The sequence below is a fragment of the Bos indicus x Bos taurus genome, chromosome 23 (assembly GCF_003369695.1).
Source record: "Bos indicus x Bos taurus breed Angus x Brahman F1 hybrid chromosome 23, Bos_hybrid_MaternalHap_v2.0, whole genome shotgun sequence".
Taxonomy (NCBI): Eukaryota; Metazoa; Chordata; class Mammalia; order Artiodactyla; family Bovidae; genus Bos; species Bos indicus x Bos taurus.
The window spans coordinates 21,635,808-21,756,611 of record NC_040098.1 but is presented as its reverse complement, the minus strand read 5'-3'; the positions used below and the strand labels follow the sequence as shown (position 1 = coordinate 21,756,611).

General features: G+C 37.4%; 1 protein-coding gene across 1 annotated transcript; it reads right to left on the bottom strand.

The window, feature by feature from the left end:
* Nucleotides 1–16,607: 16,607 nt before the first annotated feature.
* CD2AP (CD2 associated protein) lies at nucleotides 16,608–102,851 on the bottom strand. The gene is made up of 18 exons (XM_027525399.1): nucleotides 102,384–102,851; nucleotides 71,960–72,120; nucleotides 58,064–58,217; nucleotides 51,857–51,957; nucleotides 50,499–50,616; nucleotides 47,359–47,549; nucleotides 44,621–44,699; nucleotides 44,131–44,225; nucleotides 43,630–43,734; nucleotides 42,215–42,251; nucleotides 41,062–41,124; nucleotides 35,395–35,566; nucleotides 34,862–35,004; nucleotides 28,025–28,137; nucleotides 27,250–27,351; nucleotides 26,016–26,185; nucleotides 24,223–24,286; nucleotides 16,608–19,589 (listed from the first exon to the last, which is right to left on the bottom strand). The coding sequence occupies exons 1-18, from the start codon at nucleotides 102,385–102,387 to the stop codon at nucleotides 19,548–19,550; spliced, it is 1,914 nt and encodes a 637-aa protein (XP_027381200.1). The 5' UTR covers nucleotides 102,388–102,851; the 3' UTR covers nucleotides 16,608–19,547.
* Between the last annotated feature and the right edge of the window lie 17,953 nt (nucleotides 102,852–120,804).

Below are 120,804 nucleotides of genomic sequence, written 5' to 3'. Positions count from 1 at the left end.
TCTAGCTCTCCCAAGTCCATGTTTCAAAAACCACACTCACATTTATCTAAGGTGTGGCATTTTCAAAACTTGTATTAAAGGGTTCTTGTAACACAGAAAGAGGCACTCATTTTCAATCCCAGAGATCCCTCATCCTCATTTTGCTTCCTGGGTCTTCTTTTGCTCCGGATCTTCTAAGGAAAGAAATCTGAGAATCCCCTTTGGGGCCAAAACCCACTCAAGTTCCACCAGCGGATGGAAAAACTCAGTATTTTCATTGTATATGTACCATACACCCAGGCGTCCCCTATATTAGTGGATATATGTAAATTATGTAAATTTCACAGCTGACCTCTCAGAGCTCACCGTCTTATTGGGAAAAAGAAGAAACATAGATGTGAGACTTCCCTGGTCATCCAGTGGCTAAGAATCCACTTGCCAATGCAGGTTCAATCCATAGTTGGGGAACTAGATCCCACATACCTTGGAGCAACTAAGGCTGTGTGCCACAGCTACTGAGCCCGAGTGCCCTAGAGCTGTGCTCCACAGCAAGAGAAGCCACTGCAATGAGAAGCCTGTGCCCCGAAACTAGGGAGTAGCACCTGCTCGCCACAACTAGAGAAAGCAACTAGAGAAAGCAACTAAGCACAGCAACTAAGACCCAGCACCTTAATCAGTCAATCAGTAAGAGAAACATAAACATGGAAAATGAGTAAGACCAAAGCAAGGATGGGTTGATGAAGGCTGGTCCAGGGTCACGTGATGCAGCCTGCAGGCCTGGAAGGGCACCTCCAGGTTATAGTGATGGCAAAGTCGTGGCAACAGGAGAAACTGAGGCTCATAGTTCATATGCTGGCTTAACTTTTCTTGAGCATCTACTAGAGACACAGAATATGAAAGACAGAGGTGTTCTTGGGGATCATCCAAGCCCAACCTCACACTGCCCACAGGAGAAAATGAGTTCATTTATTTTTACCAGGGACTCTCAACTTTGGAAAAGGCGAGTCTTGGCCTAAATTAAGTACAGCAGAGCTCATCAGCATGGCTTGAATCTCATCACCAGTTTCTCTCTGACTCATTCATGGCACACTGGTTGAAGCTTTTCATCATGTTGTTCCAAATCTCCAAAACCCACTGTCTCTTTCTTGAGGAAGTCTCCACAGCTTGAAGTGAAACTGAGTGCCCTCCTTTTGCATATAATTACCTTATCCTGACTTTTGTAATGTTGGAATTGGAATCTTCCCATCTGAAGTCATCTTCACCAGGGTTGCGACCTAACCTGTCTTGTTCGTTTCACACTGCTTACAAACTGGGTCGCATTCCTTTTCCTTTCCATTGGCCTCTCCTGCCACCTGAAAGGCCTCCACCCATCTCCACCCAGAGTGATGGCCTCCACCCATCTCCACTCATTCTTGTCCTCAAGTGTCTACTCTGCTTTTGGAGCACCCACCAGGAACTAACGTGGCCCAGGTCCCCCTCTGCACCACCGAGATATGTGGTACACAAGATTGGCACCACTTCATCATTTAGGTTTTGGCTCAAATGTCATTTCAGAGAGGCATCCTCTGATTTGGTAGCCATTTATTTACCTAGCCAAGGTCATTCTGTCTTCTTGCCAAAAATCTAGACTTGATGACTCATCATTATTTTGAACCAACGATGACAATGCAAGTCCTCTTACTGATCACTGAATTAGATGTAGATGGATGGCCATTTGTATTCAATGAGGTTTAGTGGGAAGTCTGCTGGGGGATAAGGGAACTTCTAGGAAGGATTTCTCCTGATAAAATGAGGGAGCTACACCAGGGGGAAAAATTTATCTTGCCCCTCTTCATCTCCCCTGTTCTCCCTTCTGCTTTTGGCAGCTGTAAGAGGATGTAACATCTGCAGCTATAGAAGTCATCTTGCAACTGCAAGGAAAATGTCAGTGTATTGAAGATGGGGAAACAGATTGAAAAATTCTTGGTCCTTAATGATACCACTAACTTACTGAACCCACCCTGGGATCAATAACTTCTGGACTTTTTTTGATAAATAATTAGTGCTCCTAGGATTGATATGATCATAAGATTTTCTATTATATGTAGTCAGAGTAGCTTGACTGATACTCTAGTGCCCTCTCCAAAGTAGCACCCGTCATTATCTATGATATTCCATGTATTTTCTTCATACATATCACCACTGCAAATTATCATACTTATTGAAATATTATTGGTTGGTTTTCTTTCCTCACTAGAAAGTAAACACCATGGAGACAGGAACCTGTCCAATTTTATCACTGCTGTATTTTCAGCACATAGAACAGTAGCTGGTGTCTTGTAGGAGCTCGATAAATGTGTGTTATTCAAGTGATTGGATGAATAAATACCTCTGGTGACAACTCTTTGATACTTAACTATCTCTTATGGCAGATTGTGAGTTCCATTAGATGAGAGACCTAGATTTAATTATTTTTATCCCCCACCCCCAAACTAACAGACTGCTTGGCATACAGTAGGTAATTAATAAATATTTGATGGATGGAGACATATGCTCTCTGGGCCCTTCCTTCAATAGCCATGCCTCCACTTAGGACACAGCTCCTGAGAATCTCATATTGGACACCTTGGTGAAGGAATTCTGAACGGTCATCTCAGGACAGTTTCGCTTACAAGAGAATTTTATGAGAATCTTAACCTGGCATAAAATCCTTGAGATTGGACTCACAGACCAAACTTCTGATGAAGTACTTCCAGTAATCAAGAGCTGATCCCATCAGAAGGCAGTGCTTACAATCCCATCGCAATTATGGGATATCGAAATTATCCCTGAGTGGACTCATATAGGTCTCTTTGTGACTGACAACGATTGCCTTGTCTTTGAAACCCTGAACACCTGCATGCAAGCAGCTGAACCTGGCAGGAATGAAATTACATATTTCACTGACTCTAAGATGCTATTGATTGAAAGATGTGGTGACTTTATGGATAGCTCAGAAATAACACAGGTAACTAAACTCTGAATCAGTGCCAGGAAACCATGGAACAGTACCAGAGGGTACTTCAATTTCAGAAGTGCATCTTAGAATTGGTAAAATACAAAATGTATTTGTCACTTTAGAGTAACATATGCAGAATTCCACAGCCCCTCCAGAGGTTGATCAATTTTTCTATGATTCCTCCTGAAACTTAATGATATATATTTGTTCTCTTCAAACCACAGAAGTAACTTACCCCTAGTCCTCACATTACCAACCTCATCTCACATTTTAAAGAGAAAATAAAACCAGGAGATGAGACTCCATCCGCCTCTCACCTGCAAACCCACAAGCCCACCGTCTCGCACCCCCAGCTGCTCTTCCTTGCTTCCTGTCCTGTTAGAGGAAGCCCCTGTCTTCCTGTCAACACTTGTCTCTTCCCAGGAGCTCTGTCCTGTCTCTTCAGCTCTTCTCCAGGGTGACATTCTGTTAGATTTCCTATTTCCTGCCTCATCAAGCTCTCCCTCTGTGATGGATCATCCCATTAACCTTCACATATAACAAGTCTCTTCTTTCCTAAAAAAACAAAAACTAGTTCCCATTCTCCTACTTACTCCGCCCCACCACTTCCTCCTCGGCCAAGCTTCTCCTGCGAACTTTCCACACTGGCTGTGTCTCCTTCCACGCACTCAGTTCTCTTTCAGTCCTGTTTGCTCCTTCAGGCCACTGCAGCCAGCTGTACACAAGCCACCAGTGCGTGCTCTCCACCTTCGTGAACCTGCGTGTTAATTCTCTGCTCTCTTCTCACTTGCTCTCTTGCTGCTGCTGCTGCTGCTAAGTCGCTTCAGTCGTGTCCAACTCTGTGCGACCCCATAGACGGTAGCCCACGAGGCTCCCCTGTCCCTGGGATTCTCCAGGCAAGAACACTGGAGTGGGTTGCCATTTCCTCCTCCAATGCATGAAAGTGAAAAGTCAAAGTGAAGTCGCTCAGTCGTGTCCGACTCTTAGCGACCCCATGGACTGCAGCCTACCAGGCTCCTCCGTCCATGGGATTTTCCAGGCAAGAGTACTGGAGTGGGGTGCCATTGCCTTCTCCTGCTTGCTCTCTTGGTAGCTCTCAACTCAGGGGATCACTTCTCCCTTGATAGAAACACCATTATTTTTTCTCCTCTTTCTTTTTTATTTTTTAAATTTTGAAAGTATGTTAACGCATTTACAAGAGACTTGGAAAACACAGAACAGATTTACATATAGTTCTACTATATTTTACACCTTTTTAAGCAAATAAATGAAGATTTTTAGTTGGAGTTTCAATATCAAACTCTCAAAAACCAATAGAATGAATATCAGAAAAGTAGAAGGAAATAGTCGACCTGAACAGTATCATGAACCAATTCAACATAATTAAGATTTACACAACTTTCACACAACAGTAGGGTACAAATTATATTCACGTTCCCATAGATTGTAAACTAGGAAACACTGGAAAATAAGGGATGTAAAACAAGGCACAAAAATTTCATGATCTAAAGGTATTGAAATCATGCAGGGTGTGTTCTCTTATCACTGTAGAATTGTTTAGAAATCAAAATCAAAAAATATTTGAAAATAAGCCACATATTTTTAAGTGCAATGAAACACCATTATTTTTGTTTTGTAGCTAATCTTTATTTTATTTTATTTGAGTATAGTTGGCATAATATTGTGTTAGATTCTGGTGCACAGCCAAGTGATTCAGTTATTCATTTCTTTGACCATTGTCTCCAAATAAGTCCCTCATCCTTCCACCTACCAACCCTTTAATCCTAAATTGTTGCACCTTTCTTCTTTCTCATGGTTCATGTGTTCCAGTGTATAATTATCTGCATGCATGCATGCTGTGTGCTCGTCGTATTAGGTTCTTCGTGACCCCATAGACTGTAGCCTGCCAGGCTCCTCTGTCCATGGAATTTTCCAGGCATGAATACCGGTCTGGGTAGCCATTTCCTACTCCAGGGGATCTTCCCAACTCAAGGATTGAACTCACATCTCTTGCATCTTCTGGATTGGCAGGCAGATTCTTTACCTGCATCACCTAGGAAGTCGCATAATTATCTACATATTTATTTAATTGGAAGTTGTCTGTCTTTCCCTCCTCCTCAGGAAAACCAGAGCTGGGCACACACAGTAAGTGTTTGGTTTTGAATACATTTGATAGCCACAGTTACTTCAACCATCCTTGAAAGTAGAGGGCTTCACATTCATATCAATCCCTGGTCAGCTTCCTCTCCCTTCTGGGGGTGGAGGGAGAGGGAAGAAGGAAGGGGGATAAGAGTTGCCACAGGACTGATACTTGAATGAAGTAAAGCTTCTGAAATGTTTGATTTTTCAAAATGAAAAAAATTCAAGCATTACTAGATCCAAGATTCTTGGAAAGATAGAAATCTTGACAATTAACCCAATATACAAAATGTAAAGGTAAATTGGTATGGAAAAGTGGCCTCATTTCTGATATGTTACAATAAAACTTTTGTTTCATAGCTTAGAGCAACATTTCACTTTTGACAACTGCTCAAAACACCACTAGAAAAATCCATTGATCAAGCAACTCTAAGTTCATTACACCTTTTATACAGAGTAAGAGCACACCACCGTGATGGCCTTCATAAGGTTCACAAGAAAGAAATCAGGGGAGAATATGTAAAGGGTTGTTAGGTGATTGAAAACATTGGGGAACTGGTGGGACTGGGCAGAGTTTGTGTCCAATGGCTTGGCTAGGTGTTTAAGACCAAGATCTTCAGTAAGTCTCAAAGAGCAAGAGGTTACTGTTGATAATAAGTTCTTTTACATAGTCCAGAGCTTTTTTTCTTAGTCACTTCAGTCGTGTCCGACTCTGTGTGACCCCATAGACAGCAGCCCACCAGGCTCCCCCGTCCCTGGGATTCTCCAGGCAAGAACACTGGAGTGGGTTGCCATTTCCTTCTCCAATGCATGAAAGAAAAAGTGAAAGTGAAGTTGCTCAGTTGTGTCCGACTTTTAGCGACCCCATGGACTGCAGCCCACCAGGCTCCTCCGTCCATGCGATTTTCCAGGCAAGAGTACTGGAGTGGGGTGCCATTGCCTTCTCCAAGTCCAGAGCTTATCTTCCAAGAATTAACATTTCCTGGAGACCAAGGTCTCAATCTATTTTTGCATATTTTCTGAGTTATTTCACACTGGGACAGGAAAGAATGCTCAGTTCCAGTATTGTTTAACACAGGAAAATACACTGAATTCTCAGCCATCATAAAATCTTAATTGTAAATTTCTAAAACCTAACCTCCCAGTTTTCACTGACAAGCCCTCTTCTTTGCCCACCCCTCATCTTTCCTCAACTCCATTATTTAAGTAGTCAATATTCTCATTTCCGATCTTAATCACTAAATAGGCCTTTAGGCTCAAATTTGATCGGCAGGCGACCTTGTTATCTTGCTCTTCCAGTGTTATTCTCTATCCCAGAATTAGCCAGCTGGATAACTCTAAGAGTCTCATTGCTGGAACAGACTGTGATGTTGAATGTCTCCCGGGGGCAAAGTGTTTCCTTTTCACTGTATTCATCTATTTACCTCAAGCCACTTCCCTGCTTTCTATTTTGAAGGACTGGTCCTTTCAGCTGTGTTCCTGTCTTTGACAAAAATAATAAACAATCTATAATAGGAATAGAAAAGAATTTTATTTGAGCCAAACTGAAGACTATAGTCCAGGAGACACAGATTCAAGAGGCACTTGAATTGTGTTCCAAAAAAGGTAGCGATGGGAATAGGAGGTATGCATAGGCAAAAAACCCTCAAAGTTATATAAACAGTTTGTCAAGAATTAGGATTGGAGCCAGCTTGTTAAGTAAGGGTTGTTGATGTCCAGAATGGTTGCACAGTTACAAGAGAAGACCTTGAGACCATGAGGCTTCCCTGGTAACTCTGTTGGTAAAGAATCCGCCTGCAATGCAGGAGAGCCGGTTTGATTCCTGGGTTAGGAAAATCCACTGGAGAAGGGAGAGGCTACCCACTCCAGTATTCTTGGGCTTCCCTGGTGGTTCAGCTGGTAAAGAATCCACCTGCAAAGCGGGAGACCTAGGTTCGATCCCTGGGTTGGGAAGATACCCCAGAGAAGGGAACGGCTACCCACTCCGGTATTCTGGCCTGGAGAATTCCATGGACTGTATAGTCCATGGGGTTGTAAAGAGTCAGACACAACTGAGCAAGTTTCACTTTCACTTCACCTTGAGACCACAAGTTTGCAACTGCCAGCTGCCAGCGGACATTGTTTTGAGAACAGCTGGTGGTGTCCTTGAGTCTGATACAGTTCAGAAAATTTAAGTTCTTGGTGACGCAGGAATGTGTCTGAAATCACATGCACAATGGCCATGAGGCTCCATTTTGCCTGAACCAGTTAGTCCATTTTGAGTTTTCAATGTGTTCTCTTCTTGACTAGTTAAAGTTGATGTACGATGCGTATCTGACAGGCTGTGTGACAGGCTGTTCTACTTAACATAAAATTCAAGTCAAATCATGGCTGAGCCAGAGTGACTTCCCCATACCTCCATATGTGAATATTTCTTTCATCTTGTGTGGCTTAATATTTACTGGTCACTCCAATTCCATTTCCCTTCCAGATGCAGACCCCAGCACTCTTACTCAATGTGATGCTGTTGTTCTGCTGGGGTTCTGTGGGTTTCCGTCTCAGGTGAAAACCCCTAGACACACCTACTTCCTTGCTTTACAGGAGTCGGTGACCTTGCAGGTGGACACCATTGACTGTGGAAGTCTTCTCCAAGATTAGACAACAGTAACCCTCTAAAGAGGAGAAACCACCATCTGTTCATGTACATAGCACCAAGGACAGGAAGGGATAACACCAAACACACGTTAGAACAGCTCTTAAAATTCAAGTTCTTAATTTTTTGTTAAAAAAATAGATCCAAAGATGTGATGACATCTATTCAACTTCCTTGAGATGGAGAATGCAAGCCCAGATTAGACTCCAAATTTCAACTCCTATCTCTACATTCAAGAATGGGGGTGGGGGTGGGGTAGGGAGGAATTGGGGAGGAACTATTCAGTAGTGAATAAAAACACTGAAATGCAACTTTTCCTTTGCCCTTTGCTTTGCCTGTAGATGCTTGCTTGCAAAACTTTAACAAGAAAAAGAAGACAGTTCTTACTAAATTTTGTGCCATCGAAGCCCTCAGAAGGCTGTTTTTCTCATTCTTTGGGACCTTTGTTTCCATTAAGAATCATAATCACTAGTTCTTACTTGCTCAAAATAAGCCCTGAGCCTTTCCCAGCTGATACCAGCCCACGTGGAAGGCTTTGCTTCTCCCCAGAGTGCACTGTGGGGCTTCCCTGGAGGTTCAGTGGTAAATAATCTGCTTGCCAATTCAGGAGACGCAGGTTCGATCCCTGGGTGGGTAAGATCCCCTCAGTTCAGTTCAGTCGCTCAGTCGTGTCCAACTCTTTGCGACCCTACGAATTGCAGCATTCCAGGCCTCCCTGTCCATCACCAACTCCCGGAGTCTACTCAAACTCATCGAGTTGGTGATGCCATCCAGCCATCTCATCCTCTGTTGTCCCCTTCTCTTCCTGCCCCCAATCCCTCCCAGCATCATAGTCTTTTCCAATGAGTCAACTCTTCGCATGAGGTGGCCAAAGTACTGGAGTTTCAGCTTCAGCATCATTCCCTCCAAAGAAATCCCAGGGCTGATCTCCTTCAGAATGGACTGGTTGGATCTCCTTGCAGTCCAAGGGACTCTCAAGAGTCTTCTCCAACACCACAGTTCAAAAGCAGCAATTTTTCGGCACTCAGCTTTCTTCACAGTCCAACTTTCACATCCATACATGACTACTGGAAAAACCATAGCCTTGACTAGATGGACCTATGTTGGTAAAGTAATATCTCTGCTTTTGAATATGCTATCTAGGTTGGTCATAACTTTCCTTTCAAGGAGTAAGTGTCTTTTAATTTCATGGCTGCAATCACCATCTGCAGTGATTTTGGAGCCCAAAAAATAAAGTCTGACACTGTTTCCACTGTTTCCCCATCTATTTCCCATGAAGTGATGGGACCAGATGCCATGATCTTCGTTTTCTGAATGTTGAGCTTTAAGCCAACTTTTTCACTCTCCTCTTTAACTTTCATCAAGAGGCTTTTTAGTTCTTCTTCACTTTCTGCCATACGGGTGGTGTCATCTGCATATCTGAGGTTATTGATATTTCTCCCGGCAATCTTGATTCCAGCTTGTGCTTCTTCCAGCCAAGCGTTTCTCATGATGTACTCTGCATATAAGTTAAATAAGCAGGGTGACAATATACAGCCTTGACATACTCCTTTTCCTATTTGGAACCAGTCTGTTGTTCCATGTCCAGTTCTAACTGTTGCTTCCTGACCTGCATACAAATTTCTCAAGAGGCAGGTCAGGTGGTCTGGTATTCCCATCTCTTTCAGAATTTTCCACACTTTATTGTGAGCCACACAGTCAAAGGCTTTGGCATAGTCAATAAAGAAGAAATAGATGTTTTTCTGGAACTCTCTTGCTTTTTTGATGATCCACCGGATGTTGACAATTTGATCTCTGGTTCCTCTGCCTTTTCTAAAACCAGCTTGAACATCTGGATGTTCACGGCTCACATACTGCTGAAGCCTGGCTTAGAGCATTTTGAGCATTCCTTTACTAGTGTGTGAGATGAGTGCAATTGTGTGGTAGTTTGAGCATTCTTTGGCATTGCCTTTCTTTGGGATTGGAATGAAAACTGACCTTTGCCAGTCCTGTGGCCACTGCTGAGTTTTCCAAATGTGCTGGCATATTGAGTGCAGCACTTTCACAGCATCATCTTTCAGGCTTTGAAACAGCTCAACTGGAATTCCATCACCTCCACTAGCTTGGTTCGTAGTGGTGCTTTCTAAGGCCCACTTGACTTCACATTCCAGGATGTCTGGCTCTAGATGAGTGATCACACCATTGTGATTATCGTGGCTGTGAAGATCTTTTTTGTACAGTTCTTCTGTGTATTCTTGCCACCTCTTCTGAATATCTTCTGCTTCTGTTAGGTCCATACCATTTCTGTCCTTTATCGAGCCCATCTTTGCATGAAGAAATGGAAACTCACTCCAGTATTCTTGCCTGGAAATATCCCATGGACAGAGGAGCCTGGCAGGCTACAGTCTAGGATCACAAAGGGTTGGACACTAGTGAGCATGCACACACACACCCACAGTGCACTGCAGGGAGCCCGCCCTTGTGTGGCTGGTTGGTGGGAAGAGCTGTGTGATCTCCAGTTCCCTCCTCCTACAACGAGTGTTCCACAGCTTCAAGTCCCTCGGATGATCATATTCTTTCTGGGGTAGCATGGTTCTCTGCTTTTGTGATCCTGTAGGCATGTCACCAATCACAAGATGGACATTTTAACCCCCTTGTGGAGAGAAAAGTCATTTTCTGCTTAGAATTCGAGCAGAGTCTGGATTTGTCTTTTCAGGCACGGTTACGGCACCAAGGACTGCCCACTGACCACCTGCTCTAGAGTCAGACCCCAACTGTATGTGAATTGTACAAAACCTTTGCAGAGAAGACAGGTGGCAAAATGAGAGATATTTATGAAGCCCATCACACAAGCTCACTACTGTGTGAGCTTGTTATTTACATAAGTGACCATGGAAGGATTTGATCTGGTTGATATAGGTACACGTTGCAGGGGAGAAAATGGAGCAATTCCCAGAGAACCGAGGGCAGGAAATGGCAAATCAGCTTCGATGAAGGGCCGAGGACACTGCAACCACCTGGGGTCAAAGGAATGACCAACAGACCATAATGGTTTTGTTGCTGCTATTGCGATGCGACTATTCTGAGAGCAGTATATGGAAGTATGAAGGGCCCTTTTCCTCGCTCTTCTCTGAGTAAATGATCACAGGGAAAGCCTTTTTTTTTATTGAGAATTTTTGATTAGTTTCAGGTGTACGACATAGTGATTCAATATTTTTATAGATTATACTCCACTTAAAGTTATAAAATATAGGCTTTTTGTCCTATGCTGTACCATATATCCTCACAGCTTATTTTTTTTTAATTTAAGCTAATTTTTTTAATTTATTTAATTGAAGGATAACTGCTTTACAATATTGTGTTGGTTTCTGCCATGTGTCAACATGAACCAGCCATATTTATATGCATATCCCCTCCTTTTTATGTTTTTAAATATTTATTAATTACTGCATCGGGTCTTACTTGTGGCATGTGGGATTTTTTTGTTGCAGCACCCAGACTCAGTTGCTCTGTGGCATGTGGGATCTTAACTGAACCCACATCCCCTGCATTGCAAGGCAGATTCTTAACCACTGAACCACCAGGGAAGTCCCAAGGGAAAGGCTTTAAATTGTAGCAATTATTTTTTTTTCCTAGATCTCTTTTGAATCATGGAAGTGACAAGGTTTGAGCGACCTGCCAAGTTCACATGGCTACTACTTTTTAGAGCCAGTTTTCAAAGCCAGATCGATAGGATTCCAAAACCTCAACTCTTTGCAGTCGTCTCTCATGTGGAACTTGAGGCAGGCTAGGAGACTGTAGTGGCTGTGTCCTAGTTCTGGGGGAATTCAGTTGGTTGGAGAAGTCTGTAATATTTACAGCTTTCAGCTGTGTTTGTGGTTTTAAGCAAGGCGCCCTTGAGAAGCTGGGCTTTCTTTGACTGCCATCTAGTGGTCATTTAATCTCTGTAGGGAAGCTAAGCACTGCAGTTTTTGTTTTTCATGTCTTTGCTGAAAAGCCAATAAAATAATTTAAGTTTACAAAAATGTAGATCTAGAAACAAAGAATGTTTCCCCAAATCTTAACTTACGTGAGACCATGTTACACGGAGAAATCTAAGCAGAATATGAGACCACTAAATATGGACTTTGTAAATAATTTTCTCTTACGGATAGGAAAATTTGATACTCAGAGAAATATAAAAGGTTACAAAGAATGTTCTTTACACAGTACGTAGAGCGAGCATATAATCAAGAGCACAGGCTTCAAAATTAGCTTGCCTAGTTTTAGCTCTATCCTTCTATGCCTTGGCCAAATTGCATAACCTCTCTGAGCCTGTTTCCTCAGATGTAAAAGTGTGACAGAAAACAACAACCTCATATGTGAAAGTGCAACAGAAGAGGTGGCAAGAATACACAGAAGAGCTATATAAAAAAGATCTTAATGACCCGGATAACCATGATGGTGTGATCACTCACCTACAGCCAGACATCCTGGAGTGCAAAGTCAACTGCGCCTTAGGAAGCATCACAATGAACAAGGCTAGTGGAGGTGATGGAATTCCAGCTGAGCTATTTAAAATCCTAGAAGATGATGCTGTTAAAAGTGCCACACTCAATATGCCAGCAAATTTGGAAAACAGCAGTGGCCACAGGACTGGAAAAGGTCACTTTTCATCCCGACCCCAAAGGGCAATGCCAAAGAATGCTCAAACTACCGCACAATTGCACTCATCTCACACGCTAGCAAGTAATCATCAAAACCCCTCAAGCCGGGCTTCAACAGTATGTGAACTGAGAACTTCCAGATATACAAGCTGGATTTAGAAAAAGTAGAGGAACTAGAGATTAAACTGCCGACGTCCCCTGGATCATAGAAAAAGCAAGAGAATTCCAGAAAAAACATTTTCTGCTTCATTGACCATGCTAAAGCCTTTGACGATGTGGATCACAACAAACTGGGTAAATTCTTAAAGAAATGGGAATACCAGACCACCTTACCTGCCTCCTGAGAAACCTGTATGCAGGTCAAGCAACAGTTAGAACCGGACATGGAACAACAGAATGGTTCCAAATTGGGAAAGGAGTATGTCAAGGCTGTATATTGGCACCCTGTTTATTTAACTTATATGCAGAGTACATCATGTGAAATGCCGGGCTGGATGAAGAAGCATAAGCTGGAACCAAGATTGCCAGAAGTATCAGTAACCTCAGATATGCAGATGACACCACCCTAATGGCAGAAAGCAAAGGGGAACTAAAGAGCCTCTTGATGAAAGTGAAAGAGGAGAGTGAAAAAGTTGGCTTAAAACTCAGCATTCAAAAAACTAAGATCATGGCATATGATCCCATCACTTCATAGCAAATAAAGGGGAAGAAGTGGAAGCAGTGACAGACTTTATTTTTTGGACTCCAAAATCGGTGCAGATGGTGACTGCAGCCATGAAATTAAAACACGCTGGCTCCTTGGAAGAAAAGCTTTGACAAACCTAGACAGCATATTAAAAAGCAGAGACATTATTTTGCTGACAAAGGTTCATATAATTGAAGCTACGGTTTTTCCATATCACATCCAGCTATGTATGGATGTGAGAGTTGGACCATGAAGAAGGCTGAGTGCTGAATTGATGCTTTTGAACTGTGGTGTTGGAGAAGACTCTTGAGAGTCCCTTGTACTGCAAGATCAAACCAGTCAATCCTAAAGGAAATCAACCCTGAATATTCATTGGAAGGACTGATGCTGAAGCTGAAGCTCCAATACTTTGGCCACCTGATACAAAGAGCTGACTCACTGAAAAAGACCCTGATGCTGGAAAAGAGTGAAGTCAGGAGAAGGGGATGACAGAGAATGAAATGGTTGGATGCAATCACTGGACTCAATGGACATGAGTATGAGCAAACTCCAGGGGATACCTGGTGTGTTGCAGTCCATGCGGTTGCAGTCAGAAACCTCTCTAGCTCTAATCTTTGAACTCTGTTGCCTGTGCTTAATCATGTTGGCTTTGCACCTTTTCTAAGAGAATACTGCCTGTAGTCTGAATATACAGGATAGCCTATTCTCAAGGCTCTGACCTTTACACTTTTCCATTAAAAGTTGTAGAACAGAGAATAACATTTGTCTCGGAGGTTTATAGGCTGATTGCTCACCTTTGAATCGGCCTGTTATTAGCCAATTAGCAGAGAACAGCAGCAGGAGATAACTGTACTTTTATACGTTTTCTAAAACACTCCATCAGCAAACCTGCTGTCTTTCCTGGGAGCCCCTAGGTTTTCTGCCTTCAGTTAGTAGGGCCTACAGTGGTTGGCTGCTTTTTCAGTTTCAAGCCACTGCCATCTGGCCAGAGAGGATTCGCATCTAAGACCATCTGATGGTCATTTTGTTCCAAATCTCAAAGCACTTGGGAGGTATTTTTACTATAAAATTGTCGTGGTTGTTTATTTGGGAAGGATGTTTTTACCTTAAGTCTCTTTCAATCTATGAAGTCGATTTTTCATTCATTTATTGTTTTTGGTCAATTTCAAGGGAGAGGATAAGAGTGCAACATGTTTTTATTCTATCATGTCAGACTATATTTGCATCCTGTTAACATTTAGTAATATTTCTAAAAATACACACGAAATATTAACAAGTGATTTCCCTTATTAAAGAACTAAGTTACTCAATGCACTTAAAATATAGCTTTACTTTTCCTAGCATTATTTACACAATTTTCTAGGAATTGACATATAGCTATTAAAAACCACTTATAAAATGATATAAAAAAATACCACCCAATAGCTGCAAAATGAAAAACCACACCTGTGATAAAAACTGACTCTATACGAAAAATATTGATACTTATTTCTAAATTTATTTTCCTTTTATGTAAGCATATTCACAATAAAGTTGTTAAGTGGTAAAAATAAAGGCAATAATTGTTAGGGTTCAGAAAAAAAATTTCACACTCCACCACCACCTAGTCTCTTAAACCTTGATTGGCAAATAAAGTCAAATAGACCCATTTGAGTTAAGCTGCTGCCAGCTTTTACTTCCTAAAATAGGGCTAAATTTGAAAACTTTTCCTTCAACCATCTGCACAGTTGTTAGACAATGTCTAATGTCCTTTCAAACATTGTAACTATAATCCAAAATTTTACCATCATTTCCACCTGCAGGGCTTAATTTATCCCGTGTTTATAAAGCCCAACAAAAAGCAAAAACTATCAAACTAAAAATTTTAAAATGACTTGCTACACTTATTTTCCATATTGCTTCATAGTAGTGTCTTAATCCTTTTCTGATTCAGATCTTTCGGATTTCCACAAAGTCTGGAGTCATAGATGTGCTCAGCAAGAGTAAATGGGCCTTCATGTCTTCTGGACAGTAGTGCCCCCTTATCTGTGGTTTTGCTCTGTAAAGTTTCAGTTACCTGCAGTCAATTGCAGTCCAAAAACCATGAAAATTTCCAGAAAGAATTCATAACCTTTAAAGTGCATGTTGTTTGGAATAGCATGACAAATCCTGCAACATCCTGGTCTGGACATTAGTCACTTAGGAGACACAGGGATGCAGTGCTTACATTAACTAACTCTTTGCTTTAATAATGTCCCCAGAGCCTAAGAGTAGTGATGCCGGCAATTTAGAAATGACAAACAGTGCTTCCTTTAAGTGAAACAATGACAGCTCTTGAGAAGGAAAAAAAAAAATCATCTGCTGATGCTGCCAAGATCTATGGCAAAAAAGAATCTTCTATCCATAAAACTGTGAAGAAAGCAAATTCCTGCTAGTTTTGCTGTCCCACTTCAAGCTGCAAAAGTTAGGCCCAGCCACGATGTGTGATAAGTTCCTAGTTAAGATGAAAAAGGCATTGTATTTGTAAAGTATCATGAGAGAGAAACCATATTCATATGACTTTCATTAGACTATATTGTTATAATCGTTCCATTATTAGTTGTTAATCTCTTAACTGTGCCTCATTTATAAACTAAACTTCATCACAGGTGCGTATGTATAGGAGAAAACACAGTATAATGTAAGGTTCAACACTGTTTGTGGCTCTAGGCTGCCTCTGGGGGGGGTCTTAGAATGTACCTGCTACGTACGGATAAGGACACATGACTGTATTTTCTCTTATTTACCAGGACATCCAGTTCTAAGTTCAGAAACCCAAAAAGTTTATGTTCAAGTTTATACTTAAGCCACCAAGCAATGGGTGGGTAGTTGGGGCTTGGGAAAACTCAAGTCAGTTTTTAAAATCCTCCTGTATTCTATTCTCATATCTTTATATATACTCTACTTTGCTCTTTCAAATCAGCTTTTTCCAGATGACAGAAAAATGTAACTGTGGAGAGCTTCCGTGCTGAGACTAGCTCTTTGTTTCAAATGTTTAAAATCTCAATCTCTGAGTCAATAAGAGACTTCAATTTGGGCAAAGCACTCTCAGCTCCATTTTGAACAGAAGACAAATGAAAGGCGTATTTCCTCCGAGGAAAGGGATGCTGCATTCAAAAACAAGGGGAGAGGATGTCCGTGCCTTTTCATCTGCCTAACCCATATCATCTCCATCACTGCCAGATGTTTTTGAGAAGAGTAAAATTAACCTCTCCCATTTTAAAAAATCTACCCCATGGCAAACACTCCATGAGGTACTTCATATAAATCATTTCAAATTCTCCCAGCACTATGAGGTAGGAATTATCTCACAGTTCCAACTGAAATAAAAGACTCACAAAGGTTCAGGAAACATCATACAAGCCTAGAACTTTTGATGCCTTTATATCTTCCTGCTTGCACTGCTGTATTTGGATCACAAAGAGCTGGACATGACTGAGCGACTAAAACTGTTTTAATTGGAAAACTCAAAGTAATATAAAATAATCTTCGTCATACTTTGCAATAAGCATAAGCTGAAGTTAATGAAAAAATAATAAAGACCAACACAACTGGCAATACTATTCTTTATTTTCTTTTTGAAGGAGAAGCATGCTTTTTTACAGCACCTGTAAACAAGTCAGTGAAGTATACTGTTCTGAGTTTCCCCATAAATATATATTATTATTTTTTTTTTTTGGAATGTTAGAATACCACAACACCAACTGCATTACATAATAGTTACTGAAGGCAAGTTAGGCTATAACAAGGGTAAAATTTTATGGCTAAAAATATTCATAGCAGCAACTTTTAAAAAGATGATTTTATTAAATCAAGTCATTGCACTTGGTCATTTTATTGCTACAGCAATACAAGGCCATTAAATTTTAACACTTCTCATTGCTGATTTGAACTGATTGTCTCATTCTATTCATACATTTCAAGTTTAAATGCAAGCGTAAAATGTTTACCAACATCGAGAGAGCACTTGGGTTGTTGCTGTTTTCTGTGATCACGGTAAGAAGCATAAAAAGAGAATCCTCTGTTACACCAGGCCCATTCTCTCTTCCTATCTTCAGACTTAGATTTTGTAGAGAGGTAACAGCTTTATAGAATGACCGAAGCCTAGTGGTCGCATACATACACACAGTACATCTAACATTAAAATATAACTCCCCAAATTAGTAATATGACGTGTTTCAGAGAATAGCAAACCTGAACAACACATTCACTAACAATTTGGCAATGACAGATGCCAAGCAGTTCACCTCCACTCTGTCATTTATACTCACTCATTATTAAAAAAAAGAGAAAAAGATTTATCCCCAAGTAAAAGCTATTATTATTACACAGCATCTTGTGATATGAACTTTACAGGAATTAATAGAATTCCTATATCAAGAGCAAATACTGGTGAATTGCTAGATTAATCGTTTTTCCCTTTGAATTTGTTGGGTTTTCTTTACTATTTGGTCAAGGACAGGAAAACAGATATGCTACTTTATTATTTTTTAATTCTAACTGAGGCAAACACTTTATTAAATGCCTTTCTGCACTCATGACCATCTTGATCTTATGAACTGGTGAGAAAATGATCAACAAAAACTTTAAGAACAGCCTCAAATCCTCTGGAAACTTCCCCTACCCTATTATTAGAGTGGGGAAGAGTCCTTTCATAAGACTTTACAGTCATCAAGCTGAAGGATGATTTCCAGAATACACTGTTTTTATTTCTACCTAAGGACTTTCATATTAAAAGAAAATTAGATGCAATTTATTTAAGTAAAAAGAAATCATTCATTTGACAAGTCATTTAAAAACATTAGATGAGGAATAAACAATTTTGTTCAGTAGTGACCTCATCAGAAGAGCCCAAGGACTTTAAAAAGTTAAAATGTATTCACTCAACACACAATCAGATTTCCCCCAAAGCACTAAAGTCGTGGATCTAACATCAAGTAATTATGTATTGGAGTGTCTATTATTTTCTATTTCACTCTTCTTTTATTAGAGACAACATGACAAAATTTCATTAACACAAGATTTCAGTACTTTAAGACTAAAACTTAAAGGAAAAATATCGGTTTGGGGGTTTAAACAATACATAACAGAAGCATGATAGATGGTACTTAAAATCTGTAAGTCATTTGCTATAATAAAGCTTAAAGTCTAATCTTTTTGCAAAAAAAAAAAAAATCAAATTTTTACTTTTAATATAAACTCACATATGTTGAGACATTATTATCTGTAGATAACATTTTAAAATGCACAAGTGTTCATAAGTGACTCTGAAGAATCTGCTCTTCATCCATTTTGTGAAAATGCATTTTGAAAATGGACAAGTATATTTGGTTTTAAATAAGCCTTATGATCTACTAGACACTCTTTTTAAAGTTGGTACCTAAACCGATAGCCCAAAACATCTGCACCAGCTAGTTTAGTCCAGCAGGTGAATCACGCAAGGGAAAACCTGAGTATACACACAATGACGGCGCGTCCAAGTAGGAAACTGCACACTGAAGTTCTGAAACTTCCGGAGTTTCGTTTTCTACACTTCCGTTCTTAAAAATCAGAGGCAGGGGCACAAAGAATTAAATCACAAGATCATGAAATGAGTTAATATTTGAGCCCGTAAAATAAGCAGAGAAGTACAGCAATAAGGCTGGTGTCTGCATATTATATGTGCTGTTGTTTGTAGGCACAACAAGTTAAGGGTTAAATTGACATTTTTAGTTCCTTAGACCTCATATGAGCTTAAAAGATAGCTCACATTTTCCCCAATATATTTAACAATCTGATACATTTTAACTAAATTCCTTTTATGAATCCTATACTGCAAGCAATATAAAATATTCCCAAAGTTGAAGAAGTTATTTTGATTATTTCATTAGTTATTACTATATGCATGGGTGAGTAATCTGGTTCATAGCTAGGAAACTATTTCATTACCCAGAGTACAAACAGCACTGCAAACAAACAGGCACAACAGTGTAATCCTGGGTTAAGAAGCTAAACATAAAAATATATATATATACAAAGTTTATATCCCTTATGTTTTATGGGAAAGGTAGTGGCTACAGTTACTATAAAGCTAAATTGTCCCTCTCAAATGATATATTTTACAGATTGTTTGAAAAGATATCACCATATTTATAGTATAGATCTCTTTAAAAATAATACTACAATTTTGATAAAAAAAAAAAACTATTGTGAACTTTCCTTTTTATACAGATTCAGTAGTATTTTAAAGCAAACTCAACAAAAAAGTTTGCAATCCCAGCACATAAGAAATAAGGCCTCTTTTTTTTTTCGTATTGGCAAAACAAAATATATAAAAAAAATTTACCCTCCCACCTACAACTTTTATATAGATATAGTATACTATATTCATATAGTATATGAGTTCATATACTCATACTCTTTATCACAACATCAGCGTTTATTATTTCAGTTGAAGTCCATAGTGTTGCTTCTGCATCCCTGGAACACTGAGAACACTGGGTGCCCGTCACCTCAGGAAGACAGGAATGCTTTCTTCAGCTTCTCTATTTCCACCTAAAATACAAGACATAAATTGAGCAACAGATAAAAATCTTTACTTTAGTAAGGTGTGTGTTCATCATAAGTCAAGAAGATCTGATCATAATTTCAAGCCTCCAGATTTTGGTTTCCAATCTAAAATCTAATTTCCAATGGTGTGATAAATACTTAAAAGGTTCAACAGAAGAAAATGCCACAATGCAAGTTCCTTAGTGGTAGGTAACAACAACAAAAAGAGCAGCTACAGCTGCTTTCGTAGAGAACAATGTTAAATAATGTAATTGAAGATCGGTAAGAAAATCTTTAGCCCTGCAAAGAACAAGAGCATCCTTGAAACCAAATTAAGAAATATACTCATACCTATAATTACACAAAGCGGGCAGTTCAGAATATTTTTTCCCAAAAAGTAGGACCAATTTAGTTCTACATTTTTTACTTACTGCTTAGATAATATTGGTAAATCACTTAACCTCACTTGGTCTCAACTTCCTCAAGTGTAAACTAGTATGTTCTAGATTAAGTTGCCTTTGAAGCCCAAGAATATATATAAAACTCAGTCAGTGGGTTATAAATATGTCCACCATTAGGTAGAAGACATTCTTCACTTAACAGAAATTCATGATTTAAGACACTGAAGAAGAAAGTTAGAAAAATTCACAAAATTTTCACAGTAACTCTAGAGTTGTTTTTAATTTTGACATAATACAAATAACTAAGTTGAGGCTAAGAGATTCAATACCACACTTGTGACTCCATGCAGAACTTGTACTGGTAAAGTCTAAGGCTTTAAAAGCCACAGTTTTTGTACTCTCTTCCCAATTATATCCCTTTCATGGATCACAGCCTTGTCATGGAGAAGGGACTTGTATAACTCAATGAAGCTATGAGCCATGCCATGCAGGGACACCCAGGACAGACAGGTCACAGTGGAGACATTTTGATCATCTTTGACCATTCACTGCATGTAGAAACATTTAGAGTTTACCTTCTCCTTACAGCATCATCCTTCTCTCCCATCATCCCTTTCCCCAATAAGGCATAAAAATAATGCACGTTATGGCTAACTTCTGACAAACAGTTCATTACTAAACGATGAGCATTTTGCAACTGTCGGAAAGTATAATTTCAATAAGCTCACCATCTCCTAATGGATCCTAACCATTCAAGAACAGTTTGCTTATTCCAGGATATTTCCTGGTATTATTCTTTGACTAAGACCATCATGCACTGGAGAAGGAAATGGCAACCCACTCCAGTGTTCTTGCCTGGAGAATCCCAGGGATGGGGGAGCCTGGTGGGCCGCCATCTATGGGGTCGCACAGAGTCGGACATGACTGAAATGACTTAGCAGCAGCAGGAGCAAGACGATTATTAGCCAAACATGTTAGCAGCATTGGATTGAGACAAAATACCCTCAATCTTCAGCTAGAGTTTCTCTTTTACTATGTTTATGTCCATTGTTCATCACTAGCTTTTCGTATAACTCCACAGTATAATTTAATACTATCTGATGTTAATGTTAGGGCTTCCCTGGTAGCTCAGTGGTAAAGAATCTGCCTGCCTATCTATGCAGGAGATGTGGGTTCAATCCTTGGGTCTGGAAGATCCCCTGGAGAAGGAAATGGCAACCCAGTCCAGTATTCTTGCCTGGGAAATCCCACCGAGAGAGGAGCCTGGCAGGCTACAGTCCATGGGGTCACAAAAAAATCGGACATAACTTAGCAACTGGACAACAACAACAAATGTTCATGCTACAGTAATTCAAAGTGTTATTTTTAATTTGGAGGAAAATATAGTTTCTCCTTTAAAACTATGATCCTAAAACTCTACTGCTTTATTAAGTACACTTTTGCAAATACAAGGGTCAAATTTTTCCCAATTAAAAAAATAACACAGGTCACTAAGAAGCTAAATAACAGCCGATTTTGCTGGGAAACAAAAATTAGATGAAATTCTTCAAAATAAGAGACAAATAATTCATTTGACTTTTCATAATTTTTATGACAAACTAAATCATATATACAAATTCAGCATTATTAGTTCCTCTTGCTAACATTAATACCTTATTTCCATGTATGAATATTGTTATGTATAAAAATATAAGGAACAACATTCAAGAAACATTAAAAAAATTTTTTTCAATGTCTACCATGCTTTACACTGGAATTTAACATACATTTAGAAGATGTTATGTATCTCCTACCATTTATTAGTGTGACAGAAATTTGTCAGCAATCTAATATGTATATAGCACTGTACTAAGAGCTATGGGCAAAGATGAAACAGAAAAAGATCCCACCTTCAACAGTACAGAAGTGGGCAAAATAAGTATATAACATAAATAGCGATGGCAGAAAATTATTACGTATTCATCTCCTATAAGACTAAACAACATGAATTTGAAATAAGAAAAACTGCCTTTAATCAGAAGTCTGGTGGCCAACTCAATGAATGTCATTGTTTGAGCAGGGCCTTGAGAATCTACAGAACTTGGGGATGAGAAGACGAGACAAAAGGGACACCCATGAAAATACAGAAGGAGCAAAAATTCAGACCAGGGACTTTCCTGGTAGTCCAGTGGTTAAGACTCTGCATTTCCACTGCAGAGAAGTAAGGGTTCAATCCCTGGTCAGGGAACTAAGATCCCACACACTGCACAGCACGGCCAACGATGACAATAATAATAATCCAGGCAAATCAACTGTAAGGGACAATTGGGGATAAGAAGCAAGTGAGCACAGAAAGATAAACTAGGATTAGGACATAAAAGACTTCATATACCAAGTCAATAAGCTTGAACTTCATTCAGCAAGTAAAAAGAAGTTCTCAAAAACACTGAGTGAGGAAAGACAAGAATGAGAGAAACAAACTAAACAGAAGATAAGAGCATGAGAAATGGACAGAAATAGTGGGAATAAGGAAGATGTTTCGGAGTAAAGCCAGACCTGAAAAGTGAGTGGAATTAGAAAAGATGGAAGTCCCACATCTGCATGACTAGAAGGGCAACAAACTTTCAACACAAACAGAAAATCTGAATCTGAATAGAAGGTATTAAGGGTAACAGGGGACATGCTAGGTGGAACATTCAGGAAGACTACTAGCTGGAAACACAAGAGAGAAGCTGGGAAAAGAAGAACTAGACTTCAGTGGAAGATGCACCACACTAATCGCCATACTCCTGGGCACAGGTGAGCACTGTGGATACAGAGAGGAGGGCTGAGGATGGCACTGCAGGAGCACCTCACTTAGGTGAGGAGGGACGAGAAGTCAGAAGAATGCAGGGTCACAGAACCCAGAACACACTTTGAAAAGTAGAAACGTGAAGCGCTGGAGAAACTGAAGAGACACAGGAGTTGCCTTCAGAAACCCAAGATGCAAAGGACTGAATTAAAAGCGAAGAATTACTGACTACAAATATATGCTTTTCTTGTGCTTTTGCTGGTTTTGCAACAAATGAAAAGAGAAAACTACAGATCAAGAGGGTAGCAAGACCTCAGGGGGGCTTTTTATTTTTTTAATAAAGAGGAAAATTGAGTATTTTCAGGCAAAGAAAGGAGAGTACCAATAAAGGGTACATGTCAGATAAAAAGAGTAAAAACGGAGTTTTGATAATCTGCCAAATACCTTCACATATAGTATCTCAACAAGTAAAGCTAAACTAGGTAAGTGACTTCCTCATTAAAGCTATGTAATTTAATACCTAAGAGCAAAGGTTCTGAAGTCTGGCTGCTTCTGTTAAAAAATGTTAGCTCCACTGCTGACTTAATCATTCTAAACCCTAGTTTCCTCACTCTTAAAATAGGAACAATGATGCCTACAAGTTGTTATGTGTCCAATGAGACAATGTTCAGGAAGTGCTGAGTCTGACATATGCGCAGTTCTGAACTGAAAGTCACAAGGCTACGTCAGAAGAGGAGCTCAAGTTTGTTTGTTTGTGTTTTTAAGAAGTTCCATGTTTGCTGTTCCACAGTGAGAACAAAAAGACACAGGGTAAATAAGAAGGTAAGGTAAAATAGGGAGGAGTATATCAGACTTAAATACAAAATGGGAAGAGCCTCTTAAGAAGAGGAAACACTGAGATATGCAGGAAAAAACTCAAACACAAAAAAATACAAATGAAGACAGAAGTCAGTGAGGATGGAAAAAAAGGAAGATAAATAAGTGAAACTGTCAGTCATCAGCAGATTGAAGATGATGACATTAGCTATAAAGTAAAATTAATTCAGTGAGAAATAGAAGTCAGCAAATCTAAAACCATTTCATTGCCATTACCACTACCCCTGCCCCCAAGCAAAAAATGGAAAAAAAGTTTAACTGTGAAGAAAACTACAGGTCAAGAGAGAAACAGAGTGCAAAAGATCTCGAACTAGACACTTTTAAGAGACAAGAACGATGTCTGCTTTATTTAAGAGTGCATCCCGTGTGCCTCATGCCTACAAGAGTGAACGCTCAAAAACATTTGCTGAATGAATGAATGGAATGTGGCAGGGAGTCAGCAAGAGATTAATTAAATGGTGACCCATGGTAGGGAGTGTCCAACCAAAGCAGGATAGCATAATTTGTGGTGGAACCAATTGCCCAGTTGGGTTGGAAAAAACATGTCTAGTTTATGCTGACTACAATCTCAATGCTGGAAGAAGTGAATTACCTCTAGATTACTTCTCATTTCCTTCTCTTCTTCCAAATCTTTTCGTAGTTTATCCAGTTCTTTCCTAAAAACAAAGTTATTTATTGCTGTTAAGTCTTTCAATTAATAAATGTATTTGAGTAAGGTGAACAAATCTGTTGGCTGATATCCCAGAACATTAGGAAAAATTTTACAAAGGAAACAACCACGTTGATTAGAAAAACTTCAAATTCTCTAGCTGAAACAATTCAAAATGACAGTTAAAAGCAAAGCAAAAGCAGGGCAAATCTGAAAGAATGAAATTTTTAAGTGAATACAGGTAATTTTCCATATTCAGTTATCATCCATTTCAAGGCAGGACACACAGCTCAAATAAGGTGATAAAATGAATGTGACAGTATGTCACAGGGCAAAACAAATTATAGTTTTTAATAGAATAAACTTGAACTTTACATATATCTTTCTCTCTCTTTTTTAAACTTAAATATTACATTAAACTCCAAAATCCAAACCAATAACAAAAAACTTCAGCCAGCAATTCTTCTCCTATAACTCATGTTTTCATTTTTCTAGGCTTCTTTCTATCTTTTTATATCGTCATTTTGCCTTCTATTTGATTTTCCAGGAGGAATTCAAGACTTTTAAAATAGTCTTTGGAAAGACTTCTAAAAGATCTGATATATATGCTTTAAAATATAGGTCATTAATATTTTTATTCATTCAACAGCTTATTTAAGAGCATCTACGGGTAATCTGTATATGTATTTCTTAGTTCTTAACAGCACACTTGGCATCAAAAATGTAAGATGTCCCAACCCATTTATTTTATAAATGCCCAACTCAACCCTAGCAAAAAGTGATTCAAATCCTCTGAGAAGAAAAACAAATATACATGCAGACATATCCCAGATCCAAAATAAGGTGAATCTTATTTGCCAGTACTTTTAAGACTAATTAACCCCTATGTTTGACATTTCTAGCCTCAAATTACATTTTTCAGGCCTATCTATGCTATAACAGGCATTACCAGCTCACTTCTTTTCTGGCTGTAGTCAGGCACTCCACGGTACGCATGCACCACACCTTGCTTCTCATTCATCAACTGATGGACATTTAGGTTGTCTGCACTTTTTGGCTGTTATGAAGAACACTACCTATGATTTTTGTACAAGTTTTTGTTTGAACATTTGTCTTCAATTCTCTTGGACAGCATTATACCTTGGAGAGGAATTGCTGGATCCTATGGGAACACGACAGTTAACTTTCTGAGTAACTGTCAGGCTGTTTTCCAGATTGGCTGTACCATTTTACATGCCCACTCTCTCAATGCATGAGGATTCCAATTTCTCACTTCCTTGCAAACACTTGTGATCGCTCAGTTTTTATTATAGCCATCTGAGTGGGCATGAAATAGTATCTCACTATTTTGATTTTGATTTGCGTGTGCTAATGACCAATGGTGCTGAACATCTTTTCATGTGGCTATTGGCCATTTTTCTATAATCAAACTGCTGGAACCTAGTCTATAATTGAGCTACTACTTTCTGTTTTCACTGATTTGCCTTTTTCATAATCAGGCTAGGTTTCCTTATTCAAGCTTTCCAATTCCTAATTGGAATAATCAGAATTAATAACTGAGTTTCTAATTATTCTGTTTTCTAATTCAAGCTTTTTGCCAAGAGGAGACACTATTAAAAAATTTCTTTGAAAACAAACTTGCTCATACTAGAAACGTCTTTACTTGATGTATGTAATTTGGAAGAACTCTTTACACATGTGTTAAGTAGTACTCAAAGAACACAAGGGCTACTTACCCATGGTCCTTTTTCAGTGCTTCCACAACACACAGCAATTCAACAATCTGAGCTTTAAGTTCATCCAAGGAATTTTCTGCTTCTACCTTAGCTTTGATTTCTAATGGAGTTAGAAAAGAAGCTGTATTTGGTTTAGAAGTACTTGAAGGTGTTGGAAGGTGCACAGGTGGCTGAAAACATAATAAACAAAATTTTTATTTTATTTGTATTTATATTTAATAAGTTCAAAGGATTTTTTTTTTACCACAAGGAGATAAATAACTGAAGTAATACTTTCAAGATAAATGATAAACTTGAAAATCAAAAAAAGCAGCTTGATGTTCACAACTGGAAAAAAACCACTAAAAGACCAAAGAATAAACCTGTAATTACTAAGGGTTTTTCTTAGAAATGTCAAAGGTTTCATTTAAGAAAAAAATCCATTATATTTATCTTATGGCTGCCTATTGGACCATCTAGAAGCAAGAATATAAAAGCATTATTAAGGTACTACTTTGATCCTTCATATTAAATAGTTACTGTTTAGAATATCCAAAGAGCTCCAATGAAAAGCAACTATAAAGAATGCAGTAAGTCCAAAGAGGCATTAAAATGAATCCATGGCCTGATACCCTTTTCCTATTTTACTTGGGCACAGCAGGTATTGATAAAATTTCAACAGACTGCTGTCAGCTGAGAGAATCAGATTAAGTGTATCTGATAATCTGAATGGCAGTCAGATGCCCTGCAATGAATCTGAGGAGCAGGAATAATCTTCTCAAACATAAGATGTGTGTCAGTTGTTGTAATACTATCTTAAATTAAATGGCAAGGGTCTAGAAAAGGCCCTCAACACCATGCAACAGATGGAAGAATCGAAGTCATTCCTGTGTGCATTCAGTGCTTATTATGGTGTCAAGCTCACTATGATGAAAGGAGTAAAGAACTGTTGGCTTCTGCAAAACAGCCCGTGTTTTAATGGGAAATGAAACAAATGTATAGATCTATGCCTTAAAAATTATGAAACAGGTAGCATTTGTGCTACTCATTTAAAATAATGTAACCCTCCTAAAAAGAGATCTACAGAGAATAATGCAACTTCAATTTAACAGTAATCATTTTATTTAGTTTTAGTAGGCATTATTTCTTGGCTTAAGAAATAATCCTTCCTGACAGACACTTTTAAACCTCGTAATTCTGATGTTCACAAAGAACGCTACAAATCATACAAATCTTAGACCATGATGCACCTCACCTTTGGAGAGTAGCATGAATCCTTCTTGTGTTCAAATGGCTTTAGGTTGGCACTGTCATCTTCTTTTGGTAACTTCAAGGTTTTTTCTGGGCTTTGAGTTGGCTAAATGATTTTATTTTTTAAATCAAGAAACAGAAAACACCAAAGAAAGAAAAGGTAGTAAGCATCTGGATAATAAACTAAGCAACTTTTATCACTGTTTTCAGCAGCTACTGTTCCAGATATCCCGTTGTTGTTAACAGCATATTACATAATTTCATGCAGTAAGCATGGAAAAACAGCTTGTCTATTAGCAACAAAAATTTTCTCTACTTACATTAACTTAAAAGCATAATAGTGCTTAAGAGGTAATATATTAATACTTCAAGTACTACCAGTATCCCAGGCGATGCACAGAAAGCATAAAAAGAAGTTATAAGGGGGTGGGGAATGCTCTCACTTTTTCCTGAAGTGAACAGGTACCACTCAATTCTAATTATTGTTGTTGGACAAGGAGATTACACAGGTCCCCTGTCTCCTTTCGACACTGTGCTCTATGGTTATGGTCTTGGGACAACTCCATTTCTGATTCTGTAATCTTCCATTCCACATTCTGCGGAAATGAACAGGTCTCTTTCCCCATGTCTCTTAAATACAACCCTTGGCCACTTATGTATAGCTGTCTTTCTGATTTTTTAAACTTCAGTGGAACTCTAAATCCGCCCCCCTTTCTTATCTTTGGAAGGACTCTGGCTTTGCTAAATGGTCTTGCTTCACAGCAGCAAATGTAACTCACAGAATGTGCACCATTGAAGCGGCCAGGCAGTCTTCTTCCAGGCATCTTCGGTCTATTTGCAGTGAGATGTAGTAAGTTTTCTGAGGAAGCGATGTCATCAAAATTTACAAGATCTGGAGAATAAAAATAAACATATCTATTAAGAGATAACTGCACATTTTAAAAGGTAAAAAAGAATGTCTCTGTATTTTCAACAAACTATAAAATTAGAAAGAGTACCACTAAGACTCACAAGTTGACCTGTGCTTTTCATATGCATTTGGAAAACAACACTCACCCTCAAACACTAACATTCTCTTTACCTGATACATTTTATATATCAACAATATAATGTTCATATCTTCAATAGAGACTTAGACCTCAACAAAGTTCTTATTGAAAAATATAAATCCGTATCATAAGCTGTGTGTGTGTTAGTTGCTCAGTCGTGTCTGACTCTTTGCGACCCTGTGGACTGCAGCCTGGCAGGCTCCTCAGTCCACGGAATTTTCCAGGCAAGAATACTGGAGAGGGTTGCCATTTCATACTCCAGGGGATCTTCCTGACCCAGGGGCTGAATCCAGGTCTCCTGCATTGCCAGCAGGTTCTTTACCGTCTGAACCACCAGGGAAACCAGTAGTATGAAAAAGCCAATCTTCCTAAGTTCTTACTTACAAAAAAAAAAAATCTGCTTCAACTCAGAATTAATTACAACATATCACAAAATTAACTCATGGAATGTGTATTAAAGTTCAAGTAATATCCTAATATTAAAATGTTAAAAACTCAATTTTTTATCTGGAACCCTGCTGCTTTCCAACCACATTTCTTAAGGTAAAGATGAAGTGTAATTTAATGTCTTTATACATGTATGTGCATAGTATACTGTAGCTGGGCCTGGACCTATTCATATACTTCACTGTACTTCTGTTCAGACAGCATCCATGTGTACGAATCAGATGACAGTCATAAATCTAAGGCAGGTTCAGACAGCAAGGGAAAATGCTACATACATCATCCATGTGCTTTCCCATCACCAAAGGCTGGTTGACCTTTCATTCAGTATCTTGAGTTTAAGAACAAATCTAGGTTAATTTGCATCTCTGAAACAATGGTATATAATACCTTCCCTTTTGCTAGATGGTCCAGAAAACCTTCCTGAAGGAGCTGATCTTTAATTTTGAAGCCCAGATATCTATAAGTGGTATAAGAACCCTATAATTCCAGACACTTCCACTATTATTAAAATCTCCCTCTGGCCCAGATTCCAAACAAAGAACATTAATCACAGCAAATATGCCATCACTCATTTCGGCAGCAAGGCATCTTTCGCCTTGTCTTCCAAGTATGGAATCATTCTTCACGCTGCCATTGCCTAGAAGTTTAAAATGCTTCCTGTCAAATATTTACATGCACAGATTCAAAGAACTGCTATTTCTTAAAAGAAGTCCAAAGACAGTTATCATTATTGCCTTTAAAACTTAATCAATTTTCATATTCTAAATAATTTAGAGAATTTTTTTTAAAGGGCTGGAAGACACAAAGGTAAAACAGGCAGAGGTTACTACTACTTGGCAATATGCATTCTGTAATAACTGTATTTGTTGACCTCTGTTGATTCTTTTCCATACTCATGTTCTGGGGTTGCTTTATTCTATCTTGGATCTAGTCACTAGGCTAATATATCACAACAGGCAATCTAATATGCTTGGTTTGATTTCTGTCTTGAATTGTTTGGTAAGTGTACACAAATAATTATAATATACACCAAAGCATAATAAGAAACACAGCGGCTTTAATGGAAAATGCATTATATAATGTGAGAGATCTTGAGTTTAAATATATATCTAAATATCTCATTTGTTAATTACTGCATAAATGAAGAAAACAGTCTTTAAAAGGTGTTAAAAATATGCTATAGTTTGAAAGGTTAGAAACTGCTTTTTACACTGATACATACATACTGACAACCTACAAAAAAAATCTTGAAAAGCACAATCCAGTAATTTTTGCCTATGGAGATTATTTTCAAATGCATATTTAAGCAACATGCAAAAAGAAAAAGAAATAAAAACACAAGAAGAGATGAAGCTAAATGAAATTTAAAAGGTAAATGAAAGGAAGATTTACAAAATTATATATCATGCTCATGTAAAATGCCTTCTATATGTCCAGTTTTGGCCCACAACACCAAGACAAGTAATTTCACTATTCTAATACTCTCTCAGGTCCTCCATTTAAGTCACTGGGTTAGTAAAATGAAATAGTGCACGTTTCTGACTCATGATATGTTTGAATGTTTTTAATTTTACCTAAGAGTGGTATCAGTGAATCTCTATTTCACACATGGCATGAAAGGCACAAGAGGCACTTAACTCTTGCCGTCACACAGCCACTCTGCTTGCCGTGTACACTGCTACACACTGCCGAATACGTGGGATTTTTAAAAATCAAAATGAAATATAAAATTTGGGGGAGAAAATAAACTGACTTTCATGGTTGTTAATTAAAAAAAAAACTTTTATCAAAAGAATATTTTAAACTAACTAATCAAGAAAAAATTTCCAATATGAATTTCATTTTATTTTAAAATGGAAAACCAAAAGGGTTAGAATAGACAGACAAACATGTACACTTTAGTAAAATCACAAAGAAAACTCAATGTGCACCACCTATTTATACTGAATATATTATTTTGATTTCTTTTATAAATTGTCATCTTACCAAAATGGAGAAAGGTAGGATAATTTCCTGACACGTAAGAAGGGAAACATGGCAAACAGGCTAGGAAACAAAATCTGGAAAGAAAAGTCAAGGATAGGAATGTCTAGAAAAGACTAAACCAAAAGAATTATTTTACAAAGCAGGAAAAAGGAACAGTCGTAAATGAATAGAACCATTTCATGTTTAGCAGATATTGCAGTTTATCTAAACTTACATTAAGATGTGTATTAGATTTTAGATTTATTCTTTTGTGTTTCATAAGGAAAAACTATGATTAGCATTAATTTCAACATACATTAAACTAGAAAGAAGCCTTTTTAAAAATTACTCACTTAACACCACGACAATTTCTAAAAGGATGCTTTAGTACTTACTGAAACTAGAGGTCAGAGTAATAAATCAACATATTAACAACTCATTGATATATTTGCAACTGAAATTAAACCACCTTATAGTCAAGTTTTAGTCCTCAGCAGATGATAGTAGTTACAATACGACAGGCAATTTTAATTCTGGTATAATAGGAAAAAAAAAGTGCCAAATATTATTTTTAAGTATCTCACCATAAAAATACAACTCAATATCACTTAAAATCTCCCACAGAAACAAATGAAAATTCAACTGTGCCTTATGTGAAACTCTCTATAATGATATTATCAAGCAAATTATTATTAGAAAATAAAAAAGTTTAATTACTGCCCTTATTTCCCAGGTAAATTCTATATTTTGGGGTACAGTGTTTTCTTTTGGTTTGAATCCTAGCTTAGATGCAAGTTCACTTTTTAAAGCGTCTACCACTCAACAGGCAGACATCATATTTGAAAAATCTCACCATAAGTTGAATAAATATTGAGAAATTAATTTAAACAAAACAGATCAATTATTAAATAGAACTGAAGAGAAAGAAAACCATTCTACTTAACAATGATGACTTTCAGATCAAATAATGTATATATTTCTACTATTTCTTTTAATGTAAGAAGAATTATCACAGAAAGATAATCAAACAGGATAAAATACTACACTCTATAAGAATACTTCATCAATTGTCCTTTCTCAATGAAATAGCTGTTTCCACTAATTTCTAGCTGGAGGTTTAAAACTACTTACAAACCAATTTTACTTTCTGGAAAACTTACTATTTTAGAAATATTTAGACTATGTGAACTTTATACTTAACCTGTAGTAGCAGTAAGGTTATCCTAAACCTATTTTTGATGAAGTGTTGGAAAAAGAGAAAAGAAAAGAAAAAAAAGAAAGCATGCTTTGACAGCTCTGCAATGTACAATGCTATCTTGTATCATACGAGAATATTTATGAAGAAACGTTTTAACAAACTGAAACAAATTAAGTATTCTAGGAATTTTTCTTATATGAACAAAAGTCAGACTCAATATTTATATACATATGTTTATATATGGCTTTATATATAAGGAAATCAAATCAGAGAGTAGGGAAAGGAATTTATATCCTTAACAGACAAGAGTAGGTACATCAGAGATTTAAGGGATCATTCAATTGTTAGATAAGTGAGAAAACTGAAGAAACACGTCAATTACCTACCAACTAATAATTTAAAACCCACATTTTTTAACAGCAAATTCTACTATATCATTTCACCTCAAATTATTATTTTACAAAATAAATTCTAAGGAGACTTTCATGTATGTTTTAAACTTTCTGGAACTTATGTTAAAGGGCTAGTTTCATGTTATTTAAAAAATTTTAAACCTCACACTGACCCATGTATGTAAATTAAATCATACCTCAATGCAAGGCCAAATTTGAGGCTGTATCTGGTAACAAGCACAGTTCTGTTTATTTTTTTAAGGTGCCAACATCTCGAAGAAGAGGTAAAACAAGTACCAGGTACATTTTATACTACAAGTACTAAGAACATAATATTCTAATTAAAAAAAAAAAAAGGAAATAAAAAGCCTCTGATGTGAGGCTTGAAACACAAGCTACTTGCTGTCAGCAGCAATGTCTTTTATCTTAGCATCCTACTTGTGCCCAAAACACTACTGTGAATACACACCTGCTCAGTAAGTATTTGCTACTTAATATGAACTCAATTTCCAAAATCTATATTTTCTGAACTTCACAGTGAGTAACTGCAATACATCAAAGGCAGTGTGACAGTGGAAGATACAAAGACTGCAGCTTGGAAGTTAACTGTTAGTTTTTTGACCATGTATAGTCTTAGCACCTCTAAATTATTCATTTCAACAAAAAAGCTAACTAGAAATCAGAACATTTCAAACCCTGTTCCACAAAGCCTCTAATTTTTAATGAAGAATAAATAATGGTTATGGATATAAGACAAGAAATGGGACCAAGAAACAAAGGAAAAAAACAGAACTTTTCAATCACCAGTAGTCACACATGTCAAGGAAATAAAGCTTGCTAGTAATCATATATAGATGAGGTTTGGGGGGAAAAGTGAAAAATTTGTTTTAATCTACAAAAATTTTTGATAATTTCCAAGACTATGAGGAAACTAAATAGAGCAAATGTTAAAGAATGATACAAGTAACAAAAAATACAGGCAGGGGAAAAAACCCCCAAAAAACTCTAAATATTACACTTACAGCTACCAAAGAGACTTTTTAATCAAAATCCAGAACTTCTGTGATAAAAGACTGCAGAAAACTGTGGAAATTCAAAAGATAATACCAATGGATTTTTGATATCCAGAGTCTGTGTTTAATTTTTTCTTTACTATTGAAAACATATTTCTAGCTACATTTAAAATCAAACAGAAAATAGTAAGAACTAATAGAATTATATTTTTTACTACTAACCTCAATTTTTTTTAAATTAAAGGATTTTTTTTAAAAAACAGAAAGATGATTTTTGTTTTTATTTAACTACCAGTAAATAAGAACAATTTTTTACCAAAAATATACTGAATATATTTGAGTGAATGTCTCTAAAATACAATCAACCTCTCAATTTCCAGAAATTATTGATAAATATGACTTCATCCAGATCAGGCAGGATCTAAATATATGATGAAACACCTATAAAACATTCCAATTAAAAAACTATAGGCGGCTATGCTAAAGTCAGAGCTTTTGTACTCCCAAACTAAAAAGAAGGAAGAAAAATACAATCACCTTAAAAATAAGAAAGGAAGCACATTTTACAATAGTGATAAAAAAAATTTTAGTGTAACTGGCCTTCAAGTTTAACTGTAAAGAAATGTTAACTTGAAGCTAAAAAATACATTAAGACATTAAAAAAAAAAATTTTTTTTAGGAAATACCAGAGAACTTAAAGGGGATTTAAAGAGTTCTCTTCTGGTTTATGTGATCTTGAACATTTGCTGTAACTGTAACTTACTTTGTTTAGATGCAAAATAGGGAAAAATGGTCTCTGCCTCTTAAAGTCAGTGTTAACATAAGAATATGTATGAGAAAATGTGTTTAAAATGTTAAAAAACTAAAGAACAAATGCAAACTGCTAGAAAACAACCATTACCACAAAGTAAGGACTGTGTGATGCTTTTCCTAACAGTGAGACCTTTATCTAGACTTTATCTAGACTTCTCTGATGCAAAAAGAAAAAGGAAAATGACCTCTCAGTATTTCATTTTATAACCAAGAAGTATAAAACACCAGGAGACAAAGAAGATTAATGGGCTAAAAAATTAGTGATAAAACTGAAGGAATAATATTTAGCTAAAGATGTAAACCTTGCTATGTATATATACAGAGAGAGAGTCATGAAAAGTCTTATTTTTCAGAACTGGAAACAACAGTATTTGGAGATTTCAGTAGGAACAGAAAAATATTCTTCTTAAATATAATCTAGCATGGCACTGAAACTCCAGTTCATTCATATCTGCCCAAGTTAGGTGGTATGGTCGTTCCACTAGAGGGACAGAACGATAAATGGCTGATCTTTTAATATCCATCTCAGTTCTCTGACCAGTGACAAAGCTTATGTGAACCAGAAATATTTTGTCCATTTATATTCTTTCAGTTTCATTTTCTTTTTGGCTTGAGAGATTTTAAACAAGTTTTAATTAATTTCCATTATATCCACACACAAATCTTATTTTCAGTAGTTTCTGAAAACTGTATTTGCACTTTTATTTTTTATACACCATCTTTCCACATGTTAACTTACCTGTTTCTTTAGAGCTTCTAACTGTAAATGAATCTAGGTCTACTGATTTTGGTCTAAGTGGTAACTGTTCAGAATCTAGCTTTGGTTTTGATACTGGCTCAGCTTCAAATTTTGATGAGCTGGTAGAAACATCTCCATTAATCCTGAAATGAGAAAAATCAAACACATGCAAAAATCATTTGTATCTGAAGCATGACCATCTTTTTAACATTGTGATTTAATGACACTAAAGATGTTACAGTATAACACTGATTTTTCTTATTCGTCTATAAAATTATTTCCATAAACATAAACCTCTACCCTAAGACCTATCCTAATAAAATAAGAAATGTAAATAAAACAGTTTAACATAAGTGTATCTGCCTAGAGTGAACGTAAGATTAATAACATTTAACACAGATTACAGTCTATATGAAAAAGATGAAAAGCAAGGACTTTAAAAATAACTTTTACGATTAAAAAAAACAGTAGAGCCAAAATTATGTCAAAACCAAGTAAATCAATAAACTAATTTAAAGTTAGATAAAACCTACTTGGCTACAGGAGGAGGTGGAGGAACCGGTTTTTCAGGGCGCTTTGGGTACACTGCTCCAGACCTCAATATATTATTGGCTTTGGTGGGTGGAACAGGCTTCTTGGGTGGGACTAGTGGAGCAGCTGGTTTAGAAGGTTTCTGTTCCAGCACTGATTTTTCATCTGATTTTTCTATTATTTAAAAATATTTAGAAAGTTACTAACAATCAGAACTATTTTTAAAGCTAATGTCAGACTAGAAAGGTGTGAAACAAAAAGAGACACTTCGTGTATGTGTACAATTTCATCTGTTTTAAAGTTATAATTTAACTTTAAATTATTTATGAAGTATTAGTCGCTCAGTCGTGTAGGACTCTTTGCGACCCCATGGACTGCCGTCCTCCAGGCTCCTCTGTCCATGGAATTCTGCAGGCAAGAACATGCAAGTGGGGAGCCATTCCCATCCCTTCTCCAGGGGATCTTCCCAATTCAAGGATCAAACCTGGGTAGCCTGCATTGCAGGCAGATTCTTTACTGTCTGAGCCACTTTAAACTTAACTATCATTTTAAAAAAACTCTACCCTGGTAGGAAGGGGGAGCACTGATAATCTTCTGATTAACAAATAATGCCTGCTTCTTACTGTCTTCCCACCATCCTTTGCTCTTAGGGTTGGTATTCTACTCCAATATAATCATGTATAATTTACTCTAAGCAGAAAACAACATTATCTAGACTTAAATCCAGTCCACTTTCTAAAACTGAAGTATAGGGAACTAAAAATGAGTACAAACTCTAGTGCCATTTAATTAATTTATTTAAAAATAATCATGATGACAAAAAATTTCTTTTGAAAAACTGAGGCTACATTGATTAGTTGCAGGTAAGAAAATGACAGGCTTATATTTATAATTTTTATCATTATATTAAGAATTTTATTAGTACCATTTCACTGAATAATTTTATGAGATAGTTAATAAAATATACTGGGGGAAAAAAAAATTAAGAACAGTACCATGTCATGTTAATAAAAATTTTGTCACCAAAAAGGCATAGTTATATACATAATGACATACTTGTAAGTTCTTGTTCCATATTTTATCAGTGGTCACTTGGAAATGCTTTAGAGAAAAACACAGTAACACAGTACTCTGCAAAAAATAGGAAGTATATCCTTAATTGATTCTACTTTCCTAACATTTTAGAAAAGTTTAGGGGGAAAAAAAAAAAAACCCCGTATTTATCCAGTTTGAAGTGACTCAAACTGGAATGTGATGTATTTTCAGAAGTCTAAGTACAAAGTTCAAGGAGCTATCATCACAGAACACATCTGAGTAACCACTGCTCCAGCCAAGAACTAAGCCTTAACATTAATTCCTTCTCTTCATGCCTCTTTCCAATCACCACCTCAACGCACCAATCCAAAGGTGTCTTCTAACACGACAGATCACTTCTGAATATTTTAAGTTTACACCAATGAGATCATAATATGCTGCTGTGTGAAACTCTATTGTATTCATTTGTGCTATGCTATATATTCTTGCCTGAAGAATCCCATGGACAGAGGAGCCTGGCAGGATACAGTTCAAGGGGTCGCAGAGTCAGACACAACTGAATGACTAATGCACACACATGCTATACTGTATCCTGGCACATGCATTACTTCAATTTATTTATCCATTCAACTACTGATAGACATTTTGTACTCTTTCCAACTGAGGGTCAATGTAAATGATGCTACGATAAACTTTGAGTCTTTTGGTGTACATATGGAACACACATTTCCTGTGAGTATATAATTAGAAATAAAAGTGCTGGGCAACAGGGTCAACTTTAGTTCTCAAGGGTAGACACAACGACTTACATTCCCACCTACAATGTATTAGGGTTTTGATAATCTGGATCCTCACCAACATTTAGTATTGGTGCTGCTGTTGCTAAGTCTATTGTAAAAAAATTCACTCATGTTGGTGAGAATCTTACTTTGGTTTAAATAAAATTACATTTCCTTGCTGAGTAATGAATTTGAGTAACTTTTTCCTACTCAGGTAAGAATGAAGCAGGCTACTGAAAGGTATGTCCAGGAAAGTCTTCCCCCAAAGCAGGAGAAAAGCATGTGCTCCTAAGTGTTGGGATCATTACTATCCTGAGGGACAACACGTATGATGAGCACAGCACCTCTGAGAAAACAGTGAGAATGATGCTGCAAAGCAGGTCTGAGACAACCCGTGCGGAGTCTTGGACAGGGAGGATTTAAGCTCCATTCTTATGATATGGGAAAGTGCCCCATGAAATATTGGGGAGTCACCTAAGAGTCAAAGGTAAGATGGTGATCTGTTTCATGTTTTCTAGTAGCTCCACTTTTATCCTTATCAATAAGGCAGGGTTTTTCAAAGGACATGCTCTGTGAAATGGGGATCAAGAGAGAGATAAAAGTAAGAAACACACACTGGAAGAATACATTGTATCTCCTGTCAGAAGGCTAAGGTTCCTCCAAGTGGACCTAGCCTAGCTATGGTTTGAAAAAGCTCTGTTGACTCTGGAACAAGAAAGAGAGATAAACTTATGTTTATTTTTTTAAAGAAATAATGTAATCCATGTCTATAATAATAGTCAGACCCTCTGAACTGATATTGGCTCTCCCTGAATGCTAGTTAATAGGCAAAGCACTGACATTCTTCTTATTTCTTGCACCAGATTAAAGTCATACCAGGTTGAGGAGAACATTTTCAAAATATTAAGAATTGCTTTCCTTGTTGTAATTGTCTTATTTCACTTATTTAAAAATTTCTTACATTTGTACACCTAAACTTTGAAATCAACACTTCATAGTAAGCTTGAAAATTTTTTCAAAGAAGAGTTTTGGTGGTTTTGGTAACATTTAGGGATAAGGGGGGAAAAGGTCTTTTTTATTCATTTACATAATTACCACTTCTGGCATTCTTCATTACTCTGTGTACATCCAAATGACAACACAGGATCATTTTCCTTCTGCCAAAAAGAACCTCTTTAAACCGTCCCTGTGTGGTACATACAGGTCTACTGGCAAAGTATTCTCTCAGATTTTATCTCCAAGTTTTAATTTTGCCTCCACTGCCTGAAAAGTAATTTTGCTAGGTAGAGAATTCAAGGTTGTCAGTTATTTTCTTTCAGGCCTTAGGTTTTTCTCTTTATCACTGCTTTTCACAGAACTTATTATGATGTGTCTTGAGGTGATATCCTTTCTGTTTTTTCTGCTTGGAGTTCACTGAGCAGCTTGGATTTGTGGGCTTCAAGTTTCTTTCAAATCTAAAGATTTTTCAACCATTATTTCTTCACATTTTTTTTTCCTGTCCCTTCTCTCTCTCATTTCCTCAGGGACTCCATTCACACATAAGTAAATCCATTTTCTTTCTGCTGCCTGAAAACTGCTTCTAGATAATAAGCTGGGGGTAACTTTAGGGTTTGCCTCATTGGTTTCAGTGATAACTTCTCTCAGTGATAACAGCCCTATGTTACCTGTTGTCCAATGTCTGAAACCACCGTTAAATGTATTTTACGCAGCTTCCTAGTCGTCTAACTCAAGAGGGCAAATTCAGTCCCTGTCACTTCCTCATGAAAAGGATTTTGAAAAAATAAAAGTAATAAAAATGTGTTACCTCCCATTTTGTTTATAAGATCAACTGATTGATTTCAGGAAATATAGAAAGTCACTAACTTATTTTAACAAAACCCTTACCTACTTGATAAAGGGGACTACAAAAGAAATAAAATAATGAAAATAATTTAGTAACAAACTTCTTACATGTGTATGTATGTGTGTGTGTGTGTGTGTGTGTGTGTGTATATATGATTCTATATAACTTTGTATGGTGAGTTTTTCATGTAGGACAGATATTATAACCAAGTACCAAAATAAACTGATCCAAGATGTGGACCTAACAATAGGTATATCACAAGACTAATCAAGAAATATCTTTGCATCTAAATTTAAAAATCTCAAATGTAAAAAAAGGAGGAGGAGAGTTGAGGATATAAAAACTTTCCATGGTAAGCCCAGACCGTGAGAAAGAGATAAAGCTATGAAGGTGTATGACATTCAGAGTCAAGAGTGTGGTTGCTACATTTAGTGAATAAAGTAGAAGATAATACCAAAAATGTCATCTGGGATCATTTCCTAACAACACTAAATACAGACCAGGATGTGGAGCAACAGGAACTCTCATTCATTGTTGGTGGGAATGCAAAATGGTGCAGACGCCACGAAAGACAATTTAACAATTTCTTACAAAACTAAACATGCTCTTACCATATGAACAAGCAATTACACCCCATGGTATTTACCCAGGTGAACTGAAAACTTATGGACACACAAAAAGATGGCACAAGTTTTAAAGCAGCATTGTTCATAACTGCCAAAACCTGAAACCAACTTCAGTAGGTGAATGGATAAACTGTGGTACATCCAGACACTGGAATATTAATCAACACTGAAAAGAATTGAGCTATTAAGCCATGAAAGGACATCGATAAACCCTAAATGAATATTACAAAGTGAAGACAATGTGAAAAAGCTATGTAGTGTATGAGTCCAACTATATGACATTTTGAAAACCACAAAACTAGGGAGAAAATTAACAGATGGGCAGCCTCAGGGGTTGGAGGAAGGGAGGGACGAAAAGCACAGAACACAGGAATTTTCGAGAGGTAAGAGACTATTCTGTCTGACAGCACAGTTATACATTTGTCCAAACTCATAAGCTGTCCAATGCCAGAGGTGACCCCCCAGTGTAAACCATGGACTTTGGCCGATGCTGTGAGTGGAGGTGCACTGCCTGTAACAAGTGAACCACTGTGGGGTGCACTGATGGAGGGGAAGGCCGTGCATGCCTAGGGCAGGGAGGATGCGGGAACTCTGTGCTTTCTGCTCAACTCTGCTGTGGTTCTGAAACTTCTAAATAAATTAAAAAAAAAAAAAAAAAAACTTTAAAAAATTAATCTGGTAACAATGTGAAATAGAAGCCAGACTAGGGACTGAAATAAGAGAAATCATTAAGAGAATACATTAACACTTTAAGCAAGAGACAAGAACAGGAAGGAGAATCAACACTGGCAGTAGATACAAAGTATTCTGCAACAGTGACAAGTCTTTGCAAGTGTCTATAACCTACTCTGCTAGATACACCACTGCAGATCTTGTGTACAAGAAGCAGGTATTAACAGTAACAAAACATGTGACGTTTTCAAACAAAATACATATTTTGGAATACCTTTCCAAGTTTACATGATAAATATACACAGTGAAAATCAAACAATACATAATAAATCACTTCCATGTTTTAGCTAAGACCTCACTCTTATACCTAAGAAAAAAATTTTTAATATATTTCAACTGGGACACTATGAAAATAATAAGTATAACTGTTTAATATTTGGTTTTCTCACACATTATTAGAAATAACTGATTAAATGCTATATCCTTACTGAAGTGATGGTATAACTTTCTCATGAATGTAAATTGGTATCAGTTTGAGTAAAATCTTAATTTCCTATTGATCTGCACAAACTCCTTCCAGAAAACTCCAAGAATTTCATAATACATAATGAACACTTGTTAAAAATCAGTGTCAGTGACTCAATGTGGAGACACATTTTTCTCTACACTGATAAATAATAATTATTTTTCTGATACTGGAAGAAATTACCTCACCTTTTTCCTCATGCTTTGTGGGGAAATACTTCTTCTCGGTACCTACCAGCTCAGGCTTTGAAACTAAAAGGGGGAATAAAGTTAATACTTTAAAAAAAAGATAAGTTTTAGAGCACAAAGATAATTATACTACTAAAAGCAAAAGTTAAAAAAATAATGTAAGATGAAAACACGGTTTACCAGAATGAGCAGTACACTGCAATCACTCTGTATCTGACCCTGAACCTGCCACTGTCCCCTTGAGTAAGGGACAGCACTATGGCTGAGCTCCTACTCTATCAAGGGAAGGTGTTCACATCCTCTGCAACACCACTGCTCAGGAGAACTTCCTGTACTGATGGAAATACTCTGTTTTTGTATGGTCCAATACTGACCACTGACTGAGACCTGAAATGCTGCTACTGCAACTATGGAATTAACTTTTACATTTTATTTAATTTTAATTAATTTTAAAAGCCCAGTATGACTAGTGGTTAAAAACTCTCCAATGCCAGCTTCTATCGAAAATTACCTTTAAGGTATCCTTGCTCTGAGATAAGGTTAGCAAACACAAAGCTGAAATTATGGAGGAGGGAAGGACTTGTGTTACTCAAAAAAAAAGCAAATCTTTCAAGGAAAAAAAACTGGACTGCACATCTTAAAAATCAGAAATTATGGGTTAGAATTTAAAAAAGTAGAGTCAGATTATAAAACATTAACTCTGGAAAACACTTCTAGGTACTCATCATTTATGCAACTGTTTAAAAAGGAAAAACAAAACTCTTCCAGATTGCTTAAGCATTATCACACTCTTTGAAGAATATATAAATAAATCAGTACTTGTTTGTGACACTGAAAAATGGATTGCATCTGAAAACTTATCAGCTAGGTAAATATTTAAGATTTAAGCTTAGTCAATTTTCTTAACTCAAAATGTCATAAAATATCCAAATTATTTTCAAAATCCCAATTTTATATGGTTTATACTTTTAAAAAATACTGACATATTAATACACATGAACACTCAATTTTCATAGATTTTAAAAAATTATATATAGTGTCATAGCATTTAATTTTTGCTACCAAAAATAAATGATTTACAGAAGACCCAATTTCATCATTTTAGAACTTAAAACTATAAAAAACAAAACTGAATAATCTGTTTCTTACTTACTTGGACCCTTAGCAGGTGGTGGTGGTTTCTTTGGTTTCTATTAAAATAATAATTGTGAAAACAGTAAAACACTTACATATTAAATATTTATAGTTAAATTCTGATCATAAATAATCTAAGTTACATAAATACCTCTCCTTACCCCATCCCTGCTAGAAATTATAAAATGGTAAGATTCAAGCAACTCCACAAAAGATTACAGACAAAAAATTTATCCTATTAGAACAAATGCCTCTTTGATCAAAATTCAAATATTTCAAAAATTATCACGGACTTAGATGAATTTAAAAAAGCTTAATGATGAGCAGAAACATTCTTCTTTATCTCTCCTATTTTAAGATTCCTATGCACCATTTTACCTCTCTTTACCTGGCAGGGAAAGAAAGATACTTTATTTTAAAAGAAGAGGAATACCTAATAAATACAGAGAGCTTTCACTTTTGATTATTCAGGACTCAAAAAGAACAAAAAGGCAAAGGTCTATTTTTTAATTTATTAAAATTCTCTTGGGTTTAGAAGCATTCATTCATTTTTGCCTTAAAAAACTTGAAACACATTTCTAAGTTTGTGAATTTGGTTTTTGCAAATTAAAAATAACTGATAATCAATACTCCATGAACATCTAATAAAAGCCAAAAAAAGAAAATGAGCTCATTAACAAGAGTATAAAGTGTGTAAAAATAAAGCACACCTGAAGCCTGTTGAATTAATAATGAATGAAATTTAGCAAAGGAAGAATCTCAGACAGTGTAAGGTTTCATACATTATCCTTTTGTAATTTACTTTAAATAAAAGACTGCAAAGGTTAGAGATTTCTGCACTGGCTTAAATTAAATATGGCTTACTGCCTTGCTGGGGTTTGCCAGCTCTCTGTGTAAATCTTTTCCTCTTGTTTAAAAATTCATTAATCCCTCCATAGGCGAAAAAGAGGGATCAAACTGTATAAAACTAAAAGATCATTGACTCAGTCTCACATTATTCATTGTGAGAAGTGAGATCAATACATTAAATCCTGTAAGGAGGCTAAATAAAGCCTTCTCACTGTCCCAGAAATGCAGTGACAGAGTAACAGTAACCAACAGTACCTTAAAATAAAAATTTTCCACAAAATTAAATATAATGACTTACAGTCAAGTGCTAACTTGTCTGAATAGTACAGCCAGTCTTTTTTCTTTTAATCATAATAAAGTAATAAAGTCTAAGTTAATTTTTAGTCAAAGGAAAAGAAAAACAGGAACAAAACACAGAAGTGATACACTGTTTTGTTTCACCATAATTCAAATAATTTTTACCTGATTATATAAATCTGAAATTCCTGGAAAACTACTCAGTAACTATGTAAAAACTTGTTTTTTTAAGAAACACTGGTAAAAGGTTTTTTAACTTATCATCATCACTAAAAAAGAAAAGCTTACAGGAAAGTCCTTATCCAGTTCATTTATCTGAACAGCAAAATTGTCTGGAAATACTCCTTCTTTACCATTCAGTTCACCCTTCCACCAGCCAGTTTCTCCAGTCTCCTAAACCGCAAAATGAAGAATAAAAATAATGGTTATGTCTAAATAAGAAAAAAAGTTAGCAACAAAATAAGAAAACACTGAATTCCATTATTTTTATAAAGAAAAAATAAAGACCTAAAGCAGACTTTGAGATCCTACTAAAAAAATATATTTCCCCACAATATGAGGGTAAAAATAATTTCCAATACATCAGTTATAACAATAGACAATAAACATTTGCTTAAAAAAAACCTTTCTGCTCACTTACTATATGCCAGGTTCTCAGGTCACAACAATAAATATGACAAAGTCCCAGGTCTTTCACAGTTTACCTTCTAGTGTGAATGCAAGACTACTGAAAAAATATTTCTATGAATACATTAAGTTACTCACTGAAAAACTTGCGAAGTGTCTTACCTTACTTATCAACTGTATTATCTCCCCCTCTTTAAAAGTCAGTTCATCTTCATTAGTACCTTCATAGGCAAATAGCGTTCTACAGTATTCCTTAGCTAAAATGAAAAACGTAAATAAAGTTTACATATAAATTACTTCTTTCAACAAATACTTATTAAGCCTCCATTTTGTCTTAAGAAATGAATACTAGAAGCTTTTAGAGATGGTTTCAATAATTTTAGCCAATTTACTTCATGCTGAATTAAATAACAAGTTTCATTAATCATTCATTCAAACAGTTACTATGTGCCTACCTGTTCCACGCACAGTTCTAACTGTACTGGATATATCAATGAATAAAACCTCCAAAAATCTCTGACCTCATGATGTTCACATCTAGGAGGATTTAATACTCTGATGAAGTAGTACAATGTAACAAGTGTCTTCAACAAATCTAATAATATATTTGAGCATGCTTCACTCAACATGAACATTTCATTAAAAAACTTACCTTTAAGTTTACCTTCAGTGTCTGTTTTTGTTATCTCCACACTCTGAGTTTTGGATCCTAGTGACGGTGTGATTAAAGGCTAGAATAGAAAGGACAGTATCGTCTACTTTAAGTTATAACAAAGCTAATAAGGTTAAACAAAATTTCCATTAACAATTATCTAGCTTTCCCTAACAGTACTTATAGCCAGATTAGTAATATAACTGAAAACTCTTCCATGAAAATGATAAATATCTGAAAAGCTATTTAAATGATAGTCTAGAACTTCTAGTTTTAAAATGCTGTCTTAAGGATAACAAACATACTCTGATACCCAAAATGCTATGATTTTAGAACCTCCAAAACAAATAAAAACAGCATTTGAAAATGTACCATGTACCAATCTCTAAGCTAATAAGCACTTTACACGCCTTGCAATTTAATCCTCAGAACAATCAGAATAAAGTAGGCACTATCAGTCACCCTTTTTATAAGTTAGAAAGCAGTTAAATAACTTGACTACAATAAAAATAATTTAGCAGTGCAGCCCAGATTTGAACCTTCAAAATTCAACTCCAGAAGGAGGGCTCTTAAACGACAGAACTGAACTTCCTAACCATCAGAAAAGAAAAGAAAGTCTTTATACTTACTTCAATGCTGCTATCAGAATGAAAACATTTAGGTAATGTTACAACCCTTGTAACTATATAGTCTAGTGGACAATTTTCCATTGTAATCAACTACAGTAAGCCTTTCATCATGTCTTAGTGTTTCCTTAAGTTCTCTCCTCAGAAGTAACACTACATTTGACCTTAGATTTCATTAGTTAAAAATCTGAGCATACTGCTAACTGGTAATATCATTGTACATTCTATTTATCTTTTAAAATACTCAACTTTAATTTCTCCTAACTTTTCTCCATTATATCTTCCAATCTGGTGTTGCCTACAAACACACATGCGCTCCCTACTTTATCAATTCCTAGGTCAGTGATCAAATCAAGTCTTGGAAGGCCATCTTACATGGTAATCCTGAGAATACCCTCACTTACAACAACTCTTTACTGAACATTATCAATGGCAAAGGAGGGGCTTCCTTGGTGGTTCACTGTTGAAGAATTCGCCTGCCAATGCAGGGGATACGGGTTCAATCCCTGGTCCGGGAAGATCCCACATGCCATGGAGCAACTAAGCCCGTGCACCACAACGACTGAGCCCACGTGTTCTAACTTCTGAAGCCTGCGCTCCTCAAGCCTGTGCTCTGCAACAAGAGAAGCCACTACAACGAGAAGCCTGTGCACCACAACTAGAGAGCAGCCCCTGTTCACCCCCAGTAGCAAAAAGCCCACACATCAATGAAGACCTAGCATAGCCAGAAATTTTTAAAAAATGGCAAAGAAAAGATTACCAGTGTAATCAATAATCAATCAATAATCATCCTAGCATAGCCAGAAATTTAAAAAAAAAAAGGCAAAGAAGATTACCAGTGTAATCAATAATCAATCAATAATCATCCTAGCATAGCCAGAAATTTAAAAAAAAAATGGCAAAGAAAAGATTACCAGTGTAATCAACAATCAGATAAAGTTATTCAACATAACCATAAGCTTTAGAGTTAAAAAGGGACCCCAGATCATCTAGCCTAATATCCCTCATAATACAGACAGTGCTTCTAGACATTCCTAGCTGTTACAGGACTATATAGCACCATCCCAAAAAGAATTCTAATCTGTACCTTTAAAACCAAGAATGAATTAGGCCCATAATCCTAATGTCAGACAGTCACACAGCTAGGAGAGGGCAGAGGAGAAAGTGTAAGCTCTCTTTCCCGAACCTAACTTATTATTATATAGGAAAATATGTAACAGGCTGGGAAAGGAAGGAAAAAAAAAAGTTGAAACTAACCATTTTAGGAGAAAACTTCAGAATATATTTCACCAACCAAAACAGTCTTAATAGTGAAATGTAACTAAAAAAGACAAGTAAACACTAAAACATTTTCAAATATTATGAGTTAAAGAAGACACAACAAAGGAGAACCAGAAGGGAAACAATACTTTAAAAGTCAAGGGACAAGCCTCCTGAAGTTAAGTACTCAAACTAATCTTCAAGGTGTTAACACCAGAAACAAGACCTGAAGTAAACATCCTAAAGACTGTAGCTATTTCCCCCCCAAAGTAAAAATTTAATGATTTATTTTAAAATCTCTTATTAGATGGTACATTCTCTTTATTTCACAATGCCAGTGAAATGCTAGTAAAAAATAAAGTTCTCCATACATCTAGGGCTAATGATTAGTAGATTTCACCACTATTAACAATCCAAAAAAAAAAAAAACAATCCAGAGAAAAATTAAGCAAGGCCTAACTTAACTTAATATCTCACTGTGAATTCATTTTAAAATGGCCCATTTAAGGGCTACTTCAAACTGAAAGGCAAAACATAATTTTAGCTTTAAAAGGAAAACAAAAATGTATTTGCTTTTATATTTTTACATTATAATAACTAAAAACTTAAAAATTTCCACTAAGAAAAATTTGTGTTAAATTTACCCCCCATCCAATTTTATAAGAATCAAATGTAAACATTAAAGGAAGTCACTTAAGCTTAAAAAGTTTCTCACAGTTTCTCATTCATAACCTATCACCAGCAATCTCAAAAAAAAAAAGGAAGCAGAATTGCAAACTAATTGTGACATTTTTAAAACTGCTTAATGAGAGAATGAAGGGGGTTAATCTAAGGAAAGCACATCACTACTACCTTCTCTGGTTTTTTCTCCTCTGTTTCACTACTGGATGTTCTTGTTCTCAGTTTCACAGAGCCTTCTTTAAAAATATCTCCAAATCCAATTCCTCGGATTTTCTTTGGCTGGGTAACTGATCCAGGTGCAGTTTCAGTCCCGTTCCCCAGAGAGAAGGGTAAAGGTGAGGTAGGCCCAGTCAGAGCAGTTTCTGAAAGGATAACTGGTTGTTAAAGAATGACACCTAAAATCACAAAAGCCTTGACATTCCACTTCCACAGGATTTATATCCTATACCTCCTAATAAAAAAATGGTAGAATAAAAATAAAATTGCTGAGTAGTAAAACTATCCTAAGCACTTTATACTGATTTTTTTTTCCTATATTTAAGAACAATTTTAGGTATTTCTAATTCATAAAAGGCCAATCAGAAATGCAGGAAATCACAGTATATCAGTTTCTTAAGAAGAGTACGTCAAAATTTACAGCTCCTTTACAAAGATGACACAAGACACAAACGGTAAACGTGCACGATATGCTCAGTGAGCATTCAATGTACTGAACGAACAAATACATCAATGCTGACTTAGTTAAATAATAATGTTTATATTTAGAATTTCCCTTTACTCACTTCCATTTTTAAATTTCAGATTTGGGAATACACTGGATCCATGGGAAATGCCATCAAACCCATATACCACTGCTCATATTTCTCACAGGGGTGAAAGTACATGAAAAGACAGTTTTACAGGCAAGGCAAAAGGACACTCTAAACAACAAAGGCTAAGAATATTCGACAAAATGAAAGGGCAGTCACTTTATTATAAAAACTGAAATATAACACTTCCCTAGAAAAGCAAAGCTTTTCCTGAAATTGACTACTAAAAAGATATTAATCTTGAGGTTTTTATATAGAAACCACTAAGTAATAGAATAGATTATAAATTTACCATGTTCCTATTAAAAAATATAAAAAGGGGCTTTCTTATACCTTTTATTCCACAGTTCTTCAATGAAAACAGAGGGCATGAAAATAAATTATTCATAAAAGCTCAGGTAATACTGTCTACCTACTGTCTAGAGTCAGAATTATCTTCTTAGCAGTAATAGCCAGAGTTTAACTGGTCAAACCACAACACATCCCATACACTTCATTCTATCTATTAAAAGAAGGAGTGTAAGCAGCAGCTATGTAAAATAAATGCAGTGGATATGGCATTCCAATACTACAAACAAAACAAAAAAACATATTTTATAATGTACAGTTGGTAATTCCTGTAACAGTTACCTGAAATAGATGCTATTTTACTGACTGAAGAAGACTGTCAAAACATCAGTTAACACAGAAGATGTTATATTTCATTCTCTAAGACCCAATGTGTAAGATACCAAATGCTTAAATTAAAACTCAAAGGACATCATGTCTTCAGTAAAGTTCTAAAGATCCTATAAAGTGCTCACTTCTTGGTACTTACATCAATATGCAAAATCTTTCTGCCTGAAAATTCGAGTTTTAAAAAAAGGGAAATTACAGTGTACTTCAACCACTGACTTCCCACCCCATAATCACAAAGCTCCACATTTAGAATGCACTGTTATTGTAAAGGGGTTAAGCAAGCAAGGAAGTACATTTTTAACAGATATGATTCTGCAAGGTTACTAAAATTCAAATAAGGCTGAATAGTGCAAGGAAATGCCCAAAGTATTATAATTATGAAGTAATGAACTACATCCAAATTTAAATTCGATTTTCTTTTGCTACTGATCCCTTATGGACTTTGAATTTCATACAATATTTTAAGGGCTCAGTTTATATGGCATCATAAAGACTATTTCACTACACACTTTAATTCACACTAAATTCTTTTTTTTTTTTTTCACACTAAATTCTAACATTAAAAATAAACATCAATAGATACAATATCTATGACACTTAATACCAATATGTGCCTGAAGTAATTCAGGGGACAGGGTGCTAAGTAGTAACTGTCCCTCCAACATTCCTATGTTGAAATCCTAGCTCCCCACGTGAAGAGGTGGGCCTTCAGAGAGGTGATTAGGTCATGAGGGCAGAGCCCTCACGAATTCGATTAGTGCCTTACAAAGAGGCTCCAGACAGCTCCCCTGCCTCTTCCAACTTGTGAGGACAAAGTGAGAAGTCAGCAACTATGCACCAGAAAGGAGCCTCCATCTTGGACTTCCCAGTTTCCAGAACTGTGAAAAATAAATCTCTGTTGTTTTGAATGCTACCTAGATTGTGGTATTTTGTTACAGCAGCTCTAATGGACTAAAACAATAGTCTTCGTATCTTGACTCTACACTGTCTTTGAAATAAAAAAGCAATATCAACAACCTTAAGGTTGTATGTCTATACCTCATTTTTATGAATCTATGTAACCATTATAAAACTGCCAAATAACACGAATGTACAAGTGTGAATTCCTGAACATTTTCACTACATACTTTTCTATAAAGAAAAATATCTACTTATCCCTATGCCACCACTTATGAATTTAATATCTCTTAAAAAAAAAAAAATCTCTCCTAAATCCCTCAGCAGTTCACAGATGCAATTCCAAGTTTGGGGATAAAGCTTTTTTGATTATACTTTTGAATGGTCTCTAAATGACAAGGTCACAAAATAATTAAATTACATTCTGGCTGCACATGGAAAACAAACTCTATTAAGTGATACAGAAGATCAGAGGAAGAGTCTTTTAAACTCCTAATATTTCAGAAGTAGTCAGGCCGTTTGCAAACTCTGATCACAACTGTATATAAGTAGACCTTCAGTGGGAAGAAATCAGGTAACGTAAGCAGTATCGTTTCATAATAAGGGTAGTATAAGTTTACTTTGGGTTGAAGCAGACATCAGAAGGAAAAATAGTAAATTACCTAGAAGGGAATAGCTATCCACTTTTGCCTGGAGAACCCCATGGACAGAGGAGCCTGGCAGGTACAGTCCATGGGGTTGCAAAGAATCAGACACAACTGAGCGACTAACATTTTCACTTTAAGTCCTTGTCATAAATTGCTTTTTTTAAAAGTAGATAAACTAAAGCTCATAGTTCAAAAAGACGAGAGACTAAAAATATACAAAATGAACACTAGTCATATACAAAATTTGTTTAAATCTATTCAAATTTTTAAAATAGTCTACCTGAATCTTCCTGGGCTTCATGAGTGTCATCATCTGTTACCTCTAATTCTTTCACAAAATTGGAGGGAAACAGTCCCAACTTGTTGTTCAGGGTTCCACTCCACCAGCCTTCTTCTACCTGAAAGAGTTCACAACTCAAAAATAATAATAGTTTCTCTTAAGTTTTCACTTCCCCCACAGAAAAATTGAGCTACAGAAATGAACAGGCACAAAGTTAGTGGTGCAAAATAATCCCTTTAAATCTATAAGAAAAAACAAAGGGGAAAAAAATTTTTAAGTAGATTAAATCTATGTGGATTCAATTACTCATACACGGATTAATCAATAGCACTCTGCAACCCTTCCACAATGAAATCTTATTAATAAATCACAGAACAGAAACATGCCATCCAATCTGAATTCTGGACACACATAACTAACAAACCTAACAAAACAGTGTTCTCTGCCACAAAATTTGGAATGCTGTGTCCTGCAGCAACAGGAGGTAAGCCAGTCCCTTATCTTGTGTGAGTCCATCTCATTCGTAAAATGGGGATAAAAATTCCTATCTCCTTAGGTTGTTCAGAAACTTAAATGAAATAATAAGTTTGAAACACTCAGAATGGTGCGTCAGGCATAATATGAGCTTGATGAGCACTGTTATTATTGCCACCTGGTAGCAATAAACCAGAACTGCCTTTTATAAACACATTGGAATTTAACAAAAACTAGCGATAAATTACACGTTATCAAACAAAATCAGCTGCGGTGGCAATACTTGATATCAAAATATACACTCTGAAAATGGCATCTTTAGCTGCTAAATAACACTTTGATATTCCTTTAATGATAAAAGTAGATATATGAAAAACTATTTTTGAAATATTTTAAAATCTTATTCTAAGATATTAAAATGAGGCAAAGTGTTTTGGGGTTAATATTTGAATGTGATAATTCAAACAAAACAAAGCTTTTACATTCTGCTTGCAAACATCTCTGCTGTGCAAAAGGTAAAAATCCTTCTGTTTTTATGGCTTGTGTCTAAAGTGAATTCAGAATCAAAGAAAGGTTTATATGCTCAGCTACTTAGATTACATCAATTTTAGCTTAAAAAAAAAGAGCTTATTTTATTTTTAAAGTCAAAGATACAAATTCGGTACACAAATATTAGGCATAGCAAGGATGAATAAAGCTTTATTTCTACAATTAAACAACCTTCCTTTAGGTCATTAAAGATCCACTTTAAAATCTGTATCTTAAAAAAAAAAAACTGGCAAAATAAATTTTAAAAATTAGTATTCTTACAAAGCATTTTTCTAATACCCAGAGCATTAATTCTAATTGCTTGCTGCTTTATCTCTAACATGTGTTTTCCTTACCTCTTCACTAATATCAATAATATCTCCCACTTTAAGCTCCAGTTCATCCTCATTTTGTGGAATGTATTCAAAGAGAACTTTACACTGACGCTTCTTGGTCTCTAAAGGAAGTCACATAAAAAAATTAAGAAAGACCTTTAAAACAAACAGTAGCAGCTTTATTTACACACTGTGTTTACTGTCACAGGATTTGTGTGTATGAATGAAAACCGAACATGGACACATTCTCAACAGCACCGTTATCTGTGCCATCTGGCTTTCCACCTGGCTCCCCATCCTAGAAGTGCTTCCTTCTCCTAAAATGAATTCAAGCCAACTGCAAATAAGGTAGCTCTCAGAAATGAAATCAGATCCAACTGATTATACAAAAGTAAAATTTCCACTGCCAATTTGGGAACTAGAAACACAGACTTTAGACACTATTGGCATAACAAATTTATCACAGACACGTCCTTCGAACCAGTGATTTTCAGACTGCTTCTTGATCAAAATCTAGGAATATTTTAAGGCACTAAGTCAAGAGTATCTGTGTTTAAAAAAAAAAGATACAATGCACAAATCTAAAATGTATTTTATCTTATTTAATAATTTTTCTGACAAAAACACAAGTGAAGACAAAAATAATTTCACTGTAGCGTTTTAAACAAGCTTCATTTATTCAGAAAAGTAATGATTATATAATGTAGGACTTCAAAAGATGTAACTTGATTCTTTTTAATGAATATCAGTATCTTTTTAAATAATTTAAAGTTAATAAAGAGTATTAATTAGCTCCTCTGCCCCTAAGCATATGTCAATTAACTTCAAACAACCTAGTGATATTTTAATCAAAAGCTTTGTTTTTGTCTTGTCTTTCACACTAGCATAATTCTCCAGTTTTTTTTCCAAGATAGTATGCAAAATTATTTGCAAAGGAACTTCTCATTTTTAAAAGGAAAATCCACATTGGATAAAAATATCTAAATAGCCCCTACCATTGCCACAAAATGTGAGTCATTTATTTAAAAAAGAAAATTTTTTTTGTATGATTCTGTATTTTTATACAGCTTACTCTTCAGTTAGAATGACTGCCTATAATGAACTTTTCTATTAGTTGGCAACACAAGTTAAGCAATTTGGAGATTCTTCACATTTCAAATGGCACATACAATGTCTACCCATACATACTGGTCAATAAATATTTACTGAATTTCTAAAATGTATCAGAACCTTTGCTAAGCACAAAAGAAAAGAAATTAAAGAGTAAAACTGTCAATAAAAGGATGTGTAGCATTCAGTCGATTTTTTTAACTAGTATTTTCTTAACGTAAGTAACCTCCATACAGCTTTTTAGAACTACAGAGAAATTAATGATAAAGTATTTCTTTAAATCAGTATTTTATAAGTAAAGCTATTAATAAGCAAGCAAATAAAGAAGTGTAACAACAAAGGCAGTGACAAATTTTTATGTACCAATATTACTCCAAGTCCTTCATAAATACTTCCCACACAAAAGAGCATAAAAACTTGCTAAGACATATTTTATCAAGGAGAAACAGGAACTCCTTCCCACTGTATCAGGCTGCTTTCTTCACAGATTAGAGTGCTTTACCATAACTCATGTACCCTAGTCACGTTGGATCCTTATTCTCTGAAAATACCATGGACCTGCTTATCTTTATGGGTCTTTCAAAGGCTGCAATTCTAACTGCAATGCCATACTCTCCAATTTTTATGTGAATGATATGTCCTACATAAAGAAGAGCTTAATGACACTTTATTTGATGACTTGGGTACAGAATTGCCCTTTCATTTGAATCTGAACTGCACATTATGTATGTTTCTAGTCATCAAGCAAAGAGCCAACTCATTGGAAAAGATCCTGATGCTGGGAAAGATTGAAAGCAAAAGGAGAAAAGGGCAGAAGAGGGTGGTTAGATGGCATCACCAACTCAATGGACATGAATCTAAACAAACTCTGGGAAAGAGTGAAAGATGGGGCAGCCTGGCGCGCTGCAGTTCATGGGGTGGCAAAGAGTCAGACGTGACTTAGTGACTGCACAACAACAAGTACGGTTCTTAATAGTATAAAATACTGCAATGACAAGTACAGACATTTACAGAGCATTTCTTATAATATTTACTTAACATGTTAATACTCTGAAAACCCTATAAGGTAATTATTACTATCATCCTTGTGTTAGAGTAACTTGGCATTTTCCTCTGTTAAATTGTGAGTTTTGAATCATTATCCATATCTAGTTTTTATTTGGCAGATTTGACTGTCCACATTAACACTGCTCTTATGGTCTTCATACCCACAGGTATTACAGTATTCATCACATGAATGTCAAATAATTTCAGAAAAACCTTTTCGAAATATTTTTTATTTTCAAATGTAAGTCATCACAAATGGGAAGTATTTCATGGTTCTTAAAAAAAAGATCTAAATATTTAGATCAAACAGAGTTCTTAAGTACTTCTTATATTATTTCTCATTTAAGAACACTTTTAATTTTTTCCATCAAATGCTAAAATGAAGAGCATATCATACTCAGAAGTTAGAAGCCTGAATGCCAAAATTTCAGCGATAGCAACAAAAAGATTTTTTTTTATTTTATTTTTAAACTTTACATAATTGTATTAGTTTTGCCAAATATCAAAATGAATCCGCCACAGGTATACATGTGTTCCCCATCCTGAACCCTCCTCCCTCCTCCCTCCCCATACCATCCCTCTGGGTCGTCCCAGTGCACTAGCCCCTAGCATCCAGTATCGTGCATCGAACCTGGACTGGCAACTCGTTTCTTACATGATATTTTACATGTTCTGATCCACTTTTAGTTCCATTTAGTTCTGGAAAGTAAATCGTCAAACTTTATTACAGCATTTTCTAATGTAAAAAAAATTTTTTATCAATTTCTTTCTCCAGTAAGCAAAGGCAGTCATCAAAAGTAAAGAAACATCAAGACTGAGCCATTTGCTACATGGCTGAATTTTTTTAATTTTTTTCTTATCCTCAGCAATAAAAAAATCATATTAAGCCAGTAAGTGAAAATTTTAAGCTACTCAAGATTCTACCTATACTGCTGAGATACACACTTAAGATCATCAAAATCTTAGAAAACATTATCATCATCACTAGCATGAAGAAAAAAACTCATGTACTTAGGGATGAAATATCATGTCTAACAACATATTTTCAACAGATATATAAAGCCAATATAACAAAGCAAGCTTAGGTGAAGAATATACCACGTTTAGCACACAATTATTACTTCAACTTCTCTGTAAGACTAAATTTTTCAGAATAAAATAAAAAATCAAAACACCTTACCCCATTCATATGAAAGGTTGCAGCCAGGGAGCAGTCATTTGAATGAGGTTTTATTCCCCTTCTAAGTCAGAATATTTCAATGTCAAAGAGCAGAGCCTGAACTACTAATATGCCCCTTCCTTTTCACATGTATGCTGCAAAGATGTATCATCAGTGACCATACTTTGATGAGATTCAGAAATTTATCTTCTTCAGTACTGACTCAAAATTGGGAGGCATGTTACCAAATGTTATCTGAGAATCAAACACTATGTGGATTATATTCTAGTCAACCAACTTTTAATGTATCATCATTTCTTTCTATACAACTACCAATGATTTATCAATATTAATCTCAAAGCATCTTTTGCATTCAAAATAACTAGATGGAAAAATCACTTCTGTAGCATGAATTCCCACTAATAAGGAATACAATATGCCATGAGTAGATTCATATCTGGTATCAAGGTTTTCCAAATATAAAGTGGAATATCCACTAATATTCCACACTGCACATTATATACAACTGTGATGCTGAAAGACATCAATTCTTTACTCCAAGTAAAAATATTCTACACCATTATATCTGTGCCCGATTTTACAAGGGTCTCAGCAGTGATTCCATTTGTACATGTTTTTGCTATAAAAGAGTAAATTGGTTCTATTCTATAATTTTAGCAACTTTTTACAATCAACTTTGTCCTGGAAAATTTTCTGTGCTCAATCTAAAAATAACTGTCTTACTAAAGAAGATGCTTAATTTACATGCAATAGCAAAAGTTTCAATGGTTTCGTGACCAGACTTTGCAGAAAAAAAAATAAAGCCAACGTTTTTTGGCTTTGGAGAGAAAAACAGCTAACGATTCCAGTCTCCAGGTATCTATCATATTAACTATGTGAACTTTTCCTTGTGGTTGCTTAGTCAAAATTCAGCACACATGCAGATTCACTTGTCTTGGCAGAGATTTGAACTGAACCTTCACAATGCAGTGTTTATCATTATCAACCTTTACAATGGTTTGGGGTTTTTTTATATTAACAGTATTGATTAAAAGAGTATATACTACTATTTAACATTACAATGAACGACTTTGAATAACTGATCTATTTCATTAACCAAGGAAATGATGCAAACTAACGGTAACAAAAAAAATCTGATTAAAAAAAAATTAGCTGCTTTTCCTGGAAAAGTAATCTGAAAGCAAAAACAACCTGCATCCTGTTTTAAATGTTACTTAGCACACCAAGTGACTAATTTAGTCTTTGCAACACATGCACTTAAAAACAAGTTATGGAGGAACCTTAGGAAAAAGCCTAAGCCTCTTGGCACCAACTATATAATGGTTTCTCCTTCTTACAAGAAAAATGATGGACAGTGTTCTCAAAGAAGGTGAAGTTTAGTGTCCTTTCCTATTAGGAGACAAAATAAACTTGAAGTCCTTTGTCTAGCCTCCACTTAAGAAAAAGTGTGTTCCTTTATAGCTCAGTAGAGCTAAAGAAAGTAGTATATATATCTTACAACAGACAGAGATCATAAATAACTATTTTATGGGTCTAAAATTCTCCTTGTGCACAGAAATTCTACGTAGAGATTCATGTATAGTTTGCGGAAATAACTCCGTTATCTATTCCTCAATCTCCAAACAGTTTCAGAGTCCAGGACAACCAGAACTACTAAACAGTCCACCTTCGGGCAGAAGACTGAAGGCAATGTGAGTGATATCTAAATATTGTCTGTACACTGCACTCACTGGGAGAAAAGAACAACAAGTAGTACCTTTTAACTGGTCTGTCTCTGTGTCATGAAACCTGTTCATTTTTATGAAAACCTATTTTTATTTTATGAAAATAATCAAGTGTGATATAATCTAGAAAGTAGAGATTTCCCCTAACTTCACAGACAGTAGCATAGAAAGTAACAGGTTTAAGATATGAGACTATAAAAATCAAAAATAATCTTACATTTATGAAACATATATAAACAAAATTTCTTTATATTTTAGGCTACCTGGTACACAAGGTAGTAACCAGCATCAAACACAAGGGACCCCAATATCAAAGAGACTGGTGTGGGGAGTGGCGAGGGAGGGAGGGGAGGTGGGTTTAAAAAAAAAAAGAATGATCAAAGATAATAGTGGATAAATACTCATTTATAACTTATTAAATCAAACTGAACATAGTATTCAATCTCTAATGGGGCCTCAGGTTTACTATGTTAAAACACTATCTGCTCCCAGGCTTGAAGTACTTCTTTGAGTAACAGTCTTTCCAAAGACTACGTTTTTGACAACAGCAATATTACTAGTCTTTTTATTTTTTTTAAGCCACTTTTTCACCAGCAGTAAAATAAAACTCAAGAGTCTAAATGATCTAAGGTCATAAGACAGATTCAAATAGTGTCTGATTTTAAATGTGGTACTCTCCCTCTATATTAAACTCGTCTTTGGTGTAAACATATTTACACCAAATACTTCAAAGGCACTCTGCTAGGCCAACCACCTTGGAAAACTGAATATCCATGTTCAGATGGCTAACCACTAAAGAAAATGTATTATCAAATGCTTGCATCTATACTGCTTAAAGATGAACAGACATTTTAGCATCCCATTTAATATTTAATAAATAATATTCAAGTAAATTTAAGGCAAAGGATTAACTATCCAACAGAGCCTGTAAGACCAACAAGAAAACAAAGCCTTGTATCTCAATTTACAATTCCTATAGAACAGCTCATGCTGGATTTCCAAATGAAGACTGACGACATGGGCCCATAACTAGTAACTGAAGATAAGTAGGAAGTTTCTGTAGTCTGCTACAAAAGGTTGATTTTTCTTAATACAACTTATGAACAGTTAGTTATAAAACAAACGTCTATTCTGATTTAAATGAAGAAGAAAATATTATTTACATACTCTTCTTAATGGTTTTGGTTTGTGGAAGTGGCTGAATTCCTCCAGGCAGAAGTCCATAGGTGCTTATTCGTTGTACGAGATTTGCTACATTCCCGTGCCTTTCCCGCCTGATGGGCAAACTGTCATCCTTGGATTCTGTCTCTTTCTTAATTTCCTACAAAAGGGGAAATCAGCAAATAGGCAAATTAAGCTGTATTTCATTAAATTAAACCCTCAAATGCAAAATACCAAAACCAGGTACATTGATTATTATATAAAACAAAGTATCAACAGTTTGCAACCTTTTTCTCTGCCCACACATATCTAAAGAATATCACACTTTGGTTACAGCTCCAACAAAATGTTATTTATGGACACTAAAATTTCAATTTCATATAATTTTCACATGTGATTAAATACTGCTTCTCATTTCATTTTTTCCAACTATTTATATAACTCTTAGCTGGCATTCTCAGTTCAGTGACACTATAAAAACAGGTGGTATTTAGATTTGGCTCATGGGCTGTTGTCTGATAAACCCTGTTCTAAGTCACAGGTCTAAGAATATGAAGTATGAAGTTTTACTGGAAGACATAAAAGAAGACATAGGAAAGAGAAGTCATGCCATGTTCAGATGTTGAAAACTCATTATCATAAAGATAGCATTTTTCCCCTAAAATTGATACAATGCAATTGAATAAATATGTCACAGATTTCGGAGAGCAATTAAATAAAGTAGTTCTAAATTTGTAGAGAAGAACAAATGACCAAGAACAGCCAAAATACTTCAATGAAAAGAAAGTGAGGGGATTTTTTTTGTTTTAACTAAGAAATAAAGAAAAACCATACGATACTACGAATCAGAGTGTATTGGCACAAAAACAGATACAGTGATAAATGAAACAAAATCCATAAACAGAAAAACGATTTACAACAGGCAAAAAGGGAGGGAAAATATTAATCTTAAAATAGATGGTGCATGCACTGTTTCACATTTAGGCGGCAGGGAATCAAACTGGATTCCTGCCTCACACATTTAATATTAAAATTAACAGTTTCTGTTCATTAAAAGTAACCAACCACAAGAAAAAAGTAAATCCCTAACCAGAAGGTATTTTTCACAACAAAGAATCTATATCTCCAGGTGTTTATGTCTACTGCAATGTTAACGAGTTGTTACTCTAGCTGGCAGGATTTCAGATTATTATGTTTGATGCTTGCTTTTTTGTGTTTTTTTAACAAGGCATATCATTTTGCAAACAGAAAATTTTTTCATTTTGGAATATCTGTTAAATGATGAGAAACTGTGAAAACTATTAAAGTATAAATCATAGAAGATACACAAAATATTTCACACTGTAGTGACTGCTTCATTTTTACTAGTAATGTATGTAAGGAAAACAACTTCAATTTGCTACTAATAATAAATGACACACCATATGAAAACTTCAGTTTTCAGATCACAGTAAGTATTTTTCAAACTAATAAAAATATGAAATCTATGTAAAAACTAGTAGCTATAACCTCAACATGCCAAAGAGTACTAATTTTGGATTCTCCTGAACATCTATCTCATGAGCTACCTACATTTTAAAAAGATAAATATCGTATCTCTGAAAGCTATTGTTACCTCTCTGGTACAAGAGACCAAGAACCTGGCTTGATATTCAAATCTTACTCCTCTAGGAAAATAATTCCAGTTTGACCCAATGTGAGACAGGAGACAGATATCCGGGGTTTAAATCTTCATTCTATCCTGTTCATAGGCTAAATAGATATTTGTGTTATCTTTGAACAAAAATTAACCATATAAACAGGTATGATATACAAGACAATGACAATGTCTACCACTTCTAAAAATATAAATTTACAACATACTGCTCAAGATCTAGAAACATTTTGAGGACCTTCAATACTCACTGAGAAATCAAACCCATGAATATTAGATATAATATATCTTCTGAAGACAAAAGACACGAAGAGAGGAGGAAAGCAAAACAAAAAAATATACAATCTACAGTAATATGGAAAACTCAGGTTTACAGCCTTCCACATACGCAGTGCCAACTAAGCCATTATCAAAAGTACCAAGTGACTTTAGGGTCTAAGCAAAATTACAAATAAGGTAAGGTCCACTTTAGGCTCCACCCTGCTCCATCTCTGGAACCTCTTCCTGTTACAAATTACTACCACCAGATACACACACACACACACAATCTCTCTCTCTGACTCTCTCCAATCTCTCTCCCCTTTCTCTCCCCCTTCTCTCTCCCTCTCTCTCTCTACTCTAGTCCCTCATTCCTGGACACATAGTGCCTCGAAATTATTCTTTGGCTATCATCTTAAATAGCAATTTTATAGAGCACCTATGAAGGGTCAGTAAGGCTTCTACTGTTTCTTCCTTCTGCCCTTTATTTTGATGCTGTGAAAAGCGCTGAACTCAACATGCCAACAAATTTGGAAAACTCAGTAGTGGCCACAAGACTGGAAAAGGTCAGTTTTCATTCCAATCCCAAAGAAAGGCAATGTCAATGAATGCTCAAACTACTGTACAACTGCACTCATCTCACATGCTAGCAAAGTAATGCTCAAAATTCTCCAAGCCAGGCTTCAACAATACATGAACCGTGAACTTCCAGATGTTCAAGCTGGATTTAGAAAAGACAGAGGAACCAGAGATCAGATTACCAACATCCACTGGATCATCAAAAAAACAAGACAGTTCCAGAAAAACATCTACTTCTGCTTTATTGACTATGCCAAAGCCTTTGACTGTGTGGATCACAACAAACTGTGGAAAATGCTTTAAGAGATGGGAAAACCAGACCACCTTACCTGCCTCCTGAGAAATCTGTATGCCAGTCAAGAAGCAACAGTTAGAACTGGACATGGAACAACATACTGGTTCAAAATCAGGAAAGGAATACGTCAAGGCTGTGTATCATCACCCTGCTTATTTAACTTATATGCAGAGTACATCAGAGAAATGCTGGACTGGATGAAGCACAAGCTGGAATCAAGATTGCCAGGAGAAATATTAGTAACCTCAGATATGCAGATGACACCATCCTTATGGCAGAAAGTGAAGAGGAGCTAAAGAGCCTCCTGATAAGCGTGAAAGATGAGAGTGAAAAAGCTAACTTAAAACTCAGCATTCAGAAAACTAAGATCATGGCATCTGGTCCCATCACTTCATGGTAAATAGACAGGGAAACAGTGGAAACAATGACAGACTTTATTTTGGGGGGCCCCAAAATTATTGCAGATGGTGACTGCAGCCACAAAATTAAAAGACACTTGCTCCTTGAAAGAAAAGCTATGACAAACCTAGACAGCATATTGAAAAGCAGAGACATTACTTTGCCAACAAAGGTCTGTCTAGTCAAAGCTATGGTTTTTCCAGTAGTCATGTATGGATGTGAGAGTTGGACTGTGAAGAGGGCTGAGTGCCAAAGAATTGATGCTTTTGAACTGTGGTGTTGGAGAAGACTCTTGAGAGTCCCTTGGACTGCAAGGAGCTCCAACCAGTCAATCCTAAAGGAAATTAGTCCTGAATATTCACTGGAAGGACTGATGCTGAAGCTGAAACTCCAATACTTTGAGCACCTGATGCAAAGAACTGGCTCATTTGAAAAGACCCTGATGCTGGGAAAGATTGAAGGTGGGAGGAGAAGGGGACGACAGAGGATGAGGTGGTTGGATAGCATCACTGACTCAATGGACATGAGTGTGAGTAAACTCCAGGAATTGGTGATGGACAGGGAGGCCTGGTGTGCTGCAGTCCATGGGGTCGCAAAGAGTCGGACATGACTGAGCGACTGAACTGAGACTGAGAATCAGCCAGTAAATAAAATATTGACATATTAACACTGTGACATCTCTTTCCTACAAATTTCACTTCCTTTACTGACTTTGAAAATGACTCTAGGAGATGCAATGAAAGAATGAGCCCTCACTTAAAACAGTATCATGTACTGACAAAGCAAAGTCAGAAAACTAAACCTCACTGTACAAATAAGGGAAGTCTCCTACACAACAGGTAATGTCAATACAAAACCAGTCAAGAAAATACAGCGTGGATGATTGCTGTATAGATAAGAATGTACTACACATTGACTTGCTTGTTTTCGTAAGGATAAGAAAGTAGGGTAAGGAGTAGGAAGTAGTAAATTAAAGGAAAAGATGAAAAATATAAGCAAATAAGAAGCAGCTTTAAAAAGGTGGGAAGGATATAGTTACTCTTGATCTGAGGTAAAGAAGAATATTTAATTCCAATCACATTAATCAAAAAAGGTAACTTAAAAGGTTCATCAATAAAATTCATGAACCACTCCATCATGTTGAAATATACCTATTTTATAATTTGATTATCTAATCATGGCCAGTGAACGACCATGATCTGAAAATAGAAAGCAATTACCTCTAGAACATAGAAGCAAAGGTCACAAAGAATAATAAAAACCAGATTAGATGGCAGGAGCGTTCTTCTACTTCTCAGACGAAAGAGGCAGATAACTTAACCAACAAATCTCTAAACAGTTATAGTTCTGCTTATGCTAATTAAAATCTGAGACCCCCCAGTGGATGCTTGAAAACGCAGAGAACACTGAGTCTTACATATACTATGTTTCTTCCCATGTATATATACCTATGATAAAGTTTAATTTATAAATTCAACACAATAAGAGATTAACTGATAATAAAACAATTATAACAATACATTCTAATGAAAAGTTACATAAATGTGGTTTCTATCTTTCAAAACAACTGAAGAGCTATAATGCCTTCTGCATCCTAACTAAGCACTCACCGCCCCCTGTGGCAGGAACTTTTCCATCTGAGGTGAGACAGCAAAACTAGTGTGAACTCCTTTTTTCTTCTTCACAATTTCACAGACAGAAGATTCATTCTTAATGTAGATCTTAGCAACCTCAGCACACAACTTTTTCTTGTTTATTAAGCTTTCACACCTTTTCACTCATATGATTTCTGGCATATCTGAATGGTCAGCATCACTACTCTTGCACTTTGGGGCCATTATTAAATAAAATAAGGGTTACTCGCCCACAAACACTGGGATACTGAGACAACTGATCTGATAATCAAGAGGGCTACTCCTAAGTGACTAATGGGTAGGAGACTCTGGACAAAGGGATGATTCACATTCCAGGCAGAAGGGTGCACAATTAAAACACGACTTATTTCTGGAATTTTCCCAAGGATAAGGAGGGGACTACACTCAATTACTTTTAACATTCAGGATTTCCAAAAGTGTTACCTAAAACTAGTACCTTCAACTTTATAGAAGTATAAATCAGAAGATATGGAAGTGATATTACTAAAGAAAAGAAAACTAAGCAAGATTACATGTTTATTTGATACACATCCACTGTTAAAGGTCACATAAAATCAAACTGTCATTTATTTCATTCAAATAATAATTCTTCCTATGGAAATAGTGGAATAAGATTTTAAAACTAAATCAGAATGTGATATTTTAAAAACAAACAAAAAATCACTGAAACTCTTTCAAAGTATCCATCTCATCATCATCTTACTTCCCATATTGCTAATTAACTTTTCTTTAAAAGCAGTTTTAAAAAGACATGAATAAAGATTTAATGTCTACTTAGCCATTTAACTTATGAAATCTAGAAATAAAATGAAAACAAACATTTTTGAAGGCAAGATAAGTTGTCACACTACATATTATTTAAGAAAAAACCAGGTGCAATGATTTGAATATTTTTTTCTAAACCAGTAAAAAAAAATTTGTTCAGAAATTTAGGTCCAAACAAGAGTAAACAGCTGAATGATTTTTACTTACTTACCAGCTAAAGTGTGAATAACTTCTGTTTCCTTGTTCCTTATTATACCAGAAAGTCTAAAACATATTATTATCAAGCTCTGAGAACTCTTCAAAAGGGACCAAAATCCCACTTTAAATTAAAAAATATAAAGAACAGCAATTCACTTACCAGCTCTGAACCATCTTCTGTGGACATACTCATTTATTTTTTAAAGCACTAAAGTCAAAACTGTATTATTAACAGATCTTAGAATAACCTGTAGCACCTCCACGGAATAAGTATAGTGCTCACAGGAAAGGTGCTTCAAAGCTTGAACATTAGGATCTCCTACCACAAATACTGTCCTGCTAATACTCTTCAAGTCCAACTAATAAAAATAATTTCTTTTCACCTCTTTTATATCTTATTCCATTGGTATTTCTCTGTTTTCTCCGTACTGCCCTGTGCTTCAACACTGGTCAAACTTTCAAGTGTACCTTGAATAGTAATGCTCCTCCCACTCTCCAGCCCAACCTCCTCTGACTCACTCTCAGTGAATCAGACCATGGCCTCTACCATACCCGACACTCTTCAGTGAACAGAGTCCACTAACGTTAGTAAATGCATACAACTAGTCAGCTGCACTATTAGCTACTGTCATGGTTATCTTAACCTTCAGAAAAAGTCAAAATCGCTCAGTCGCGTCCAACTCTTTGTGACCCCATGAACTATACAGTTCATGGAATTCTCCAGGCCAGAATCCTGGAGAGGGTAGTCGCTGTTCCCTACTCCAGGGGATCTTCCCAAACCAGGGATAGAACGCAGGTCTCCTGCATTGCAGGTGGATTCTTTACCAGCTGAGCCACCAGGGAAGCCCTAACCTTCAGAAGCAAGGCATAACTTAGAGGGTATCAAATATGCTTATTACCTTTTTACTGAACACTAATCTATTCTTATGTTAAAGGTAACTAATACTACATTTTTCTGAACACCAGCTTTATAACCACAGCTTAAGGGAAAAACAGCTATTCCAACACCAGTTCTAAAAGGAGAAACTTCTATATTGTGCAAGTTTTTAGACTGCTAAAAATCTCTATCAAAATGCATCACCATCTAGATTATCTTGTGGAGAGATGGAATACATATACTTTTCCCTACTTCTCTCACTAACCACAGTTTAAACTCTGAACATTACATAGACATAGAATACAGAATAAAAAAGAAAATTTGATAGCATCAAATGTTAATGAAAACATTAAAGAAAAACACTCATTACATCACTGGTAGGAGTTTAAATTAGCATATTAGAAAATAGCTAAATACTCATAAAATATGCTTAAGACATAAACTGGAACACTATATGGCTATTACAAATTGAATCCTAAAGGAAACGAACCCTGAAGGAAATGAACCTGGAAGGACTGTTGCTAAAGCTGAAGTTTCAATACCTTGACCACGTGATGTAAAGAGCCAACTCATCGGAAAAGACCCTGATCCTGGGAAAGACTGAAGGCAAAAGGAGGTGACAGAGAATGAGGTGGTTAGACAGCATCACCAATTCAATGGACATGCACCTGAGCAAACTCTAGGAGACAGTAAGTGTGCTGTAATCCATGAGGTGGCAAAGAACTGGACACAACTTAGCGACTGAACAACAAAGGAACTTCTACTATAGACGCACTATATGATTATTCCTAAATACCTGACATTCGGGGCGAGGACGGGTGGGTTAGGTGGGGGGTGGGTGGGGAGTGGCGGGAGGAATCACACACTAAAAAAGCAATGATTCTGTGAAAACCTCTGAATCAAATACTAAAAATACCAATGATTATGCAAACAGTAGGACTTGGGGCAGACTACTCTAAACCTATGCATGCTCTGGAAACTGACCACTAAAAATGTAAACAAATAACATAATCAGAACCTCAAAAGATGAGCAATAACCTAAGATTACCCAAGGAGTTATGACAAACAGATTCTTCAGGAGTTATTAAAAATGCATAGAACAATAAAGTAGAAATGGTGGCTAGTGGATACTAAGATAATGCAGACAGAAGCAGACGGAAGCACCAGAAATTAAAAGCCCTTATCATGTTAGGACTGTGTAACTTTGAGGAAAATATCCAGTTATAGAGGATCAAATATAAAAAAAGAAAAAAAGAGGTTTTAAGAGCCAAAAGAATTCCTGTCTATGCAAGCAGGTAGGTGAGTTTTAACTTTTTACTGAAATTAAAACACTACCCTCTATGACAGCTCACCTTGTCTAGAAAAACAAATACAACTTTGTCCCAACTTCATTCCTCTATTTATCAATCACTGATGAGTGATATAAAACACATTTTGGCAGATGTGACTATATTATGTATCCACATCAAAATCTCACGTTAAGTATTTTAAAAGCTGCAATCTGACACAGTACTTATGTAAATGTATAAATCACACAAAACAGTCTTTATTTATGCATAGGTAAATACATATAAAACTATGTGTTAGAAGGATACACAGAGCTTCAGAACACAGGCAATTGGGAGAAAGAGAAATGAGAAGAGGGTAATAAAAAACTCAATGTTACTGTCATGCTGTCTTTATTATAAAGTTAACGCTCTGAAGCAAAAAACAAAGTGACAACATTCTAACATTAAGTTCACAGATCCTTGTCCTATGGTTTTTGTAAAATATTTTCTAAATCATATATAAAGATGAACTAACATTGCAAAGAGACACTGAAAACAGACACGTTAGCCACACAAAAAAAATTTACAGTATCTACAATGTTTCATAACAGGCTACAAAAATGATGTGACCTTTCTATCCATCTTCCAGCCCTATTTAAATGCTGCTTTTCAGTATAGTTATTCAAAACAATAACAGGAATTTTCTATAGGAAGCTTCGTTCTACCATCGACACCACAGTTCTGTGTTTACAAAGCACCATACTAGTGTCCCACTGAAAGCTTATTTTCCAATAGACAAAAAAATTTATTTTTTTATTTATTATTTTTTTTTTTCCTTGAAACTTCTAATACGCATCTGAAATGATAAAAGTCAACTACCTTACTAAACTGTGGACTCTCCACTGTTGTTCATCACCTGTGGTTAACTTTTTGATAAAAATTCTGCTTTCAGCCCCTTCAATAAATGCATCTGGGAAAACTGGACAACTACATGTAACGAATGAAATTAGAACACTTCCTAACACCATACACAAAGATAAATTCAAAATGGATTGAAGACTATAGGCAGAATGGTCGATGACATAAATCAAAGCAAGATCCTCTATGACCCACCTCCTAGAGTAATAGAAATAAAAACAAAAGTAAACAACTGGGACCTGATTAAACTTAAAAGCTTTTGCACAGCGAAGGAAACTATAAGCAAGGTAAAAAGACAGCCCTCAGAATGGGAGAAAATAATAGCAAATGAAACAACTGACAAAAGATTAATTTCCAAAATATACAAGCAACTCATACAACTCAATACCAGAGAAACAAACAACCCAACCAAAACAGACATTTCTCCAAAGAAGACATACAGATGGCTAACAAACACATGAAAACATGCTGTACATTGCTCATTATTAGAGAAACACAAATCAAAACTACAATGAGATATCACCTCACACCAGTCAGAATGGCCATCATCAAAAAGTCTACAAACAATAAATGCTGGAGAGGGTGTGGAGAAAAGGGAATGCTCTTACACTGTTAGTGGAAATGTAAATTGATACAGCCACTATGGACGACAGTATAGGGATTCCTTAAAAAACTAGGAATAAAACCATCATATGACCCAGCAATCCCACTCCTAGGCATATGCCCTGAGGAACCCAAAACTGAAAAAGACACATGTATCCCATTGTTCACTGCAGCACTATTTACAATAGCTAGAATATAGAAGCAACCTAGATGTCCATCAACAGATGAATGGATAAAGAAGTTGTGGTATATATACACCACGGAATATTACTCAGCCACAAAAAGGAACACATTTGAGTCAGTTCTGCTGAGGTAGATGAACCTAGAACCTATTATACAGAGTGAAGTGAGTCAGAAAGAGAAAGATAAATATTGTATTCTAATGCATAAATATAGAATCTAGAAAAATGGTACTGAAGAATTTATTTACAGGGCAGTTAAGTGAAGAAGAACTAAAGAGCCTCTTGATGAAAGTGAAAGAGGAGAGTGAAAAAGTTGGCTTAAAGCTCAACATTCAGAAAACGAAGATCATGGCATCCAGTCCCATCACTTCATGGCAAATAGATGGGGAAACAGTGGAAATAGTGGCTGACTTTATTTTTCTGGGCTCCAAAATCACTGAAGATGGTGATTGCAGCCATGAAATTAAAAGACGCTTACTCCTTGGAAGTAAAGTTTTGACCAACCTAGATAGCATATTCAAATGCAGAGACATTACTTTGCCAACAAAGGTCCATCTAGTCAAGGCTATGGTTTTTCCAGTGGTCATGTATTGTGAGAGTTGGGCTATAAAGAAAGCTGAGTGCTGAAGAATTGATGTTTTTGAACTGTGGTGTTGGAGAAGACTCTTGAGAGTCCCTTGGACAGCAAGGAGATCCAACCAGTCCATCCTAAAGGAAATCAGTCCTGGGTGTTCATTGGAAGGACCGATGTTGAAGCTGAAACCCCAATACTTTGGCCACCTGATGCAAAGAACTGACTCACTGGAAAAGACCCTGATGCTGGGAAAGATTGAGGGCAGGAGGAGAAGGGACGACAGAGGATGAGATGGCTGGATGGCATCAATGGACATGGGTTTGGGTGGACTCTGGGAGTTGGTGATGGACAGGGAGGCCTGGTGTGCTGTGGTTCATGGGGTCGTAAAGAGTCGGACACAACTGAGCGACTGAACTGAACTGAACTGAACTGAATAAACAGACATAGAGAATAGACTTATGGACATGGGGAGAGTGGAGGAGAGGGTGAGATGTATGGAAAGAGTAACATGGAAACTTACATTACCATATGTAAAATAGATAGCCAATGGGAATTTGCTGTATGGCTCAGGAAACTCAAACAGGGGCTCTGCATTAATCTAGAGGGGTGGGATGGGGAGGGAGATGGTAGGGACGTTCAAACAGAGGTGATATATGTATACCTATGGCTGATTCATGTTGAGGTTTGACAGAAAACAACATAATTCTATAAAGCAATTATCCTTTAATAAAAAATAAATTAATTAAAAATAAATAAAAGGCTAAAAGAAAATTTAAAAAAATTCTGATTTGTAATAATTTTATGTTTACAGTAGAGTTGCCAAGGTACCGCCCAGAGTTCCCATATATCTCCCATATATATGCCACAGTGATACCTGGCGTAACTGTATTACACTTGTCAAAACTAAGAAATTAAAATAGTACATTACTACTAACAGAACCACCAACTCTATAGAGATTTCACAGTTTTCCCACCAACATCCTTTTTCTATTCCAGAATCCAATCCAGGACACCACAATGCATTTGTCACTATGTCTCCTCAGTCTCTGCTCAACATCAGTTTCTTAGGCCTTCCTTGTTTTCTAATGACCTTGAAATTTTTGAAAAGTACTGATCAGATATTTGTAAAATGTTCCTTAATTTGGGTCAGTCTGATGTTTTTTTTCACAAATGGACTGCAATGATAGGTTTGGGAGAAGAATAAATACCGGAGGCTCAGCAGATACATGGTATCAACATGATTTATTACCGACGATGTTAGCCTTGATCACTTGGTAAAGGCAGTAATTGCTGAGTTTCTCCACTGTACAGTTGCTGTTTTTCTCTTCCATCTATTCTTTAGTCCAACCTACACTTGAAGGATACTTGGGGGTGGGGACAGTATTTACAAATATTACTTGGAATAATTCTGTAAGATTTATCCTTTCTATTCCATTATTTACATAACAATCTATTTATATCAGCATTTATCTATTTAGACTCGTGCATATCTATCTGCTCTTCAAATACTAGGTTATTCTGATGCTCAACCAGCTTTCCAGTTGGCACCTATGTTGCCTTTTTCCAAATTCTTACTCTCGGCACTACTAGCTGCTCCAGCTCATCCTGTGAATACCGTGTTGCAGCCATAGGATCACTCCTCTCAGGAGCCTCCTTTTACTGGAAAATGATATTCTGAAACCAAGATCTGAGCAACGAGTGTACTCACTGGTACTGGTGTGTCACTGCTTCCAGGCCCTCAGTGGAAGAAATGAGGAATATATATATGCATGTGTAGTGACCGGAGTATAAACACACACATATAAAATTATTTCTGTATGTATCTGTACATATTTTAAATTAAACACGAGTTCATGTTGATGTCTCCCAACTCTAGTCCACCCTGTGGTTCATTTTAATCCCAGATTAAGCTTCCCTGCATCTCCGAGCAAACACAAACAGCATCCTCTACTAGCAGGCAGATTAAATTCAAGTTCTACAATTAGCTGTACTGTAACAGGACAGGAAAATGTATTTTAAGATGGGAGTGCCATGACAGGTCATCTCCACCAGTGTGACCACATGTCAGCACGGGGACTACCTATCAGCACACAATTTAAAACAGACCCATATTAATACTTCTTACTAAGTTCTTTTTTTTAACCACTGTTCTATTACTTCAATATATTTTTCCTGAAAAGCCACTTCCCCCACTCACCCCAAAAAAGAGACACAGAGAGAGAGAGATGAGAGGCCAATGTTGCAGCTTACTATATACAGACTACAGACTAAAGACAGGCCATTTTAAAAGGAAGAAAACAAAGACATTATGTGATTTTCCTTATATCATTCTACCAACAAAGGGAGACTTCATTTGACTGGGTTTAAATGTAGTTATTCTGCTTCAATTTTGACAGCATCTGCTTTACACTCCATTTTAGATTAGAAGAAAGTCAATTTGTAAAGAAAAAATAAACAAAAGAGCTCAATTCCTACTACAGCTTTTCTCAGGTCTTTTGAGAGGTAAAATGTAGTTAGTTCACCTTCTCTAAAACCAATTAACAAAGTATGTGTTCATACTTAGTAAAACCGCAGCTGAGCAAATATTTACAAAACATTCACACTGCACAGACATTCTAACAACTACTCTGCAAGTTGGACAAACCAAATGAGAGATAGACTCGAGCCTTCCCAGAAGAGCTCACAGCCACAAATTCATGAGAAGAGGGATGTGGCTGAATGTAAGAAAACTAATCCAGAAAATAAAGACAACTATAGTAGTGTTAGTTGCTCAGTCATGTACGACTCTTTGCAACCCCACCATCTGTCCGCAGAATTCTCTAGGCAAGAATACTGGCGTGGGTTGCCATTCCCTTCTCCAGGGGATCTTCCAAACCCAGCAATTGAACCGGGGTCTCCTGTGTTGCAGGCAGATTCTTTACTGTCTGAGCTACCAAGGAAGCTCTGGGTTAAGACTATTATAAATGGCATGTAAACACACAGATATCCTTTACTTTTTTTTTCCTCCTCTAAATTTCTGAGAACTTTTTTAGTTTGTAATATATTTAAAAATCTTGATTGTTTTCTGGCAGAAGTGACTAGAACATTATTTAAAAAGGAACGTCTGGTGGTAGTTGAAGAGTATTTGTTACTATCAAAGATAACTGCTGCAATGCTGAAACTTAAGAATACAAGATTCTCAAAGGGGCTAGAAAAGCAACAAAACCCAGTAAGTGTTTTTACTCACACTTGAGTAAAGAGGCAACTATCTCAGATTTCAGTTCAGATTCTGTTTTATTAGCTATCCAACCTTGGGTAAACACCATTTAACCTCTCAACCTACATGTCATTGATTTAAAATGGGGCTATCGTCTTCCCTACTTCCTCCACAAGATGTTTAGGCTTAAATGGAAATGTAGATAGCAAAAACTTTGCAAATTACAAAGTGCTACCTACATCACAGGTAGACAGGTACATGTACACACACACACACACACACACACACACAGAGTTTTATAATCCCCCAGGACACCAGGCAACAATAACATTCATTACAGTGATACCTGAGTCTCCAGTTTTTTTAATTCCTCAAACAAAAAATTTATCTAAAATATTTTAGTGTTAAAAATATGTGTATGCATCTCTTCAAGATTAAATCCGATAGAGCAACAGCAAGGAATCTAACCGAGAATGCTCACCTTAACGAAATTATCAGGAAACATGCCTCGCCTCCCATTCAGCTCTCCTTCCAGCCATCCCTCCTCCTGCAGTTTCCTCACGTTCCTGATGACTTCCCCAACTCGGATTGTTAGCTCATCGTCATGTACAGCATCGTAGTCATACTCCACAATATAGTCAACTAAAAAAAAAGAAACAAACATCTAAAACTTAACTCATGAAATACTACTAACCATACTAATAAACTTAAAACTAAGGAACCTATTTAGCAATGATTAATACAATAAAGATACCATCAAAGCTTACCTCAGTTTTTAATATTTGGCTACACCCGCAGATTTCTTTTTTGCCTAACTATAATGCACAGTACCAGTGTTACGGAGAAACCTCAACACAACGTACAATTTACCTCGTCAGTTATCCTGCCAGTCAGCTATACATGCTTTGTGACAACCTCTAAGGCGGCCCCCACGATTCCCATCTCTTGGTATTCAGGCCCTTGTGTACTTCTCTCTCCGTTAGTGTGAACGTGATCTATGACTGACTTCTAGTCACCAGAATGTGACAAAGATGATGGACTGTATGTGATGACATAAGGCTATAATACCCCTGCTAGGAAACTCTGTCACTTCCTGGCTTTGAAGACACAAGTTGTTTTGTTGAGCTGGCCTATGGAGAGGGCCACATGCAAGTAACTGAGGAAGTCTCTGGATGAGAGCCCACAAACAGCTGAGGCCCTCAGTCCAACTGCCCACAGGGAACTGAATGATGCCAACAGCCTCGTGAGCCTGGAAGCAGATCCTTCCCCAGCTGAGAAGCCAGCCATGATCAATACACTGATTGCAGCCCTTCAGAGGATGTAGCCATGCCCGGACTGAAGAAACCACAAAAACCGTGAGATAATAAATGTGTATTATTTTTATCTGCTAAGTTTGTGGCGATATTTCTCACAGAAGCATAGAAAATGAATACACCCTGAAATGAAGGCTGTTAAGGATTTTAAGGTTATAGGACAGCATATAAGCATACTATTAATATTTTAACTAGTCATACCTCCATTACCTTTTCTTCCTCCGAAAAGAATGATTAAGAAAAAAGAACACATATATACAACTATACCAAAAAAAAAAAAAGGGAAGGGAGTATGGGCAGACACTGTTGGCTACCAAACAAACAGCCACTCCCACACCGACTCCTCCTCCTCCTCCTTCCTTTCTCACTGAACGCTGATTCTGTTCAGGTATTTTGGAACCCTGTACTTTTACAAGTGAAGCTTCTCTCAGACTCAGAGGGTTAAACCCTGAGGATTAAACTATTTTAGACCAGTACTTCTCAAATACTAATGTACAATCAGGTCATCTTGTTGACTTTGGGAATCTTGCTTAAGCGCAGACTGAGTAGGTCCCAGGACACCTAACACTTCTGGTCACGGAGATAAATGTCTGAAGAGAACTGATTTATAGCAGGGGCTTCCTAGGTGGCTCAGTGGTAAAGGATCCACTTGCCAATGCAGGAGATGCAGGGACACAGGGGATGCAGGTTCAATCCCTGGGTCAGGAAGATTCCCTGGAGAAGGAAAGAGCAATCCCCGTCAGTATTCTTCTCTGGGAAATCCCAACGATAGAGGAGCCTGGTGGGCTAAAGTCCACTGGGCTGCAAAGTATCGGACACGACTGAGCATGCACACAGATCACACACAGATTTATGATAATCTCATTCATATTCTCTATCTCACACACACACACAGACTGGTTTTCAAATACAGATATGATGAATCGACTCAGACCAATACAATGTAAGTAGGGGTTCTTGAAAGGTTTTATTTGACCTTATAAACAAAACACAAGGAAAGAGTGTCCTCCTACAGACTTTGGATATTCTTCATTGAGAATGTAATGGCCAAAACTGCTACAACTAGATTAGACAAGAAAAACAGCAGATATGCTTAGAATACAAGAAAAGAAAGATGAAAATGGCTTGGATCTTTACTAGACTGATTCAACTGCTAATCTAACCAGCCCTATAACTTTTAGATTTCTTGTTATAGAAGCAGTTTTTTCTTAACTTTTAAGTAAATTCTAGATGAGATTTGTATTTGCAGCTGAAAACATACCAATCTGAGATGGAAATTAGCAAGAAACTTAAAATTCCTGAAAATGGATCCATTACTGATAAAGCCAGAGCTCAGAAAACTTAAGGAAACTATTACTGAGACATCAAACTGCTCTGCAGAACCCCAGAAAGGCCAGAAATTAAGAAAAGGAACGCTCGTGGGAAACACAGAACTGAAAATAGGGAAATTAGCATCTCACGGAAGAGCTGAGACCCATTATTAACCACAACAGTTCTGAGACAACAATGCTACATAGGTACGTATTTTTCTTCAAAGGTAAAATACTAAAGGGTTAATCTCAGAAACACACACACATACACACACACAATAGTCTGGGGGAACTAGTAAAGCTACTATGGATGAGTGATGGTTTCCTAGAAAAACGACTTCTGATACCCAGAATTTAGAGGTCTCCAGAGCAATGGGTGGTTTCCAACATACCAACTCTAAAATAAAATTAAAAAGTTATACCCATATAAAGAGTTCCCAATCAGCTTTTTGCTTTTCATTTATTCATAAATATGAATAGTAGACAACAGTTAACCATGAAAGACGACGATAAACTGAAAAGCTCCTCCTGGATGAAGCACACACCAACCTCTCCCCTTCCAGAATAATTCAGTATTAAAGTCACTAGGCATACAAAAGCATAGTGGGGGGAAGGGAGACCAAGGAGGGGAAGGAGTCTGAGAAGGTGTGAGAAGACAGGGACCAAAGAGTAGAGAAGGTATCCAAAGCTAGGAGGGCAGGGGTGGCAGTGACGCTATCAGAGCCAAAGTAGGATGAGAAGCGTGTCTGTCTGTGGCGGTTCCCCAGTGCAGCCTATCACAACTCGAAGGCAGGGTGAGGAAGGCATCCATGTAGAGGCGACATGATATGGTATGCCAGTTCCCAGTCACAGTGGTGAGGGCATCCAAGCTGATGGGCAGCCTGGTGAGGAACAGAAGCCCCCTGTAGTGGGGTTAGGGCCAGATCACCATGCAGAGGAAAGGTAACCTAGACGGAGGGTGGAGGTCACCCAGAAAGGGGTGGAACAACCTGTGCCAGAGAGGAGGGTGTCCATACAAGGGTGGGGAATGACTGGCTGCATCTAGGAGAGTTGATCAAATAAATTAAGGACAATGGAAGCCAAGTTTCTCTATGAAAGGAAGGGAGTTACAAACATAATGGGAAAAGACTTCACTTAATCCTATGATATTAAGTGGGAATGAGAAGTATCACCGTGAACTCAGGGTTTTCAATACACAGACATTCACATACCATAAACACAAATGTACCACACGGGCATGCACGCTCTATCCACTGAAAGGGCCTGAAACCACAACCTATCAACGAGCAAACCTAATGCTGAGATCTTATAAAAACCACTTTCTACTGAAAGGAACCAGGAATCCTTGGGAAGATATGCAATTCCAGGGCTTAGGCAGGAAAAGTACAAGATAAACATGGAACAGGGTGTTGTGCTAGAAAGCAAGGAAGTTCTCAAAGAAAGATAAGCTGATGTCCAAGGACACGGAGAAGTAACATCAGAACACATCCTACTGGCCAAGTCAAGACAATCTGAGCATCAAAATAAACGATGAAAAAACGAAAATAAATGACAGTGTAACAATATACCCCACTGAATAAAGCAAAAAAAAACCATGAGTCCACACATATATAAATAAATGTTAATTTCTTACATTTTATAGAAGATCCTGATCTGTAGAAAACACTAAAATATTCAGGAGAAAAGCATCAGTCATGAAAAAATTCTTTGTATTGTACTTTAAACATTTCTACAACTTAATGTCTAAAAATTTTTAAAGATTTAAACTGTACAAATTTTTACCCTCAAGAGATGTAATAAAATCAGAACAGAATGTTATAAAAAAAAGAAGTATGAAAATAAAAAGCATTTGGAAATACATCTTCCAATGAGTCATGTTAATTTTTTTTTTGCAAAGGTAGAGACAAACAAACCCAAGAAAACTTTATCAAAACAGGTAAAGAGACATAAAGAAAATATAAAAGAACAGACAAGACACAGATGGTCAATTCAAAATCCAAGTAACGGTTCTAGGGGGAGAAAAGAGAAAACAGAGAATAGGTAGTGAAATAATAGAAGAAAATATTCCAAAGCTATATGAAACAAATCTTCAAATAGAGAGGTCTATGAGAAGCCAGTACGATACAAAAATTTTAAAGTAACTACTTGGGCGGGGCAGGGGTGGTGAACTCAGAGATTGGAACTGACGTATACACACTGCCGATACTATATATAAAATAGATGACTAATGAAAACCTACTTACAGCTCAGGGAACCCTACTCAGTGCTCTCTGCTATGCTGTGTTTAGTTGCTCAGTCATGTCCGACTCTTTGCAAACCCATGGACTGTAGACCACCAGCTTCCTCTGTCCATGGAATTCTCCAAGCAAGAATACTGCAGCAGGTTGCCATGCCCTCCTTCATGGGATCTTCCCAACCCAGGGATCAACCCAATGCTCTATTGTAACATAAACAGAAGGAAATCCAAAAAAAGAGGAGATGTGTATGCATACACATACAACTGATTCATTTTGCTGTATGGCAGAAACTAACACAACATTGTGAAGTAACTATATTCCAATTAAAAATTAATTTAAAAAACATATCCTAGAAATTTATCTGAGAAGAAATAAAAAGTTCATATACAAAAGAATGAAAATCATATTCATTAGGAGACTTCTCACTGGCAACACCAGATTCCAGAAAAAGAAAATAAAAAGGCAAAGCCACCTAAGTACTGAAGAAAAATGTATTCCATATTCAAGATATAACATTTTCAGACAGACAAGGACAAAGAAAATTAATTCCTACATATGCAATTTGGCCACCTGATGCAAAGAGCCGCCAACTCAATGGAAAAGACCAATGTTGAGAAAGACTTCTGAAGGCAAAAGGAGAACAGGGCAGCAGAGGATGAGATGGCTAGATAGCATCACTGACCTAATGGACATGAATCTGAGCAAACTCCAGCAGACAGTGGAGGACAGAGGAGACTGGCGGGCTCTAGACCACAGGGTCAAAAAGAGTCAGACACGACTCAGCGACTGAACAACAATAATACACAGGCGATTACACGATCTTATCTGACAGAGTAAGAACCAAAAGACAGGATACAAAATTCAAGAACCAGTGAAGCCAGCCTTAGAGTAAGAAAAGTTCTAAGACAGTAATTGTGCTATAGATCTAAGGAACAGTCTAGATTAAGCAGGAGACAGAAAGTTGAGGAAGTATTTGGGGGCAAAAAAGAAGTGAGAGCCAGACTGTGAAATTGTATACTATCCTTAAGAATCTGGAATTCAAAGAGACAATAAAACTATAAGGAGAAGAAAAACTAAAGAGACTAGAAACTTCTGAAAAGGCAAAGAGCTATGCAGTGTTGAAAATATAATCATCATATACACTACTTGGCTGCAAACTAAAAAGTATTTACATGGTCATAATAACAGAGACTAGTTATTAATTTTAACACTGAAAACCAACCCATAACAAAACAAGACTATATTACAGTTACAGAACAAAATGTAAATATTAACAAGCCTTCACATTATAGGATAAAGTAAATACTGGAGAGGTTGATAAAGAGAAAGGTAAATCTTCATCATACAAACTTCGAAGTCCAGAAATAATGCGTTAGTTGCTGAAAAAGAAATAAAAGTGTAACTATAAAACTCAGAATTCAGAAAGGTATCCAAGAGAGAAATAAAACTGTATTGGGATAAACTTAGAACAGAAGTGAGATTACAAGTAAGCCAAATCTTTACCTATCATATCAGAAGGTTAAAAAACGCAAGTATCCAATCAGAAACAGCTACATAAACTTGTTATTTAGAAATACAAAAGCCAAAAAATCAAAACTGAAAGATTAGATAGTTCTAAGTTGCTTCCCTCTGGAGAATAAGAACAGAGGAAGAGAACAGTAAGGCAAAGAAATACCATTTTTTTCATTGTGGTTGTTCAGTCGCTAAGTCATATCTAACTCTTGGTGACCCCATAAACCGTAGCACGCCAGGCTCCTCTGTTTTTATAGCATATGCAGGTATTACTTGTATAAGATTTTTTTAAGAAAGCACTAAGTATTAAAAGTGGCTTGTCCAATATTATTATAAAGATGTTTATAACTCATGATTCTGTTTCATAATTTAAAAGTTTACTGACTCAAAGATAATTTATTTCTTCTAAATAAAACACCATATGGTAAATAAGGTTAAATTCTTGCCCTTTTATTTTAATGTCTGGCCACACCATGCAGCAGCATGTGGGATCTCAGCTCCCCAACTAGGGGCTGAACCCATGGGTTCATTGGGAGCACAGAGTCTTAACCACTGGACTGCCAGGAAGTCCTTCTTGCCCTTTTAAACATTTTTAATTAGGCTTGCAATACCATTCTAAATAATAAAGGTTATAAAACAAAGGTACTGTAACAACTTATTTTTGTAAAAAGGGAAGAAACAAACATATGCACAGAAAAATATAAAGAGTTACATTCCAAAATGTTAACAGATGCCTGAAGGGATCTAAGATGCTGTTTGTTATCTCTTTTTGATATAATATTTCACCTTTAGTAAAGAATTAAAAGAGTGGGGGAGTACGTACTTGGGATTGGCAGATTGGGATTCTGGGGTTGACACGTACTCATTGCTTTATTTAGAACAGATAATCAGTGAGGACCTACTGTGTAACAGCAGGAAACTGCTTGGTATTTATTCTGTAACAACTAAATGGGGGAAGAATCTGAAAAAGAATAGACACATGTAGATGTATAACTGAATCATCCTGCTGTTCACCTGAAACTAAAACAACATTGTTAATCATCTATACTCCAATTAAAAAAAAAATTAATCTCACCCAAAAGAGAGGACAGGACTTGGCCTCATCCTGATCTATGGGAAGAGTTTGTTTATTGAGGGATTCTGAAGTTCCTCAGGCACCTTTGTTACCTGAAGACTTTACCAAACAATGTCATTATGTTGGGACTTCAAACCCTGTTGCAGCTGTTCTACCTCTGGAAGCGCTAGACACTAAACAGGTCAGTTACCTGGGCAGTCAACTGTATCTTTTCAATAAAACTCTGGACACGAAGACTCAAGTGAGTTCCCCCAGTTGGCAGTACTCTCCATGTTGTCACACATCCTCGCCAGGACTTAACGCCATCCGTGACTTTAGAGAGAGAGACTGACATCATGTCTCGTACCTTCCTGAAATCTGCCCCAGGCTTCTGTCCCCTTGGCCAACTTTAATCTGTGTCCTTTTACAACAGAATACCATCCCCAAGAGTATAACAGCTTTCAATGGGTTCTGCAAACTCTTCCAACCAACTGTCAAAGGTGAGGGCAGTTGTGGGAATCCCCAAAGTCTGCAGCTGTCATAAGTGAGGGCATTCTTAGAAACAGTAACCCATATTTCAGGATTTTTCTACAATAAACATACACCAGTTAGGTAAAAACAAGTTACTAGAAACACTGATGCTCACTAGACAGTATGTAACAATGATACTTGCAGAAAAGCTACAACAGTTTAAATAAAACTTCATTTAATTCACAAGTCTGCTATACCAAGAATCAGCATCCTCCATATTGTGGAAACTCAAAAAATTCATTATTTTAAATTTCAAATTAAACAAAACTCTTTCATCACTTAAAACAATTGTATTTTGACTGACTAAATTTATTTCTTCACTTTAAATGGTTGCTTAAAGTGAAGAAACACATGTTGACTAAAAACATTTGGAAAGAAAAAAATAAAAGGAAGAGAAAATGCACATCCTGAAAAACACTCTAGGACTATAAAAGGTATACAGACCCTGTCTATCACTGAGGGCTCTTCCCCCTGACCTACTCTCCTACAAAACCAATTGTTTCAGACGACACTTTCTGGTTGTGGATTATTCATTGTGCGTTTCAATTGTGACTGCCACTGAAAGAGAATGTTAAATTTAAATTACTTTGGCTATGTAACAGTTTCTTTTTAAAGTGTGAAGAAAGCTATCCAATTTAAGCAGATATGACATTTAAGCATTTATCTGATCAGTAGGGTAATAAAGATTTTAAAACATAGCAACAAAAGACTCAAAATAGAAGAACACTAGATAATCTGCACCAAATCTCACAAGATGAAATATAAAAACCATTGATGAAATATAAAAATCACTTTCTTAGGAAGATTAAACTACTAAAAATGTAGCAATTTTATCAGATGAAACTTAAGTGAGCACTAGAAATCTACACACACAGTTTGAGATAGGACCTAAATATATGCACCCAAGCACTGTACCCCAGCTTAACGTTATGTGGATGACTCAGGAAACCTCACACCAAGACAAAAGAGAAGAAACCAGAACCTTCTCTGGGAGATGCCCTATTATGTCAAGAAATACTTTTTTAATTTACAATATCCAGAGACAAGGAAATACAACCTGGCATGTAAAGTGAAAAAAAAAAAAAAAAAAAGATTAAAATAAGTACCTAGGGAAACAAGAAATAACAGAAACACTTCAATGAATTCCAAATACTGAACTCATCACATACAGACTTTAAAATGATGGCATTTACCATGTTCAGAGATATAAACTACAGCTTGAAAAACTGACACAAAGCTAAATAGCACAGACAGTGAGAAAATAAACCTGAACCACAGAAGTATTCTAGAACTGAGAAAGACAATAACCAAAAGTAGGAACTCAAAGGATACATTTTAAAGTATATTAGACAAGGCTGCAGAAAACTAGCTAAAAGGCAGACAGGTAAATAGAAACTAACCAAAATTAAGCCAAGAAGGACAAAAATACAGACAATAGAGATGAGAATGTAACAGAAACAGAAGATATAGTAAACCAATCTAACATATTTAATTGGCATCCCAGAGGAAGAAAATAAAAACTATCTGAAAAGTTAATAGCTATGAACTCACCAAACTGATAAAAGAGATCAAACCACAGAGTCAAGAAGTCTAAGCAATTCCAAATGGAATAGACAAAAAGAAACCTGCAACTCAACACGGTAAATCTGCCAAATAGCACAGAGGAAAAAGAAAGAAATCTCAGAAGAGACAAATTTTTAAACGGTTACCAAGGAAGCAACACTTAAAATGGGCTTCTGATGAGCGAAAATGGAAGCCAGAACGCAGCAGTTTCATATTTCCAAAATGCAGAAAGAAAATAATTGCAAACCATAAAATCTGAACCAGAGGGGAAAAATCCTTCAAAACACAAGAAGAGACAAGCAAAAACAGAGTTTGCCACCCTGAAAGAAACTCTGAAGGTGTTCTCTGAGGACATCAGGAAAAGAGGAACACAGCCAATACCTAGGGAGAGACTCAGTAGGTAAAGGCAAAGCGAGGTAAACACACAGGCAGGTAAACACCGAGTAAAATACAAAACCGACTCAGAATGGACTGAAGACTTAAAACCGGAAACCATGCAACCCCTCACAGAAAACACAGGCTGTGAGCTCCTTGTCATCAGTCCTGGGGATGGTTTTCTGGATATGACATCAAAAAGCAAAGGCAACAAAAAGAGAACTAAACAAGTGGAACTATATCAAACTAAAAGCTTCTGCACAGAAAGGAACATCAACAAAGCGAAAAGACAACCTACAGAATGGGAGAAAATATTTGTAAATCATGTGTATTAAAAGGGATTAATAAGAACTCATACAACTTAAAAGCAAAAACACAAAAACAAAAAGCTAACCAAAAAAATCTGACTTAAAAATGGACAGAGAATCAGAATAAACATTTTTCCAAAGAAGCCATACATATAGTCAACAGATACCAGAAAAGGTACTCAACATCAGTAATCATCAGAGAAATGAAAATTAAAACTTCCAACTATAAAATAAGTAAGTCCTGGGAATATAATGCACAGCATAGTGACTTTAATAAAACTATACTGCATATTTCAAAGTTGCTAAGAGAGTAAACCTTTTACAAGTTATCACAAGAAAAAAAATTTGTAACTATGTATGGTGACAGATTTTAGCTAGACTTACTCTGGTGATCATTTCTCAAAACATAAATATCAAATCATTATGTTGTACACCTGAAATACACTGTTATATGACAGTTATACCCAACAAAAAGCCTAAATAAGAAGCAGAAAAGGAGGAGGGAGGCTGATGAGGAAGTTTAAAATATAGGAAGATTAAAATAATAACAGCTATATAAATCAGGAGTTAAAGTAGCCTAAGACTCTTGGATGATACAAAAGGAGAGTAAAGGCAATAATTAACATTAGATATTTAAAAGATAAACATGCATGTGATAATCACTAAAATAATACAGTATAAAAATGCCAGATCCCCCCCCCACCGCCCCCCCAAAAAAAAACAACTCAGCTTGCAATTTCAATTCCAACATGAAAGAAGTTTGGAGACTGTCACACTCACCCTTACCACGAGAAAAAATTTAAACAAGCTAAACAATCAATGACTTTCCTTGGACCCAGCAGAGAAGTGAGGACATGGGGCAAACCACCACCTCAGGATACAGAGACACAGGCACATCCAGAGTCACAGTTAAGATCTACTAGATCACTCCAAGCAGCAAACACCAGAGTCATCAACTGGTATGAATACTGTATTAGCTTCCCAGGGCTATCACAGAAACTATCACAAACTAGGTGACTGCAAACAATAAAACTTATAAAATTCTTTCATGGCTACATTTTTGATGGCCGGAATACAAAATCAAGGTATCATCAGGACTGCATCTTTCTGAAGACTGATAAAGAACTGCTCCATGCTTCTCTCTTGGCTTTTAGGGGCTGCCAGCAATCTCTGGCATTTCTTGGCTGACATAATTCCAATCTCTGTTTCCATGGCCCTCCCCTTCTGTGTCTCTATCTCAAATCTCCTTCTCCTTACTCTTAATAAGGATACCAGTCACTGGATTTATGGCCAACCCTAAATCTAGGATATCATCTTAAGATCCATAGTTACATTTACAAAAACTATACTTCCAAATAATATCACATTCATATGTGCCAGGGCAGGACTTAGACATAACATTTTGGGGCCAAAAATCAATCTACTACAAAAATTTAAAACACAAACTTCGATGAATTTCTGGAGGCCGAGTGTGGAACAGCCTAAGAGTAGAAAACTCCTAGGGACAACAGTATCAGCAGGCCCCCACCTTTCGTGGGTTTTACTTCCAGGAACCCCATTAGGTTCTCACAGTCAAGAGTCTATAAAGATCTCCTTGAGGTTCTGGCAAGGAGGAAAGGGAAAGTACTCACTGTGAAATAACCACTAACCCAAACAAAGACCTGCTCTCCAGGAAAAAGACTTAACCAGGTCCTGATTCCACCACTGGAAAGGGTTATAACAGCATTTCTCTGATTCCAGTCCCCTCTTACCTTTCTGTCTCACATGCAGAAGTGGGGAGATAAGATATCACAGACCCAGGACAAAGACCCACCAAAAGTTTAAGGTTTAATTTTAAGATTATAGGATGCTTCCTCTTCCCAGCACCTTACAACTAGACTGATGGGGCTCCATTATAACAAGAGTTAATCACCATGAAAGAGTATACATGATGCAGATTCTACCTGAGAAGGAGCGCTTAGGGAAACCCAAGAGGGAGACAAACACAAGGCCACTAAAGGAATCTGATGCCTCTGGCAACTGCAGGTAGAACAATGTTAGAGAGTACACTCCTTGACAGGTTACTATCAAACCTCACACAAAAGACCTATTAATCTCAGCTCCTTTTATCTAATACAGCATGTCCAACTTTCAACAAAAAATTACACATCATTCACTCAGAAGGCAAGAAAAACACAAAGACAAACCCAGAGTCAAAGCCAGACTCAAATATAACAAATTTTTTGAAATCTGAGAATTTTAAATATATTAAGGGTGATAATGGAAAAAAAAAGAGGTAAGCAAAGATGAGTAAGGTAAGCAGATAAAGACCCTAAGATAAGCAATCAAAAGGAAATGCTAGAAATCAAAAAACACTGTAATAGAAATAAAGGATGCCAATGGTAGGTTCATCTACCAACTAGACACCACCAAGAACAGAGTCAAGATGCTTGAAGACAGATCGACAGAAACTTCTTGAACTAAATATAAAAATAATATTCTTTTACAAAACAGAACATCCAAGTTCTGTTTCATCCAACAATTTCAAAAGATATAACATATGTATAACTGGAATATAAGAAAAGGAAGAAAGAAGAAACAAAAGAAATAAATGAAGTAATAATGGTGGAGAAGTTTCCAAAATTAGTAACCTATACCAAAACCAAACCATACATCCAGGAAACTCAAAGGACAAAAAGAAAGAGGAAAAGCCTACACTTAAGTATACCATATTCAAATCAAAGACACAGAAAATCGTAAAAAAAGCCATAAGAAAAAAACACCTTAACGACAGAGGAACAAGGAAAAGCATCACAGCAGGCTTCTCTCAGCAACGCTGAAGCAAGAAAGGAGTGGAGTAAACTATTTAAACTGTTGAAAGAAAAAAATTACAAATTTAGAATTCTATATTCAGTGAAATTCTCTTTAAAAGAAAAGGATAAAGACTTTCTCACACAAACAAAAATAACAGACCTACGATGAAAATGTTAACAGAAGTTCTTCAAATAGAAGGAAAATTATACAGGTCAAAAACGTGAATCTATAATAAAGAGTAAAGGCAAAGGAATAAGTGAAGTAAAACAAAATCTTTAACTTTCCTTATTCTTAATTTATCTAAAAGATTAGTTTAAATTGGTAACAGTAACAATGTACTGGGTGACTTTTAGCATATAGATAAATGAATGACGGCAATATCATAAAAGACACAGGAATGGGGAATACTCTGGGATCTGCATTTGACATGAGGTGGGACAGTGCTATTTAAAGGTGAACTTAGATTAGTAATCAACATATACTGTAAACTCTAGGGCACCTACACTAAAAGAAAATTTTAAGTATAAAAGGACATAAATTTGAATAATATAAAATGTTCAACTGAAACCAGAGAAACAGAAAAATAGGGAAAAAACAATGAAATCAAAATTGGTTATTTGAAAAGGTCAATAAAATTGATAAATCTCTAAGAATGATCAAGGGAAAAAAAGAGAGAGAAGACCCAGTCTACCAATATTAAGAATTAAAAGGAGTATCACCAGAGACTTCACATTAATTTTTAAAATAATAAAAGAAAACTATAAACAAGACACTGCCGTCTATGGGGTCGTACAGAGTCGGACACGACTGAAGCTGCTTAGCAGCAGCAGCACTATAAACAACACACTCATGCAGAATGCCACAAAGTTTTAGTAGTTTGAGAGAGTCTGAATAACTATTTTTAAATTGAGTCTGTAGTTAAAAGCCTTCCAAAAAAGAAATCCCAAGAGCCAGATGGCTTCCCTGGCAAAATTTAAAGAAGAAATCTCCCAATTCTACACCATGAGATACTACTACACACCTATTAAGAATGGCTAACAAAAAAAAAAAAGAGAGAGAAGGCAATGGCACCCCACTCCAGTACTCTTGCCTGGAGAATCCCATGGACAGAGAAGCCTGGTGGGCTGCCGTCTATGGGGTCGCACAGAGTCGGACATGATTGAAGCAACTTAGCAGCAGCAGCAGCAACATACGAATGAGCGTCTTCACTTTCACTTTTCACTTTCATGCATTGGAGAAGGAAATGGCAACCCACTCCAGTGTTCTTGCCTGGAGAATCCCAGGGATGGGGGAGCCTCATGGGCTGCAGTCTATGGGGTCACACAGAGTCGGACATGATTGAAGCAACTTAGCAGCAGCAGCAGCAACATAAAAAAAAAAAAAAAAAACCACAAAGACATGAAGCAAGTGACACTTTAATATACTGTTGGTGCCAATGCAAAAAAAAAAAAAAAAGGTATATACACTCAGGAAAAACTTGGAAGTTTCACATAAATAGACACTTACCATATGACTCCAAACTATACATACTCTGAAGAAGTAAAACTTATGTTGACCTAAAAACCTATACACAAATGTTTACAACAGCCCTGTTCTTAACTGCCTGCCACAAACTAGACAAATCCCAAATGCCCTTCAATAGACAAATGGACTAAAAAAAAAAAACTGGTACAGTCATCCAGTGAAATATCACTCTGCGATACAAAGTGCCTCTACTGATGCTGGAAATGCTCCCAAGAAACACAGAGAAGTTGTGACGCCAAAAAAAGCTGAATTATTTGATATGCACCAGATTGAGATCTGTAGCTACGACTGACCTCCATTTCAAGATAAATGAACCCAGGGTAAGGACTATTATTAAATTTAAAAAATAAAAGACAGGAAATTTGTGAAGCTGTCACTCACTGCAGCTGTCCCAGCATACAGTTGAAAACTTTGCACTTTTTACTCATATCGAAAATGCAACTTTTAATTCAGGATTGCTATAAGAAAGGCATACCAACAGACTCTAGTATGATTCAAGAAAAACAGCAAAATCATTGCATGAAAACTTAAAGCAAGAGGAAGATGAAGAATGTGAAGTTGGGAGAATTTAATGCCAGCAAAGGATAGTTTGATAATTTTAGAAAGAGGTTTGGCTTTAAAAATGTCAAGATAATCGGTGAAACAGCTTCTGCTGTCCAAGAGACAGCAGCAGAGTTCTCAGATGCCATTAGAAAATTACTGAGGAGAAAGGATATCTGTCTGAAAAGGTTTTTACTGCAGACAAAGGTGCCCTATTCCGGGACGGGGTGGGGGGATTCACAAAGGATATTTATTAGTGTAAAAAAAAGAGAGAGAGAGAGGGAGGAAGAGAAGGAAGCAAACACCAGGATTTAAGAGAGGAAGAGACCGGCTAACGCCACTGTTTTGTGCAAATGCAGCTGGGTTTATGGTCCAGACTGCCTTCCTCTATAAAGCTACTAATTTTTGAGCCTTGAGGGAAAAGATAAACATCAGTTGCCAATCTTTTGGTTATAAAACAAGAAGGACTGGATGAGAATCCAATCCAGAAAAAGGAATGGTTCCACTGACATATTCCCTAAGTCAGGAAGTATTTGGCCAGTGAAGAACTACTTTTTAAAGTTCTTCTGTTATTGGACAATGTCCCCTGGCCATTGTTATTGAACAACGACCCCATGAGTTCAATAATGAAGGCGTTAGTTACCTATTTGCCCTCATACACAATGTCTCTAATTCAGCCTCTAGATCAGGGGGTCAAAGGACCTTTAAGGCTCATTGTACATAAAGCTACAGAATAGGTTGGCAACACTCACAGAAGAGGACCCTGACAGAGATCATGAAGGTCTGGAAGGATTACACCACTGAAGATGCCACTGTTGTTAAGTTTTTAAAAAACCATGAAAGCCATCAATCCTGAAACAAAAAATTCCCAGTGGAGAAAACTATGTCCATATGTTGTAAATGACTTAACAGCATTTACAACAGAGCCAATCAAGGAAACCATGAAAGAGTATAGATACGGCAAAAAAAAAAAAAAAAAAGTGGAGGATGAAGGGTTTCAAGACAGGGATCTTGGAGAAATTCAAGAGCTAACAGACAATACGCAACAGGAATTAATAGGAATGCTTCCAAAGCAGACAATGAGAAAGATGACATAGAAACAGCAGTACCAGAAAACAGACTGACACGAGATAATCTCGCAGAAGGGTGCTGATTATTCAAGACAGCTTTTGACTTCTTTTATGAGGTGGATCCTTCTATGATACAGGCAGTGAAACTAAACCAAGCTGTGAAAGAAGGATTGGTAACTACAGAAATGTTTTTAGAAAAATGAAAAAGCCAAAAAAGTCAGACAAAAATTTTATCTCTGTAATGTTACACCAAGCAGGCCTGCCTCTCAGTACAATGAATTCCTCATTAAATTACTCTTTATTTTTGTCATCTTGCAGAGTAACAGAGTTGACTTTCGTATATTTTAGCCACTTAAAACCTTTATTCCAAAGTCCAACTTTCAACAATCCATGTTTTTTCCAGTAAAATTAACTTAATTCATTAAAAATCAGTTTGTCAGAGCTACTTTCATGTACATGTTAAAGTAGCATTCTATTTTTAATTTTTCTCAGATAATCAAACTATATTAAAAAAACACCAGCATCTCATTTATTAGAGCTAAGTGAACCAGATCTTTCTGAAGTCAGTAAACTTCAAAATAAATTCATCCTAGATATCTGGGTTTATTTTTTTGCCAATACATGAATAGCCCTTCTAACAGCCAATATTGAAAATATGTACATTTAACCGATGCACTCCACCAAGTGATCTCAAATGGCACTGGCACTGTTATGGCTAACCCATCCAGCAACCCATTTCCAAAGCATCTCAAAAGACTGAATACCTCAAAGAAGCCTATCAGGATGAGCAATGAAAAATAAACCGGAGCCACAAGAGATTACAGAACACACAAAGAGATCTGTCAATTCAACACTCTAAAAAGAGATGCTGCAGAGTTGGGTCAGACTCAGCAGTCCAGTGGGATGTGAGAACTTAATGAAACTAGGCTTGTTCTTGGATATGCCCTAAAGTTCCAAGCTTAAAAATCTCAATGAAATGGATAAATTTCTATTTTAAAGAAAAACTAGTTACTCAACAAATTTTTAGAAATCAACAGATCAATCCAGGAATAAAATCAGAAAGTGGTCTTAAAAAATGACCTCATAAAAAGTTACAAAAAAAAAAGCTTGTTTTAAAGACTTTTTCAAAACTTCTATAGAACACAAAATACATCTACAAAGCTTCACTATTTAAAAATAATCAGTATTTGAAATAATATGAATGTTATTCAGACCAAAGATTGCACCCAAAAATGTACTCGCTCAAATAGAAATGGTTCTAAATTATCAACAAAGGGAATTCAAATGCATAATTAGATAATTGGCTATTACAACTAAGCAAGGTCTATCATGGGATAGGTTTAATCTTGGAAAATCTAATTTGTCATATAAATAGATGTAATATGAAAAACCACATGATCCACAGATTCTAAAATAAGCATTCAATAAAAATTAGCCTTTGTGAACCTGATCCCCCTGGCCCCAGTAAAGAGTCCACAGTGTGAGGTCTTAACCTCAAGCTTTGCCCCAGAAAACGTAAGTTTGGGGCTAAAACAGCAAATCAGTGTCTCTCAGGACAACTATATTTAGAACATATAAATTCAAAACTAAGTTATATTAGGGTAATGGTTCTCAACCAAGATAATTCTGCCCCATAGGGGACACTTTGGAATGTCTGGAGACATTTTTGGTGGTTAAAACTCAGGCAATTCTATTGGCATCTACTGGGTAGAGGTTAGGGATGCTGCTAAGCACCCATCAAAACACAGGATAGACTCTTAGCAAGTAGTTTCTGGCCCCAAATGTCAACACAAAACCGCCACAAAACTCTGTATAAGGGTAACATACTACATACAGATGTTCATCTCATACCATATCCCACAGTTCCAACTGAGTAAAAGAGAACTCTTCACACACACACACAAACAAAAGGAAGCAGACAGGCAGGAGAGAAGGAAATGGAAGCAAATATCAAAATTATAGAGAAAGAAGAAATTTCTAAACTAAAGCAAACAAACTGAAAACTGGGAAGACTAATAATTGAAAGTGTTTGTAAGAACCAAAAAGACAACTATGAAAACCCAGAATGAAAATGAAGTAAAAGAAAGTGAACTATTTAAAAAGTACACTAAACCACTCTAAGAATTAAATCCTCAAAAAAATTATTTTATGTAACAACTTGGTTGCAAGAAGAAATTGGGGGAGTAGTTCTGGTGGAATATGTTTTAAACACTTAATTTAAAAATATTGATCTTTTTAAAACAAAAATATCTGAAAACTTAAAACTCTTAAAAATCCCTAATTTTTTAAAAGATCATACACAAAAATATTTAAGATAATAACACTATAAAAGTTTTGACTGTTCTGCACTAATAATTCCATATTTTTTTGATAATGAAATACCATCTAATGAAGAAATAATAATTCACACAAATTCCAAGTAGGTTTAAGCAGTAAGAACATTCACTAGGGAATGTTTACTTTGGTTTGGATAAATACAATACAGATAAATAGCACAATGGCATCATCTAACTGGGTATGTCAAATTAACCTTATTCACATCATAACACCTATATAATTATAGGACCTAACTTTATTTATATTATAGCAACTTTTATAGTAATAACCTTTATTATAGAAAAGTCAAAATATAGAAAGTTACACAAAAATGAACAGAAACACACTTCCCTATAAGCTTTATTGCCAAAGAAGTAGCTGTATAAGAAACACTTTATAATGGTTCCACATCTTATTTCCTATTTATTTTTAGTATTTTTAGTTATTTTCAGGGTTAATTTTTTTTTTTTTTTTTTACCATAAACCAAACATCTTTACCAGAAATTTATTTCCAGGACTATCTTCACCATAAATGGAGAAATGAAAAAACCACTGTCCTACTCTATGTGACGTCATAAACTGCAGCATGACAGGCTTCCCTGTCCTTCACTATCTCCCGGAGTTTGTTCAAACTCAAGCCCTTTGAATCAGTGATGCCATCCAACATCTCATCCTCTGTCGTCCTCTTCCCGTGTTGCCCTCAATCTTTCCCAGTATCAGAGTCTTATCCAGTGAGTCAGCTCTTCGCATCAGGTGGCCAAAGTATTGGAGCTTCAGCTTCAGTGTTAGTCCTTCCAATGAATATTCATCGTTCATTTCCTTTAGGATTGACTGGTTTGACTTCCTTGAAATCCAAGGGACTCTCAAGAGTCTTCTCATCAACACAATTCAAAAGCATCAATTCCTCAGCACTCAGCCTTCTTTATGGTCCAACTCTCACATCTGTACATCACTACTGGAAAAACCATAGATTTGACTATATGGACATGTGTCAGCAAAGTGATGTCTCTGCTTAATATGCTGTCTAGGTTTGTCTTAGCTTCTTAGCTTTTCTTCCAAGGAGCAAACATCTTTTAATTTCATGGCTGCAATCACTGTCCACAGTGATTCTGGAGCCCAAGAAAGTAAAGTCTGTCACTGTTTCCATTGTTTCCCCATCTATTTGCCATGAAGTAATGGGATTGGATGCCATGATCTTAGTTTTCTGAATGCTGAGTTTTAAACCAGCTTTTTCACTCTCCTCTTTCACCCTCATCAAGAGCCTCTTAGTTCCTCTTCACTTTCTATCATCAGAGTGGTATCATCTGCATATCTGAGGTTGTTGATATCTCCTGGCAATCTTCATTCCACCTGTGATTCATCTAGTCTGGCATTTTGCAACCTTTTAGCTATATGCATAATATTAGAATTTCTATAATTTACTTCCTCAAGCTTGTTAAACACAGAACTGATAATCAGCATTTCTTAGAGCAGAGATAAATAAATGCAGTCATTCTTAAGATATCACACACAAAACCCACCTCTCCTTTCTGTATTTCACATAAGAGTGTGAAAAGTATGCAAAGTATCATATACTTTTACCACACAGTAAAAGACAAGAAAATAAAATTTGGTATAAAGAAGCTTTTACATAGCATTGCATTCCTTTAAACATTACTAAATCAGATCAATAGGTGACAGACACCCAAAAACAACCTTAAGCAAAGTTTAAAAACAAAAAAGGATTTCAATCTCACAAAAATTAAGAATTAGCCCAAAACAAATTATGTGCATGTGATGTCTCCTCCCAAAATAATAAATCCTAAAAACAACAAATTTACAAAATCTTAAAAAGCAAATAAGTTGGAAAATTCAATTAAATATTCCTCAGATTTTTAATCCACTATTAACTCTGAAAAAACACTAGAAATTAATTTTAAGCACATTTGAAGCCAGATTTTTAAAAATACCAATAAATTTTTGTCAAATTTTATAGAACTCACCCCCTCAAAAAAAAAAAATCCTATGATTCCCCTATTATTGACTGATAAATGAGTAAAAGAACAAGGTGTAATACAGTTAAAATGTAAGTCTTTTGAGAGAAAATAGTAACACAAATTCATGAACAATGTGTAAATTAATTCACAATTTTTAGGTAATAAATATTTAAATTTGTTCATTTTTAAACCATATTAGGGGGTTTCCATGAATGCTCAAACTACCGCACAATTGCACTCATCTCACACGCTAGTAAAGTAATGCTCAAAATTCTCCAAGCCAGGCTTCAGAAATACGTGAACCGTGAACTTCCTGATGTTCGAGCATGTTTTAGAAAAGGCAAAGGAACCAGAGATCAAATTGCCAACATCTGCTGGATCATGGAAAAAGCAAGAGAGTTCCAGAAAAACATCTATTTCTGCTTTACTGACTATGCCAAAGCCTATGACTGTGTGGATCACAATAAACTGTGGAAAATTCTGAAAGAGAGGGGAATACCAGACCACCTGACCTGCCTCTTGAGAAATCTGTATGCAGGTCAGGAAGCAACAGTTAGAACTGGACATGGAACAACAGACTGGTTCCAAACAGGAAAAGGAGTATGTCAAGGCTGTATATTATCACCCTGCTTATTTAACTTATATGCAGAGTACATCATGAGAAACGCTGGGCTGGAAGAAACAGAAGCTGGAATCAAGATTGCCAGGAGAAATATCAATAACCTCAGATATGTAGATGATACCACCCTTATGGCAGAAAGTGAAGAGGAACTCAAAAGCCTCTTGATGAAAGTGAAAGTGGAGAGTGAAAAAGTTGGCTTAAAGCTCAACATTCAGAAAATGAAGATCAGAGCATCTGGTCCCATCACTTCATGGAAAATAGATGGGGAAACAGTGTCAGACTTTATTTTGGGGGGCTCCAAAATCACTGCAGATGGTGACTGCAGTCATGAAATTAAAAGACGCTTACTCCTTGGAAGAAACGTTATGACCAACCTAGACAGCATATTCAAAAGCAGAGACATTACTTTGCCAACAAAGATCCATCTAGTCAAGGCTATGGTTTTTCCAGTGGTCATGTATGGATGTGAGAGTTGGACTGTGAAGAAGGCTGAGCACTGAAGAATTGATGCTTTTGAACTGTGGTGTTGGAGAAGACTCTTGAGAGTCCCTTGGACTGCAAGGAGATCCAACCAGTCCATTCTGAAGGAGATAAGCCCTGGGATTTCTTTGGAGGGAATGATGCTGAAGCTGAAACTAAAGTACTTTGGCCACCTCATGCGAAGAGTTGACTCACTGGAAGAGAGTCTGATGCTGGGAGGGATTGGGGGCAGCAGGAGAAGGGGACGACAGAGGATGAGATGGCTGGATGGCATCACTGACTCGATGGACGTGAGTCTGAGCGAACTCCGGGAGTTGGTGCTGGACAGGGAGGCCTGGCCTGCTGTGATTCATGGGGTTGCAAAGAGTCGGACACGACTGAGCGACTGAACTGAACTGATGAGAATATACACTTGTTATTTAATCACAATAAATTATCAATAATTAAATATCTAATAAAAAACTAATTGGTAAAGGCCAAAAATGGTTTATTTACAGAAACCTATAATAGTTCAATTCCTTACATAACTATTTATAATTGCATAGTACTTATAAAATGTTTTCACATATACTCTCACTAGATTCACAAAAGCCTTTAAGATTTACATTCTAAAACTGCATCCTCTAGTCAGTAACCGCCACCCACAGGTAATATGAAGCACCTGAATCGTGGCTAGTCCAAACTGATTATAAATGTGTAATACATACTAGATTCCAAAGACAGAAAAAAAGTACACAAATTAATGACTTTTATATTGAACATGTTAAAAAAACATATCCAAAACATTTAATTTCACCTTTCCTGTATTTTTTAACACAGCTACTAGAAAATTTTTAATTATATATGTAATTTATCAATTTAGTATGCCTCAAAGAACGTATGTATAGCTGCTTCATAATACCCATTTAAGATGATATAATTTTATAGTTCAACAACATTGTTCAAGTTATTTTAAACAAACTTTTTAAAGCAAATTATGCCTAAATTTATTTAACAGGAGAATCATAAAGAAATGTCTCTCAATTGAAAAATAAGCAATTTCCCCTTTATTTAGTAGAAATATGTAACCTCATTCTAACATTCATGGAGTAGGCAAGCTGCAGATCCACCTGTCAAGATGTTCAATATCCTTGATTACTGATTCTCTACTAAAGGGACTTAAAGAGTCTCAGTGAGTCATACAGGAAAGATTAAAGAGTTCACAGTTGACCTCTGAACAACATAGGGGTTAGGAGTGCCAATCTTCCTCACAGTTGAAAATTCAAATATAATTTATAGTCAGCTCTTTGGACCAACAGTTCTGCATTCACAAATTCAACCAACCGAAGACCCTATAGTACTGTGTTATTTACTACTGAAAAAATCTATATAAGTGGACCTGGGAAGTTCAAACCAACGGTCAACTGTTTTTTAAAAAGAAAGTGAGACCTCATCCACTCCAGTTACTCCAATTAAAACACTATTGAATCACAAACATGGTGAACACACAGCAAGCTCCCAATTTTCTGTGAGTTACTAAGAGTATTAAGTTTTTTTAATAGTATAAAATAAATTATGGGGTCTCTGGCATACATAAGTTCCAGGCAAGTAAGATTATTACATATAAAAGACAGTAATAATATAGGAATTTTTATTTAGGCTTTAAACTGTAAGGTTCTAATCATAAGTTCAGTTGGGTTGCATAGAATGTAAGAAATTTAGGCAATTTTTGTGGGAAAGAGGTTACCTAGAAATTTAATAGCCTTTACATTTGACATTTATTTAGGCTTTAAACTGTAAGGTTCTAATCATAAGTTCAGTTGGGTTACATAGAATGTAAGAAATTTAGGCAATTTTTGTGGGAAAGAGGTTACCTAGAAATTTAATAGCCTTTACATTTGACATTCATTCTGAAAATTCATCGACAGATTTGTTTTCATCATGTAAGGTAATTTTTTTAACTGCTTCAAAAAAGTGTGCTGGATAAAAATGGTCTAATTAAGAGGCAAGAAAAAATGGAGTCATCTTAAACACCTTAAACACATGCACATGTGCACACACACGAACCCTCCAAAGCAGCAAGGCAAAATACGCATCAGGGCACCTTCTGCTGCAGTAGAACAGGAGTTTTAATTAAAGTCTAATTAAAAACAAAAAAACCCCTGATAGTAAAACACATTCTAACTATTAAGTCTAACAACAATTAGGAAAAAAACATAGAAGAGTATACATTTTCTTGAAAGTGTGTTAGTTGCTCAGTCGTGACCGACTCTGTGAACCCATGGACTGTAGTCTGCCAGGCTCCTCTGCCCATGGAATTCTCCAGCCAAGAATACTGGAGTGGGCTGCCACGCCCTCCTCAAGGGGATCTTCCTGACCCAGGGATTGAATCTGGGTCTCCTGAGATACTTTACTGTCTGAGCCACTAGGGAAGCCCATACATTTGAAAGACCAACTTTAAATATGTTTCCTAAAATCATTACACGCTGCTTCAGCCAAGACTAGATGATCTCAATTGTACAAATGTATGAAATTCTATATTTATAAACCAAAGCAAACAACTTGGCACTTGATTATTATAATAATCACGATAAATACATATACTGTAAGAATAGAACTCTGATAATTAACAAAGTCAGCCTAGATGTTAAGTAAATTCTGACCTCCTCAGTACCGGGGCACTGATAGACACTAAGAAGGTTAGTACGGTTTTAGTACTTCAGGTAAAAGGATCTTGAAGAAATCAGTTCAAATGAAGGTGTGCTTCACTCTAAAGGTTCAGTACCAGGAGGAGAGAAAAAAATATCCTGGCTACTGTCAAGGACTCATGACGTCACTGGTCAAATGAAGAGAAACGAACAAATCCTATTTGACTTCCAATGCAGGAATCTATATCCTAATCTTCCTTATACTTCTATATTTTGACATTTCTGACACTGATACTTTCTTAATGTACTAAATTCCCTTTCTAAATGGATTTCTGGTGATCCATGAGCTAAGTTTTATTCCTATTATGATGTCTTATTCCTTTCACAACATTCAGCCATCCCAACCCAGTGATGACACTCATCAACAACTGGAGTGAAGGAGACATGGGAGCATGTACATCAGAATCTCCTGTGTGAAATTTTTGAAATCCAAATGACTTTAATAACGTGCCCAACCTCTAACACTGCTGTAAACCACTGGATGTGTATGTGTCCTAATGTTCCTCGCACCGAACACACCATTAATCACATTCCTCACAGTAAGACAAATAATTCTGGATTTATCTCTCTCTCATTGAAAGCTCTTTTCTTTGACAAAAAGCTCTTTTCTCTGACCTTGGGACAGAACCTTTCTCTTCATGTTGGTGGTAACTGTTATTGTTACCACACTTAAAGTATTTTTCCACTGGGAACTCCTAGTGATTAGATGTCACAGTCACTCCCTAAGAATTACCTGGACACTGGATCATCAAAAAGAACCAGAGCTACATGGCACTAAAATAGTCACTGGAATTCAGGATCCTATGTTAGTCATCTCTGCTTTGAAACTTAGTTGAGAAGTAAAATGTGATCATGAAGGCAAGTGGAGTAAGTAAACAAAATTTTAAAGATTAAAAACACAAGTCTACTGGAGGCAATGGAAAGGAACGATATGGTATAATGAGATTCCAGGAAAGAGTCCATAAAACTGCCATATCTGACACTAGATCAACATTTTAAGCTAGGTATCATTTTAGAATAATGAATACTTAAACAGTAGAGTTACTTGTAAGAGTAAAAGCTCCTTTAAATACAAACAACCAGTAAACATGCTTTCAGTTGAAATAAAAGAATCAAAGAATAGAACATTCAGGCAACTGAGGTCTTCAGAAACTATCAAACAAAACCCAAGAAACAGAAAAGAGGTAATGTCATTTAGTCCAAAAGAAGAAACACTGAGACCCTAGAAAGAAAATACCTAACTCACCTGGGGCTAAAACCAAGTGATTATAACTGAAAAATGAAAGTATAGCACAGTCTTGGGTCAGAGAAGCCCTAGTAGATTATGAAGGGAACTCTAGACGCTTACTGCTGCTGCTAAGTCTCTTCAGTCGTGTCCGACTCCATGCGACCCCACAGACGGCAGCCCACCAGGCTCCCCCGTCCCTGGGATTCTCCAGCCAAGAACACTGGAGTGAGTTGCCATTTCCTTCTCCAATGCATGAAAGTGAAAAGTGAAAGTGAAGTCGCTCAGTCGTGTCCGACTCTTAGCGACCCCATGGACTGCAGCCTACCAGGCTCCTCCATCCATGGGATTTTCCAGGCAAGAGTACTGGAGTGGCGTGCCATTGCCTTCTCCTATACGCTTACTAGTAGTGATAAAAGACTGTGAACTAGTCTGAACGTCTATCCAATATAAGCAAACCTAAAAGAAAGCTGTGGATAATATAGAGTGGGGGAGCATGAGGGAGGACTGAAAAGGGCAGATATACTCTACTAAAAAACAAAGCAAAACCAAGAAAGGTCGTTCTAATAACTAACCTAATACCACTTCAGTGAAATTGTTCAGGAACAATCAGTGGTACTTTCAAGTTTCTTATGGCTTACTCTATCATTTATTATTATATTGGCAGCTAAAACTACTTAAAACTGTTAAGGATTGTACACTTGTTTCTCAAACAGAAGGGTATACTGAAATTTTGTAATCTGCTTTGTCTTGGGTGAGAAAGGAGAGGAACAGGTGAAAAAAGCAGCCAAAAAAAAAGAGCATATGTATCAAATCCCTGCGACCAAGTAAACAGAGGAAGTGCTAAACTGTGAGCAACAAATATCCTCAAGCACTGAGACAGAAAATCTCCTTTCATCCCAGTTACCCAGGACAACTTGTAACACACACACAGATTCAGCTACTGATGTAGTGCCAAGCAGAAAATAAGTAAGATCAACAGTTTAATAAGAGTTCAGTTACCTTGTCAATATTACTGCCTGGCTCACCCTAAACAATCCAATAACTAAGCTCACTTTTGTTCTCAGGAACAAATACCTTACCTTTTATCTCTCATAAGAAATGTGGACCTTGACTGGTTTTGTTTCTCCCCTGCTAGCTCTCTAAAGCCTACTGCTAAAACCCATTTCCTCCCTTTTCCAAGATACCAGTCTGAACCTCTCCAGGGTGCCTGCTGCTCACCACCATGCCAAGCTGGCCAACTTCACCTGTCTGTGCACTGGCTTTTGCTAGAATGTATTCTTCATGCTGAGAGGCTAACTACAGGCATACATGGACCTTCATCCAGATTTCTCAGGCCAGTGTTCTGGCCTCTCCATTGAAAAAGAACTAATTCCGCTTGAGGAACTATTGCCTAATAGCTGGATATCAAATTTCACAATTAACAAAGTCACAGATCCATCATAATGATTACCAATTTACCTAAATTTCAATCACATCATATTAGGTTTTATTCCCCTTTCTTTTCTGAACACAAACTCCAACAGCTTTCAGATCTTTCACAACTTACACCAGTTTACAGCTTCTGCAGCTGTCCTTCTCCCACCCAAATCAAGAATCTTCACCTCTTTCTTTGCCTATGTTCAACCTCTTGACATGACACCACTTTTAAAACACATTAAAAATGGTATCATACTTAAAAGGTATTTCATAGAGGGTATTCCATGACACAGAAGAGGAGGGAAAAAAAAAATCACAGATTGGATTACTTACAAATAAAAATTTGAAGGTATTTTTGATTGACAACATGGAATGAACCAAAAGCACTTTATGTCTTATCTTAAATGTCCTAAAATTTAGATCATCTTATTAAGTTAATAAGACATCATCTTACTTGGCTAACTCCTCATTTAGAGAGGTACATGGCAAACTTCAAGCTGGTTTTTATGGAAAAATATATTATGAACGTGTATTTTCACCCTAAATGTGATTTTATGGACTTATATCTATCCAAATTTGAAGCACTTAAGACAAATCTGATTACAAGTACTTACTAATTAAAGAATACAACTGATTATTTACTAGGATTCAACTTTGAAACAAAATTCCCTAATATTTCACTTTCGTGTTCTGGATTAGTTAATTGAAGTAAATCCTGAAATTAAAAGGTGAGCTACTAGCAGGCAATTTCTAGTTGCCCTTACTTATCTGGGTGAATCAAGATTTTCTCCAAACAATGAGCCAAAGAAATACATATCTGTATTATAGAATTGTACATATTATCTCTAAACCAACTGTGTGTTTCTGTCCATTAACTGCCTCATAATTTAAACATGTTGACTTGTTATATGTCATATGTGAAAAGTTCATAACCTTATTTAAAATTCAGAAATATCAAGTCCTTAAAATCCACTTATTTTTTCAAAAATCAGAAGTTACATATAGTAACACTTTGTGCCAATTGCTTTCTGTCTTATTCCACTCCAAAATGCAGATCTGTACTTTCCCAATAAGAAATATAAGTACTGTCTTTCCATCTCGCTAACACTCTCCCCAAATTCTTTCCCACAGAATGCCTCAAATTTCCTTATAAGCATTCTTCCACATTTAACCAAATGTCGAAACTAAAAACAGTGCTTAAAAGATAAACTTCAAGTAAGTCTCTACGAGCACTCATCCCACTTAGTTTTTCCTACTCTACTAACCTTACTACCAACGCTGGACTTTCTCACAGTATATACCAAATGTTGAAAGTTATCTATTTCTGCATTGGTACAAAAGCATTTCATCCCACTGGTCTTTAAAGATAATAAAGGTCAAACATTGAGCATTATTTTTTTCAAGTTGGTACAAGAATTGGGGAAATTTATTTGAAAATTTTTATTTTTTTAATTTATTTTATTGATTTATTTTATTTCATCATTTGAAAATAACAGCAACCTACACTGGCACTGTTCTAAGCATTTTACAAGTATTAACTCATTCAATCCTCCTAATAACCTGAGGTTGATAGTTTTATCGCATTTATAGATTAAGAAACTAAAGCTCAGTCACAACAGCTCCTAGACAGAAGAGCCAGGATTTGACTTTAAACTGTCCCAGTTCAGAGTCCATGCTTTTAACTCTCGCTGTACCACCTAAATGTCAAGAACCATCACTTAATGGCTATCCAAGTTACTTCAAAGTGAAGAAATTAAAGATTTTTCATTTCGTGGTAAATTAGATAAAATATCATGTAAGTATTTTAAGCTATCATCTTTTATTTTTTTCTGGCCATGCTGCAGGGCTTGTGGGATTTTCATTCCCTGACCAGGAACTGAACCAGGGCCCTTGGCAGTGAGGCTCAGATCTCTACCCACTGGACCACCAGGGAATCCCTTAAGCTGTCATCTCAGAACACAAGAAAGAAAGACTTATGACAGTGAAATCAAGCACCTTAGACTTATATTAAAGAAAAAACTCCTTAAATGATTTTGACAGTTTTATTATGAATGCATGACCAATAAATTTAAAGTACACATTCGTCTGACAAATACCTTTCAAAAATTAACTGCACATGCCCCCAAGTAACCAAACTTTAAAATACATTCTGGACAGTCCAGTTGAGTACTCAAACATCACACTGTACTAAGATAATACGGCAGAACTCACCTAGGCAGAACACAGCAAAGTCACTGAGTGAAGGCCTCTGGACAACCAAAACAGACACTCCAAAGTGGCAAGGATGGACACTCGCTATTCTCAAAGAAGATCTCACACACCAAATAAGGGTCAACTCATTTTTTCCTTTGCAGAACTACAAATTTGATTTCCGCAGGAAAAAAATGCTGTAGAAAAACTGGTGATGAGAGGGTGAAGGGGGACACTGATCACGGTAACAAGCACATCCAACAGCGAAGCACGAAAAATACTTACTCCAAAATGCAAAGAAATCTGATCAGGAGTCCTATATACAATCCAACAGATAGATCCTCAACGAACCACAGTAACTGAAGGTCACAAATGATGACCCTAGGTCATCAAAAGATTTAATTATACTCACATCCTATTTAAAACAGAAAAGAATTACACATTTAATTTTAGTATGATCTGCACTCAAAGTGGTTTTATAATTTGAAGCTTAAAGGATAAACCCTCAATTACCCAGTAAGCTCAACTAATCAATTAGAAATTCACTGGAAAGTCCCAAGTAACAAGGTTTTACTGTTTCTAAGTTTAAGAGCACTTTGTGCACAAAAGTTACCTGAAAGCAAAAGGGAGACAGATTATAAAACTGTAAAGTCTAGGAAAACACAGAAGAGCTACTGCGACTGTTTATAAACACTATGCTTAAAGCATTTCCCACAAGACAATGTGTGGGCAGTAGGTGCCACATCAGCAGTCCTGTGTTTGTCCTGCTTCTAAATCGTTTGTTAGTCTCATGAATTATTAATTTCAGTTAATAGTTTGTTGAGATGAAGCAGCACCAATTCTTTCCTGAACTGCAAAAAGTGAGAGCGTCCTTCTGACTACAGAACCAACAATGGGATTACTCTTACAAAGCATACATATGCCTTACGGTGACACAGTTTGATTTTTTTTAAAGTTCTCTTTTAAACTGCTTTTCATTTTCAAAGGTTTTAGAGAGATAGCGCCTAGCCCACATCGAACTTTTGTTATCAAAAGAATTGTTACACTACTCAACAAAACTCCCTTTCAAACCAGACTGCAACACGTTCCTTCTCTAGCGCCAAACAAAACTTTAAAGCACACTGTAAATAACCTATAAGGCCTTGTACTTTTCTCCCCTTCTAGCGAGGAAGTCTAACTCCAAACAGGAAACTGCTTCTCAAAGGGTTCAACGCAGAAATCCTACTCAACTCCAATCCAGTTCTCAGGAAGAGATTTAATATTTAAGTGCCAACACACTTGCCTGGGTAGAAACGGAGCAAATATTCAAGCTTTCCTGCCCCTGAGATACCCCTTGAAAGTTTCAGGCTGGGGGGGGGGGGGGGGGGGGGAATGCCTTTTCTAACAAACCAAAAAAGTGCTTTAAAAGGCCAATCTCTAAAAAGGTTCGCAGAAGATATAGAAGTTGAAAGTGCTACGCGGTCAAGATTTTCGATCATCCTTCCCCCAACCCACTAGGATCTGGGACGATAAGCGCTGGCAAAGGAGGGAAGTTCGGTGCAGAGAGGAGCTGGGCGGGGGGCGAAGTGATCGGACTGCCCCTCGCCCATCCCCTCACCTTTCCCGAGACCAGGAAAAGAGGTGGCGAGAAAAGCACGAGACGGGAAAAGCAGCCTGGGGCCCCGCAACCAGCTTCTCCGCGAGATGAGCCAGGTGGGAGGCAGAGCGAGGAGGGGACACAGGGAGCGGGCCGTGTGGCATAGCAGGGACCGACGCCCACCCCCACCCCCTACCCCACCCCGCCGAGGTCGAGAAAGGGAACCGCCTCCCCGAATCCGGAAGGTCGGAGCGGGTGGCGAGGAGCGCGCTCGAGTCCCTTACCCATGCTGGGGGCTCCGGCGGGGAGCAGCCCGGCGCCCGCTGCTCCTCCTCCCGCTGCTCGCGCGGCCGCTCCGGCGGCAGGAGGCGGGCCCTCCGCTCGGCTCTAGCCCGGCTGAGCTCAGGCGGGACAAGGAGGCGCCTCCATTCGCCCGCGGCGCTCCCCGGCCAGTCCGGTCCCCACGGCCCGCAAGGAACAGGCGGCGGCTGCGGCTCCTCACTCGTGGCGGCCGGAGGGCCCTCCCCCGCCCGCCCAGCCGGCGGTTTTCCCACCCCCGGTCGCTCCTGCCACGGGGCGGGACCTGCCGGTTCGTCCTGGCCGTCGGCTCCAACGCAGAGCCCAGCCCCGCAGCCCGCCCCTGGCAGCTCCGTCAGCGCCCGCCGTCCTCGAACGCGACGCCAAAGAGTGAGGTGGAGACCCGGACAGAGGCCGGGAAGGTGCCGGGAGCAGGGCCGGGAGGAGGAAAATCTCGCGAGAATCCCCAGGCCGCCCTGCCCCGCCCCCGTGCGTTCCGGCTCACCGCTGCGCTGGGGCTGCTGCCAGGTGCGGTTACGTCACGGCCGGGACTCTCACGCCGCCCGCGTCCAGGTGCGCGGAGCGGATGAGGGAGACAAGCGGCGTAGCTGCGGTCACTTCTCTGCCTTGAGGTTCGAAGCAGCTGGGACGGGCGTTTTGTGTGGTTTGTCGCCTCCGATGGATTGACAGAGGTTTTGCTGATAGGCAAAGTGAGGCTGGGCTGCCCCACTTTGCACTGTTGTTTTTGTACGGCAGGCTTCGGGGGACCTGAAAGAGACCGTGAGAGAAACGTGCAAGAGTATAGAGAAAGAGAGAACCCACTTTCCTTCGACCTTTAGAGACCCAGCTGCAAACAGGACCTGCGGTTTACCTTGCAAAGTTCTGTATGAATTAGAAGCATTTCTTCATCGGAAAAAAAAAAAAAAAAATCATAGGCACAAAATAAATTCTTTTACAGGATTCAATTAGTGGATTCCTTTAGTTTCTGTCTGCTGAAGGCAACTTTCTAAATACCCTTTTCTGTTTTGAAAATATAAATTGCTACCTGATGGGGAGCAGGGCCGGAGAGTCATAATCTGAAATACTGGCTGGTTTTTTTTTTTTTTTTTTTCCCTAGTCGCAATATGAAGAAGAACATAGGATTGTTGTAATCAGACGTTAAAACAGAGCACAACCCTATGGTCCTTGCCCCCCACCCCCATCCCGGAAACCATGTCCTCTGCCTACCTTTTGTCTGGGGAAAACTTTAGTCAAAGAATAAGTTTAATCAGAGAAGTGAGAAACGCAGAAACAGAAGAAAACAGCCAAAGGAGACTAAATAATAATAATGTAGTCACTAGGCATAGTCAGTTCAGTTAAGTTCAGTCGCTCAGTCGTGTCCGACTCTTTGCGACCCCATGAATCACAGCATGCCAGACCCCATGAATCGCAGCATGCCAGGCCTCCCTGTCCATCACCAACTCCCGGAGTTCACTCAGACTCACCTCCATCGAGTCAGTGATGCCATCCAGCCATCTCATCCTCTGTCATCCTCCTCTCCTCCTGCCCTCAATCCCTCCCAGCATCAGAGTCTTTTCCAATGAGTCAACTCTTCGCATGAGGTGGCCAAAGTATTGGAGTTTCAGCTTTAGCATCATTCCTTCCAAAGAAATCCCAGGGCTGATGTCCTTCAGAATGGACTGGTTGGATCTCCTTGCAGTCCAATGGACTCTCAAGAGTCTTCTCCAACATCACAGTTCAAAAGCATCAATTCTTCGGCGCTCAGCCTTCTTCACAGTCCAACTCTCACATCCATACATGACCACAGGAAAAACAGCCTTGACTAGACGGGCTTTTGTTAGCAAAGTAATGTCTCTGCTTTTGAATATGCTATCTAGGTTGGTCATAACTTTCCTTCCAAGGAGTAAGCGTCTTTTAATCTCATGGCTGCAGTCACCACCTGCAGTGATTTTGGAGCCCAGAGAAATAAAGTCTGACGCTGTTTCCCCATCTATTTGCCGTGAAGTGTTGGGACCGGATGCCATGATCTGCGTTTTCTGAATGTTGAGCTTGAAGCCAACTTTTTCAGTCTCCACTTTTCACTTTCATCAAGAGGCTTTTGAGTTCCTTTTCACTTTCTGCCATAAGGGTGGTGTCATCTGCATATCTGAGGTTATTGATATTTCTCCCGGCAATCTTGATTCCAGCTTGTGCTTCTTCCAATCCAGCGTTTCTCATGATGTACTCTGCATGGACCTTTAATTCTTCCTCAAGGGCTATAGATAATATTTTGAGCTATATTCTGTGAGCCATGTTATAGTTACTAGAACATCAGGCAGAGAAGTGAATTGCATGATGACCAGAATGTGTGTGTGTGTGTGTGTGTATACATATACAATCAGCCAACTTTTTTCTCCTACTGTTGAAGCAAACCCAATCCTCAGACAGCAACATTTGCTGAATGCCAGCTCTTGTCTAGTGACTTCTAAAGCAGTTGTGTTATTTTAAGTCTCACAATCAATCAGGCAAACCTGGATTTCTGAAACTCAGCGCAACCATTCATTTTGTATGGGACTTTGGATAAATTAACCTTGCTGGATTTCAGTTTCTTGAGTCTGTTGAAAGAAATCTTTACAGTGCAAAGCACAGTGTCTGGCTGATAGTGGCAACCTTGTAAATATCCATTTCTACTTATCTCCTATACGCCTGCATTTGACATCCTTTAATCTTTTACTTCTAAAAAGACTGCATAGCATACCTTTAGAACAAAAAGTGTCAGTTACAGTCAGAGACCAATAAGGAAAAAAGAAAAAAAATTAATATGCACACCTAAAAAAGATGTACATATTGGTTGTGTTGTATTGAAACCGTGTAACAATGTGACTTTCTTCAATCAACAAATATTTATTGAGTATTGTGTTCACCCTCCTTTGCAAGCAAACAAATAAACCAAAAAACCTGAAGTCCAGCCCTTATCCTCAAAGATTTGCAGTGTAACCAGGAAGAGAGACGTGAACAGATAGTTGACAGTATGAGTTGTGTGTGTAGCTATGGGCAAGGCAAGCTTCCCAGGTGGCTCAGGGGTAAAGAATCTGCCTACAATGCAGGAGAGGTGTGTTCAGTCCATGGGTTGGGAAGATCCCCTGGAGAAGGAAATGGTAACCCAATCCAGTATTCTTGCCTGGGAAATCCCATTGACAGAGGAGCCTAGCAGGTTACAGATCATGGGGTCTGAAAAGAATCTAACACTAAATAACAATAATAAAGGCAAGCTTCAGGAGGAAGGTATAAATTGAGCTAAGGCTTGGAGAATGGCAGTAATTACAACCTGAAGGAGTCCTAGAAGTAAGGGGTAAAAGTGGAAATGCAAGGGAAATATCCTGAAATCTGTCTGATTCCTGCAAGCCATAAGAAGTTCAGTTCAATTCTGTCACTCAGTCATGTCCGACTCTTTGCGACCCCACAGACTGCAGCACGTCAGGCCTCCCTGTCCATCACCAACTCCCGGAGTTTACTCAAACTCATGTCCATTGAGTCAGTGATGCCATCCAACTATCTCATCCTCTGTGGTCCCCTTCTCCTCCTGCCTTCTATCTTTCCCAGCATCAGGGGCTTTTCCAGTGAGTCAGTTCTTCGCATCAGGTGGCCAAAGTATTGGAGTTTCAGTTTCAGCATCAGTCCATCCAATGAATATTCAGGACTGATTTCCTTTAGGATGGACTGGTTGAATCTCCTTGCAGTCCAAGGGACTCGAAAGAGTCTTCTCCAACACCACAGTTCAAAAGCATCAATACTTCAGCACTCAGCCTTCTTCACAGTCCAACTCTCACATCCATACATGACTGCTGGAAAAACCATAGCCTTGACTAGACGGACCTTTGTTGGCAAAGTAATGTCTCTGCTTTTGAATATGCTATCTAGGTTGGTCATAACTTTCCTTCCAAGGAGTAAGCGTCTTTTAATTTCATGGCTGCAATCACCATCTGCAGTGATTTTGGAGCCCCCCAAAATAAAGTCTGACACTGTTTCCACTGTTTCCCCATCTATTTGCCATAAAGTGATGGGACCAGATGCCATGATCTTAGTTTTCTGAATGTTGAGTTTTATGCAACCCATAAGAAACCAAACCATTTAAACTTTGAATGAATGAGGCTGATGAGAGGCAAAATAGGATTCATAGAAGGAAACAAAGAAAAATATAAGATATTATAGGAAGAGAACTGAATGTCTTAGTCTCCAGGATCTTAAATATTTTAAGAATAAAAACCAATGAATAGAAATGAAGAGAGGGTCAGGAAAACAGAAGGAGAGGAAAAAAGAACACTGGATTTGACAATAAGGTTACCTTTGAAACTGTAACTTAAGAATATACATAACAGAATATGTAATATATATAGCTGCATATATTCAGCATATATAGAACAGAAAAGTTAGAAGTCAGTTAAAGGTTTCAATGACTAAATAAGTGAAAAAGAAGTGAGGCCATAAGATGAACATATTCTTAACCAGAAGTCAGGTCGCATAATCTGAAAAGGTAAAAAAATCTACGATCAGTTCTACCCTAGAAATCTCAAGATCTGTAGTATTTTCATGAGAAACCACATATTTTAGAAGTTTGAAAATTGAAATAAGCAAAATCACTGTATAAATTCAGAAGGCAAAATCTGGTTGAGGTGATATTGACATAATGGATCATAAAAGAAATTGGAAAGATCAGGGAGTAGGACCATAAGGATGAGAAAACTGAAGTAAAGCAGAGAACCATCCCAGAGTTAATGCTGTCTTTTTTCTTTTTTAATAATATCCTGTTTTTCTCTGCTTGGCAGCTCTGGGTCTTTGCTTTGGCATACAGGATCTTTAGTTGCAGCATTCCAACTCTTAGTTGCAGTATGTGGGATCTAGTTTCCTGACCAGGGATTGAACCTGAGACCCCTGCATTGGGAGCTCAGGGTCTTAGCCACTGGACCACCAGGGAAGTCCCAACGCTGTCTTCAAGAGGAGAAGAAGCCAATGGAAATTCCAGAAGAAGAACAAAATTAGAAGTATATTTTTTAAACTTACAAAATGGTATGTGAAACTATGTTCTCAAGTTGTGAGTAATAATAAGCAAATGTTAGCTATTAATTACTACATGGAGCTCTTTTCATCTTATAAGTCTTATCACCACCCCCCAGGAGACTTTCAAAGTGTGGTACTTTATTTTATACATTTTTATACATCTAGCACGTTGCTCAGCTCAAAACAATGCTTTCCTCAACAGTAACTATTAGTCGGATGATAGAAAATATGATGAGATGATAATCTTATCATATATTTAGATTTAACCTCAAATACCTTTCAGCTAAGAACAAATTACCTTTTCTTTTTGCCCTTATTTCCTTTATCTTATAATGAGTTAGGTTTTATCTGACCTTACCCTTTTTTGCATTCCCAGACAAATGAACTAATACTATTCTAGTTATTCCTTTTTTTTTTCTGCTGAATATTGACCTGGTATGAAAGAGAATATTACAATTTCGGTGAGAATGACAATTTCAACCAGTCTAATTCATGCCAAACTGCTATCATTTCTTCCCAGTGTTTTCTTAGGAATTTATCAGAAGATATCTGTATTGAAAAACCCATCTATCTCCTTTCCTTCTGGTGTAAACTACTCTAACCAGGAAGATTATTCTGAAGAAAATTAAATTCTAACTTGATTGTGTTATTTTTAAAACACTCATTTAGCTCAGGTCTTAAAGGCAACAAATTTTTTGTTTCTTTATTCTTAGTTCCAAAGTACTAGATTTCCTGGCCAGCTTTTTTATTGTTATCTTGTTTTGCCTTAGCTAGTTTGTTGTATACTTAAGCACAAATTGCAACAATGTATAACCTCAATTTTTAAAAAATCATTCTTTAGAAAATAATTGTAGGAAATAATAATCTCAAACACAATGCCTATACTGTGAGGTCAGTGAAGCTGAAAAATGTCCCTGCTCAAACTGGTGACCCATCACCTTCCGACAAATCCTGCTACTCTGTTGGTACTTTGGGAGATGTACTTAAACACATGATGGCTCTAAGCACTTTTCATTATTACACATAAAGAAAAAGTTTAATTAAAAATATGATGAACCCATCCAAATGAATTATCACTTTGCAAGCTGAAAAGGACCTTTTTAGTAATGTTGTTTGAACTTTATTCAGATGGTGAAAGTGAAAGTGTGAAAGTGTTAATCCCTCAGCCCTGTCCGACTCTTTGCAACCCCATGGGCTGTAGCCCACCAGGCTCCTCTGTCCATTGAATTTCCCAGGCAAGAATACTGGAGTGGGTTGGCATTCCCTTCTCCAGGGGATCTTCCTGACCCAGGGATCAAAGCTGGGTCTCTTTCATTGGGTCTCTTGCATTATAGGCAGATTTTTCAACCATCTGAGCCACAAGGAAATAAGCTCAAAATAGGTCTTTTTGTCTCCTGATTGGGGAATTGAACCCCAGTCTCCTGTGTGACAGTCGGGGATACTCACCACTATACTAATGAGGAGAGCCTTGTCATAGATCCCCAATAATAATCTCTTTCAAGAAGCATTACTTTTTCAAAATGTTAAAGCTAGTCTCTTTTGAAGGATCAGATATTTTAAACAATCCCAAATGACAAATATTACACATTTCCATTTTTCAAATATCAAGCAATTCAATTATACACACAATATCCCATGAAGAATTTCTGGCTATGAGTACAGATTCATTCAACTCAACAGACATTTTTAGGGATCACCCATTATAGATCAGCACCTGCTCTGTCTTAAATATAGAGGTAGAAAATATAGTCTCTGCTCTTAAAAGTGCAAATGTTGCGGAGCTTTGGGGGGTACATTGGAGTTGCCCAATAAGGACAAGAAAGTATATTTGGACAGCCCGGACAAGAAGTAGGTAAACTATTGAAAGTCCAGGATAGCTTTTAGGGGGAGCCAGGCTGGGAGAAGGCAATGGAAACCCACTCCAGTGTTCTTGCCTGGAGAATCCCATGGACGGAGGAGCCTGGTGGGCTACAGTCAATGGGATCGAGAAGAGTGGGACATGACTGAGCAACTTCACTTTCACTTTTCACATTCATGCACTGGAGAAGGAAATGGCAACCCACTCCAGTGTTCTTGCCTGGAGAATCCCAGGGACAGAGGAGCCTGGTGGGCTGCCCTATATGGGGTTGCACAGAGTCAGACATGACTGAAGCGACTTAGCAGCAGCAACAGCAGGCTGGGGAAACCATAGCCAAACACAGAGGGTTCATGTGTTATGGAGATGATCCTGAGGTCTTATCCTAGAAGTTACAGGTAGTTAATGATGAACTTGAAGTAGGTAATTGCTTTGCTCTTTCAGCCACAGAAAAAAATTCTCACGTTTTAAAAAATCAAGTATAAAATATTTGATTCTATAAGCATTGATTACACCCCACTAACCCTTGATCAATTAATAAATATGTTTTTCACTTATACTAAAAAAAATTAATTAAACTAACATAATATACAAGGCACTGTGTATGCTGGGTGCCGTGAAAGATGCAGTGCAGCAAACATCAGCTCTGCCCTTAAGGAATGTGATTTCCGTGGATGGATCTAGAGATGGTCATACAGAGTAAAGTAAGTCAGACAGAGAAAGACAAATATCATCTGATATCACTTATATGTGGTATCTACAAAAAGGATACAAATGAACTTATCTATAAGTTACAAATGTAGAAAATAAACTTATGGTTCCCCGGGGATAAGGAGAGGTAGGGAGGGATAAATTGGAAGACTGAGATTGACATATACACACTACTATATATAAAATAAATAACTAATAAGGACCCACTGTATTGCAAAAGGAACGCTACTCAGTGTTCTGTAATGGCCTCTATGTATAAAAAAGAATGGGGATGTATGAATATGTATAACAGATTCATTATGCTGCATACCTGAAACTAACACAGCATTGTAAATCAACTATAACCCAATAAAAACTTCTTAAAAATGGAATTTGTAAAACAACTATACTCCAATAAAAATTTAAAAAAACAAACAAAGGAATGTGATTTCCAGCTCACACATCTATAAGATATGCTTAACTGCTCTGAACTTTACCTTTTTTCAGAGAATCTGCGTTTAGCATTATCACGGCAAAAACCAATAGACTGGGTACCTTCTCGTTTTAGTCATGAATTTAGTAATGAATTAGTATTCTTATTTAGATCTCTTTGCAAATTCTAAGCAATAAATGCAAGTGACCTGTTGACCCCCAACTCAGAAAATATCTATACATATCACAAGTTGCTGTATCACAAGTTTCAAAAAAGAGTAGATTTTTTGAAAACAAAAATATGAGTGATCTGTGCTTTCTTCACTTGTGAGCTTTTATAAATGACAAAGAAGGGATTTTTCTTTTTAATAAACTAAGAGAATTCTCAGCAGAGGATTCCATCTATAATCATCATCCCCTGGTCAATCCCATTTCTGTGTCTGCCTAATGTGATACTAAAAGGCACTCATCGAATTATCAAAGTGTTATATTTCTATGCTTCTGCTCATCTAACCAGGAATGGTTTCTAAAACAAGAAGTAGAAACCTTATTTCAAATCTCTACTTAACCTCCTAATGGCATAGATGACAACAAGGTTATGTCCCATCTGAGACTGGAGTGTTTAAACTGCTTGCTCTGATATTATTCTGATGTCTGGGGTTAAATGCCTGCTAAGGCAAAAGAAGCTCATGAACCAAGACATTCCTCTCTGCCTATTCCTGAGAATTCACATGCTGTTCTGCAGGTTTCTGAGCCACTCCCACAACTGAGGCAGATTCTATATGTGGCTCCTAAGCTGATCTCCTCCATCTCCTGTGGTCAGCCCACATCACCTCGCCCAGCGTTTGCCTTTCCTCATATCACATCAACCCCTCCAGTTTATAACCAGGGAACCTGAGTCATTCTAAATGATCTCCTGCACATCCTGCCTACCTCCGTCACTCTAGAACTGATGCTTTAACAGGACCCTGTCCCCCTATTTTCTCTCAACAGTCATATCACTGCTGGGGACTCATAATTTTATATTTGAGCTACTTTTTCTTCACCCTTAATTCCCTAGACTAAATACCCTCCTTTTTTGCATTGTTCCTTCCCCCCTCTTTCTATCTTACAACATATCTCTTCTAATTCCTTTACCTCCAATTGCCAATCCAGTCTGTCCGGTCTAGTCAACTTTACATACGAGGCCTCCCTGATCTCCTAATCCTCCCTGGTCACCAAATATTTTTTCACAGACTTATTGTTGCAGTTTTAAGGAAACAAAGTTTTTATGCATTAATAGCACATAATCTCAATGTATTCCTTAAAATAAATCAAGGAAATAATTTCTTGTTTTGCAATATTACTAACGAAGGCAACATTAATAACAACTGAGAGTGTCTCAGTTCAGTTCAGTTGCTCAGTCGTGTCCAACTCTTTGTGACCTCATGAACCGCAGCACACCAGGCCTCTCTGTCCATCACCAACTCCCAGGTCCACCAAAACCCATGTCCACTGAGTCAGGGATGCCATCCAACCATCTCATCCTCTGCCGTCCCCTTCTTGTCCTGCCCTCAATCTTTCCCAGCCTCTGGGTCTTTTCAAATGAGTCAGCTCTCCGCATCAGGTGGCCAAAGTACTGGAGTTTCAGCTTCAACATCAGTCCTTCCAAGGAACACCCAGGACTGATCTCCTTTAGGATAGACTGGTTGGATCTCCTTGCAGTCCAAGGGACTCTCCAGAGTCTTCTCCAACACCACAGTTCAAAAGCATCAATTCTTTGGCACTCAGCTTTCTTTATAGTCCAACTCTCACATCCATACATGACTACTGGAAAAGCCATAGCCTTGACCAGACGGACCTTTGTTGACAAAGAGTGTCTAACCATTTTTAAGTCTCGGGCGCTGACCCATACACCTTATACCCCTCATCTGATACAGTTCTTATTACATTGCTATGAATTATTGTATAATCATCCCCATTTTAAAGAGCTGGAAACTGAGACCAGTAATTCTCTTGCCTAAGATCACATAACTATTAATAGCAGTGCCTGTGCTTGCACACAGAGCTAATTTCACAGCTAATGTTTCAGTTGATCTCAATTTGACCCCTGAGTCGTGATTTTTTGTTTGTTTGTTTAAAGAGAAGGAGAATAAATAAATAGGAGGAGGAAGAGAGAGAGAAGGGAATAGGAGGAGGATCTTAAAGGAATCCTCCTTCCATACTTTTTTCTTTTTAATTGTAGTATAATTGCTTTCAAATATTTCAAATAGCACGTAATCCCAATGTATTCCTTAAAATAAATCAGGGAAATAATTTCTTGTTTTGCAGTATTAGTAACGAAGGCAACATTAATAACAACTGAGAGTGTCTCAGTTCAATTCAGTCGCTCAGTCGTGTCTGACACTTTGTGACCCCATGAACCGCAGCACGCCAGGCCTCCCTGTCCATCACCAACTCCCAGGTCCACCAAAACCCATGTCCATTGAGTCAGTGATGTCATCCAACCATCATCCTCTGCCGTCCCCTTCTCGTCCTGCCCTCAATCTTTCCCAGCCTCTGGGTCTTTTCAAATGAGTCAGCTATCATATTTCAAATCCTGAAAGATGATGCTGTGAAAGTGCTGCACTCAATATGCCAGCAAATTTGGAAAACTCAGCAGTGGCCACAGGACTGGAAAAGGTCAGTTTTCATTCCAATCCCAAAGAAAGGCAATGCCAAAGAATGCTCAAACTACTGCACAATTGCACTCATCTCACATGCTAGTAAAGTAATGCTCAAAATTCTCCAAGCCAGGCTTCAGCAATACGTGAACCGTGAACTTCCTGATGTTCAAGCTGGTTTTAGAAAAGGCAGAGGAACCAGAGATCAAATTGCCAACATCCGCTGGATCATGGAAAAAGCAAAAAAGTTCCAGAAAAACATCTACGTCTGCTTTCTTGACTATGCCAAAGCCTTTGACTGTGTGGATCACAATAAACTGTGGAAAATTCTGAAAGAGATGGGAATACCAGACCACCTGACCTGCCTCTTGAGAAATCTGTATGCAAGTCAGGAAGCAACAGTTAGAACTGGACATGGAACAACAGACTGGTTCCAAACAGGAAAAGGAGTATGTCAAGGCTGTATATTGTCACCCTGCTTATTTAACTTATATGCAGAGTACATCATGAGAAATGCTTGGCTGGAAGAAGCACAAGCTGGAATCAAGATTGCCAGGAGAAATATCAATAACCTCAGATATGCAGATGACACCACCCTTATGGCAGAAAGTGAAGAGGAACTCAAAAGCCTCTTGATGAAAGTGAAAGTGGAGAGTGAAAAAGTTGGCCTAAAGCTCAACATTCAGAAAACAAAGATCATGGCATCCGGTCCCATCACTTCATGGGAAATAGATGGGGAAAGAGTGGAAACAGTGTCAGACTTTATTTTTGGGGGCTCCAAAATCACTACAGATGGTGACTGCAGCCATGAACTTAAAAGACACTTACTCCTTGGGAGGAAAGTTATGAGCAACCTAGATAGCATATTCAAAAGCAGAGACATTACTTTGCCAACATAGGTCCATCTACTTAAGACTATGGTTTTTCCAGTGATCATGTATGGATGTGAGAGTTGGACTGTGAAGAAGGCTGAGCACTGAAAAATTGATGCTTTTGAACTGTGGTGTTGGAGAAGACTCTTGAAAGTCCCTTTGACTGCAAGGAGACCCAACCAGTCCATTCTGAAGGAGATTAGCCCTGGGATTTCTTTGGAAGGAATGATGCTAAAGCTGAAACTCCAGTACTTTGGCCACCTCATGCAAAGAGTTGACTCATCGGAAAAGACTCTGATGCTGGGAGGGATTGAGGGCAGGAGGAGAGGGGGACGACAGAGGATGAGATGGCTGGATGGCATCACTGACTCGATGGAGGTGAGTCTGAGTGAACTCCGGGAGTTGGTAGTAGACAGGGAGGCCTGATGTGGTGGGATTCATGGGGTCGCAAAGAGTCGGACACGACTGAGAGACTGAACTGAACTGATAATTGCTTTACAATGTTGCATTAGTTTCTGCTGTACAAAAACATGAATCAGCTATATGTATACATAAATTAGGGCTTCCCTCATAGCTCAGTTGGTAAAGAATCCTCCTGTGAAGCGGGTGACCTGGGTTCGATCCCTGGTCGGGAAGATCCCCTGGAGAAGGGAAAGGCCACCTGCTCCAGTATTCTGGCCTGGAGAATTATGTGGACTGTATAGTCCATGAGGGTCACAAAGAGTCAGACACAACTGAACCAATTTCACTTTCAGTTCACTTTCATAGCTGTATTGCCTCCCTTTTAAGCCTCTCTCCCACCCACCCCCAATCCCACTGCTCTAAGTTATCGGGGAACTCAGAGCTGAGCTCCCTGTGCTGTATAGCAGCTTCCCACCAGCTATCTAATTTATGCATGGCTGTGTATGTACGGCAACGCTTCCCTCTCACCATCACACCCTCTCCTTCCCTTGCTGTGTCCACAAGTCCATTCTCCACGTCTGCCTCTCTGTTCTTGCCCCGGAAATAGATTGAAAGGATTCCTCCTTCAGGAGTCTGTTATACAGATCAACCAAGAAAGGGCCTGGGACAGAGTAGGCACTTAATGCTAATTTCTCTTCCCACTTTTACACCTTCTTTGAGGACCTACTCAGTGCCAGGAGGTGTACAAGGTGCTTGAGTAGATGGATGTAGAGAAGTGATAATGGAGAAGTGGACCCAACTCTCATGGAGCTTGCGGTCTAGGGGAAGAAGTTGCGGTCGGTTCCCAAGTGCACAGTATAAACCATCTCCACTATTTCTCACGTGCCACCTCCCACACCATCCCTGCTTTCTTAAATTATTCTCTCCTTCTCAGAAACAGTCTGCTCATGCCTCTCCTAGAACACATGGTGTATTTCCTTTTGTATACAGCTATTATCCTTCAATGTACATTTTCTGTTTTAGGGTAATGGTCTTGAGACTGGGTCTTTTTTCTTCCTATCTTTGCATTCTTGCCAGCCATTAAAAAAATAAAAAAGGCTTTGCTGTGTGGCATGTAGGCATGTGGGATCTTTGTTCTCCCCAACCAGGGCTTGAACCCGTTCCCCCTGCATTGGAAGTGTAGGGTCTTAACCACTGGATGGACAGCAAAGTCCCCCTTGCCTGCCATTAATGCAAAGAGGCCCTCAATAATTGTGTACTAAATTCAACAACAGAAAGATACTGTAAAATTATGTCTCTACCTCCTGAATGTTTCAAATCAAGGCATTATGCCTTCACTGATTCGGTCATATTCCTCTTACAAATGCTATCTTATCAGTGATTTATCTGCCACTCTGTGCCAAACTTTTCCTGGACGTGATTAGTCAAGATGTCATTACTTAGGCACATGCGTGCCTAAGTGATCCCTTATCTTTTGCAGTAAAGACAGTTCCTTTTAAACAATTGTCATAAATTTCAGTTAATTTTTACATACTAGAATTTTGGTAGAAATAATACTTATAAAAAGAAATATCTTCAGAATATAATGCATTCTACTTATTACAAAGTCATAGTTCCTTTTCCCTAAGAGTTATGGGGAGGGAGGAAGGAGTGAAATAAATGCTGGCTGTGTGAGATACATGCTAGAAAAATCTTAACTACCCTGTGGCACGCATCAGAGCCGCCAGTCCTGCGGGTGAAGTCCCATTAGCCTCGCCTTTTCACAGAAGTATATTTGTGTTTACATGCATGCGGTAGTCACTTCTCAGCAGGGGACCATCACTTTCTTCTTCCAGGCTTACCTATAACCTCTAAAAAGAATACAAAGAATGAAGAAATCCAAGCTATTACGTCACTACAAGACTGTGCTCGAAAAGTTAGTCATGCCCTGCTGATTAAGAAATGAGTCACCTCCCCAGTGCAATGTCGTCTCAGATCCGGAGGAAACGAGAACCCAGGAGTAGGAGAGGTGCTCAGTTTCTGAATCTGATTAAACAATTCAATAAACATTTTACAAAACAGAAAGATGTTGCGATCACCACACAGTAGAGTTTTGTTAAAAGACCACCAGTTCTCAAGGACCCAGGAAAATGATATGCCATGAAAAAGAACTTTAGAGGAATTCCCATTTCTGGTTAAGTTCACCTAAGGATCTCTCTTCCCAAATGAAAGTGTTAGAGGATCTATTTGAATATTACTTAAACTAAAATGAAACGGAAAGGAAATTCATGACAGACATCTTGTAGACATAGGAATTGAAAGCCCAAGAGGACATTTTCATTTGTAGGAAAAGGACCCTGAGAAAGAGGAACTCTCTAAACAAATTTATTGAGAGAGACAGACAGAGACAGAAATACCGGGCAACAAAAGGCCTGAAGAGAAAATCTCTCTTAATTACTCATTTCTTCATTCATCTGTTCATTTTTAGAGGAGAATGCTTTAATCATGATTCACGAATTCTTAATGTGATCGATTTAATGTGACAAAGTGAAGTCAAATTTATCCAGTGTAAATAAAGACTTGGCCTATTCTTAAATCCATATATTAATTACTTCCACATTTTTATGCTTCTCTTCTGTTATGTAAAGAATGCTTGTTGTACAAAATTCAAAAATAAAAAGAAATATGTAAAGTAAAAGGTGAGGCCTGGCGTGCTGCAATGCATGGGGTCGAAAAGAGTCGGACACGACTGACTGACTGAACTGAAAAGTTAAAAGTCCCCAAAAATCCCATGTTTCAGAACAACCACTCTTAACAGTTTATATTAACCACATTTGTATTCATGTTCTAACATGCAAATTGCTTGTAATTCTTACATGTAAATTGCTTATAATTTACTACAATGTAGTATAGTATAATCAGAGAAGGCAATGGCACCCCACTCCAGTACTCTTGCCTGGAAAATCCCATGGATGGAGGAGCCTGGTGGGCTGCAGTCCATGGGGTCGCTGAGGGTCGGACAGGACTGAGCGACTTCACTTTCACTTTTCACTTTCATGCATTGGAGAAGGAAATGGCAACCCACTCCAGTGTTCTTTCCTGGAGAATTCCAGGGGCGGCGGAGCCTGGTGGGCTGCCGTCTATGGGTCGCACCGAGTCGGACACGACTGAAGCGACTTAGCAGCAGCAGCAGTACAGTATAATAATATATAGCGTAGTGTACTATACTGCACGATACTATAGTGTAGTGTAGTATAACTCACTATACATTGCTTGCAACTGTAATTTTTCCACCTAATCTCACTGCATTTATTCCCAAACAAGTCATCGCTTCAAATGGTACATTCTATTGTTTTATTGAATCGTGACCAATCTTACATTAATGAACATTTGAAGCACTTCCAGAATTTTGTATTTTGGGATGCCATAAATCTGCCTCAGTGAACATCTTTGTATGTAAATTTTTGCACACTCATGTGAAATTTTTCATAGAAGTGCAGTTGCTAGATCAAAACTCATCCAAAAATATCATGCCATTCACATTTCTTCAACAATTTATATTGTCACCAAAGCTGAGTATTTAATGATCTTTTGCGTTTAGTCCATATGGTAGGAGAAATGTTAAAACTCGTTGTTTGAATTTACATTAAGGAGGCTGAGAATCTTTGTAGATTGACTACTTTTATTTCTTTGTTTAAAATTGCCCACCTCCAGCCCATATCTTTGACTCATCTTCATGTTTTTATTTATTATTTTCTCATGGCTTTCTAAGAACTCTTTATTCTAGAGATCTTCATCACTTTTCTCAGTATCCAGGTATCCATTTGCCCTTAGATCTAGTTATCTTTCTCCCCTATGAGTGTGTGTTTGTGGGGAGGGTGCTGATCTCTGCATAGCACTTCCCCAGTCAGCTGTTTCCCAGTTGAGGATAGACGGTTGGAAGGTGTGGAAGGAAGAACAATACCCTTCAAAGATGTCTCAGTTCCCAAGACTTTCTTGGTCCAATGGCTAAGATTCTGCACACTCAGTGCCAGAGGCCTGGATTTGATCCCTGGTCAGGGAGCTAGGGGTTTCCCTGGTGGCTCAGATGGTAAAGAATCTGTCTGCAATACGGGAGACTGGGTTCCAACCCTGGGTTGGGGAGATCCCCTGAAGAGGGCATGGCAACCCACTCCATATTCTGGCCTGGAGAATCCCCGTGGACAGAGGAACCTGGTGGGGCTAGAGTCCATGGTGTCACTAAGAGTCAGACACAACTGAGTGACTAAGCATGCACAGTACAGGGAACTAGATCTGCAGACCGAAACTTAACTAAGACCCAGTGCGGCCAAATAAATAATTTTTTTTTCTAAAAAATAATTTGGAAAAAATGCCTAGGTCCTAACCCCTGGAAACTGTGAACATGTTATGTTATTTCAATTCAGTTCAGTTGCTCAGTCATGTCCAACTCTTTGCAACCCCATGGACTGCAGCACGCTAGGCTTCCCTATCCATCGCCAACTCCCGGAGATTTTTCAAACTCAAGTCCATTGAGTTGGTGATGCCATCATCCTCTGTCATCCCCTTCTCCCACCTTCAATCTTTCCCAGCATCAGGGTCTTTTCCAACGAGTCAGTTCTTCGCATCAGGTGGCCAAAATATTGAAGTTTCAGCTTCAGCATCAGTTCTTCCAATGAACACCCAGGACTGATCTCCTTTAGGATGGACTGGTTGGATCTCCTTGCAGTCCAAGGGACTCTCAAGAGTCTTCTCCAACACCACAGTTCAAAAGCATCAATTCTTTGGTGCTCAGCTTTCTTTATAGCCCAACTCTCACATCCATACGTGACTACTGGAAAACCATAGCTTTGACTAGACAGACCTTTGTTGGCAAAGTAATGCCTCTGCTTTTGAATATGCTATCTAGGTTGGTCATAACTTTTCTTCCAAGGAGCAAGCGTCTTTTAATTCTATGGCTACAGTCACCATCTGCAGTGATTTTGGAGCCCAAGAAAGTAAAGTCTGTCACTGTTTCCATTGTTTCCCCATCTATTTGCCATGAAGTGATAGGACCGGATGCCATAATCTTAGTTTTCTGAATGTTGAGTTTTAAGCCTACTTTTTCACTTTCCTCTTTTCACTTTCATCAAGAGGCTCTTCAGTTCTTCTTCACTTTCTGCCATAAGGGTGGTGTCATCTGCATATCTGAGGTTGTTGATATTTCTCCCAGCAATCTTGATTCCAGCTTGTGCTTCAAGTTATGTTACTTGGCAAAAGGCAATTGAGTTGCAGCGTTATGTTTGGGAAATCAGTTGACCTTAAAAGAAGGAGAGCATGCCGCATCATCCAGGTGGGTTTAAGGATCCTGAAAAATGGAAGAGAGAGTCAGGAGACCTGGAGAGATGGTCATATGAAGAGGACATGAGCAGTCATTGCTGGCTTCAAGGACAGGGACAGGGACATGACCCAAGGCTGGTAGCCTCTAGGAGCTGGAAAAGCCAAGGAAACACATTCTCCTCGAGAGCCTCCAGAAAAAGATGCAGCTCTGCTGATGCAGCCTGTTTCAGACTTCTGAACACCAGAACTGTAAAATTAAGAGTGCATGAAAGGCACTCAGTTGTGTCCGACTCTTTGTGACCCCATGGACTGTAGCCTACCAGGCTCCTCTGTCCATGGAATTCTCCAGGCCAGAATACTGGAGTGGGTAGCTGTTCCCTTCTCCAGATGATCTTCCCAACCCAGGGATTGAACCTTGGTCTCCCACATCGCAGGCCGATTCTTTACCATCTGAGTCAACAGGGAAGCCCTGTAAAAGTTTGTGTAATTTTAAAAAACATTTTTACTTTATTTATTTAGACTGTGCTGGGTCTTCGTTGTAGTGTATATGCTTCTCTAGTTGCAGTGTGAAGGCGGCATGTGGGATCTAGTTCCCTGACCAGGAATTGAATCTGGACCCCCTGCATTGGGAGCACAGAGTCTTAGCCAATGGACCACCAGGGAAGCCCCTAAGTTTGTGTAATTCTAAGCCACATAATTTGCAGTGATTTGTTACAGTGGCAGTAGGAAACTATACAGAGGGCCAGGGAAAGAGATAAACCACCCCTATCCCCTACTTCAAACAGCATCTCCAGCACCCACTACTGTCCTCTGGAATGATCTTGGCTTTAGCTAGCTTCAAGAACTCTGGTTATAACAGAGTCTGGAAGCTTTTGTTTTTAGCTTTCTAGCCTCTGTAACACAGGAAGGATTTCTAGTAGGAGGCTGAGAATGGATATTAAAGAAATTAAGCAATCTATCTGCTAGAAACACACACGGTATGTTTCTGGAAGGAAATAAAAGAAACTAGTGCAGTATTTGCAACTGGGGAGCTGAACTGAACAGCTGAAGGATGGGAAGAGAAGGGCAGTTTATTGTCATTGCATAATCCTTTGTAACTATTGTGTGTTTTATTTGTTTGTTGTTGTTGTTTTGGCTACACTGAGCAGCATGTGGGATCTTAGTTCTCCAATTATAGTGGAAG

Excerpts from the sequence above, each read along its gene's own strand:
- CD2AP (XM_027525399.1), bottom strand. Across the intron at positions 43,735-44,130 it reads TAATACAGTTGATAAGTAAG|GAGACTGGAGAAACTGGCTG; the intron begins GTAAGACACTTC and ends TTTGCGGTTTAG. Across the intron at positions 19,590-24,222 it reads AAATGAGAAGTAATCTAGAG|GTGGAAATAGAGAAGCTGAA; the intron begins GTAATTCACTTC and ends CTTGTATTTTAG.